Raw genomic sequence first — 144179 nt, 5'->3', positions numbered from 1 at the left:
GCCTATTTCTGATGGGATTTTCAATTAAGATTTCTCCCTCTGCTCTCTCTTACAGGAAGAAACAGGCGGTTATGGAAGGAAATTAGTAAAAGAACGGATTTAGATTCATAGACGATCAAAATAATCGATATTGGCAGCCTTAGTGATTTTGCATTGCACTGCTAACCATGACAGTCTCCAATATGTTCTGTATTGTTTGTTGCAGTAGGCTATGCTATTTAGGAAGTATTCCCTAAATCTCTGACAACTTTGATACAAATGATGGTATTGATGGGATTGAAGAAACCACAAATGAGTGGTTAATTGTGTTTAAATTTCAGCTGGAGTCAGAGGACTGTGACGGCCTTTGTGGTTCAGGTGAAGAGAATTCAATGGAGTGGTTAATGAACATGGAGTGAGGCGATCGTTGTTTAATGATTACCCCTCAACCTTATTGAAAAGACTCATACTGCGTTTTCAGGGGATCTGAGCTTTTCTATGATTACACATGCCATTCTAATCTATTTACAACAATATAACTGCTGCTGCCAAGTGGCTTTACTTCACTCCAGTTCAGTGAATCCTATTTGGCACAAGTCGATACCAAAACAGGAAGTCGATAACGTCACTCTCTCCCTCTATTCCCCACTTTCCTTCACTCCACTGCTTCCTGGGAGTAGACAACACACACACACAGTAAAGCACATGATAGACACACACACTCTAACTCATATACTCCCCCTTCCCCCGAGTCTGGTGGAAATGCTTTTAACAGCTGCCTTTAGAATGAAGTTCGACCATACTGTTGTGCTCCCCACACACACACACACACACACACACACACACACACACACACACACACACACACACACACACACACACACACACACACACACACACACACACACACACACACACACACACACACACACACACACACACACACACACACACACACACACACACACACGGCTGTGGATGTAATAAGGGCATCCGGTACCCTAGCGGGACCCTGGCTCACACAGGAAATGGAGTAGCCAGATAAGGCTTTCTGCTGGCCAGATGATGAGGAGACAGATGGAAGAGGAGGTGCTGGCATAAGCAGCAACACAGAGGAAAATTTGAAGAACAGACATCAACTCTAGACAATGCAAAGTGATTAATATTTCAGCACAACAACCACTTTGTACCTTGAACGCCACTTCCAGTCCATTTGCAGGTTTAATTTGAGCTTTCTTAGAGCTAAAGCTGCTGTTAATGCAACTGTAGACTTCAGTGGCCATATTTTAAGAATCAATATGATGCTCACTTATGTAGTTTTGGTGTCTCACTTACTCAATAAATGTTCTCATTGACAAACACACCCTGACCTCTTACCAGCTCAGTCAAGTGATGACTTGCATATTTATTCAGCATTGAAAAGCTTTATAAAGTAGATTCATTTGATGTTTGATTCCGAAAAGGCTCAATTTTAAACCCATTTGATCTCAAGTCTTTATGCTCAACTTTGTTTCATACAGTTGGACGCAATTGAGGGAAACCCTTTGAAAACTAAGCGCAAAATAAATATAGATATTGTACATTTGGATTTAACAAAGCAAGACGTCTTCAAATAAATGTTTCCTAGTGGTTTTGAATGATGTAACGATTCCTTATTGGAAATCCATAAAGCTTATAAAGAGTAAAATATGAAATTCAACATGTTAACCCTTCAGAGGCTCACGGAGGAGAGGGGGTTAGTTTCGCAACAGTTGAGCTCAATCGCCGGACAGGAAAGTCGCGGTGATGCAACGAGAGCAGAGCAAAATAATGCGTCAGAAAATAGGCACAATGTTTCCGCTCCGCATTCTCGACGGAATTTCGCAAGAAAAATTCACCATTGCGCACTTGCCATTGACAAACACGGGCAGGCACGGCTGTAGCTAACACTCTGACAATGTGTGTGTGTGTGTGTGTGTGTGTGTGTGTGTGTGTGTGTGTGAGACGCATTCAGGGCCTACCTGTTCTTCCTCCGCCGATAGACTAGCTGCCATCGTCACCGTACGCTCTCGGCTCACCTTAACCAAGACGTGTCCTCACAAGGTGGAAGACGACGGAATGTCTGTCTGTGTGTGTCCCTCGTGTGCAGCGGGGTTTGCGGGATTGTCCCTCTTCCTCTCGAATTATAAAGGCATTTGAAACACTGCAAAATAAGCCAAATGTTTCTTCTTTTTCTTTTTGAAAAGCGTACTTTGACTGAGAAAAACGAAGGGTAATCAGCCCGAAAAACTAGGGGGGGGCGGGGAGGGGGGTCGCTTCGGTCGGAGTCGAATTTTCACCGAGGAGACGAAAAAGAAGAAGAAAACAGGGCAGCAGTCGGCAGCTAGACGAAGCTCGATGGTAGCTGAGTTCGTAACCGTCCGGCGGACCTCACACAGCTCAGGGGGCTGCTGCACACTGAGGTATCCATGCCATGAATTGTAAGTTTGAGCCCAGACCGTCTCCTTTATGTTGCGAGGCTCCACAGAACTTAACACACAGCGAGATAGATGCTTACGCTCGCTGCACGGCGCCCCGCCCCCTGCTGGTCAACACGGAAACCAACACGAGACATCCGCCTCCATTCATAAAAATAGGAAAACAAACAGGAAATCAAGCCATCTATCTATCTATCTATCTATCTATCTATCTATCTATCTATCTATCTATCTATCTATCTATCTATCTATCTATCTATCTATCTATCTATCTATCTATCTATCTATCTATCTATCTATCTATCTATATGTAACTCACCTATAGAGGATTCATTTTTGATAATAATGTTTTTTTTTTAGTAAATAGATTTTATAGCATCCCTCTAATCTAGATTCTAGTTTTGTTGAGTAGCTTGTACCAAAACGGAACTCTCCAAATTATCATTGCCCATTACTAATGCATGAAAAATATAGTGACAGGAGTGGGAAAAAATCAGGCCCGACTAAGAATAGCAGCAGGCCTTAATTGTTGGTTGTAAGGATAGCAGTTTAATTAGAAATCTTCTTAGGTGCAAGGAATTATACCACATCAACTACATTTTACAGGTTTTGGGATGACAGGAAAATAAAGTTGCCATAATAGGATCCACAAACACACTGTAGGTCTTCTAAAGAATATTATACTAGTATTTTAACAGGGAGGGTAGTTAAGTACAGAGCTGCGGGATTGCATTTCCTGCAAGGCTATTTATGGCCTTTCATACATACCTTGATGTGTTCTAACAAGACTATAAAGTAACCTTAGTAATGCAAAGGCAAATCAAATTGAGTTTTATTTTACAGGCATTGGAAATATGTCCTTGTTCAAATGATGCGATAATATAACCCTTTCCCTGTCAGCTTTTTTACTTACTATTTTTCGAAATATATGCAGGCTTTTGATATTTTGTCTACAAAAAAAAAAAGAAAAAGCATTCACAATAGTCTAAATAATGAAGCATGAGAAAGTCTGTAGTGGAAACTAAAGGAAAAGGGAGTGGGCATCAATAGCTTTCCTGTCAACCAGCTGACATCATCTCATTTGGGAAAATGTGATTGGTAAATCCTTAGACCTGCCCACGCAGGCATCACGCATCAGCACTGACAAAATGATTCCTGAGTGCATCACGAAGACCTGGTTTACCTCACTGATCCATTCAGGAAAAGACAGAGGATAGAATTCAGATTTACCGTAGTAGTTGTTGTCACACCGAAAGATACTGGAAATAGACATTTTGTAAAGGGGTGTACAATAAACCTATTTGTTTCTGTGATATTGCAGGAAACAGTAAGATTAAGACATTTCTGAACATAAAGGCCTTGACTGTCTCCACACTGATGCCGTGGCCAAACTTAATTATCCAGCATCCTTGAAGGAATTCTTCGAAGTCTTGTGACAAGGTTTTCCGAGAGATCACCGTGGCCTGATGTAACGTATGCAAATGTGTGTGTAGGAGTATGAGTGCTCTGAAACGTGTAACTGTGTTCCTGGATAGGAACTGAGCACCTGTCAGCCCACTTGTTCCTGGATAGGAACTGAGCACGACTTGGGCTGACTAATAACTAAATTCTTGCATGAACCACATGCCTGATTTTACTCTCCACGGCATCCTTCTCAGATAAGAGGTGACTAAAAACCCAACTGTGTAGACTAGAATGTCTATTTTTTGTTTTCAAGTACAATTCAGGCTGTTGAATACTTGTGAGTAGATTTAGTAGAATTTGAAAATATTCTCACAAACATTCTGACCTGATTTCCTAATAACTACTTTCTGTGTTGGCAGAACAGGTTCTTGTCTAATTTCAGGCAGAACTGAAAATTCATTCAAAACCAAGTGGTAAAGTACAAAATGATCATATCCTGCTCCATCATTGTATATTATTGTATTATACAAACTGTAGAAAGCTTCTCTGTTGATATTTACATTTCAGAAGTTCATTTTTGATGAGGGGTTGCAATTTTGATATCAAACTACACAGTGCCGGTTTTCCTACTTTCCACTGCTTCTGATCTCTGCAGAAGAGGTGTGAACTTCTAACGTGTATTCACCTGCTAACTTTCCGTGTTTTTTTTACCAAAAGTGAATGCCGAACCATGAAATTTACAAGCTGTGCGGGTTTACTTCAAAGCAAAACAATGCACTGCAACACAATGCTCAAAAAATGTTTCCTTCCTGAGATATTTTAAAATCCATGACACAGCCGAGCTTTGGTAGCCTGACAGAAACAGGAGATGCGTTGGCAAAGGCCACCGGAATTTTCGCAGGCGCTGTCACGTCTTTCCTGTTGACAGCCAATTTCCAGACAGCTCTTCATAGATATGCAAATGGAATAGTGGGCTGGCTGCAGAGGGGAAGACGCTGGTGAATTGTGCTGATGAGGACTGCTATCAGCAGGATGACATATACTGGAACATCCTCCACTTGTACTCGTATTGATGGTGTATGTGCATCAGTTCTGCAGCGCATTAGTCTGAAAAATATCTGTTGTTCATCTTTAAACACTGAGATTTGTTACAAAATCATTTCGTCTGTCTGTCTTTGCTTTGCTCCGTGAGATAGTGATATAAAACGATTGCGCTAAAAAAAGATTTATTTGAAAACATACACTTTAAAACATCTCAATTCTAGGAGAAGCCACGGTAAAATTCATAATCACCATCAAAGTCTGAAGGACTAAATACTGAACAACTCTGTCAACCGTCCAGTCAGCAACACCTCATACTTTTTATACATCACACACAAGTACTGGGAGTTGATCCTGACTGTCCAAAGTTTGACAGAAACGGTCGTTAAAAGTTACAAGGCGTTTCAATGCTTTACCATGTATGACTCATTTGCAGCACAGCTCTACTTATCTGCACTCTGAGGGTGTTCTTAGCAGTGCTGGATTAGCATTAGCTGTGCTTTGCAATTGGGTCAGACCTGCAAAACTATTCAGCGGCGGTTCCGATATGTGGGCTGCCAGCCCTCCAAACCGCTGAGTTGGTTCCGTACTCAGCTCTCGGTTTGTGCTTCCCTTATCAGTTTCTGGGGCAAAAAGGTCGGCGGTCCCCCATTTTCTTGGCTTGGGGTGGACAGGTACTCTAATTCGTAGCCTCCGCTGTTACAGGCCGGGCGGACTTCGCTGGAGGGCTTCTTGTGTTCCAGGATCTGCTGCAACTGGTGACTGGCGTACTCCGGCTTGGTGGTGAGGGGTCCTATGGGAACCTCGATACCCAGGATATCGCTGACCATGTAGGGGCGGAGCCAGCCCACCAGAGGGGTACTGCCCGGGGTGTAGTGGGTTTGCCTGTGGTAGAAGAGAAGACCGTCCACCTGCAGGCACAGACAGAGAAGCTGGGTTCAAATGAAAACCTTAAAAGCTTTCCTGCTTCAGTGAAATAATGAGACATGGCAACTCTACAAGACTACTGTGCTTGCAACAAGACGGCAGACCAAGCCATTAGCAGGAAATGGTTGAACAGACTTCCAGGTCTCCTTACACTGTAGCTGTACTCGGCTGCCAGGGCTTTCTTTATCGATTCCGCTGTGCAGTTTGTGCTGTCAAGGTTCACAAACCGGAACTGTTGAACCAAACAAAATCAGACAGGCAGGTTGTCAGTTCCAAATGCAATTTGCCTTCGTGTCACGTGAGAAATTGCTTTGCAAGTGGGAGTGTGCTCGACAAGATCCAAGCCAGGTTTAAACCCCTTTTGGGCTGTACCAAACAAATCGCTGAAGATTGAGAAGTGAAAATTGAAGACAAAGTTCTAAGCAACCACAAAGCTCCCTAGTTCTTTAAAAGACGTGCGATGGTCAGTTTAGTGTACAGACTCAAATGGGAGTTTCACTTAAAGTTTTACTTGGTCTCATTTCAGCCTGAGGAGCTGTAAGTGCTAGTTTAAGAGTTTAAGACGTTATTCGTGCTAAAAGGGAAACATGGGTGTAACAAAGTATAAATCACAACACAACACACAAGAAACACAGAACATAAAAGCTATACAGGACAATACAGAGCCAGTCCAGGCTCTCGAACAACAACGTTAAGTACTAGAAACTATGAAGAAAACAGCGACCTGGAAAAGAGAAACTGTATTATTCTGAACCTTGCTACTCACGGGATTACGTTTAGCGATCTCTGACAGGCCATCTGTCTCCTGGACTTTGGACTGGAGCCAGTAGAAGCGGAACTCGGTCTGTCGATGGGAAAAGAAAGACCATAAACAAAAAAACAAAACAAACCCTTTTGAATTCTGAGCCAATTACATGAAGCGACGTGGCAAGAAAAAGCACATCTGTGGCCCAGACTTTGCTACTTAAGCAATTAGACAAGCATCTCCCTGGATTGCAGGCAGATTAAGAGCCGGTCTTACTGGACAGTCATAAACGGGGTGGCCTCTCCAGCACATGACATCCAGGACGTAGTAGGTTCTGTCCACTTCACTGTAAATGCAGTCCAGGATGGTGTAATCTACATAAAGGAAAAGTGAAAAGATGTTGTGTAAAATGCTGAATTTTCTTCCACTGATGATGCTGTGGGAGTGTAACGCTGCAACACACACACAGCACCACCCACCTTTTCCCATGGCCGAGTTGTGTCGGTTCCCGCCGGGCAGCAGTGAGGGGAAACGGTTCACGCAGTAGCCACTTTTAGTGTACGCTGCCGTGGAACCCTTCGGTACAGAGACAACACAAGATAAACAGACAACCGTTACTATAAATGCAGTACACAGCACTGACCTAAGACTTGAACTGTGGTCGGAAGTTGTCATGTGTCGGGCTTTCAGACTGATGTTCAGCAGCTCGAGTTACAGCATCCAGAGTGGATACAGGTTGTGTACTCTGCTGTGTACTCTGCTCTGCAATTGGAGGCCCGGATTCATGAAGAAAACGGGCTGCAGTTGCATAATCACATTGCTGTATGTCAGGGTGTGTGGAGTGTGAGCGACACAGGTACACCAAGAGTTCTGTGCTGAGAAAGAGGGAAACCACATGCTGGGGCCCATTATGACAGGTTACTATCCAAACATGCACAAGACTAACGGTGCTCCGCTCACAGAATCTCACTGACTGAAAGGTTGAGCGGAGATATTGAGCGAATCTTTCATGTGCTGCTTCAAAATGATGATGATGATGATGATGATGATGATGATGTAATAATCAATGATGATGATGTTGATGATGAAAATAACAGAAGAGCAGTGATATGTTCCTACCTTGGAGGCAACAATGAGACATCGCTTCCCCACAGGACACACGACCAGCAGCCAATCGGTGTCCAGCTCTCCTGGCACATCCACCAGCCACTCTGACAGCATGAGCTGAGGAGTAGGAGGAGGAGACATAAGCCTTACAGTAGTTAACAAGCACAACATTGGATCTTCATCATGATCACTGTACTTAAGAGGGCAAAGACTAAACCTGTCAGCATTCAACAAGCTTGTACAAACAAACAACTATGTAATTTAGTACTCCGCTTCATGCATGAGAGTAGGGTTGAAATTCTAAAAACTCATGTGCTCTCTGCTGGCCAAGAAGTATACTACATGCAACAAAGACTGACCTGGTTGGCATAATGTTTAGGCAGCTTCCTCCTCTCAACCTCCATGCCCTCTTCCTCTGAGTTGTCATCTTGCTTCTGTTCCCCTGCCTCCTGCTTCTCCATGTCCTCCTCCCCGTCGCTGTCTCCCCCAGTCCAGTCCCCATCAGCCAGACGCCGTGCATGGTTGACATAATTTAACCTTTTTCTAAAATTTGCAGCAGGGAAGCGAAGCAACAGTCGATTCAGACATTTGCATTGCATGAAAACAACCGTGTAACATACCGATGCAAAACAATCATGCCAGTCCATCAAAATTTAACAGTGAACCACCTCAGGGCTGTTTTAAAACTCTGCATTGTGCAAGTGTCCAGGACCGAACGGTGACACGATGAGCACACTTACATTTTCTGCAAGTCAAGGAATCGCCGGCGTCGCTCGCTCTGCTCCAGCACACTGTACTTGCTCTTGTACTGGGCCAGCCGAGGGTGGGCGCTGGCTGTGCTGTTGGGCTCCTTGGAGACGGCAAAGCTGGCCGACAGGGCTTGGGTGAGGTCGTCCATGGGGACTCTGCAAACCAACAGAGGGCTGATCACATAAACATACAAGATCATCCGCTCCTCTCCCAGGATCTGGCCATCCGTGTGAGCACTGATACAGGGTGGTTGAATGATAACTAAAGGATAAATCATGACATCTGATTTTACAGGGTCATGAAGAATCTGGACAGTGTGCTAGTTAAACTTGTGCGTAGTCACACAGCAGCCACAAACACCAATTCGAATATAATTTTTTATATTTAATTAATATAAATTACATTTAAGTTTAACTGTTCCTTCTGCTGTAATTAACTTGAAGTTGATATCTGGATATGCATGTAGTGATATTATCTCTCATATGTCATAATGGGTTGACCCAGCAGCTGCCCTTAATCAGGTACAAGGACCACAGAGAGAGAGTCACATGAACACTTTAATCATTTGACATAAAGTTTAGTCGTGACACATTCTCCCCGCAAGCAATAGAGACACAAAACTGTGTTCTAAACAAACAATACATGGGTCACTTTAATTTGATTAAGACCATCTGGATGCAAACACCCAGCTACTGTTTTTTATCTACCTTTGTTGAACACACTTATTGTAAGTCGCTTTGGATAAAAGCGTCTGCTAAATGACCGTAATGTAATGTAATGTACTGTCTTATAGGCTAGCACTGTGCTGAAGAAGCTAAGCTAGTTTCCCGTGTGCCTTCCGCTGTATGGAAACATTCAATCACAACTGCTTAATGTATACCAACTACACATCACCATTAGACTCAAATGAACCATTAGACGCTAATATTCAATGCTAGTAAACATGATCCATGTACCTTGGACTTAGGGAGGCTGCGGCGGCGGGGACGTCTCGCAGACGCGGTATTCCGATTTCCGAATCTCACCGAACTGCCAACATGTGGATCCCGCTACAGTTCTTGGCAAGACCCGCCTCTCACGCACTGCGATTGGCCCGCGCCCGCCCATTGCCTCGCGCGGGCATGGACGCCTGGCCAATCCTAGCCCATGAAGAGCGGGCCTTGCCAAAAAGTGCTGTGGGGTGCAGCCACGCTGACGTCTTCGCAACCGGCGGGTACTTTTCGTTGGCCGACAAACAGCGTCACACTAGCCCGGAGTTTATACGCGCCATCGTTTTTGGAAGGTATACACATAATGTGTAGGGACCACAGATAATGGTATACAGAGTATATGGTATGAGAAGCATCAGTCACTAATGTAATGTAGACCTTTTCATGCACTGAGTATTTTTTTGGGAATGTTCCTCTTGCGTTGCCGTAGGGCTGGTGGAGTGTCGTATAAGTGCATGTGTATGTTAAAAAAAATAAAAATAAAGAACCGTTTCTTTGTGTGTGTGTGTGTGTGTGTGTGTGTGTGTGTGTGAGAAAAGGTCTGTCACTACAACAAATAATTGATACACGAAAGCAACAAACACAACAAACTTTTTGATTAAGCATGTTTAAGAAGGCACAGTCAGTCACTAGAAAAGTCTGTCACAATATCATCGTCGTGAGTGAGTAATAATAATAGCAATCACCATCATCATTATTATCACTTCTTTGAAATGCAGTTGTGTTTCCTGTGTTATCGTCCCTTCCTGTTGGGGGCGATGTTGAGCCATTTTCTTGTCTTTCAAAGAATAAAGGGGGCTGCTGAAAACAGTCAACTTGCCTTCAATTGTCCAGTCTAACGTCATGGAAAGAGTTACTTTGTTACAGCGCAAATAGGAATAAACTGTTAGAAATGGGGTTCGACGACAATGCAGGTCGATTCTCAATAGCCACGGACTTATTTTGTGACAGACTCTATTCTTTAATTTAAGGGATCGACTGAAGATGCGCAAGAACCTGTATACAAGACAAACACTGCAAGTTTGATAGTGAGGGCATGCGGAGCAGAACGCACTGGGATACCATTACTCATTCCTCCGCTTTTCTTCACGTCAGACCACTTTGTTTTGGATAATACTTTCAGCAATGATCTTTTCAAGGCTACACGATGAAAAACAAGTGTCCCGTGGCTGAACAACGCAGGATTGTTGTACAATTCCCGAGGACAACGACCGGCGGAGCTTTTTGATTATTAGTTCTTCGGTGAAACCAGTTTTGCTTCTGAACCTGCTCTGTTTGTGATGGACAAGGAGGAAATATTCCATTCTCGGTGGAGTAACCATTGTGTCGTGTATTCTAACGCCTCTATGAAGTTAGTTTTAAACGTAAGATATCCTAAGAGATCTCATGATCAGACAATAGACCCATAGCCTCAATGGGCTGAGGCTTTAGCTGCACTTCACATATTTGTTTTGGCGTTTATAGGTTCTCGGTTCTGTGTGGCATGTTTATACCAGATCATTAAATTTTCATAGGTGACCCTGTGCTGCTGCACACATGAGCTAATTGCTGTCATGTCATTTGAGATTATTTTAAATATTAAAGTGAGTTAGTCAGATGTTTCCAATACAGAATGCATCAATACAGTGACATCAACATAATCTAACCAGTATGTGCATGTAAAATTATCTGGTTTAGGATCCACTGGAGTATCAAGATGTCTGTGAAAGCCAAAGCAATATACACTTTTCAAAGTGAAAACAAAGAAGAGATCAGCATTCAGGAGAATGAGGAACTGGTTATCTTTGATGAGAACTCGGTGGATGGCTGGTTTCAGGGGGAGAACAGTCGAGGGGAGAAGGGTCTGTTCCCTGCATCCTATGTGGAAATTATTCGCCCTCGCTCAAACTCTAACCTGACCGATTGCTCTATTAGCCCTGCAGGTTCTCTAGGAAATGACTCTTCCTATTTCCCCTCAACCCCAAACACCTCTCTTCACTTGCAACAGAGTTATTACGATGAAGACGACGATGACTGGGATGATTGGGATGACAGATCCACAGTGGTGGAGGACACTGACCACACTAGGACTAGTGGGGCCAATGGGCATGCCCACCAGAGCCCACAGTCCAACAACCCTAATGTGCACTACAGGGCCAAACCATACATGGAGAGGCAGGACAGTATATCCAGCTCCCGTAAAGGCAGTATGGTGGGCCGAAACTTGAACCGATTTTCCAGCTTTGTCCGTTCAGGGGTAGAAGCATTTGTGCTGGGTGATGTACCCATGATGGCAAAGATAGCTGAATCCTACACTATAGACATGGGTGCCTTGGGACCCGAGTGGAAGGAGAGTCCACAGCCTTTCTCTTGCTCCGTTGAAGACCCCACAAAACAGACAAAGTTCAAGGGCATCAAGACTTACATTTCGTATCGGGTCACGCCGAGCCACACAGGTCACCCCGTCTACAGGCGCTACAAACACTTTGACTGGCTGTACAACCGCTTACTGCACAAGTTCACTGTGATCTCTGTACCCCATCTGCCTGAGAAGCAGGCTACCGGGCGATTTGAGGAAGACTTCATCGAGAAGCGTAAAAGACGACTGATACTGTGGATGAACCACATGACCAGTCACCCCGTCCTCTCCCAGTATGAAGGCTTTGAGCACTTTCTGATGTGTGCAGACGACAAACAATGGAAACTGGGTAAGAGGCGGGCAGAGAAGGATGAAATGGTGGGTGCCCATTTCATGTTGACCCTCCAGATTCCTAATGAACACCAGGACCTTCAGGATGTTGAGGAGCGAGTTGACACCTTCAAGGCCTTTGCTAAGAAAATGGATGATAGCGTCTTGCAGCTCACACACGTTGCCTCAGAGCTGGTGCGAAAACACATTGGTGGATTTAGGAAGGAATTCCAGCGGCTTGGAAATGCATTCCAGTCCATCAGCCAGGCCTTCATGCTGGACCCTCCCCACAGCTCAGAACCTCTCAACAATGCCATCTCCCATACGGGCCGCACGTATGAGAACATAGGAGAAATGTTTGCAGAGCAACCTAAGTATGACCTCTTCCATATGCTGGACACACTATCGCTCTACCAAGGCCTGCTCGCCAACTTCCCAGACATTATCCATCTACAGAAAGGTAATATGCACCACACACTCCTCACTAGCAATGACTGTTCTAATCACTAATAATGGGTGTGACTATTAAAATGACAATAATGTTTAAGTTATGGATGACGGATTGGGTCAAAAGCTTCGCCTGCAGCATCTCCAGTGCACCCCCCCTCCACACACTGATACACATTATTTGAAGAAGCAGAGTGGGTGTGTTTTATGTGTCAATCAGGGTTGAATATTAGGTCAGTGGGTTTGCCTCTTGCGCCTCAGGGCCCCAACACACACACACACACACACACACACACACACACACACACACACATTCATGTAACTATTGTAATATATCAACACATCTACCAACCCCCCTACTAACCCTCTATGTTGTACCTGTAAATCACTCTACGTGCATTTCCATAGATTTGATACTAGTGCCAGAGCCAATGTAGCAACCTGGAGAAAAACGTGTCAAATGCCACCTCGGTTTGTTGCCGGGAACCATTTTCAAATCTAAAACGGACTAAACTTGATGTCAGTGGTCTGCGGAGGAAAAAAATGTTTGCAAACAGACGGCATGAACCTCCATTCGTGTTGTTGTTGTTGATCCTGGTATTTTCTACCCTCTGATTCCTGTAAGGGAACTTCCACATCCTGTTACGTTGACTCTCAAACCTGTGCAAATGCGGGCTGGGGTTTGTGAAGGTTCCAGGGCAATCATTGTCTCTGGCACCAGCACTGTGTCTATGGAAATAAGCTAAATGAACTCTCTAAGGAACTGGTTGGCACACACAGTACAGTAGAGCAGGTGTTTCTTCTTGGCTATCATATTTCAAGACACGGCTCAACCTGTTTGTAATTATCAATATTCACAGCTGTGGAAAAACAGCCCCAGTGTCAGTGGTGACAGCCGATCCTGAGCAAGTTCATGAATGACAGCAACTGAATTTAACGTGAAACATATCAGTGCATTTCACCACTGCTGGAATCAGTGACTTCTAACATAATACAACATAAAGCACTATTAGAGCTACAAAGTGCTTTACCTCCTCCAGTCCATGGTCTGATGTATCAGCTGACTGACTCAACACCTATGTCAGGTGAGAGGAGGTAGCTGAGGAGAAAGGAAAGGGCTGTTACCACTTAGGAACAATTGGGTTAGTAAACGTCATATCTCCTTTAAACAGATGGTGCTCATTATCAGAGAAGTTGTTGGTGATTAAATTCTTCATTCTACAGCCACCCCACCCTGTAATAAAGAGAAAAACAAAGGCGTCTGAAGGAGGATGTAAGATTTTCCGAGCAGGAATAAAGTGTCCATAGGTGTTTGACAAGGGTGCAAGTTTGTGATGCTGTTGACAAGTTAATGAAGAGTGAATGATTCTGCCCGTTAAATGATCGTAATGATAATAACCGGCTTGTGCAAAGGATTGATCGTGTGCTTGCGAGCCATAATTGTGTCAAGAGAAGAAGAAGACATTGGCCAGAAATGGGGTGTAGCTGCCCAAAGCTACACCCGATTTCTGTCCTTTCTGTGTACTTTCCGAGAGACAAGACGTACCATACAGGAGGAGCTTTGTCTGCTCCTGTTTTTGTGCAGGCAGAGATCATTAGCCTGTGCTCTGCTCTGCCTTCCCCGATAACGCCCTGTGATGTGACTTCTTCTGGACCAGATACAGCTGTGGTAACATTCAGAAACACACAGAACTGAGGTTAGCCTATTTCCTGTGAACTCCTGATCTTCCTCATTGTTTCTGCCTGACTTTCCCTTTCAATCAGGTCTATAGGAGGAGGATTTTGAGATGTGTTGTCGGCACTGAGTACTTTAGTTTCTCCAGTGTGTGTGCACCATACATCTCTGTGAACCTTTTGCTTCGCCGAGTTTGGTGAGCTGTAGTTCTATTTACTTTTGGTAGGCAGTCTGTCAAAAATGCTTTCTGTCTCATCATCTTCTTCTCTCTGCTTCTTTTCATCTTGATTTTCTGTTTCCATGCATCTCATGAAAGACCATCCATATAAAAAACTTGTGTCTGGATAGCTGCCCAGGTTTCTATAAGAGCAGACTAAATCAAGTTCAGTCCAAAGGCTTGGACTCCTACAAGGAGGCTGTCATTGACTGAACCTTGGTCAAAAGTAATCCTATAGGTAGACCTTGATCTGCTTTGGATACAATTGAAAATCTTGTAATATAATAATGGAACTCTAAAGGCTTTTATGTGAGAGGCAGATGTGGCCATTGTGGCTAAAACAGCTTTGCCCGTTGGAATGACTTGTTGGTAATCCTGTTTTCTGTTCCTGATTGAGTTATATCCTCTTTAGTAGGCACTGATTACTAATTACATAATCGTAAACTGAGTTATGATGAGCCAACTGTGCATTCTTTGTACGCAAGGTAACACTCACATTTAGTATTTGTGAGTGTAATGCAGTATTGCACATGTGTGTACATAGGAGTGCCTGATTACTGAAGCAGTGATCTGAGGCAACACTGCTCCTTGGAACCTTGAATAAATAGACAAGGAAACACAATAGAGTGAAACTGACCCACCCCACCTCAACAGTATCAGTCCGATCTTGTCACATATTATCAAGAAGGAATCTAGTCGGTCTGTGCTAGTTCTAGACCTGCAGCACCCGCGGGTCCCCAGATTACAGTGTGACACAGAAATTCTTACTGATGAACTGAGACACTGAATTGATTTGAATAGAAGATGTTTTCATATGTAATCATATTCTGATTCATATGTGCTCATAACCTGACTCCTTTTTGGGCACTTAGATGTTAATAAGGTATAGAAATTGTGGTGTTTGGGTTTTCTTCCTCCTTCAGCTGTTGCTGATAGTCGGACAAAAACCTGCTGTGATCCACACCAGATGAGTTTCACAGTTAAAGAATGAGATGCCTTTGACATACCAGCAGCAGATCTGGACAAGAGGTTGGTTGTCTCCCATATGGCGACACATTACAGACCACATGTAGCCTGGAAGTTTGCCGGATAAGATATTGTGCCTGCCAAATACACATTTTGATCTGCCGTTGTAAATAACAGAGGGTTATTTAACTTGTTAATGTGTTTGCATTTTGGGGCCATTACTTGGTAAAGCTTTCCTGTGGGAGTTGACCAGGAGCACATGGCATTTTATATGGCCTGACAAACATGTTGCGGATTCAGATTCCATATGTAGAGCACAACACTAGGTAATGTCGAGAAACCATAATCTGCGTGACCAGGCTTGTGTTTCAAAGCCGTGGAGAGTGGTCTCGTTATTGCACCTTTTGAACATGGCCTCTGTGTTGTTTTCTTTGTGAGACGCCACTCCTGGCTGACTGCGGTGGCCATGGAGAGCAAATGTTTTCTCTCTGTTGTTTGCTTACACATAAATCTTGACAGAGGCTCAGCTATATTTTTCACACACACTCTGCCTGTCCGCATGCATTCCTCTGTGTGTTGGCCCGGTGTGCTGTTGTTTCACACTGAAGGAGATTACAGATGTCTCCTAAGAACTTGGACTTAACCACTTTTACCACAGAGACACAGACTTTGTTGCTAAATTCTATTAGACCTAAAACAAAGAGAAGGAGAGGAAAATAACTCAAAGTGATGTGCTCCTGAAGGATCACACTTTATAAGGTGGAGTAGTGATGCAGAAGATCACCATCATTATCATCATTGTAAATTGGAGCATTTTGGAGATATTTGGGGTTAATTTATGCTGACTGTTGGTCCAGCGATCCCTCACGTAAACAGAGAACATGATCCATGGAACAAGTGGAAAGGCTCCAAGTGAAGTTAGATACAAACAAAACATTTTCCTCTGACATTCAACCCTGAAACATCTGTATTTCTATGGTGTAGCACCTTCTTTCTCATGAATGTGCATTTTTCCCCAAAACTGGATGAAGTGTCTGGACACAGAGCACATTTTGGTGCAAGGTGGAAATGGTGTGTGTGTGTGTGTGTGTGTGTGTGTGTGTGTGTGTGTGTGTTTGTGTGTGTGTGTGTATGTGTGTGTGTGTGTGTGTGTGTGTGTGATCCCTCTGGCACCAGGCTGAGTCAAGCTGAGCCAGTGCTTGTAGTTGGCATGGGGACGCGGTCGCTCAGAGGACAGCATTGTTAATTGTCCATTCTCCATCTATTGTTTTCTCCTGGTGTCATGATATCATTGTGTATGAATTACCAACAAGGCAGGAAAAACAAAAAGAATACATCCAAATCACAAAATATGTAATTTGCTTAAGTTGTGGGTGAAGTTTGCAAACATATGACAGATCTGTTATTCCAGGACAACTGGAATTCCGATCAGCCACAGATCTGCAGACTTTATGTCTTGTGACCTCGATCCATTGTTATGTTTCACAGTGGATATTTGTTACTTAACGCAGATCAGAACACACAGATACATTTGTTCCATCCCAAAAGAGCTATGACACTGAAACAAACAATGACAATTTGATGGTGGCATGAGAAATAACATATATTTCACAAAGCTTCAAGAATAAATAAAGAGAAATAATGATCTGTCAGTGAATGTTGACATTGGTCATCTGTTATGAAATGATTTACAATGTAACTGTTTTATCTCTGGAAACATTGTGGTTTGCTGAGATTTCCTACTTTGAAATGCATCATAGTGCCTGCAGTGTATGAATGTGTTCCAAATTGTGTTTTTATTGGACTAATATTTGAACGTGTTATCAGAAACACGAGCTGAAACGTGTTGCAAGAGGAAAGGTTTTGAGATAAACATGCGGCTGTTGCTAATTATAATGAATGAAACGTCCCTCCACCAGAGATCACAAGCAAATCCTCCCTAATAGAAAATATTAGAAGCATGTTTGACACATGCATGAATTTACAACATCATCCATAATAGTTTGATCTCATAATCCCTGTAGCCATTAAAGTAAGACATCTGCCGGACATTGTTGGAGCTCAGGAAGCTTCACATCTTATGTCTAAGCAAAAGAGTTGATTTGGCAGAATTACAGTTTTTTTTAATTTATGTTTTAGCACACAAAGTGAGGAGTGAGTGTGCAGAGGAGTGCAACCCGCCTGGTCACCTCAGCTTTTCGAGGAGAAGCAATTCCCAATGCAGGGTAGAAAGGGTGGATCTGTTTTGCACATTCTTCATCGTTGAAGTCATGAACTTTTAAAGAATTGGAAATATTCTGTTTCCCTCAACGCAGAAAATAGGGATTATTAAGGGTATCTGAGACTGGCTGTGAGCTCAGGACACATTCTGAGTCTTTATCTTTGTAACTGACTTGCAGATATAAACACTATTAGCCAGTGTGCTTACTCAGCAGAGGGGTTTTTTCCTGTTTGTGCAAGTCCAACTTTAAACACTGCTGAGTCACTCTCACCCTGACATGCATTCATGGAACTATGTCTCATTCCTCCTCTGCTCTCCTTCCCGTCAGTTGTTTATATCAGGACCGTACTGTAACTTGTTCTGCTCTTAACTTGTTTGTATAGTATACAGTATGTCAGTAAATGTGTTTTCATATGATTAATATCTACGTCAAGATGAACAACAAAGCCAACATGCTTTTGTTTTGTAGCATTCAAACTCATTTTAGAAACCAACAGATTAGATCATCAGATCTTCACTGTGGTGCTAGATACGGAAATCAGCCTGCACACACACACACACACACACACACACACAAACACACACACACACACACACACACACACACAGTCTCCTATTTGTCAATGTTTTGTGGTACCACAAGCCTTGTCCTCAGATGTAATATTAAGCCGTTTGTGTCCAATCCAAACAACATGAATTGACCATTTGTTTGGGTGATTTCTGCTGTGATCGAGTTTCTTCTATCTGTTTTTGAAGCATTTTGAACCAAAGTCTTAGTTGAGTTTTTGATGTTGGTTAGTCATTTGAGCTTAGTTTGGAATGTGACGGAATGGTTGAAGGTTGTTGGTCTTAAATGAGCTGTGTTGTACTTCACATAAGTAATAACTGTTTAATGACTTTTCGCAGGTTTTTATCTTGGATCTGGAAGTGTCGTGCAGTTGTTTGGCATTTTACTTTACCTTCATTCAGAGACAAATGAGTTCAGTTCAAGTGTGTCACCCTTCTTTTGTCTATTCAGTTTTGTGTGATTGTGTTTTATGTTGTTTTGGTTGCAAGCGTGAAATAAGAGCCACATACCACATACGCCCCCACAAAACACAAAGAGACACACCTAAAGAGGACTGTGGAGAATAAAGCCTTACTAATTATCAGTGTTTGGATGGAAACAAATTCACCCCTAAATGGAAGATTTGAGTATTTTAGAAGCATGTCTTTATTTTTTGTTTTTGGTGTTGCAACAGCAAACATTTCACAGTGTTTTTATTTTGGCGACGCACCTGTCCAGTTATAACTACCCAAACAAATTGAGTAACATTACCCATGTCAGTGAATTTTAACAGGACTAAAATTGAAAAGGCTCCACTCAAACTTGGATTAGTTTCCACTATTGGATTAAATTCTGAATTAAATCAAGGAGAACCAATGTTCCTTGTATAAAGAAGCTAAAATGACATGCATCTGTCCTAAAATTGCAGTTTGGAGCCGAGTACAAGCTAGCTGCTCTTTATGGGGATACTCTGCATGCGCTTAAAAGACACATTGCCAGAGGAAATTGATAAATAATCACTGCTTGATAATTACAAGCGCATACGGATCTAACGCCGTAAGCAAACGTGTCATGAAGACTGATGGATGGAAGATAGAAAACATCGTAGAGCGTCTGTTAGCTTCCTGGCTGCGTCCTGAGCTCCGGGCAGGATTGTGTAAACAGGGAAATTTGGCAGATTCTTGACCTCAGTCTGCCCGGAGGGTTGTGGTCCTAGTTAAACCCAACTGTCATATTTCATTTTCATTCTGTTTCATTCACAATGTGACTCCTCAAATATTGTAAACTCGCCGGCTTTTTCATCTCTTCTTTCATCTCACATGCACGTTGTTGCTCTTTTCCTTTTCCCTTTCCCTTTCCCTTCCTTTCCTCTACTCTCCTCTCCTTTCCTACCCTACCCAATTCAGGCCCATGGAGCTGTGAGGTGAAATAGTTCAAACACTTAAGCCGCAGTCATAAAACATGCAGTAGCCAGAGACTGGAGTCTGGTTGGGCCAGATAAACAAATCTGGTGACTTTCTTGGCTACTGGCAGTACATCAATGTGTGTTTATTAACCATGGACAAAGAGAAACATACACATGTTATGAAGCACACACACAGCTTTGTTTGACATTCCCTAATAGCTTCTATTTTTCAGCATGCTACAATTTCATAATAATTTTTTTTCGATTAAAGCGTTATCTGTGATGAATGAGTCGAGGTAAAGGATGTAGAAATGTAGGCTGAATACCTCAAATCTGTCCCACATACACACGCACACACACAACCGCAGACACACACACACACACACACACACACACACACACACACACACACTCACTCACACACAAAACCACCAGCCTCTTTTCTTTATGTGCCACAGACATGCTATCTGATGCACATTCTCGTCTCATGGGGAAAATAGGATACATGCATGTAGGTCAGCATCCACACGCCTCTTTCTTCCCTAGAACAGACTGGAAGCACTTTCATGCTCTCCCAGACTTCTGCCAGGAATTCCATACAAAACTTAGGACAGCTTGAATGATAATAACGGATCAGACGTAAGTACTGTATGTGCCGCCGCGGCTTCAATAAAGACATGAAGAGACAGAGAGAAATCAATGTGCTTTTTCGTTTCAAGTGGAGGCTCTAGCGTGTGGAGACTCTCACTGGTCTGACTGGAAATGCAGTTTGGCCAGATGCCTTTGAGCTGTCATGTTCTGCCACTTGGAAAGTGACGTCATAGCAGTCTGGGTGAAGGTGGCTCCAACTTTTTCTCATCGCTGTGGAGCTACAGTATCAGTCTGGTATGCAGGGAAACAAGAAGTGATTGTGTGGCAAGTTCACCACCACACCTATAAAGGACAGCTTCTACTCAATCAACTTCTGTGGGCGACGTTACAATTTTGATATTTTTTGCATCTTCTCCACAGAGAAGACATCACCGTAATGACTTTTTAAATGATCATAAGCACATTTGACCCTTTACTCCTCTTTTTTATATGCTTTATTGTGTTATTTCAGTTAGATTTTGATGTAGATTTTGACGTAGAAATATTCTTAGCTGCATTTTGTTGATATTACCCTTCACCAAATCAAACAGAAATAAAGTTGACTTGACTTAAAATTACAATAAATTACATCAGCGCAACTGAAGACAGAAAATAAATACAATATCCATCCATCATCTATCACCGCTTACCCACTAGTGACTAGTGGGTGGCTGGGTTGCTGGAGCCAATACCAGCTGTCAATTGGCGAGGGCGGGGTACACCCTGGACAAGTCGCCAGTCCATCGCAGGGCACACATAGACACATAGACACAGAAACAACACTCACTCTCACATCACACTTGCGGACAATTTGGAGTCATCGAATTAACCTGCAGACACCGGGAGAACATGCAAACTTCACACAGAAAGTGTGTTGCTGTGAGGCACAAGTGCTAACCACTGCACCACCGTACCGCCCATAAATATATAATATGATATTCAAAAATATACATACAAAAATGTTCAGTAACTACTGTAAGTTTTGTGTACTGGTTATATTCCATTGTATAATGGTTCTAGTTTTTCAATTCATAATAATTATAAAAATTAATATCTGACCTTATTTCTATACATCTCAGCTCTGGCCTGCTTCCCCTCGTAGTCTCATTTCTGTCCATGTACACGTCTTACTCTGCACATTTGCCTTTATAGCGTATAATTTGTCAAGTCAGTTTATTTGTATAGCCCAATATCATATACAATGTCTCCAAAGGGCTTTACAGACCCACAACATCAGGAAAATTCCCTACCCAGCCCAAAGCTCTCTAGGAAGAAAAGGAAAAAGTCCAGAGAAAACCTAAATGGATATGGAAAAAAGGAAGAAACCTTGGGAGAGGCAATTCATGAGAGATTCCCTCTCCACGAATGGCTGAGTGTGCTATAGGAACTTCCAGTGGGATTATGCAGAGGTACAAAAGGAATGCAGGGCAAAACCCATAAAGGCTTAGTGGAGCAGATGGTGGGAGGTTAGATGGAGAGGAAGATGGGATGCCATGGAAGATAGGATGGTGAGGGGGGCAAAGTGGGAGAGGGAGCTGCAGAGTCCTGGTGGTGGAGCACCCCTGCGTCCCCCTGGGAAGGCAGCCGTCTGTCAACGAAACAGCCATGGAGCTGAAAAACAGCTGACCCGTGGACCCCACACTCCAGGGTGTGTGGCCCAGGGCCAGAGAGGTGATCAGTAGACATCAGGAGAAGTAGGAAGTAAGGTGAGAGGGTTAGAGAAGGATGGTGGGAGAAAATCTGTTAATGTGCCCCATCCTCTTACTGCACTGACACTATCACTAACCGCAGTGCACAAAGTCTGTCTGGGCCCTAAGTTTAACCTGGGTTGGCTTATCACTTTTCTGCAAGTAGGAAACTGTGCCTCCTGCCCATTTAGCGGACATCGAAGTTTACTGAAAAGAGGTACGTTTTAAGTGGGATTTGAAAACTTCTAGAGAACCTGCCTCTTTTATGGGCCTGCCTGCTGAGATCTTAAAGATCGCGCGGGAACGTAATTGGAAATAAGGTCAGAAAGATACACAGGAGCTAGGCCATGTAGTATCTTATAGGTAAGAAGTAAGACAGCCCTGGCACTGACAGGAAGCCAGTGTAGTGATGCAGAGGAGTTCAGAGGATTTCAGAGGAGTTCAAACCAGAGACGAGAACATTACAGTAATCCAGTCTGGAGGTGAAGAATGCGTGAATTAGCGTTTCAACATCTGCTTTGCTAAGAAGCGGTCTGATTCTGGCTATATTGCGGATATGGAAATAAGTAACTCTTGTAACGTTATTAATATGGCTGAAGGTTAGATTTTTTGCCATTGCGGAGCAGCGGATGGGACCATTGTCAAAATCAACTTATAGATTTTAGTATATAATTTAATAATAATGGTATATATGTATACAAATGTACTGACTGACATGTTGTTTTTTCACTAACTTAGGCGCCTTTGCAAAGGTGAAGGAGAGCCAACGGATGAGCGATGAGGGCAAGATGGATCAGGACGAGGCCGACGGCATCAGGAAACGCTGCCGGACGGTGGGGTTTGCCCTGCAGGCAGAGATGAGCCACTTCCATCAGCAGCGAGAGTTGGACTTCAAGGACATGATGCAGGCCTACCTCAAGGAGCAGATAGCCTTCTACCAACGTGTGGTCCAACAGCTGGAGCGCACCCTCCGCATGTATGACTGTTTGTAAAGACACCAACCAACTCACTGCCTGGGGCCAACGTGCCAAAAACATGGCCACGAGTGAGAGGACAGTCTGTGTCTTGAGTCCTTTTAAGACATTTTGTCTTACTGATGAAGCAAGTCGTGGAATCGTTCACTTTGATGGATTCAAAGTCACATTTATTATTTTTACCTACTCTACGTTTTGTTTTTCAAATACATAATGCTTAAGCAGTTACAACACCTTATTTTACAAAATTAATTTAAGGTTTTTGTAACAATTTTAAGTAAGAATGTAGGTTTCAAATGAATAGTGGCTCTGTAGTTTATTGCTCTGTAGTTTAACACGTTCAATACAGAAAACGGGTTTTATTTTGAAATAGTCCCCTTCTCTCCAGCATCATGCACTTTGGATTCAACTTACTTCCAATACAGCAAGTGAAGTCACACAGAGAAATCTTTCTGAGGATTAACATGAATTCAGCTTCTTAGTGGATATTGTCTCAACTGAACATGAGTAAATAGTAGTTTTGTCCAGATAAGAGCACTGTGTTGGTTAAGGGAATCACATCTTCACCTATACTGGATCTTGTTGAGGCCTTAACGTGCTCAGGTGTTCACTGCATTGTCTTACTTCATCTCAGTTTCCTCTGGTTTCCTGTCTAGACTTTGCACCACACAGAGGCCTTACTGATAGAGTTGGAAAGTGCCTTTAAGGGGGACTGAGCAGATCTTGATGGTCTGTCACGTGGTTGCACAGGATGATTGGAGCTTTGCAGGGACGGGTTGTCTGTGTATCTTTGTCTGTGTGTATGTGGGTGAGTGAATCTTGTCACCGACTGTGCTGATTATTTCCCTTTTCCATGGTGGAAAACTAATGTAAGACTTTTATACGTAGCCAATATCTAACACCTGATATGACAGGCAGTCAAGTTGTGGATGTGGATGCTTTGGTGATGTGAGCCAGAGGTGTGATTGTCATGTGTGCTATTTCATTATTTAGTTGACATGAGACCAAATTCTCCTTCTTCCCGATTTTTATTTTATTTTGTGGATCAAAACCATTATGATTTCATCGTATTTGTCTTTCAAAAACATATCTGAATAACCAACAAACCTGCATAACTGAACTCTCGCTGTCTCGATGCTAAAAGGAGTCTCTACGTTTATATGCACACAATACTTAGATTACTCAGATTGTACTGCCATGAAATGCATCTGGAGGTGTCTTACTTATAAATCAATATACAACCGCATAATCTAAGTCTGTCAGTCAGAGTGAACTGATATCAGCAGCATTAAGATGCAGACATGGTGTTTGAAAAATTGCCTCATTTATTGCCTTAATCACAACGTAATCAAAGTTTTCATGTGCATGTAAACTCAAATGAGTGTTACTACTGAATGACTTTTGTTCCAGTAACATTACTCATTCTGTATAACAATTCATGGCCACTTGTGGTTTGAGAAGACTATCTTTAGCCTCGTTTATATGGAGAGTGTGTCGCAGTTATAAACATTTCTCAAGTAACGTATGGGGTTCAGTACTCTCACAGCTCAACTTGCTTTTCCCTAAAATTTGAGATCATCTTACACATTTTGACAGCAGAGGGTTTGATGTGTATACGTTGCACCTGAGTATGGATGAAACATGAGAATAACATAGATTTTGTGAACGACTGGTCAGAACCTTATTGTGGTTCACAAAGGACAAAGAACTGCTGAGTCAGGGACCAGGTTTCTGGGTAAATCTGCAGATGGGCCGTGTGCGTATGACTCACACTCAGTAACTCCTGCAGGCCACATTTGCAGTCTCTTGCTCATTTAACTCTTCGCTGACTACATAGTATACTGATTGTGTCTTTTTTTTATTGTCACCGTTTTCTTTTCTTTCTGTTGGCATTCGAGCACAGTTGCAGTTGTTCCTTAAAGACCAAATATGTCTGACACTTTTTTACTGGAATTCCACTTTTACTCTGGTTGTGGTGAACATAGTTTTATATCCAAACTGCTCTGTCCTGAATTGTGAAAATATCACCTACAATAGAAAACAACATTCTATAATGAGATGGTTGGACACCAAAGTCAAAGGCAGATTTTGGGCTAAAGAGATGTAGGTGGGTAAGAATTTATTAAGTGAACCATGCATGACGTTTTGAAAGGCCAGGGGAATGTTTCTTAACACAGATGTGTGGCCACAGCTGTAACTCTGTGCTTTAGCTTCATTCTCTGGTGATTTTCGAGTCATTTGTCACTTGATTAGTTGAAAAGGGACCTACGAATCTTAATAAACATAATAATGGTGACTGATTTCTGTCTTTGTGGATTTGTAAAAGCATTTAATATTTAAACCATTCAGGTATTCTATTTTATATTACAAACATCATCCAAGTAATGAACAATAAACATAGTAAGTTCTGGCCGTTCTCTCAATGTCCTGATCTAAACTGTTCTTTTGATTATACAATACATGAGGATGTTAACACATGTGGAAACAAGAAGATAAATCAAACACAGTGTGCTGAGAGCCTTTCCAGATAAGTGTGTACATGTAAACACACGGATTCACCACCATAATAAATTATCTTAAAGATATATGAGCACTTCTGATCTGCAGAGGCTGGACTGGACTTCGTATCTTATTTGACATTCATCATTATGCCACGCATGTGTTCAGAATGTTTTTGATGTATAAATATATTTTAATTTTATATACATTTATTTTTAGGTATACATTTATGATGATGTTTTTGCGATTTAAAAGACAATCCACAATTCGATTAGAAAATTATTTACATTTGGAATGGAATGGAGCAGTTAACTGCTTACTAGGAGCAGCCCAAAATCAAATCAGCAACATTCCGAATCATGCCATGCATGTATAAATGAAGATATTTTATTTATATTTACATTTTTTCAATGAAATTAAAGTACTTAAATTTACAATTAAAATCAAATAAGTCATATGTTTTCTCTGTTTTGTAATTGTATTTTATGGTTTAATTTGTTTGTATTCTGATATATCTTTATAGCTGTGGTCATTGCAAAAAGAAATGGAATGTTTTGATAATTGTTCTAACTGTTCTCCATATGCAGTTATATAGGTTCTTTACTGTTCTATTTGGTGGTTTTGCTATAGAATACACAGCAAGCAGCAGAGTGATGTAGTTACTGTTTCCATACACAGACGCTTCCCTATGTAAGATACACCTGTACGCCATTCTTTCTTTTCTTTGACACTTAATGTTACGTTTCTTGGCATGAATGAGACTCAAGGTTGCTTTGTGAGGACAGCTAAACTGCAAAAGCACAGCAGGTAATGTGTTCCATATGTTTCAGAAGCAAACATTTGAGCATTCAGACATTTGAAATGAACAGCTCTATCATCCAAGGTAATGAGATGTTGTTGTAGCTCCCGAATTGTCACTCTGATGAGGTGTCTGAACTAATTACCAGGTGTCTTCAACGTTTTTCAGGCCAAGGACCCCCAAACTGATGGGGGGGGGGGGGGGGGTCCCATGTTATTGTGTAGTTAAAGCAGTGGTCTCCAACCTTTTTGCCTCAGAGCTACTTTGACAAAATAGAAGTGTCAGAGAGCTACTCATGTTTTACATTATTAGTAACATTTGTCCACATGGCTGATTCTCCACCCAACCCAGCTGAATAAGGCTATTTTCCACGATCATCGTCTTTTGTTTGACTGACAGCTGATTGGCTTATAATCGTTTTGTGACAAAAGGGGGCGGGATGTCTGTGAATTTGGTTGGATAGAAATTTAAACAGCTTTACCAGGTGACATGTTGTCAAATGTACTTCTTTGAACCTTTGCAAGCTCTCAGAAATGGCAGGCAAACTACTGTTGGAGACTACTGATTTAAAGACATTTAAATTTGTGGGTAAAAAAATTGGTCTGAAACAAAAAATGTAAAATAAATAAATAAAAAATTGTATACTCAACCACAAATTTCGCGACTCCCCTGCAGTACTGTTGAAGACCCCTGGACGACTGGTTATGTTTCATATCCCATATCAGCATTCTTTGCACACACATAGGTACATATTTAGCCAAAGAAGAACAAAAATTTATAGCGGCTCAGAGAGAGCGCATTTGCTCTGCTGCACCCTCTGTGTGCTCTTGATTTGCCATCACAATTCCACAATCTATACTCATTCAATACAAATGAAAGTCTATACAGTCCACGACAAAAAGACAAATTTAGTTTTATTCTTTACAATAACTTAATTTTTTTGTTGTGTTGTTTTATATATATTTTTTTATTTATTATTGAAAAGGGGCTGGTCTTTCATTTTTGTTGTGGACTGTACAGCAGTGAGTGTATGCATGTCTTACCTTTACATGAAAATGCCATTTGTCTGTAACACCTGAAGAAGAACAATAGCAGTACAAGCCCGTGTGCTCACACAGACACACACGCCCCCCTCATTGAGGCAGAGGTACTGGCTGCCTCTCCTCCTGACTTTTCACTGCAGCGTTATGTCGGATCAGAAAGACTAGTAACAAGTTGGTTTCCCCTCCTGAGGAAAAACAAGCGACATCATCCCAAATTTCTAGTTAATGTCTTTTATGCATTTTTTCGCTTTCAAAATTCAGCCTGCGGGCCGGATTGAACTCCCTAGCGGCCCGGTTTTGGCCAGTTTGTGAGGGATTGCGCAATCCAAGAGGAGGGTCAGCCAGTCACTGCCTCCTTTCGCGTCTTTCCCCCGTATTTGAATAGGAAATTACACAAATTCGGTGATATTGACGATAAAAATCATTGGAAAGATTGGAATCATACACTAATTACATTTCTATCACAGATCAGTGGACAAATATTTTTATTTTTTATTTTCAATAATTCTGCCACCTGCTCCCCTGACCACATGTCACTGATTCAAGCCTTCGGCGGTAACATGCGGCCTTGTGATTGGCACAGCAGTGATAGGGGCGGGTCCTTCTCTTTGTGTACTAGTGATGGGCATTTCGGCTCTTGCTGCACCCCGCCGAGTGTGCTGCGGCCGAGTGTGCCGCCGGGCGCGCTGTGGTGCCGACCATCTTATTGTATGGTCAATGGAAGACCATACAATCAGAACAATTGGCACCCCTAGGATGGTGCGCTTCACACCGCCCCTCCCACACATCTTGACCAATCACGTGCGGCTTTAACAAAAAAAATTGATTAAAAATTTTTTAAAAAATAAAGAAAAAAAATGATGTATCAACCACAAATTTCGCGACCCCCCTGCAGTACCTCTGCGGACCCCCTGTTGAAGACCTCATTTCTCACCTTAACACCAATCATTTTCTTGTGATTCCATGTGGTGATGAACTTCTGAAGAATCATTGTTGTTCCACCTGATGAGCACAGAAATGTCAGTCATAGTTAACAGGCGGATTTGATGACTTTTCATCTTTTCATCCTCGCAAATTGCTCTACAAACAGACAGCTGCTTCTATGTAAACGCAGTGCCTGGGTCTGACGCTAATGTTTCAGCCTCTCTTGGGTGTTGGAATGCAGCTCGAGAAGTGCTATGATGTCACTCTTGCGATTCCTGCCAGCAGGAAATGTCACAAGTTCACTTTAAAGCTGCTGGGTGATTTTGATCTACTAAGATATTTTACTGAAGAAGGCGAAAAGTAGATTTAGAAGGTGCTATTCAAATGAATTTGTTTGCCATATTCTTTTATCATGCACACCACAGACTACAGCAGGGAAAAGGCCTCAATGGCAGTAAAATGACACCTTGAAAAAAGTTCCTAAACCTTGAGGTCTCGCCAAAGTAATGCTATCAGTGTCCTTCTCCACAACCCTATTTGTGTGAGCGAGGAAGTGGGGGAGATGAAAACCAGTCAACTTTGCCTTCTTTTCATTTTTTCCATCGGACACAGCTGAAGTTTAAATGAGCTAACAACCTCTTTTCCATGAGAAGGGAACATTTCTTGAAAACGCTCCAGCGTGGTGCCAAGAATGGAAGCTGTGCAAAGCTCAAACCTTCTGGAAAGAAAGCATCTTTACCTGTTGCTAAGGGCTTTGTCATGCTTGATTGCTTTAATGTGAGATTCAAATTCAGTTGTATTAACGGTACTTAGAACAAGTCACACTTTTTGGAACGCTTAAAATCCTTTGGCCGGAGAGGAAAGCGTGGATTTCTTTCAGGTCCTCCTCCCGTTGCTGCTCATGGGGCACATGGTAAAGGCGTTATCGGCCAAAGTGCCAGCAGATGTCCATAAAAAATCCCAACACGCTGAGAGAAGAAGAGGAGAAGCCTCACGTGTGCACAGTACAGGGAAGGAAACTGAACCCCCTGCCCCAGAACAGGAGACCTCAGGACAGTGTGTACCCCGGGTCCTCATCTGTCTCACTGAATGAGAAATCAGCCTGAGCTCCAAACTTGATTTGTACTGTGAAGTTCCACCAACCAGAGGCCAGCTGTCTGCATCATCTTTGAGCTTACAGACATGACTCACAGATGGATTCTCAAATTAACCATTTATGATCCTTTTCTGAGATGTACAACGTGGTCTGTATGTATGGGAGTCATAGAGGCACTGGGATCAGGAATACTCTCATTTGACCTTTATAATATCTTTACTTTAATTTAGAATTTTTTAAATATTGTATGTCAGTTGGATGAATCACCAGAAGGAGGATCAAACCAATATCACCACGGTTTCCATCCTATAATTAAAGCATTAGGTTATTATTTAGTCCTAACAAACGGATTATCTTGAAACATGTCAGTGCAGTGAAATTATTCAAATTGATTAATAAGTCAAATCATCAATCAATCAAGACTTCATCAGAGATTGTTGTATGTATTATTTTGCTGATTCTAGATCAGTGAAAATTCTTGAAGCAAGTTTATTTCTATTGGAAGCTATACTATCACTGCACAGGCAGATAATTAGTTATATTAACAAAGTTATATGTCTCAATAATGTACACAATCATTTTTTGGACATGATGCTGCTGCTGATGTTCTTGACCACTTTTGTCATTCATGTCATGTTGTGTAAGGGCAGATTTATTGCCTAACTTCTGAACTGTGACATGTGAGTGAGTGACAAAGACTTGACCCCTGTGGTGGATAATGGTGTGGTCCTCCACCAGCTCTTGAAGAACACAAAGGCAGCAGATGGTAGAATCCACACATATGGTGACTCTTCTGATTGCTCCTCCTCCTCCTCCTCCTCCTCATCACTGCTGGGGCGGACATCACCGTGGGGCCAAAAGCCAACATTCAAACCAGATTTGTTGTAACTCCTGTCAGCTAGTGTGGCTCCACTCCAGTTTGGAGGGGGATTCTTAGTACTGGGAGCAACCACTTTGGGTTTTGGTTCGTTCCTCCCCTCATGTACCAAAAAGAACAACCAGTGATCATAGCTGGAGTTATTACAGAGAGAATTTGTATTTCAAACGAATTGTAAAAATTAAAGTACAGCAATGTATATGGGTACTCATTAGATTTCATCCCTCAGCTCAAGTTTTCTCGTTATGATACAGGTTGAAAATGTAATATTTGTATGGCTCTATCGCCATAATAATTAGATTCAAGATTCAAGATTCAAGAAAAATTGACTTACCAGAATATCAGAGCTCCAAATGTGTCCGTTCTCTCTGGGTGTTGATGAAAGGCGTCAGTGTTCCAGACTATTCCCAAATACTTGGAAACACTCAGCAAAAGCATTCCATCAGTAATCTGCAGACTGAAGCAAACGGGTGAGAATCAGACGTCTTTGGCAGAGGTATGGGTCCAGTAACACACACCTTGGTTCAGCTCTCTCTCTCTTTGCAACAGAGATCTTCTCACCTCATAGCTGTTTATGAATCTTGATAGAAATATGCTGATCGAGCTTAGTCCCTGATTGTTTTTTATGGAAAGTGGGTATTTAAACATTTGTGGGAATAATGTTGCTTACCAAAATAATGAGTCATATTTTTTTCCCTGGAACGCCATTGATTCTTCGGGTGAATCAAAGCTCCTCAGAAATAAGCAGCCCACAGTTTTAAGTCTTGGTCAGCATAACTGACATAACTTTATGGCTGAGGAGCATACTAGACAAATAAGCCAATTAGATTTACAGCACATGGAAACCAAACTTCTGTAAGCATACAGAGCACAAAGCATTCGCACTTATTTTCCCTTTTTACCGGTGAGCCGTGCTGGTGAACTGGTTTACTTCTCAGTGTCTGGGTGGAGGAATGAAGCTCACAAGATATAAGACAACAGGACATTTTTCACTTCCTGTGTCTTAATTGTGTTATCGACAATGTCAGAGTGCCTCATCAGTCACTGCCTGTCTGTTCACATTCTTCCTATCGCTTTCTCTGTCTTTATCTCCTATTCTGGGCCTGTCTCTGTCTTCATGTCTCTGGCCCTTTCTTACTGCACTCTATTGAAGAGGGGGAGGGGTGACCTGGGCCTTAGACTTACTAGTTCCAGATGGATCTGATGCTGGCTTGAGCCTTCAGAAAAGGGCATTTCAGGTGGGTGAAGGGGCTTTTACACACTGGACTGACTCCCAGTGCAACTTATCACCCAGCTTAGTTTACTGCATTAAGTTGAGTAAATAAAGTTTACAAACCCTGGTAGCAATGTCTGACCTCTGACGTTTCACTTTGCAATCACTTTTTGTTGCAAATCATTGTATGATCTGTGTTATCTTACTACTATATGATGCTTATAAGAATCAAAACTCATTTAAGTTTTTCTGCAGAGCCCCAGCAATTCATACTCTACTGGTGGTTTTCCTGACATCTTAATCGAACCCAGTTGCTGCAAGGCTGTGATGCAGAGAGGACAATATGCTGTGTATATCAAATTTCTGCCAATAGAAACTAGAACACGTGAATAATTAAGCAGGTATCATCTAGTTGTTAGGATGGCCCTCTTTGGGTTTATCAACGTGAATGGATCTGTGTCAAACATGAAAATGACAGAACCAAGACACATTAATGGAGCCCGAAGCAGCTCCCGAAATGGTGGATGGGATACAGTCTTCATGAGCTGATAAACCATGTGTGTCTCTCAATGTGAAGCAGAATGTTTATCTGCTATCTGATCACAGGATGCGACCACTGGTTTCTGCTCTATGGAAGACAGTAGTAAACTCAGTCATGCAGGTCTGATCTCGTAAACTGAAGTTCTCAGCTCCTGTCACATTTGCATTTTGATTGCTGAGAACATTAGGCAGTTATTTTTGTAATCATTATATTTGTAATTACCTTCTGTCAGATCTTAAAACAAGTTGGACCTTGTCGGCAAACGTTTCACATATTCATTACAGAGCTTTGCTTCTGTGTGAGTCTCTGTATGTGTTTGTGTGCAACTTCAAAACAGGTCTGAGCAGGCAATGTATGAATAACATGCCCGAGTTTCTCTGCTGAGGACTTTCTTGACGTCACATGGCAAATGTTTTTCCAGAAATGATTGTGAAATCCAAAGATCCTCAGATAGGAAGAGAGCCAAACATGCGGTGGCTCTGGAGATTTAGTTTTGTTGGGGGTAAGAAGATAGACATGCGGCCTGTAAACAGAACTAGGAGACAAAGTAAGAGACACACAGTTCAGCTGTGGTGAACTTAAGGACATTTGAAATCACATCCTGCACTGTGCTGCCTTCTGAACAGCTGCCAGAGATTTCTCATCTACTGGAGCTTTGCAGTATAAAATTTAACTTCTAACCTGCAATGTACAGAGTTTGTCAAAGTTTCAGCCTTGTGTGTCTTTCTATATCTGTTTTAAACTCTTCAGGATATAACATTAAATGATTTATAAACCTTGTGTGCAGCCATTAGTTATTCCTAAAATGTTTCTTTATTATTTATTTATTACGAGATGGGGCTAATATGTTTTAATACTGTGAGGAAAGCTTAGGCAACAAAACACTATGTTTTAGTGGCGGATGAGATTAGAATAGCACCATAAAAATACCCAAACAGATCTGGAGGAAGTTTGGGCTGAATTAAAGCATTCAGTTCAAAAACAGGCCCATTAAAATGTGCAAACCATAAAGTGACAGCTGTGTTCAGGTCTTTGGAGTCCCAGGAAGCATTCACACTGTTCTGTACCTGCTGAGTCAAACATCCTCGGGATTATTACCAATTGGCCTCTAGGGTTATTTCCTGTCATTAGTGATATCAAAGCATCAAAAGGTCAGTCACACGTTTGTTCCTCATCAATCACTTAGACCATTAAGTTAAGAATCTTGCTTCATTTATATCAACAATGACTAGTATTTATAGTCCTTAACATTCCTCATTATTCTTTGGTCTATAACATGTGAAGAGTTGCTATTTGTTTCATGTAAAAAGAGGAAGTAATATAACATGACAGATGATACTGTATTAATACATGGTACTGCAAATGAGATCCATCCCTGTAAGAGGTTCCCTCTGGAGACAACAGCCATTTCCTCGGAACATACTGCATTCCAGAGACACTGTCGAAACCCTGTAAACAACATTCCTGCTTGGGAAACAAAAGCCACATTAAACCATTTTCAAAAACTCATTTGAATTGTGACATCTGCTGTATGTTTGTCTCCTTCTCTGTTACACTAAACTGATGATTTGTTCTTTCAGAAATAGGTGTGGTACTAAGTGTTGTGACAGTGTAGATCACCTATAAGGACACAGAGCGTGATGTGTTTCTGCAGCTCTCTTTACAGCCTCTATTCCCACTGAGGGATGGTGGCTAGTAATTTGCACGAACACTAACGTCACATTCTCACATTCAGTAAACTACACGATACGAGACCATGTGTAATGTTTGCTTGGTTGTTGTTGGGTTGGTGGAATAAATCGCATTAAGAGATGTTAACACATGATTGGAAAGGTTGGATTGTGGCTTTACATGACAAAATACATGACATCATTTTGATTTAAGCAGCTTGAGACACATGTTTGATGTAGTTTGTCATCAGTTTGACTGTAGATGATGAAATGAAAAACTCAAATGCATCATTGCAGTGGTAAAAATGAGAAAGTTCAAAGCCTGCCACTGCTTTTGCTCCATGTGCAGTGTTTCTGCAAAAATAAGATCCTCAGTCAGATATTCGTAACTGCAGTGTGGCAATACTGTACCTTTGCTTCGGTCCCTGCAATTTTGGACCCTATTTATTCAGGCATCTCAAGGGGAAATATGTTTAAACCCAAAAAGAAGGGTGAGTATAGTTCAGTACTATGTGTCTCAAATGTGAGGCACATAACAGAGACAGAAAGCTGCAGAAACAAAACAAAAACAATGTTGCATGAGGACGATCCCTGTGGAGTTTAAACAACGTTGAAATCCAACAATCGCACCAACCGGCCAGAAATAATCACTGTCTTATTGCTGTTGATTGATAACTGATATACTGTTATGCAAGGCAGTAACATTCCTGCAGCCCTCAGTATGAGAAGAGAGGAAAAAATCTGTTTGTCCTATTAAGCAAATGTTGGACTGTGGTCATCATCACAGTTTCAGCCTAAAAAACTCATGGACTGTCTGTAGATCTCTCTCTCTCTCTCTCTCTCTCTCTCTCTCTCTCTCTCTCTCTCTCTCTCTCTCTCCCCCCCCTGTGGACATACAGTGGACAGCACAGACAGTCTGGTGAATACATCCACGGTCAAAATGGACAAAATAACAATACTGCTGCTACAATACAGAGTCAAGTGTGATTAAATGCTTTGATTTCAATAGCACACACAATCAAACTGCCTTTTATAAGTCACCCAAAGGTGAAATGTAATGCACGAAATGTGTATCTTCAGATAGCGTTATCAAACAGAACACATAGACATGGTACAAAGTTTTGGCAGGCTGGATCAGCATATCTGATCTGTGTCGTCTGTGCAAAAGTCAGAGCTGAAATGCACAACAAGGGGAAAATGATAAGGAGAAAACCTTCTGCCATGGTTCTTTGGCTGTGGAGACATTCCAACGTTTTCCTCTCTCATACAGCTCAGCCAGCCGCAGAGGTTTTAAAGATTCCAGGGTGGAGAAGATTCAACTGTAAACAGATATGATAGGGACAATTCTATCACGTCAGAGCTGAATGCAGGAATAAGTGATTCTAACATTTGACCTCTGATGTCATGTCTGCTGTATGAATTGAGTATTCTGGATTCTTCTTCTGTTCTGTTCCAATAACACTTTCCTTTTGTGTACAACAGTGAAGAGGCAACATTTCTACATTAAGTGGTCCGAATATGCACTCTCGATTGTTAGAAGCTGTGATTTTAAATAGATGGTAAGTATTTTGGGTGTGGAGAACATATGATAACACTTAGCTATACAGTGGCCTGTTCCTCAGTATCAACCTATGGAAAAGTTTTGTCAACACAATCATTTCTGCCAAGTGCTTATAAAAAAGCCCTAAGGAGAATTATGTCTATACAAGATGTTCTCAGATTTTACACAGGATATACTCGATCGTAAACAGTGTCTGTATATTCAATTACATCACGTATCTAGGAGATTGTACTATATTGTAATGAATGTAGAGTAAATGATCACTTGTTAAAACTGGGAATTAAGGCTTTTGTAAAGTAATGTCGCAAATGTTATGAACACTTTGTTTTTGTGTGTCTTCACTTGTCTGGTGGCCTACATAGCAGCATCTGAGCAGCAGTGAGACAGACAGGCAGACAGCGCTGAGTGAATTTCCAGAAGGGCTCTGCCTTAAAATAACTTCCTAGTTAGGTCCTGCATACCACATCTGTGTGCGTGCGTGTGTATGTGTCTATGTGTGTCTGTGTGTGTATGTCTGTGTGTGTCATACTCCGCCACGCCCCGGTCTGACCACCACATTACCCTGCTCCCTGTCTTCAGGACCACCTCTGCCACTTCCTTTATTCATATTACAGTTTGATGCCTTTATCTTCCAAAATCAACATGGACCGCCTACATAACTTTCCACCTTGATGTCACCCCCTCCTTTAAAAAACATCAGGCCTGCCTTCCATAAAAAACCTAATGAGTCTGATTTGTCAACGTGGACAAACTCAGACTCGGACTCTTCATAAAAACAACATATCACATGCTTTTGTCCCGCTTTCTGGCAGTTTTAGAGGCAAAAGGATCAAAACCACCGTCACTCCCAAAGTTGGAGAAAAGGCTAATGGATGGAAAGAGAGATGGTGTGTGAAGGAGGAGAGACAGACGAGTTGAAGGAGGGATGAAAGGGTACAGAGGTGATGTGACATTAGGACAGGGATTATCTTGGTACTCCCTGTAGTACAGTACACATTTCCATGACAATAGTGTTCCCAGTCAGTGGAGGACCAAAAATGTTTTTCTCTCTGCTCCAACTCAGTTTATGTTGGCATGGTGATTGTTAGGATGCTGACACTTGATACAGCTTGCCAGAGTTGTTGGCTGGCAGGGCACAGCTAATGTGTAACATTGTGGATTTACTGTAGTGTAGTTATATATTCAACATATCACGTAAAAGGTAAACAATTGTGTTCCACTGTTAGAATATTGTGATGTATACATCTGCTTCGAGGCCTACAGATCCTCATCCTGCATGACTTCTAACTGATTTTGTAAACAATCTTTAACCTTTGTGCAGTAAAATACTGAAATAGTGGATCTTACAAGATATGATCAATCATACAAGGAAATGGTTCATCTCAGCTTGTCTTGGGCAAATGGGAAATGTCTTTTAACATTACATTGATTGCTGTTTGCTGTTATTACTTCTCTTAATTTCTCTCCATATAGCAAGCACATTATTATTATTCATTATTATTATTTCCCTCCTGTATTTTGGGCAGTGAAAGCAGATGTATCTGTCCACGCATAATTAAACTCTATGTTCCTCCAAGACTTGTTTCGGAGTGGGAGGAGCTGTGGAAGAAGGACGGGCAGGGAGACAGAGGAGGAAGACCATCACATGTTCTGCATGATTCCTTTCGGGAATCTTACAAACTGCAGCTTTAACATAAAGTATTATCCCATGATTTATTGTTCCGTTCAAAAATTTAAATCTGTTGATCATTGCAGGGTTAAAGTTGCTGTGGAAACCTCATGTGCTGTCTACCTGTCATCCTACAGCCAGTATACGCACGTCTGTTGGCGCGCAAGCTTAGACTTCCTGCTTAGCGTTGCATTAAAATTAATTACATGGTACAAGTATCCTGGAGTGACTGGAATGCTGCTGGGTGATGTTGTGGTTAATGGTTCAGGGGGAAGCATTCACATCAAGTATGGTTGCCATAGTGTTCAGAAACACAGCAGCACGATTTTCTGGTTTCATACAGGCTGAGGCGACTTCATGGACACATTATGCCATCATCCTCTCTCTCACTTTTCCTTGTTCTCTCTTTAATGTGTGTCAATCATATGCGTAAAATGTCTAAGAAGCACATACACATCACAGCACAGGATGTACTGTACTTCAAGGATCCAGCAATCATCAGGACATTATTCTGTATAAAAAGCTCCTACTTCCTGAAATATTCCAATATAGATGCCATGGTCATGAATCGAGATCATTCGTAATATCTCACCTTTTCCTCATAAACCTTGAATGAAGTTCATCATGTTTGTCTGTACTAGATGTCTGTGGGATTATGGTGTTCAGGTATTTTGAAGGAAGAATCATTGTCTCGGTCGGCATTGAATGGAAGTTCTATATATGGAATCTATCTATCTATCTATCTATCTATCTATCTATCTATCTATCTATCTATCTATCTATCTATCTATCTATCTATCTATCTATCTATCTATCTATCTATCTATCTATCTATCTATCTATCTATCAATCTATCTATCTATCTAAACATGGTAGTGATGTCACGTATGCACACACACACACACACACACACACACACACACACACACACACACACACACACACACACACACACACACACACACACAATGGATGTACAGTGGGCAGAGGGCCCGTTATCACTGGCCACCTGCTGAACAGCATAGCTGTGATTGGCTCTGACCTTGACCACCAGCATAACACATTACGCTGCTCCCCTGACCCTAACATATGGCCCCGGGGCCTGGATTCACCTCCGACTTTCAGTGACAGCTGCATGTGAGCACAATCTGGTTTGATTATTATTTTTTTTTTTCCGTTTAACTGCTACAAAACCTTTTAAAAAATGTGTTAAGCATTCATGTTTCTAATGTATTATTGCTTCTTTTTTGCTCTGTTGGTAGTGAGCTGTTTCAAAGGAGCCACATTAGGTTTGTAATTCACACAGGAGCAGCTCTTACAGGAGTGTGTAAGTGGTCCAGGCCTGGTAGAGTGGCCTACTGGCAGATCTTCAGACTACGGCACTTTTGTCAATCTCAAATGCATTGACACAGATGTGTTTTCTGGCCATTGCAACTGTCCCTCAACAACCACTGCTGCAGGGGAAATGAAGGGCTAATGACCAGGTCCATTGCGAGTATCTAGGCAAAATAGGAGCAAAAAGGATCTGTGTGGATAATCATTTAAATGAGAGTTAAGTTGACTCAGTGACAGCAGTGATGCAGGGAGTTTTCATTCCCCACACACAACTCTTATGCCCTGAAATCTATCTGGGTCTGCAGGTCATTCTGTTACATCTCACTCAGAGAGAACAACTTCAATAGCTGGAGTAAGCAGAGTAAAACCCAAAGCAAACAGGCATCTTTTTTACTGAGAGCCTTTCTGCCTGAGTTAAGCCCAATGTCAACACCAGCAAGTACAGCCTCATATCAAAGGTTAACAACCAATCTGAAGCACTTAACCACACAGAGGCTGCAAATAATGCTGACTTGATTGTTAGATGCGTTTAAAATCAAATGGCTCATCTGGTGCTGTTGTTTCTTTACAAAGACAAGGTTGCACAACATGTTTGTACCTGCTGCCCGGACAAATGTTGTACAAACTAAAAGAATCAAAGGTGATACTTTCTCATGTCCTCCTACTCCACAAAACAAGTATTTGCCTTCAAAGCAGATGACGAATGGTTCCTCCTCCCCTGCTTGTATTTTCATTCCTGCTGATCTTTTGGGAAAAGGGAGTTGTCGCTCTGTTCTAAACTAACAGCTGCCAAACAGCAACTTGGCCTCTCTGACCAAAGTCATGACAAATGAGGAATCCAGCATTAAAACACACTGATTATCATCCAGAACTGTTCCAAAGCAACATCCAGCCTCAGCACGTGGGTGTGTATTGTGGGATGTGTCTTCATATGAGAGAGATGAGATGATTTCTCAAACACTGAAATAATCTGCAATAAATTTAGATTTGACCAAATTTTTTCTTTCCTTTTTTCTTTGATTCTCTCAAAAATGTAGGGCCATATTTTGACACTTTTATGTTTGAAGTTGAGAGTAAATATTCTTTTTAGCATTGTAAATATGTATTCTATTTCAGCTTTGCACATGCAGAGGTAGATAGTGACTCTTAGGCTTCTGCATACACACTGCAAAGCTCCAATTTAGACTGAAACATTCATCCGTATTGTTGTAGTTTTGCATTATTTTGAAATTTGATTTGTGCAATTGACTGAATGTGAAAAATAAACCAGATTATTTTGGTTTCCATTGAGTCTTGGTTTGTTCTCTCTCTGTTTGGTTGTTAAGTCCATTACCATCATACATTCACTTCAATTCAATTCACAGTTAAGCTGTGATGTGACAAACAAGTGAAGTAAGCAAACATGTCACAAGCTGACGCATGAGGACAGACAGCTGTGCCAAGAAGATTATGAAAGCACACAGAGAAGGACAGAGACGGAGGCAGACAGACAGGCAGGCAGGCAAACAGGCAGGCAAGGAGGCTGCCAGCCAAACACTGTCAGCATGAAAACACAGCAGAGCAGTAAAAAGTAATTCGCAGAGAGAAAGAGTGAAGTAAAGGCCATTCGCTGGAAAGAATGACGGACGGAGAGAGAAAGAGAGAGAGAGAGAGAGACTTCTTAAATGCTGACAAATGGCTGCACGCAAACTCCTGCTTCTTCATGGGCCTGGTTGCATCCTGACGCCATCTGGTGGCCAAATGGACTCATGGCGGTACAAAGGACAAAAGCAAAACAATAGATTGACCCAAAAGTGTTTCCTTGGGAAACACACAACACCCTCTGTGTGTTTGTGATCAGAACCAGCCTGCAAAGTGACGTCTCTTTCTGCAGGAAACAATGTTTGATCTTTGACTAAAGGGACTCGTGTTTTGACTCATTACACTTTGTGCCATGTCACTGTAAACACATCAAATTCTTCAGTTAAAACATGAAATAAAAATAATGTTATAATAAAGTTATGCTCCCTGCTGAACAAAGACACGTGCTCAACATATTCATGATATGAATTGTTAGATGACGCACCACATTGCATACATATCTCCATGACACCCCATGCTGTTGTAATGTAGTGCTAAAATCTAACACACATGGCAAAATACTAAAATGAAAAAGGTTTTGCAATTGATCCAATAAAGACTTCAATGAGAAGTAAGCAACAGCACAACAACGTCACCAGTAAAATATTTAACAAAGGTTTTGTTGCATGAACATTTTATTTCTATTAGTGCCTAGAACAAGCTCAGACAACATCACTTAGTTGGGACATTTCTCTTGTTCCCGAAATTCTGTTAGAACTTTGCAAGGCACCTGATGGATTACAGTTTAATCACCGACAAAGAGCAAATCACTGAGTATGAAGTGATGTGACTGGAGTGAGAAATCATAAATAATGAAGAATCAGGGAGGTTCATTAAACTGAGCAATGAACTCCAATGTCCAACCTTCAAGGGTCAGAAAACAGGAGTGACAAGTCTCTGTCTCTCTCTCTCTCTCTCTCTCTCTCTCTCTCTCTCTCTCACTCACGCACGCACGCACGCACGCACGCACGCACGCACGCACGCACGCACGCACGCACGCACGCACGCACGCACGCACGCACGCACGCACACACACACACAAACACACACACACACTATTATTGGGCTATATGGGGCCAATTACATGTATAGAAAGGGAAGTTACACCTTTGAAGCAAAAACCAAAACAAAACCAACAAACAAAATCCAATATATATTTCAAGATGTTAATTAAACCTAGAAATTGTATTAAAAAATAGAATATTTACACTCATAAGATGCGTGAATGCTTTATGCGGAATTAACGGGCATCATATTCTTTTTTGCTATGGATGAGAGATATGATGTCAGTGGAAATACACAAGCTCCTGAAATCACAATCTGCTGAACTGTGTCGATCAAAATCGGCAACAAGTCTCTCAAATATTACAAAAATAGAAAATCCGTCGGAGATTAATACTGCAAACAAATCACGATACATAAAATTTGACTAAGGCTATGTACCACTGCATGGGTAAACAGTAAAGACATGTACAGCAGACAGTCTGATGAAATCTGTGCTGTACTTTGTCTTTAGTGGATAGAAAAACAAGTTTATCAGAATTTTAACACTTGACTCATTTTCTACTTTATTCCACATTCAGCAATCAGATAATTTAGTCTTCACATGTCAAACATATAAAAGGAAGAGGAGGATGGCAGTTTACAGTGATGTACACACGTCTAAGGAGTTAGGAATGGAATGTTTAATGTCCAAGGAAGCTGTGAAGACATGAGAAAGAGTAAACCAAATATAACATCATCAAATACTGTCAATAGCTTCATTTTTACGTCAATATAAGTGTCTCACTTCAGCAACGACCAGCTTTTCATGCAATCTTAATCATGGATGTGGAAAGTGGAACCGTTCCAGTTCCACATGAGCTCATACCTGTCCGTCAGCCAATTAGGATGTTTCAAAGATGAAGGCCACTGAATAACATCCTGCCTGTGGTCTAATTATATGTATATATATATATGTGTGTGTGTGTGTGTGTGTGTGTGTGTGTGTGTGTGTGTGTGTGTGTGTGTGTGCGTGTGTGTGTTTGTGTGTGTACGTGTGCAGCTGTGAAGCCAGTGCTGTGCCAGTCCAGTGAATGTTTACAAACACATGCCGGACTGTGACGCGTGACAGTTGATGACATTATTCTGAGCTCAATTTAATCGAAGCTATGCAAGTTTTCCAATGTTGAAGTAAAAGTTTTAAATTTCTGATTCCAAGTTACTTGAATGAAAATTCTGTGACAACGTTAAACTGAGTAAATTTAGCCCTGAGAGACACCTTAAAAACCTCCAAAATAAACTAAACACAAAGAGGCAGTTCGTCATCTTCTCAATTATCCAGCATATATTCACCTCATTAATTATTTACATGCTTGTCACCCCCCAAAAAACTAAAATCAAGCTATTACCGAAATTGTATTTACGTATGCACTAAAATAATATTGAATTATAATATCATATGGAATACAATGACAGAGCACAATCAAAATCTTTTTTTTGCAAACACAAAGCATGTTTATGTCCTCACCTGTGCCCTTAAACAAAAAGGAATGATATAACTAAAATAAATAGACCAGCCTCCCAAGATAAGAAACTGCCTCTTTTTTGCCAATAGGTATTCAGTGTTTCATTGCCTGAGAATTTATCCAGAGTAATGTTGTGATAAGTAACTAACCAATGGCATCATAAAATGGTTTCATTTGAACTGCTGTGAGCAAGAGGTCTTTGTGTTAGAGGACTGACTTGGACTGACTTGTGGGGCGCTGTTTCAGGATGGAGGATCCACCTCTATCTGTGTCCAATCTCTAAGTGTCTCAGACCCAGTACTGGTTCTTTTTCAAGGCTGGGTTGGTTGTCCGACAGTGCTGCAGCAACTCCGGATCTGTGTCTTTGGAGTCCATGTTGGACATGGGAATGTTATTTGCTGCGTCAGTTTTCCGAAAGGTTTCCGTGCTAGCCACTTCTCCATTTTTTGGCTTTGACGATGCCGTTTGGACGTCATGCTTGCCCGTCTTGTTTTTTCGGATCAAGTAGTAAGCCAAGACGGCTGCTAGGAGCAAGAGGAGGAGGATCACCAGAATGGGGATCAAAATCGACCACAAGTTGCTTCGCCGGGATGCCACAGGTTTCCTGTGGGATCCTGTGCCAGGAGAAGCTGTAGTCAAGGCATCTCCATGTGGCCTGTCCGTGTTGCCCCTCCGGTGGGGGCCAGCTGGAGAGGCCCATGGAGACCCTGACCTATCTGGGAGATTGATTCTGTCTGTTGGAACCCTTAACAGATTGGCAGGGTAGACGACAGAGGCATTATAGGGACCAGTCTGGAAGGACAGGACACATTCTGCAGGAGGGACGCCGTGGGCTTTAAGCAGGAAACGGGCCTCATCTTGAATGACATCACCTCGGGATCCAAAAGAGGGATTTAGGACTTCAAGAGCTACATTGCCCATATCTAGGTCCTGCTGACTGAATGTGTCCACCGGCTGACCTGTACCTGGACCTCGATGCCTCAGAAACAGAGCTCCTCGTGGCTGCTGGATGACGGAAAATGTGGGGTTGGACCTGGTCTTGTTTCCCAGAGGTGTTGCATCCAGAAGCATCCTGTCCAGTTGCACAAGAGCACCTTGTGGTAGGAGAGGATCCTGAGCGATGTTGGCCAAAGGCTGGACCGTGATGTTGAGGACGGAAGATACGTTAGCCGCCCGACTGCGAGCTACAAAAGCGACACTGTCTCGCGGGGACGTGGACTTAACAAAGCGAACACTGACTCTACCTTCTTTGATCTGCGTCTGCGTGAAGGCGGACGTGGGCTGTCTGTCAACCATGACAGCTGCATATTTAGGGACGCTTGTTATCTTGTAAAGGACATCTTCCTCCACGGGTCCACCGGTCGTGGCTCTCAACATCTCCTCAGTCACCAGCGTCTCATCATCTCCTTGCTTCACCTTGATCTCAGCGGCTTTGTCAAGATTTAGTGTGCGAGCGAGGACGCCGATGTGAAGTGTGTGTGGCTCGGTTTGGTGTTTCCCATCAGACACGATGAATTCCATGAAACCATCAGTTAGACTGCCATCACTGACAAAGCCTACCTGCCCAAGATTGATCATCTCTTGTGTGAATGTAGAAAGGCGGTCCATGGTGAGTGAATCAATCAGTCGACCATTTCTAGCGGGCTTTGTCATCTGGAATTGCACCTCATCTGGTGGACTGTCCTCATCTCGAGTGTTAAGATGCTTCTTGGTTAAGACAGTCATGGAACCTTGAAGAACCTCCAGCAGCATGTCAATACTGACCAACTCAGGGGGATTAGAGTCTCGCCGTTTGATGGAGATGTTAAAGATCTCCTCAAGCACCACAGACTGTGCAGGGGAGGCCACGCCGCCACCCTGAGGGTTCAAACGGGCCCTCAAAGCGAAGCTATCAAAGGAGGCTCCAGAATCGTCATGGAGATACTCCAGGCGTCCTTGAGCTACATCTTCCTGATTAAAGAACGGGGTATCACGGGGCAAGTCCAGACCCCCCAAGGTGATGCGTCCATGGTCTGGTAAACGCCTTATCTCAAAAACCACATCCACTTTGTCTCGCTCAGAATCAGGCAGGCTGGCCAGAAGATTGGCAGCATCAAGATTGGAAGTATCGATGACCTTCCTCTGACCCTGCACAACATCCAGACCTGAAGGGAAACATTCAAAACAAAGAAAGTGATTTTATACATCTTGAAATCAAAATATGTGTTTTCTGTTTAACTATGTAACAATGCAGCAGTGTAGATTCAGGTCACAGAGGCAGATGAACCAGGGCTTTGTTGTGTTTACAGCGGTGGTAAAGGATCCCATTATTATTTTATATTATTATAAATCAATGAAAGTACAATAAAATGATAAACAAAATGACATTTTCAAGCAAAGCCACATAATTACTACAAATACACAGCATATTCTGTGAGAGCAGACACTTTTACTTCCTTCTGCAGTAATTTTGTGACTGCTTCATGAATTAAATTATCTTCTCATAGCTGATCTAGAGATTTGTAGACACTAAAATTACCTATTAAATAACGGAGCATAAAAAGATTCTTTGGGCAAACAGCAAACAACAGCTGACATATTACATTCTATTACTATCATTATTATTATTTTTATAATCATTATTTAACAAATCCTAAATCTCATGGGCTAATTGTATTGTAAAGGCCTTTCCAACCAATCAAGTGTCTATAATTTTCACTAAATGCAGAAGATGCAGATTTCCTCCCAAAAATGCTCCCCATGTCCAATAAACTGAGATGTAAAATTGGAGCTCTAAATCAAATATTGACCTTTGTTCTTCCACAGCTGTGATGAGATGTTGCTGTGAGCAGCGTAGTAAGAGATGGTGATAGGGAGTATGTGACGGACATCAGGGGCTGGCTGGGACGACAGAATGAGCTCGATGGAGTCTCTCACCACCCAGAAAGGCTCCTCGGGTTTCTGGTGCTCATAATAAACTGCTCCTGACTCCAGCTGTGTGAGGGGAACAGAGTCAGAAGGGTGGTGACAAAGATCTCTTCAAATTTGGAAAAAAGGCTCAGCATTTTAAACCTACTGAAGTTGCAGTTGCATTTTGGGTAAATACAGCAAAATTCCAGTTAAATCTGTCCCAGAGAAGTGAGTTTGGGTCAGATTTCAGATCTTAGTTGACAAATGTTGACAAATGACCTATATTGTATCTAGATCATATTGGTATGTCATATCAAGTGGCCTTTAAAAAGTGAGCAGCATGTTTATTCAACATTTGCAATAGTTTGTTAGAGTAACTTATTTATCTTGATTAATTTAGTTGATAAATACTTCACAGGTTTCTACTTCTGACATTTCCCAACATTTCCACAGTTGAAATGAAAGCCTGAATGTCTGCAGAAGTAGTTTGGCTCGACTGTGCGGGACAACTGGCTGGAGACCTGGAATGTTACTGTTTGCTCTCTGAGGTCACTGCGTCCTAAACTCAACTCTTAACTTTCTTACACGCACGCACGCACGCACGCACGCACGCACGCACGCACGCACGCACGCACGCACGCACGCACGCACGCACGCACGCACGCACGCACGCACGCACGCACGCACGCACGCACGCACACTGCTGAATAACTCATCATATCCGAATTGCTGTTCAATATGGCTTCAGGTTTTCTGTTGCTCTCTAAATGGATCAGTTAGCACGGGAAACATTTCTAATTGGACAGACATTTGCTCATTTGTTCCATTCTATCTATGACTATTGACCTTTTATCCATGGAAGGTATTTGTTTCTTTCTGATGTGATGATTGTAGCCCATGATGTGGTTCTCACCCTGCTGTAATCTGCAATGGATATTACCCCTGATCTTCTTGGCTGGTTTGTGTGTGTGTGTGCTCCTTTTCACACTCCCTGTAATGTTCTTTCTGCCGTGTGCCAAAATCCTAGCCAGTATGTTCCATTGCAAGACAGATGGGATCTCACACATGACATCGCGTTCTTCTGTTAATGTCAGTTTTGTATTCATATCAGCCATTTGCTTCTGTTGGTGGGATGATGTGATGTGTTTTCACGGCCGCCTGTGTGCGCTCAATGACACCTCGCCTGACCATAGGTGCTGTTGTTTCAGAAAGCAATAGCCACAATGGATGGAGGAGGCAATAGAAGAGCAGACAATGATATTCCATTATGTTAGCTGAATTAGTTACACTGAGTTTACTTTAGCTACATGCTGTGCCAAGAAGTCCTAGTCTTTTCCTTCATGTAAATTTGAATCTTCTCCAACTGTTTCCTTGACACAGACTGTAAAGCATGAAGAGCCTAATTTGACAGCAGCACAATGTTAATGAGGACCTCTGCTGGCAGAGGAAAGGAAGACAATGTTGGATTGCTACAGATATATTTAACTATTGCTATACAGACTGCAGAGTGTGGTTTGCTTTTCTGATTATAGTAGGAGTCCACAGGGTGAAATGATCACACGCTCTACTCACTGGTTCATTACAGAGACTGCAGTCTTAGAGGATATACACAGATACAGTATATCCAGTACATATATTCAGTTTCTGGATTTGGTTTATTCTTCGGTTGTCGGTCTATTTTGAAGTTATGGACAGAAGTAAATATGATTATGCCTTTGGTCAATAGATTGTTAATAATATGATATCACATAGATATAAAGATGATTAGATCTAGATTGAGTGCACTTTACTATTGATAGAGATCAATTAGATCAATCAATTAGATTTCACTGACTTCTGTCATACTGGGGTGATGTAATGAAGTGGCAGCCTAACTTTTAAACTGAGATTTTAACAAGATTTCACAATGCTTCCCACAGTATGCAAGAACAGAAACCCAAGTCGATTAAATTACTTATTTTCCACTTCTGGAATGCCGGTGGGTATTAGAGTGCAAGATTGTCTTGAAAGGAGGATTAACTTTTTCTCACTGAGGCCGGCATTATGTCCTCGTCTGTCTGTCTGTCTGACGGTTAATACAGCAGATGACTGGAGCGCTTTCATCAGCCGTAGCAGGTTACTTATTCATCCTGGCTAGGAAGAGGAATGTTCAGTGTGAAAGAATTGAGGATAATCTGAAGAAAATGAAAGGCAATAATCTTGAACTTCCTGTGTGCCCCTTAATGCAATCACTCAGTGTTAAGAACACAACAGAAAACCCACTTCTAAAAGGGAAATTAGCAGATTTGAAAGGATATTGACCAAGTTTGTCACAGAAGAACTGTCTGATTACCTGTGTTTGTGAGAAACGGGTAATTTCCTCATACTGGTTCTTGTCATTAGCTAAGATAAGTCTTCCCAGACGTGGTGGCCGGATAAGTGAGTAGCTTATCTCGTTTCCATCCTCATTGGTCACAGCCCCCAGATTGGCACCGGTGATGCGTTGTCTTGTTCCTGTGAACAAACACACACACACACACACACACACACACACACACACACACACACAGACACACACACACACACAGTCCTCTGAGTGCTGAGACGATTCGGTGGAAAAATGGCTTCTTGCCTGAGCTGAATTTCGCCTTTGTGGTTTTTGCAGGAACTCATGCAAATTACAGAGGAGAGGAATTCTACTGATGTGACGAGTTTTGCTACCAAAAGCGAATCTGTGCTTTCAATATTGTGACACCTCATCTCACACATCAGTGACACGACAGTAATGAAATCAAAAACAGTTCAAATTAAGGCTCTTTTAATTGCTCAGTTGCTTTATACTGTATATGTGTGTGTGTGTGCATTGTTGAAATCTCTCCAAAAACACAAAAACTAGTCCTACATTCGGAATTGTGATACATAATAATGAAAGATAAATGTCTCTTTCTATCTTATCTTAAACTTTGAAGCTTGTTTGGGTCCATAGATGGTAGAGAGGTATTTTAATTTGGTTAAACAAATGATGAAGAAAGACCTGAAGTTATTTTTAAATCCAATGGCTCAACCCTGAGGAACTTGGGCACTTTACCTGGAAACACCATGAGCTCTTCCTGTGTTTCCATGGTGATGGTGAGGGGCCTGGCTGTGACAGCAAAGTGATAAAGTGGAGTAGTGTGTTCACCGTCAGTCACTGTGAAGCTGAACCCACCGGACTCCTCGCCTGGAGGGAGAGAAAGTTATTTAATGGTAATTACTGTGCTTTCTTTCTTCATTTTGTCGATGGAAATTACTATTTTATTTAGGACAATAAAGCAGCAATAAGTGAATTTTTACAAGCCCATGCACTGAAATGACCACAGTATATCTGATGTTTTTTAAAGGGTTGTTGATCAACACCAATGACCCATTCTGTACATTGCCTGAAACTGAGTTTTCTGCACACTCAACTTTGAGACGTGCTTTGTTATTGTTGCATTGAGCCACTGATGGAGGTCACCTTAGGGCGTCGACTACTGCATAGTCACTTTACTGTGAACATCAACAATATCAGCATATTTTGCAGGAATCTTGCTCATTGACTTGGACCTCTTACCCTTGTGTATGAAGATGACCTCGCCACTGTTTATTTGAGCCTGTGTGAAGTTCAGGACGCCCTCATCAGGAGACTCTTTCAGCGCCACCATGCCGTGGGTCGGGTTTTCGACAGCGTAAACCAGTTCCTGCACAGGAGTGTCCGTGTCCTCTGTGGTCAACATGGCGGAGGTGATATCAGCCTCCTCACCTGCAAGAACCTGTGAAATTTGAAACACAGAGAGCAGGAATGAGGAGATGAATAGACACTGTGGATCACAGACAGACAGACAGACAGACAGACAGACAGACCGACAGACAGACAGACAGACAGACAGACAGACAGACAGACAGACAGACAGACCGACAGACAGACAGACAGACAGACAGACAGACAGACAGACAGATTGATGTTGGTGAGAAAGCAAGAAGAATTTAAAAGGTTAATTATTCCTCCATGGCAGTCTAGACACTGCTGTTATGAGAAGATTGAGCACAGCAGTAGAGGCTGAATGACTCTCCCTGGGTGGAGGGGCTTTAATGGACTTCTAATGGTCGGCTGGCTGAAAGGAGCATTAATTGAAAGAAATGGACCAGATCCCCTGAAAGACATTCTTAAATGGCTAAAATCAGCTGGGAGAGTGAGCTGAGGGTACCCTGCAGTAAGAGGTGCCTATCGATCTCCGAAGCCATTCGGCTCCTTATACCTCTTTCCTTTCTCTCTCTCTTGTTTGGCGATAAAGAGCAGGAGGCCACAGGCAGAGCGGCGAGGAAAGAAGAATCTCAGGCTTGGATACACACAGGGATGCTTGTGTTTTGTGTTTTGCACGCTCAGAATCAATGATGTCTGGTTTCGTTATTCATACTTAATGCAAGCATATACGGCACTGTAGATTGATAAGGCATATTTCAGTGTTTGTTTTGTCCTGAGCAGCTGATTCTCAACAGCTCAACAGTCTAATTTCCTACACCTCCTATAATGACTTTCAACAAGCCGCAGAGTGCAAGTGAACTCATTTGTAGCTTGTACATGAAAGTAGAGAGCACAATAACGGAAAGAGTGTGACAGTAAATTGTGTGACAGGGAAATTGAACAAAACACTCACTGGACTGCTATATGTGATGCATTCAGGTTCACTGAGGCTTTTTTTTTTAATTATGTGGCAGTGATATACAAAGCCAATGTTTACCACTGATGTTTTCAAATGGATGGAAAAGCTTCCTGCTATTAGAATTGCTTGTAGCTGAGTCGTAATTGTGAGCTGTCACAATATCTACATTTGGCCATTAGTCCACAGGAAAACAAACCAGTGATGAGAGGAACAAAGAAGACATTTACAACAGCTGTATTTATGTTTACCAGAACAGTGTTTAACTGATTCAACAATAATATAATTTAGGGGCAAACAATATGACAAGAATTCACAGTTAACAGTATACAATACACTAATATACTATACTATACTATACTATACCTTCACTAGTTGTCAAAGTCTCTTGTTAGTCACCGTCAACAGTATAATGGATCATTCGTGTCCGTCATTAGTACTTATTGTGACATTAGTCCTGGTGACACTTGTGCTAGAGAAATGGCCTGCAGCTAAGAGGAATGTTTTCAAAGTGTGTGGTGATCACTTCATAATAGTTTTGCCATTTTAGCGATTTAACAGGCTTGGATTTATATGTTGAGGACAGTGAAAGCAGCATTGGCCTTTTTTATCTACTTGCATTCTTGCGCATTTCTTTATTGCAGTAGTTTGGGTGATTTCTGATTTCTGGTTGTCGTTTTCATGCTGTACTCTAACTGTTGCACAGAAATTTCCCTCGGGATAATAAACTTTCATCTTAGCTTATCTTATCTTAAAAAACAAACTGCAGTGGTCGTTCCATTCTCTCATTACATACTATATGAGGGAAGACAGACGTGAAAGCCTTCTGCTTTGCTATTAAACACTAAATAATACAGCTGTCGTTGTTGTCTGTCATTGCCATTGATGTCTGTACAGCCACTATAGAAAACAAGTTTAGCTTATGAAGCTGTTCATTTTCTATCGATCCTCTATATGACCTGGTCATGAAGCCACAAAGCAAATTTCAACAAACAGGATGAATATTAAAATGTTTCTCCACTTTCCCCCTCGCCAGCATCACTAACGTCACTAAAGTGGCTGAGGTTTGTCGGGTCCTTCTGCTCTGTCTGTTGTTTCTGCTATTTCAGATCCATCTCGCGTGGTTCAATATATCAAATGTGTTGTGAGACGTAATATTCACCTTAAGTCCATCGCTGATAAGATTCCATAGTGTCTGACACTCAAAGCTCTATTACGATGACACACAGCATCCACAGTCCAAAACTGTAATCCATCATTACACACTCTGTGCGGCTGTGACCTTTTGTTTCAACATTATCGCATAACGACAGCAGAAGTTATTAAAAATGTGTGTTAATGTGCACAAATCTATGTATTTGCAGTTATTTATGGTTCATTGTATGGACAAATACATATTCAGGGGGACACAAGGTGCAATTTGTGATATTTGTAATTGCGAGATCATTGACTAATATTATCAATTAGTGTCAACAAATGTGAGAGGACTGGCAGAGTAGATTGCATTTGACACTCATCATGCATCAGGTGGAATTTGGCAGAAAGCCTGCTGAATTGCTTTATAGGACAAAATCAAAAGAGCGCTGTTCTATTGCTTGAGACTTCATCTTCTCTTGTGGCTCCGTAGGCTTATAGACCCTCAACTCTGTGGATGCACGCACTCACATCAAAAAGGGACAACCCTCTTCCTGCCCTGTTTGAGGGGCAGAGGCCCACCCTTATCAGCTGACAGGCAGCTTGGATGGTTTGTCCGAAGACTCTGTGGGATTCTCTGGCAGCCATGCTTATGTGCCTTAGTGCTGAGTGCGCTTCTGGGCCTTAAAATGAAGCTTTGCTGTGATAAAAGACAGACATGGGATGAGTGCGGTGTGGCTCCGTCCTCAACACAGCTCCTCTGCTCCCGGCCAGGTTTTGACTTTACCTCTAAATCTGGGCTCCGGTGGGGATCTCTCAGTTCAAGCACCTCCACCTGACGGATTTAGCTGCGTCTTGCCAGCTCTCCCTGTGGTCAAACTCTGACTTGTGTTTTCAGCCATTCGGACATTGTGCTAACAGAACCCCTAGCTGAAGGAACAGGACCACCTCTTATTTGTCAGATTACTCCTCAATGAAATCTGTAACATCTGCAGAGGAAAACAGATGCATAAAGCTAAGGTTGCTTGTTGGAACTGGCAGTCACACTGCAGCAGCCTGCATCAACAGGTAAAGCAGCACTCTACCTGCACCACCACAGAAACCTGCGGAGTACCTGTGGCATTAAACCTCAGTTAAATCTCGCTAAAAGCTTTTCCCAGCCAGAACACAGAGGCATGACCCAGACAGAGTGGAGACGGCACCATAACACTGTGAACAAAATCTGCTTGGGAGAGTGGGAGTGGATTTGTTTGCCTCTAGTCAGAACTCTAGCTGCCCACTGTGAACAGTATGGCATCTGTTCCCTCATCTTTTAGAGGCAGAGTGGAGAGGCTGGCGGCCCCTCTGATGGAGCCGCTCTGTACAATGGTATGCAGCAGAAGCGTTCTCACAACAGGAAGTAACACTGTTTATCAGAATTATGATCAATAACACCACAGTCAGGAGACAGAGACTCCCAGTTGTCTCAACCATGATTTAATTTGTCTACCAGAACTTTACTAAAGCATTGCAGCTGAATACCAACAGTAACATAGTCACAAATCTATCAGATTCCCAAAAAGGCCCAAAGCAACCACACATTAATCAGGGTGCAGTGCTCCAGCCAAAGTATAGGGAGCACAAAGTCAAAAGCAACATTTCCAATATCAGCGCTAAGTCACTGAACCCAGAGCAGCAGAAAAGCAAAGTGTGAAACACATCACTATAAGTCTATAGTGTGTCAGTGAGAAATCTGAAAAACATATTTGAATATGCATACCATTTTTGGATGAGTTTGAGTTTTAAGTTTCTGACAAGCTGAAAGCAATCAAAGCAGAAAGAGAATTGAACAGTTTGCAGGCCTGACACCCAGTGGAGGTTTGATCAGCTGACAAATGCTGGAAAATTAATTTATTCTCGATTTCCTTAAATTGACCTTAAAACAGAGAGACGACTGAACTGCCTTTTTTGACAGAATTGATTAAACTAGCCTAAATTGTGCTGATGAAGAAGATAATGATGCATGTATCAAAACAATTCCAGGTACACAACTCATTCACTAGCAAAATAATGTTGAGCAAGAACAAAATGACTCTGTTTTCCATGTATGGAATGTGGGATCCTTAAGTTGCTACTGAAAACCTAGCAAAGAAGTCAAATTCTCAAGGTTGAGAAATTCTCAAGGCACCCAGAACAAGGATGGAAATACCATGTAAAAGCCTTTATTGATTGGGCATGTTAGGCTGAAAACTGCTCCCCATCTGACCCCACAAGGTCTTCACCAGTCATATGCAACATTGCACAATGAAATGAACATAAAAACAAATATGTAGGTGTATGTAGTGAATTTAGTTCATTAATTCTGTTTTGCTGGGGCTGAAATTGATTTTCACCCTTGTTTGACCTAAGAAGGCATTGAGTTCTTTTTTTGCTAAAAATGAGTTCACGCTGGATATACTAGTCATTTATTTAGTAAAACAAATCTGGCCAATCTCTACACTGGGTCTTTTGCATTCAGTGCATTACACAACCTGAACACTGGATGGCCACATCAGCACACTCTACACCTCAGGAAGCACCAGGGAATCTAGGGCAGGTGATCTGAAAACAGACTCACAAATCGACAGTTTATAATACAATCAATACATCAAGCACCTGTGAGAATAGGCTGCAAATTCAATTTGATCGGACTGGTATTTCATGTCGTGACAGTAATGAAGGAGCTTCCGTCGGCAAATGACTGAGTTTGCAGATGACTCACGGGATACTAGTGTATGTAAGTGTTTGAGACGCTAAGGGACACCAGGACATCCAGAACCCTGGCTGGTTTTACTCTAAATATAGCAGTGGGAAAGTAACACTGGTCAAACTAGAAGTCATTTAATTGGAGATGAAGAAAACGTATTTACTTAGTGAAAGCTGGTAGAGGGTGGTTTAAACGGGCGGGCGGGCAGACAGACAGACAAATTGAAAAATGAACAAAAGCAGATATTCAGAAAGTCAGATGGGGAAAAAAAAAAGAAACGGAGCAAAGCCAAGCAGCACAAAGACAGACAGAGTGCATATCCTAATGGAGACCAGCTGTATCCTATACACTGGGCCAACTAGGATCAATGTGAGCATGAACAGAGGCTGATCATGGCCGTGTTAGTCATCATGTCTGATCGTCTGCAGCAGAGGTCACTACACACACACACTCCCTGCTTTAAATCAGTCCAAGAGCTCCTCAGCCTTGGCGCTGTGCACAGAGAAATCCACATATCATTATGTTACATTCTGCAGCCACAGCAGAAGAGGCGCAGGGATCTGCTGTAGTCTTCACTCCGCCAGAAAGCCGCGGTCTTGTCAACCATCTTGGTTTTCCAAAAATATGGGTTGCCAGGGAGACGCAGAGCCGCGGGCAGAGCAGGGAGGGTTGAATGACACAGTTGGTTTCCAGTTCTGTGAGCAGATTACTGCTGGCTTTTTCCAACTGCCGGCCCACTCATACAGTCAAATCTACTACATTGATGCTGAAAAACTCTTCTTTTTGACTAAAGCACATCTTATAGCGTTATTTGGTCTAATCGGCTATAGAAGAGTTATGTATGATTATTCAGTGTTTGAATTTGAAGGGCACATTGGCTTGGCCATCTCGCAGTAGGTTATAATTTGTCAAATTCTAAATAACTCTGACGTAAATGTCAGAACTTCCATTTATGTACTACATAAACTATAGTTAATTCGACGATAATACAGAATATACAGCAGATCTGAATTACTGCTGTGCATCTATGCAGTGTATAAACTGCAGATGTGAGAATAATCTTATCTTAATTTCACAAATCATCTGTGCTGACATCCTGATGTTGCAACTTTCAGCCGTTGCTATTTGACTGTGTTATGTTGTCAATAAAAGGCTGAAAATGTTCTGCATTGCTTAATGAAGTGTTTGGAATCAGGGTCAAAATGATCCTGAACTTGAATGAAATGAGAAATGGTTTATTAAACCACATGCTTAATGCAGGTAAACATGCTGAACAATAATATTCAACAAAATCAAGAATGACGTCATCATCATCATCATCAAAGGATGTGTGAGGATGTGTGACGAGAACATACTGTATTTTGCTTGCTCGTAATATGTGACTGAGTAGCAAATATTTGATAGATATAAAAGACTCATTTCCACGTGAGCATGTTGGCAGAAAGCTCAAAGATAAAACAGTACCTCCAGTCCTGTGTTGCGCATCACTTTTGGTGGTTCATCGTTGACTGGAGTGACCATCACTGAGATGGTGACAGGGACGCTCCGCCGGTGGATCTCATAGGCCGAGGCAGAGAGCGTAAAACTGTCCTCTGTGCTCTCAGTGCTGTCATGCATGTAGTAGATGTGTCCGAGCTTCACCTGGAAAAGACAAAAAGGAGCCACGCTGTCACTCACTGTTGATTCATAACTGACTGCTGGGAAAAATTATAGAGAAGATTGCGTTTGTCCAGTCAGAAAGTAGAAAGTTGTCCACAGTGTATATGATTATTCTTTGTACTTAAGCTGTTCTTGAATATCTATGTATTTTGAACCTTTACCCTGTCATACAGCAGCTGGAAAACATTAATCTAGAGGGGTCAGAAATGTGTTCATGTGTGTATGTGGATATCAATGTAGTCTGCAATGTAGTCTGGGACAGAAGACAACTTTCTACAGCATTTCTTATATACTCTGTAACTTTGGTTTAAAACACTTGGCTGATATAGATTACTGCTAATTAATTAAGAGGGCTGTAGTTTCCCAGGAGATAAGAAGAACAATTGCATCGATTTGCTTCTCTCTTGTTGATGGGTCAGTGTACAGTGTGTACCACACTTTTTATTGGTAAAAACAGATAGTAAAGATTAAAACAGGACTACGTAGACGATAGACGGTAGATCACAGAGAAATGCACAGACGAGTTGAACGAAAGGCTATAATCAGGTTGCAAAGTCTGGCAGCACCACAGGGACAAGGAGAGTCTCCCTGGTGGGATGAAACCTTGAGGGGAACCAGATGCACAAGTGAATCAGTCATCCAGTGTTAAGTGAGTTGGATCAGTGTTTTTTAACCGGTGTGCCGCGGCACACTAGTTTGCCGTGAGAGATTGTCAGGTGTTCACTTCACTTAATAAGTCGGCGAGCCAGATCCGGGCGATCCGGGCCGGGCGGGCCAGACCGGCAGATCGAGCGAGGCAGACCGGCAGATCGCAAATTTCGAAGCGCGCACTCCCCTCACATAGAGGATTAGAGGATCTTCCCACCTGATCCTCTAATTTTATCATCGATACTCAGCGTCCCTCCACCTAAGAGGAAAGTTGAAACTTTGTTTATGTCCAAGCCAGAAGGCTGCAGTGACGAGAGGACCTGCACTATAGAGCAGGAAGCACCAAATGGATCCCATATGATGGACATCGTACTGGAATAACAACCCCCATCATTACTGATGGTGGAAAGCGAGCGAGACAATCAGTCTCCTCAGCAGGACAATAAACAACGAGCGGTTTCTGGACATGCAGTCATTACATTTACTCAGACAATGTGGTTTTCTGATGTATGCGCAAATGCAAGTTTATTTAAGTTTGATTGATGCAAACTCTTTGTATAAGTGTATCTGCTACATTATACATCAAGAAATGACTTCACTTGGCTCCGAAAACAACTTGCACTTGTGAATAATGAAGACAGTTTGGACTTAAATAGGTTTCCAAAGATGGAAGACCTAATGAAATCCTGATGGAGAGATGAAGCTGATTAACACGAAGGAGTATTAGAAAGATTCTATATATTTTCTCTGCTTGGATTCTTATCAACATAGCATACAGGAACAAGGAGTGAAGCAGAGCCAGAGTTGTGGTTTACAAAATTCCAAACATTTTCTTACTGAAATCTTACACTTATGTGACACATCTGGGACACATAGACCTTAGAAGCGCTTTACATTCTTGTGGTTACAGTTTGTGTAGGTGTTCTGGTCTCTTTAAGGAAAGTTGCATGACTCACTCTTAGTTTTCCACACTGTACCTCCATGTTACTACACTGTTACATAACTGCATTCAACCACCCCACCTGGTGATTTTATCGCAAAATTACTACAAACACCAGTTAGCCCAGTGTCCATTCCCCAGGGCAAAGGGGACTGTGCCCACTGGAGCTTGAAACTACTTTACAAAAAACACAGGCATATAGAGAATTTAAGTAATGTAGGATAATGAGTACACACACACATCCAGCTTTAATCTAGGTACAATTACACTCTGGTTTAAAATGCTGCGCCGAGTGAGACTTGTACATTTATTCTTCAATGTGGTAATCATTTGAGAGAACGGACTGAGTTTCTTTGTCAGAGAAAAAACAGTAAAAGGAAACAGAAAGAGTACACACAGTGCACTCATAAAAAAACTCCACACCAACCAGTACAAAGGATTGAAAGTGGTGACTTTCTCTCTGTGACATTTCCATGGCAGACGATGATATCTGTGTTCATTTTTGCCTCTCCACTACCAACATAATCACTGCTGTGCACCAGACCCATTCCAGTTTGAACGCACATCGGTATCTTTGAGAGGCCGTAAGAGTGAGTCTGGCGGTGGCAAAATGCAGAGGGTTTGTGTGCGCACACACACATTATTATAGGGCTACACTGTGTCAGTTTATTTTGGCTTCAGGCAGTGAACAGCATCGTAATTCCTTCAATAATGGTTCAGCAAAGAATGAGGAGTAGAGGCAGATTAAGGGAGCTATTAGATATGTGTCTAACTAGGTCTCTTAAACTTTGAAGTCCATTCAGATTGCATGAATTTTTCCAACCGTAACTATTCATGCATTTTTTATATTTTCCCCAAATCAGAGGCCTTTGAACCACATGGCAGGAGACCAGATAATTGTACAGCAACTCCGAAATTCCCTCTTTCTGGCTGGTATAGCACAACAAATCCAAAACAGCACAGAATAGAATAGTAACTGGGGAAAGTTCCATGGTGACGCATTGCTGTGGTAATCCTCTTGTGCAACTGCCATGATCCAGTCATGAGCAGAAGATGTTACACTATGGCATTATTTGGAAGAGGATCAATTATGGATTATTATGTTTAATAGGTCTCATGGGAAGCTTTTGGTGATAGAAACACATCATTCTTTGTTCCCTTCCTTTTGCATTTGTGGATAGCCTATTGAAACTGCACCAGACAATACAAAAATACACAATACTCATTAGTGAAAATTAGAGTCTGGGTCAGCAACAGCATAGAGTGTGACCAAATTTAAATGGGGTTTTGGGTGTGGACACATTGCTTCAAGGAGGTGATTATCCAAATTGACAGTGTTAATGCGGAAAATGTTATCCTTGAAGACCACTTGTTTTGAGTGGATATGCCACTCTCAAGAGAAGTGTTTGAATTATTGGGAAATAATGAGTGGCCATATATAAGAAGATGAGCCAACAGCAACAGTGTGAGTTCCAGTAAGAAGATTTGTCTATGTGTATATTATCAGTGAAAATATACAATGATGAAAAAAAGTAAAATCAGTGTTATTTGATGGAAGAGAAAGGCGGGATTGTTTAAAGTCCTCTGGAATTTTTGGTTTCAATATTTATTTACGTACCTCTTCCCAGGTGAAGTAAGTAAGTTCCTGCTCATCTCCATCAAGGTAACGAAGGTCCCCATGCTGTGGCGGCTCTTCCACAACGAAGTCTATGTTTGCTGAGCTGTAGAAGGGATGTGAGATGTTCAGAATCTTTGTGGTGATTAAGCTTCCGAGGCCCTCCTTCACAGTGAAGTTGAGGGTGTGGACGGGGATGAGCCGAGGTACAATGTTTACAGAGATGTGCATGTCTTCCACTGTGGTAAAACCATTGCTGACATCCGCCGTGAAAGCATCAGTGCCCTGTAAGAAATGGATGTAGAAATAATTGCAAATTTCTGCAAATACACCCTGGAACATACAGTCATGCACTGACATGATCGCTACAGTAGATTAATAGAAACCTGGATGGAAGCGGACACGTAGAGAATGCGCCCCTGGTCAATGTCCTCCTGAGAGAAAGAGTGAATGTAGTCCAACATAGGAGCTATTGTGCTGTCTGAGCTGTTTGTCAACTTCACCAGATGACCAAGACCGGGAGCCTTTTTAATGGTGAACACCATCTCCGAAGGCAGAATATCAGCTTGCTCTACCTAGGTACCAAGGAAAAAGCACAGTATACAGTATATAAATTATATAATGTCTATGCTGGTAATTTACATACAGGTATACGGGATAATGCAAACAGGATTACCTCACATCTGTTAGTGATCAATATATATATATATATATATATATATATATATATATATATATATATATATATATATATATATATATATATATATATCTCAAGGTATATATATATATATATATATATATATATATATATATACATATGGTTATATAAGTGCATTCATTTGGTAAGTTGTTTATTTAGTTTATTTAAGTTTTGACGGATTTTGCACACATTTAAATACCTCATTGTAATATATCAATGTCAGTGTTCTGCGTCTCAACATCCTACAAACTTTGCCTCATACGTCCAATGTACGTCATTACCATTGTGACTTAAGCTTACTCAAGCACTTTTCCTTTGAGCATATTTTAGGGCCTTTGTGTCCAGACTTTTTTCAATCCTAGTGTCCTTCCTTTGTTAATACAATATTGTTATATTAATGTTTCAAAGGGAGAAACATTTTCATAAATGTTCTTCATTATATTGAAAGTCAGTATAGACAGAGGGAAGGTATAATGAATGGGTCCGCTATTTGAACACTATTTATTGCTTTCAAGATGAAGTGCAGGCAGTCTCATTTAATAAATTACAGTGGGCTCCAGGAACCTCCTCAAGGAAAAACCTTGGGTTCTGTTTCCCACACTTAATAGTGTAATTTTGTACATAAAGTAGATAAAAAGCAGTACAGTCTTTATATACATACTTAGCCCTGCTTTCATGTGGTTACAATGTATATCAGAGTCAGGGCTACAAAACAAATACTATTGCAGTATTTAGAGACCGTATGCTTGATTAAGCCAAGTGCTTCTATTACACAGAGAGAAAACTAACCTTTAACTCACAAAGATTATGTTCCATCATATAGAAATGACTGCCAACTCGAATGTATTTAACATGCTTTCTTATAAACTAAACCAAATGTGTGCTGCACAGATGAAATGTCAGCAAAGAAAATCAATCAACTCTTTTGTACTTTGTAGGTGTGTCAACTGCAGGACTAAAGCATACACAGATACCTAAAAATTAAACCTAAAACTTCAGATTTGCTCCATATAATTACAGTGTGTGTTGAAAGTACCTTGAGATGATTCTGGTTGATGATGGTGTGTTCTCCCTCATAGGAAATGATGACCTCATTGGTGACCACTTCAGGCTCAGAAAGGTAACCTTGCTTGAATATTTTAATCCTGAACATACCCTCTTCAGAATGTCCTTTGGTTTGGACAGTGAAGCTGAAGGAGTCCTTGGACCTCAGGCTCTCATAATTGTGCTCGTATGACACAACACCCTTTTTCAGGTCCTCCTGGGTGAACAATGACGCCTCAATGCCACTCACAATAATCCTGCCATCACTAGGTGGTGCTGTCACTTGGAACAAGGTCTCACTGTCATCCCTGATGTCCATGTTGGATTCTGCGCTCAACAGGTTGGTGTCGATGGTCTTGGTGCTTCCGTGGTCCATGACAACAATAGAGTTATTCACCACCCGCAGATAACTTTCACCTGCCTGGATCTGGAGTAGTGCTGTGGTCTTGTGGAAGCCATCTGACACCTGCAGTGAGAAGCGTTCACGGTCTGCTCCATGGTGAATGAAGAGAATTTTCTTATCACGTAGGTCAGCTTGTGTGAAACGGTAGAGGGGCTGTGAGGGATTGGATGTTGACACGATATTTCCAGAGAGGATTCCCTCACGAGCATAGACAATGTGCGAATCATTGAAACCTGAGTCATCGTCCTTAAACTGAATGACATCAGTTGTTAACAAACGCTGACCATGACGGACCACGTTGAGAATGTTATCCACAACCCGCACGGGCACATGCTCATTCTTTGTTTGAATAGATATTCTGAAAACACCACTCACTGAATCTGGATCGTTATCTGTGTTTGTACTTTGTTCGCTCTGATCCAAAGCTGAGAAGTGAAACTCATCGCTGCTTGTCTTGGAGCCGTCATGCTTGTAAATAAGCCTATCAAGCTCAAGGTCTTCATTGCTGAATACTCTAATTGCTCCCTCAAATCTTGGCTGCCCAGGTGGCGAGTCCCTTATAAGTCGGCCATACTTTGGCCCTTGAATAATCCGGTACACAAAATCTGTAGAACTTGGTGATTGCACCCAAAGTAAGTCTTTGCTCACAGCATGCTCACCACCGTGCAGGACAACCATTATCTCATTGGTCAGAACAGGGACATCTGAGTTGCCAAGGATGTTAATTGGGTAAGTGTACAGAGGAGAGTACTGATCGTCAGCAAGTACTCGAAACTGAAAATGGTCCACACTGTCCACAGCTCTTTTCACTCGAAGGCTGTAGCTAACAGTACCATCCACAATGTCCTTCTGGGTGAATATATCACCCTCAGCTAGCTCTTTGTCTCTCAACTGGAGACTACCAAGAGTTGGAGGCTTCACAAGGATGTATTTTACAGCTGAAGGATCAGGGGCTGTCCCTTTCACTTCAGCTTGAAGCTCTGTGTTTCCAATTGTCTTTTCTTCATCTCCATCCATCTCCAGTGAGACCAAGGTAGAAAGTTTCACTCGTGCAGGAATGATCTTGACTAAAAATATGTTGTTGGAAAGGGAGAACCGCCCCAGGTGGTTGTCGAACTGAATCCGCTCAACCACAATATCTTCCTGGTCACTTGAGTCTGTGCTAAAATATCTAAGGCGGTCTTGATCCAAATCAGTTTGACGGAAAGTGGTGACTTGCTTGGATAAGCCGTTGCTGCTAATGATATGTAGTTCTCCAAATGTCAGAGGTTGTGTGATGTTAAATACAATATCTCCATTACGAGGGTGAGCAATGGCAGCCAGATTTTGAATGCCTATTGAAGAATTGCTTCCCTGAGACAGGAGGAGGCCAGTATTGGTCACAATGGTCATATGTGGCTCTGTAACAGACAACGTAAAAGTAGTGGAATGACTGACTGAGTGTCCATCAGATACTTCGAGGGTAATTCCAGTGGCGCTGCCCCCGCTGTGTACAAAAAAGATATCTCCGTCTTTTAACTGCCTGCAGGTGAACTCTGTGATGCTTCTGCCTGGATGCTGATCGTTTTCCAAGTAGCCAACTTCCATGGAAAGCGGGGAGGCAACAGTGACTATTAATTCATCACAGCGTGTGTCAGAATCAGTGATTTTGATAAGACTGGGATTCAAACGAGTCCTTCCATTTTCGGTGATAGAAATTTCTCCACCAGTAAGTTGTGGTATATCATTCACAGGTATAATTACAACAGGGAGGATATACTCCCTGGGTGTTTTTAAACATTCAGGAAGGTAGTCATTACTGTCAACAACCACTTCTAACTGGATCTTGTCTGCATACCTTTCGTTTCCATCGTGCAGGTACTTAATTTTCTTATTGACAACATCGAGAAGAGTGAACTTCTGCGTATGTTTGGTGTTCATATCAATGACTCCATACCAGGGATCATTCTGTAGAGTGAAGATTATCTGAGACTGACGCATTCCTGCGGCATTGAGGTCAAATGTAGGCTTTAGGTTGTTCATATCGAGAAAAATTTCCCCACCCTCAGGCACAAGCAATGGAGAGATATTGAGAAGTTTTGTGACATTTTTGAATATCTCTGGCATGTCATCTGTTGGGTAGCAATGCTGGTCATTGAAGTCCATGTCGACATACCGGATGCGAACAGGGGGAGGAGTTGTGGTTGCCTCTAAGTCATAATAAGTTGAGTAGTCGTAGTCCTCTCCTTCACATTTAACATGTACGTCTTTGGTAACCAGAGCATCCTGCAGGCTTCTATGTTTCTGGTTTACTTTGATTTCCCCTAAGCACCCAATGAAGGATTCAGTTGTCATTTCATCCTCTACACGATTTAAGAACCCACTCTCCCGAAAGACTTCCTTCATTTTCCCTTGAATTCCTCCTAAATACAGATTTCCAACCAAGTCTAATTTCTGTGAGGCATCGAGCGGGAGCGAGGCAGACTGGCTATCAACATTAATGTCAAAAGAATTCTGAGTGACCTGGACCTGAACTCGATGCCACTGATCATCATCCAGCTGGACCTGGGTATTATCCAGCACCTCCATTCCATTGCCGAGGTCCAACACACCTTTCAAATAGCCTTTTACAACACCAATACCAATGAAGTCGGACTCTCGGCCAGGATGGAAAATGAGCAAGGCATCTTCAATGGTTGTTTTCATTAGGAACTCTAACGTCCTGGGAGCGCTGCTAGCCCCACTCCAAGTAGGGAACGACACAAAAGAATCAGGGGTGCTAAAACTGGTGGCCTCTCCATCACCTGCCTCAAACTCACTGCTGCAGGATTCCTTTGTGTCATGGCAGTCTTTGAATTCAGAATTGAGAATATCAAACTGGTGGGACTCAAATTTGACTTGTGACATGCAGCCTCGGAATGGTGGAATGGCGGTGCTCAGGTAAGGAGCGTCTAGATCTCCAGTCCCTCCAAGCCAAATGCCCAGGTCAATGTTGAGCTCCTCCCCGGCATCATTCACTGATGTGTAGGTTGAAAAGAGCTCATCGATTGTCATGACGAGTTTGTCTTCCTGCAGCATGAGTGACACTTTGTGTTCCAGGAGGTTGTTCACATGGACTTCAACGGCTGAGGACAGTATCATCTCACTTGCTCCCATATTCATTCGTGCCTGCAGAAAAACAAAAACAAATTTCTTATTCAAATTCTACATTACTTTTCATTTTGACTTTTGTAATTATTTATTGTGGCAATAGTTATTTTGTATTGTTACATATAAATCCTCTCATTCTCTCATCTCATGTTCTTCACCTTCATTTCTCACTTCAGAAAGAGAGAAACATGAGGCTGATTTCTGACTCGCAAGTATTTCAATTTAAACTTCATCTTCTTGTAAAATGTATTTTTTGAACCAGACATAACACCAGATACTCACATATTCTGGCAGCACACCAAGCAATATTCCCACATCAAATATTCTCAAGGTTCATTTGAGAACATCAGAGATCTCTGGTTTTAACAAAAGTTTAACAAGATGATTCTTGCAAATGTTTGACAGATTTAGAATAATCTTTATGAATCCTTGAGTGTATGTGTTTAGTGCACCGCAGTTCACTTGGTAAAACTGCTGAAAGGATGGAGGAAGGTAATATTGCATTTCATTGTGTATGACATGAAAATAGACTTAGAATCTGGACTTTGCATTCTAGAATTTTTTAGAGATGCAAATTCTGCTCCTCTCTAATGCTGTCAGTCAAGTTTTCATTCGAGACAATTAGTGAACAAATCCAGTTATCCTATGTTAAGAATGGCGCTTAACTTGCTGCACAAATGCGTATTTATATATATATAAATACGCATACTTATTTATTTCCCTTTTATCTGTTATCCAGCTTTGTAATGCATTAAGTAGTAGAAGCCAACTGATATCTTTGACAGTGCAGTAGAAAAAGAACCAATCTATAGTGTAGATGAATAACACGATGAAATTGTGTGCTAAGATAGATTCATGTATGAGCTAATTATCAGTATCATCATTAACAGTGCAGCCTTCTGGCGAGACGGGGGACAGGAAGTTGTATTGTGATCAGTTCAGCCACACTCGCTATATTTCCTTTCACTTTTTCATGCTCTGCTCTTTATTTAATTAAAGTGATACTCTTGCTTTCTTTGTTCAGACAGAGCCAAGGAAATCAGTTGTAACTTGTATCCATGTGGTTTTTAATATGGTTTGATTATACAGACTAAATCGTCAATATTGTTCTCTGGCTATACACAAACTGACCAACATTTTTTTAGAAAAGCCACTGCATCTTGTCGCCTCTCCGACCACAATGATCACAAAATATGTGTGGTGGACAATAAGTAGCAAGGTCGAGTCGACTTAGCTGCGTCAAAATTTCTTTTTGACAATTGTTATGCAAGGTTAGTAACTTTAACCTGCTTAATAATTTAAGTTGTAAACTAGTTATAAACTTTATTTTGAATATTTGCAGATATTCATGAATTCTTTAACAATCCATCCATCGGCCCGTCCTGTGATTGGTCCTGGAGATTTTAAGCCTGTACCACATCATGCACTTGGCAAGGTAAACCTTTGACTGGTTGGATCTTACACAGTTAAATGCTCACCTGTACTTTTCCATTTTGGAGCTCGAGGAACAGGTAGTCCTCCATTCCTGCAGCCAGAAGAAGCAACCCACTTCGTCGGATGGTCTTGAACTGAAGCGACAGTTGGAATGTGGAGACATCTTGGATGGCATGTATCTTGCAGAAGCTGTCACCAAAGTAGGATTCTGTGCAGAGGTTTGAAAAGAGAATGACATGTAGAGAAATGGATATCCAGTCATGGCAGTAGAAATACATATATGACATAATTAAATTGATTAAATGTTACACCTACAGCACCTACAACACAGACGTCACGTGTTACATAAAAGACACCTGCATCTATAGCTATCATCTTCCTAACCCACCAAATGAATTGTAATGTGGAATTTGGGAGAAACCAATTTGCTGAGCATTTCTCTGAGTCACATGTTACTGTGCAGCTTGCTCAGGACTGACTCTTGTATTATCAGGTCTCCTACACCTGCTCCCAGCTGAAGAGGAGCTCTTCTGGCCTCAAAGAGATTTTCTCACTGAGACATCACTCATTAACCCCGTGGAGGCTTTCTGTGCATAAAGACTTAGGGTGTAGGATTTCCCAGTGTCGAGCAGTCTTGTTTCCGATGATATGCAAATCCAGCAACCTGCCTCAGAACGGGGAGCTTGACAAAATGTGAGCCAATTCTCAAGTCAATTATTTCCCCATGCACATGCCCTGAAATTTAACTGGACAATCTCCAGGACCCCGTTTGTGAGACATGGCTCCTCCACAGCTTGAGCCAAGAGACACAGAAAGGGGGCTTTCCATAAGCCGCCCACTTGCCTTCGTAGGGGTGACAGTTCAAGGCACAGAAACTCATTGAAATACAGTGAAGAAGAAGACCCTCTGCTGATTACAATAGAACGCTGGTGCTCTGGAATAAGGATGCAAAAAGAGAGAGACTGCTGTGTCAAAGTCGGAACATTCCACAGAGCCAGCCAAAATATTCTCTCAAAATCAAAAGTAGCACCCAGAGGCGTATTGGGATTAAATCTCACACAATGACCTTTCAGACTTGACATGACATCAGACTGTAGCGATTCAGATGTGCACAAAATAGTAGCACAAAAAAACGTTCAGATGCAGAGCTATGAATGGCTAAAGTATTTTCTCTATTTTCTCAAGGCTGTGAAAGTAGGTGTGTGGGAGCAAATGTAAGTGTGTGTTTGTGCCTTTAAATGGCAGCCTGTCTCTGTGTTACGTCTGCATTAATGCTTTGCTGACAACTTCAAACACTGAGGGGTGCATTTGTCCTTTTTTTTCCCCTCCTGTAAATGAACCCTTCCATCTCAGACCTACAGCAAACTGGATATGTGAGCAAAGACGATAATTTTGATGTCAGCACAGACGAAAGCAGAGTTCTCATTGCACCCGTGCTATTGTGATTTCACTAAGAGGCATTTCTGCTCGGTTCCAAGGCTGTGCTGTCATGAACAAAGTCAGTTATGAACTCCTGAAATTCAAAGCCAGATCCACAGTCATACTCTGCTTTAGCACTGGTTTCCTGCAATGTTTGTGGTTCTCATAAATAACTATCAAGGGAAATAGCTTTTGCCATTATTACATGATGTACATTATAATCTATTACCACATGCATATGAACAGGCAACATGACTATAAATCACAGAAAACATGCATAATGCAAGACCAAAGCAATTATAACATTTAATTTAAGAAGTGTTTTGGGATGAAGAAGTGGACATTATTATTGATATGAAAGAACCTATCACAGTAACAGTGACATCAATAATTTCCAGAATGTCAGAGGTGATGGTTGTTTGCTGTTACACACGCGGCTCCAGAAACTCAATAAAAAGTGGGGGGTAGCAGAATCTTTTCTTACAGGCAAATGCATTAACAAAGAAAACTGCAATAAGCTTCATGGTCCTTAAACCTGAGCTTTTGTTGGATTGTTCACTACGCAGGGGGATGAAACGCTGAGGGAGAGAGCAATGCCAAGACAATTCTGCCTCGGGATTTTTCTGGTTCAAATTCAGCTTACTGCTGTTGCCTTCAGGAAAAGGAGCACATTTATCATGACACACAATAGCTGCACTCCCTGCAATACACCTAGACCTGGAATTCATTAGTTCCTCTCCAAAGTTTTGTAAAGACGTGTATTGAATATGTTACTCCTATTAATAATGTATTGAAGTGTATTCAAATATATCTGTATGAATGATATGTATGATGTGTATGTATTATTTGTCTGTGCAGCATATAATTAGAGCTGTTCATTGCGTCAAGATAAAGATTTCCCTCATTCAAACTGTTACACAGGTTTGAGAGAAGAGAATCGTTCCTACAACATGAAACAACAACAACAACAACAACAACGACAACAACAGCAACTGTATGAGGGTGTATGAGAAAGTGGATGTGCATCACAAGCCTTCAGTTTTCCACTGGAAAATAACACTCAGCAATTCTCCATCTTGCAGAGACTTAGAGCCTGGGGTAGATGGGATCTGGCTGAGGTGATTTCTCCGACAAGGCATCATTATCTATGAAGGATCATCGCAGCTCCCTGAGCTTAAGCTGCTGCCAGGCTTGGTGTTTGTGTGTGTGCCTGTGCGTGTGTGGCGAGGTTTATCCCACCTAAGAGAGAGTGCCGGACCATCTCCCGTCTCTTTTAGCTATCACACCCCTCCTCACACTACTTTATTGTGCGTCAGGCAGAATCCTGGTCTGAGGCCAATGCAGATGGCTATAATTTGATGACTGACTGCGCTTGTAGTTATAAAGCTTGAAGGAAACTGAGTCTTTCGCTTCACAAAAGACTGAATGAATTACTCCGTTGTCTTTCTTTCCTGTTCCGCCTCCTCCTCTCCTCCGTCCTCTTTTAGTCTTGTTCTAGAGACTTAAGTCCGGAAAGGCCATGGTGAAGAGAGACAGATTGACCTCAAGTGCAGGGAGATTGGAGACATTCAGTCTGCTTTATGTCCACTCAGTGACTTTATGCATCCATGAGAAAGACTCACTCACCAGTCAGTCACAACTAAAGTCAATTTGAAGACAAATATGTCTTGATGCTGTTTTGCTGTTCTTGTGGCACTTGACGTATTAGAAAATCTTTAAAATGACATGCTGGAGTCACATCAGTAGACAAGCTGTCAGCTGCTGATCAATCAGCCTTATTTTAGTGTTAACTGATGCAGAATAACACAGTGCTGCTACTCTAACTGAACAGGTCAAAAAAATATATGATGCCTTTGTTCGCAAAAACATTTTTCAAAAGTCATATTTTATAATGTATTCCAGCTCATGTCAGTCAAACTTTAAACATGAAATGTGATTTTTCCATTTTCGAAAAATGGTCAATCTGTGTCTGAAAATGACTTCTTCATATTTGGTTGACCATGCTTGGAAACAGAAACAGGAACAAGAAACTTCTCCTACAAGTTAGTGCTATAGCAACAGTGCTTAAAATCCAAACAAACCACCTATTTACGCAGTCCATGGCTCAACCATGGTGAGCGCGAGTATAAATAGTGGTTAGGTTGGTCATTTGTTCCCTTCGTTGGGCTGTGCCGACTACACCAGGGCATAATATCCTCTGGGTGTAATTATATAGAGGATAGGGTGCTGTTAACCATAGATAGAAATGGAGAGCATTTAAGAGTATGACATTTACCATATGACAACACAGTAATTACCATGACAAGTAGTTATATCCCTCTCACGTCAAGGGTCAACTGCACTTCAGCTTGTAATGAACATCAGTTTTCCAGTTATGACTACAGATAGCAAGTATCTGGCCTGTCACATCACTGATTGTAATATGAAGGATCCAATCAGCCATCCATTTCCTGTTCATAGATATTAAAAAAAATAAAAAAACGTAATCCAACACAAATGCCCCGTTTTTGGGAGTGGACAACAAAACTGATTTCGGTAGATACATTTAACAATAACTGCATATAACATACATATGCAGCAGACTCGCAGTAACATTAGCAACCTATTGCCGTCATGATTCTGTCTACATGATGAAGTCCAACTCTTTTTTTGTCCCAACTCCTGAGATGATATCTGGACAATTTACTGTATCTTACTCAATGTTATGCATCCCATCGCCATTTTCCAGAAAGCTTTGTTACTTAGCAATTTGGTGCAGATAGCGAACACTAAGTGGTTTTATATTAGGTGTTGGTTAGAACTTGTGGGCTGAGAATCCAAAACAATGAGCTTAAAGTTGTTAAATGCTCTGTAGATTTAGATGGGTGCGAATACAACACTAAAGGAAACCTTTATGCAGTGTCGCTTGAGCCAGTATAGTTTTATTAACCATGAATTAACACTTGGAAATTTAGCTATTTTGATGAATTTTAGATTAATGGACCAATGAGTCTTCTTAGCAACGAGGATAACACTGGCATTCAGGAAGATGCTGCTGCTGCCGCTGAAACACATCTTAGGGTTGTTGTTGTTACACTGATCACAGCACAGTAGCGCCTCTTTAAAAGGAAATGTGGTGCAACAAGGTTACAAGCCCATTCCAAACAGAGTGTTCTGTAGGAAAACACTGCTAACCTCAGAACTGCAGAACTGTTTAGCAGCAGAAAGCAGAGCCACAACTCCACATACCTTGACAGCGTTGCTTTATGGACACACCCCCACTGACTTTTCAGAAGTCACCAGGGACATACTTTTACAGCCTTTATGGAGCCATTTCTCAGACCAGACTGTGTCAGTCTGAAAGCAAACACAGCATCATTTTAGCCCTCTTTCAAATCCCCATCTACTTCTGTATCCCTCTGAGACGCACCGATGGCAGCCGCAGAGAAGAGGCACAATAGATTAAAAAACAGCCTCTCGCAGAGCCACAGCGTGCGGCCTCCTCCCCGGCTATAATTAAAACTTTTCAGGTCTGTCGCTGTAAAACTCGCACTTACACAACAGACAAGGGGTGGCGGCAGCAACGAAAAATTATGACCTTTTTCTGTGAAAGGAGAATAGCTGCGTAATGTAATTTCAGCTTTGGAAAATGGACTTGTGAGAAAAGGGAGGGAAACCATGGAAAGGAGAATGTGAAAGACTCACTGTTCACTGTTGTCTGGGTTTGTGTTGTTAATGTGAGAAAAGGACTGAAAGGCTCGACTGCTTTACACATTTGAATGGGAGTGAGTACGTATAGTAAAAATCGGGAGAGGCTTTTTGCGGCATGACTTGTTTTGTAAAGAGTTGAGACATCCTTTCAACGTCTAGCTCACTAGGTGGACATCTTTGTGGCAGAGCAGGAAATCAGAAGAAGAAGAAACTTTTTTTGTGTCAAATCACACATGTGAACACGTCAATCTGAAATTTGTCTTGCGTGCCCCTCTTACACACATGCGTGGGTCAAGAGAGGTCAGAGGTGCAGTGTAAGACCACACAGCATCCAACGGAGTGAAGTCGAAATCAAAAGCATTATCTTAAGTTGTATATGGACATTTGGCACAAACCTCAATATTGGTATTCATGTTGGCTGTATTACACCATTTCCTCCACTGTATTTAAAACAAACTTAGTGTGCAATTCCATCAAGTTCTAAAATTGGTCTTTGGAGACAATTGGACATTCTTTGTTTTCAGGCTGTGCTTGAGCAACCGTGTCAACATTTCCAGCCTCACTCTCTATTTTCCAGTCCAGTGAGGTGTGTGACGAAGTAACTGTTTGTTAGCTCATCATACCCACCAAAGTTAGTCATAATGATTTTGGACTGATGATCTCACTAACCTAACAACACTGTACGACAAACAGAGCCATGAACAGAAGCATTGTCGTGACTCGGGGCTCTGCTGTAGTTTATAAGCGCCTAATACAAAGCGTGGCTCTGTCCACCCAGCCAAGCTACTGCCAGGGTCCCAGTAGGTGAGTTCTGTAAAAATAATCCCCCCATGATATCAGGGCTCTACCCCCCACCCTCAACAGCCTGTATTCCTCCTCCTACCCCCACACGCATAGACACGCTCTTTGGCCAAATGCAAGAAAAGTACTAATAAGCAATGTGTTTTTACATAATGGCGACTCTCTCTGTTTTCCCTCAGCTGGAGCTCGGAGGTTTCGTAGTATGGAGCTGAAGGACATTTTAACACACCAGTAATGAATTCCAGCATGAAATCTCGCCAAGTGGAAAGTGGATAAAACAAGGAGCCGCGGGAATAACAAGGAAGGAAGAAAGTAGCTTCTTACCTAGTGATGAAACTAATGAATGGACTACTTAACTTGATAAATTTGTCACAACTACCATTGTAACTTTACACTTTAACTTGGCAGCATAAGTCTAACTCAACAGCAATAACATAGTATCAGTATCATGTCAGCCTTGAAAGGTCACATCTTAGCTTTGAATCAGTTTCCAGACCTTCTGCATACGGCATGTAGGCTGCTGCTGCTGTGGCCTGAACTGGAGGGTCGTCCAACTTTGAGGCACACTCTCGCCTGCTTTTCATCAAGCCTGTGTCCTCTGGCTTTGTGTTTTATGTCAAACATCATGACACCGATTCCAGTCCTTTCAAATAATGTCAACATGATCTTCCAATTCTTTTCTTACCTATTTGTTGGGCTTTACTCTTTCTTTCAAAAAATAAATTACTGTTATGATGTCGCCTTCTTTTGACTTTTAAAATAGCCTGGAGGCCTTGATTGGAACTGGCATAATTTCACGCCTGAATGAGCAGAGAGCACACGACTCCTGAGTTTTGTCACTTTGTCTGGCTATTTTTCAAAAGCTTTATCTCTCATCCTGATTCTTTCAAAGACCAACTTATTCACCCTGTTCAACAGTGACTGACATATCAATAGCTTCATTCAGAGCGGCCTTATGACTGCACTTATCAGTTTGAGTGTAGACATCAGTCACTTCACTAATTATCATGGTGACATTGGCTTTTCATTGGGCTGGAAAACACTTTGCTGAGTAGCACTCCACTACCATAAATCATTCCACTTAAATGTCAGTACAGGGGTGGAGATTTAAGACCTGGATCCTGAGAATGTGCTCTCAGCTGGGGTCTTGTGCAGGGGAACACTGGACAGAGATGGGCTGAGGTTTGGCTTGGCTCATGCAGGGGCTACAGTACATTCTTGTTCCTAGACAGATCCCATAAAATACTTAGTTTCTCCTTTTTTCTCTTTCAACATGGTTCTTTTTATTCTTCATCAGGGTCTCATCATTAAAAGACCAACAGCAAAACCTTTTGGATTGCATGACAAAATGATGATTGAAATACAATGATAACAACCGAAAACAACTATAATGGCATTACATTACATTACATTACAGTCATTTAGCAGACGCTTTTATCCAAAGTGACTTCCAATAAGTGCGTTCAACATAGGTAGGCAAAAGAACTTCAGGTCAAGAAACCGTAAGTGCATTTCCTTCTGAAACCAACAGCTAAGAGCATAGGTTGAATAGGCATAGGCATAAAATCTGCATGTTTCCTGTCTCACACCTCATGTGGACTTGAGTCAGACTTGCACTCGGACTTGTCTGTTCTCAGAAGTGAAAAGTCTTTGAAAGCTTAAGAGTTTTCTGTTCTTTTGGTTCACTGTGTTTTCAGATTTGTTCATGCTTGCAACTAGCTATAGACTGAAGAGCAGTGATGCCTTTTCATCAGTGTGTTGTATGAAAAACGTTGTTAAATTGTGGATTATTCACAGACTCCAGCTACACAATCAGTCGTGCTTGTGCAACAAAGTTACAGGTTCTAACTGGTAATTTCTTCATTCAGCAATACAAAACACGAGTTTGAGTGTCATGGCTACAATCATGCCTTTAGTCTGTCTCTGTGTGTGTCTGTGTTTGTGTTTGTGTGGTGTGGCGCTCCTCCCCTGACTTGCCTGGTTCCTGGCTGATTACACACATGTGCCTTCCATCACGCTCATCATCCTACAGCACATCTATTCGGGCTCTTCAGCCATGTTTCCTCAGATCATTTTGTCAGTTGTCATTTCAATCAGTTGTTTCATTTAGTGAGGCAGATGTCATAGTACAGCCAGGTTTACTCTATAAATGACTCTCTTGAGTTCTACTGCAAGGATTAGTTATTAGAAAACACAAAAAATTCAAATGAACATTGTGACTTGGACTCGACTCGACTCGGACTAGAAACCAGCTCTTGCATGCAGGCTGGACTCTTTGTTACATCAGTTTCAGGGTTAATGAATACCTTCTTTGACACACATTTATATCGCCACACATTTCCAAAGCCAAATATGACATTGAGGCCTTTCTATAAATGAGGCCCCCAGTCTAGCCGAACTCCACAAGGAGGGAAACTGTGATACAGAAGCAGCAGTGAAGGGGCCCCTCCAAAACCCATATCCGGCTCTAACCAGGGTCTGTAAAGTCAGTGTGTGTTTGAGATCAGAGCGTCACATTAGCCGCTGTAATGAGAACCAGCTGAAGGCACACACCAGCAGACTGACCCTCTCTGACTCAGGTCGACCCTCCCCTGCTTCCCAACCCCAGAGACACGTCCTCTCCTCTGCATCCACGACCTGCTGAATGCAGATAGATGCTTTATCCAGATGCTCTGATCCACTGCTACTACTGCTACTACTGCTTTATAACAAACCCACAGAAGTACACGGTGCAAACATAAACAGCCACACTCACAGATGTACATATCAGTGGCTGTGCTCTCTCTCTCTCTCTCTCTCTCTCTCTGTGGCTCTCCAGACGTCTCTCAGGCCTGGTGGCTGAGTCAGCCCACCCTCATGCTCAGTCTCTCCCGCCATGCACGTAACTATTTTTCACCACCCTACTGTAGAGGGGACACACCCGGGTTCCATCCGGATCTGTTTAGCTACTTTTCCAACGAAGGCTCACCTCTCATTTGGGAGAAATTAGGTGCATTTGTCAACCCCAACCCCCACAACTTCTCTCTCTCTCTCTCTCTCTCTCTCTCTCTCTCTCTCTCTCTCTCTCTCTCTCTCTCTCTCTCCCCCCACTCTCTCCTCCGGCTTTCACCCACCACTGCCAGCTCAAAATAAACAGCGTATCACAAGGAAAGCCTAGGGAGACTGCAAAACAACTTAAACAGCCCTCTAATGTTCCAGCTCCAACTTCGATACAACTATTTCATTTTTCCACAGCTTGGCCAGGTTGGTTTCATTGTTGAGGTACATTGGTTTAATGGAAAATGTCAGCAGTCGGTGGCAGACAGTGGATGATTTAATTGTGATTCGGTGTCCTTCCTCTTCGTTTTATTTCTTAACCCATTTCTACACATTCTTCAGTCAGCACAGTACTAGTGTATTTAACAGGAATCCATTTACCCTCTTTTTGTTCTTATTTTGCAAACATAGTCATCCAAAGCAATCAGTACCATCTGCCCTGCTGACCTGTCCCCTCCTAACACACAGAATGCAATATGAAGTTACAGCTTAAGATAATGGATTCCTTGTTTTTTTTCTAAATAAACCGCAATGGCACATGTGGAGAAATGGTTTTAACATGTGGTGCAGCGACAACACTCCCCTGAGGGGGGTGGGGAGTGAATTGTCTAAATTGTCTACCCGCCAAACCCCTTCACTGACAGCAGCCGCTCTGTGAACCGCAGTGGGCCTGGAGGTAGGTTGTGGCGAGATGCATCCTATGACACAAGCCACTGTTTACTTCAATGGCTCCCGTCGGCAGCTGTGTTGTGTTATGTTGTGTTGTGACAGTAGACATCGAGCAGCACTGCATTGATACATCATTTCTGTTAACAGATTTTACACTACCCCCCGCAAAAAAATGTTTTGCAGATGATGGTAGCAAATCTGCTCAGATGGACGATTTACATTTACATCAGCTGTTCAGTGCCACTTTTGCCCAAGAGCAGGGGACCTCCAATATGACTACAAGCTGTAATACTTCACCTGGAAGCACTTTATTCACTTTGCACCATTTGAGAAGGAATTGGTTTCCTTGGCAACTGGAGAACTAATGCAGGTTAGAGGCAGAGTGGGAAGAAGTTCCACAATGGTGGTAGCTTCATCCACCCTAAGATCTAATGGTGTTATTCAGATGAGAGATGTGGTTCATTCTCACGACTCTTTCAAAGGCAGATAATGTCTCTAATGTCCCAACAGAGACCAGCTTTTCAGATCAGACAAATATTAATACAATGACATAATAAATAAATAAATATCATGAAGTTATATCAAATCATTTGCAAAACTCAATTCATCATGTTGAAGCGGAATCATTTGCAGACATGATACTGTGCAATAACCCTGAGAAACCATTTACTGTATAAAGTAATAACTTAGACATACTTGTAGCATTAATTCCAAGTTTTATCTTCTTTGTACATACTGTAGCTTATCCATCATCAACATTCTACGTCAAGACAATGGGCACCACACTTAGTGCTTTTCCATATACATCAGCTTTATTCTAGTGCGCTGACTTGCTGACTCCACACTTGTGTAGTCTGAGTGTTCATTTGGAGGCAGACGTTGGTGATTGAGGGCACAACTATGGAAGTGTGGACAGTTTCACCCAGACTGAAACGCCCTTGATGGCAGTAAAGTAGGTGTGACTTGGACCAGACGTAGAGCAGGAACTTTTGTTGCTAAGTGAGAAACAGCTGCCAAAAATAGGGAGCAAAGCTCATGTGTTTTCAGTTCCATGAACATTTTAAGCCGGCAGGAAAATGCTGCAGGCCTAATAAATATAAATAAACTCCTCCTTTACTTAGTGTGTGTGTGTCATTATTTTACCACAATACGTTACATATGTTGATAGTTTGCTAGTTTTGGTGGCTGATGGCAGCACATTAATTCATATTGTAAAACCGAAACACAAACTTGGATACAAATAAATAATATACAGTACATACACACACATCGCACACAAAATGAGCATCCAGGAACATTTCACTGCCACACTTGGACTCACAATGAACATGGGGACACCTGATTTGCATTATTGCGCATTATGTTCTCCATAATCTTGTATTCCTGATGTTCTCCACGTTGTACATTGACAGACTTTAGCTTGAAAATGCTGCTCCCACCTGCGAGAAGGCAGTTCAAGGCAGCTATTGTTGCTGGTTGACTGCTCCTCAACCACTATATTGATGTATGAAGCTGTGCGTCCTGCAAGCTGCAGTCAAAGATCCCTTGAAATTGGATCTCATGAGTAATGATCTGTGACAGCCGAATTCAACCTTCAGGTACAGTATGTTTAAAACCCATGATGCATAGAACCATTACACCAAGAATGACAACAGTCATCATTCTTTTGGTGACAATAGTGTCGAAACATTTACGGAAATTGTGTACACTCTGACAGCAGGGAGGCATTTAAAATGGATCAATATGGGTGTTGTTTTACTACCTCTACCAAGGATGTTTGCACCCGCTTGTGCTGGTTGATTTGCTGGTTGGCATCTTTTGACTAAATTCAGTAGAATGTTGAGACGTGTCCTGGGAATAACCCCAGGAAATTTGGATCAAAATTGTTTTAAATTCCCGAATATAAAATAATTAAGTCCTGTTATTATGATACTATTTAAGTACATTTTAGAGTACATTATTGGAACAGATGAATGAATAAAGTGTCTTTTCTGTCTGCTCCTCCCTTGCCTGGGTGTGTTTCCAGTTTGTTCCTGTTTTCCACACCTGCTTTCCTGGTTTCCTGATGGATTTTGGATTTTGCCTTTTTGCTATTCGCCACTCAGATTTACATGCATTTCCAAGGACTGATCCTCTGTGTATTGAACCTTGTTTGATTCCTGACGCAGCTTTCTTGTTACCTTGTTTCCATACATGCCTCTTGTTCGTGTCCTGTGATGTTACCTGTTCTATTGCCTGCGTGCCTTCCCAGTTACCTATTCATGATTGTTGATTTCTGGCATGATTTTTTGTTCCTTCTCTGGATTATGTGAGCTGCTGTCCTTGTGTTTTCCTTGTAGATTACGTTAAGCCTTCCTGCATCCCTTAGGTATTATTTTGCTCTAGTTTTGAATGTTATGCTTTTCACACCCAGTGCCTGTTATTGTGTGCTATTAGAGACTTCTGCTCATCCTGAATCCTTGTGTTTGCATTTGAGTCCACACCCTTGTACTCCATTAGTTCCCCCTGACAAGTAAATAAAAACTTGTTTCAAATTCTCTCCATAAAAGTCCTTAGTTTGATGCTGTGCTGATGAGATTAAATATTTATTCATGTGATACTCTGTGGCTTAGAACTATGTTGGTACTGAATCATATCGAATTTCAATGCCCTGGCCAAAATTTTCAAATTCGACCCTCAGTGAACTAAATATTAGAAACAGTAAGGAGTGGGAGCCCCTTTTACACAACCTATAACACACTTGTCTTTAAGCATTTGTGATTTAAGTTGCTTCCCGCCTTCCTCCATAGCCGCCATCCCAAACCCATCATCCATCATCACGTTGGCAAATCTTTAATCCTGTCACAACACGATTACACACACTGATGAAAGTGCTACACATGGGTGAATAATTTGACAGCATAAAACACGCCATGCCCACAGATGGTGCGTGAAGATTTGGTGCATGATATGTTATATGTGCGCAGACACACAGAGTTTTACATACAATGTTGACAGCTCCATGGCTTTATTTAGATTTATGAGCACATTTTGTCATCTCATCATGGTGCTAGGTGGCTTTTTGCCAACCATGTTCGGTGAATATTGACAAGGCTGCCAGGCTTTGATGAATATGGGTTGGTGGAGTGCAATGTTGAAACACCACATCAATGAGCACAGCAACGAGCAGAGAGAGATAGAGAGAGACAGAGAGAGAGAGAGAGAGAGAGAGAGAGAGAGAGAGAGAGAGAGAGAGAGAGAGAGAGAGAGAGAGAGAGAGAGAGATTATCAACAAGGGGGAGTAAGTGAGCACTGGAGAGAAGCAAATGTGAGGAATGTCTTTTTTATATACTGCTGGAGGCAGAAGTACCATTGAGACAGTCACTATCTTGACTGAAGACCAAAACAAAGCTGTTGACTAAAATCGATGCATGCCTTCATGAAACCCTAGAGCCCAGCACAAAACGCAGCCATTTCACTCTTCACTGTGGTAGAGTCTTCTCCCCTGGGTTCAAATATTTTATGCTGACTGCCAATAATATCTAAATATTTATGGTGTGAAAGTTTTTGTTAACTGTGAGTCACACTTTGGCACACAAGCACACAGTACACGGTAGAGCAACGATTTAAAGACATACTCCAACTCTTTCTGATATGCTTGTTAGTTGTTGTTTCTTACAGGATTGTGGACTGGACATGTGTCACGGCAACCAGTTGTTGCCCATAAACCTCTAACATGAGATTGTGTAAATAAACCTCATTTTCGTGTTTACCATTAAACTGCATCACACGTTTTTTTGAACTACGACCACGCAAATAACTACTCTTGTACTGTATCTATATTGCATTAGTAGTGGGTGAGATGGGTGTCAGCTGAGTGCCTATGACTGGACAATTTACATTTTTTTTACATCAAAATCTGTCGGCAAATCACAGAAAGCTAAATAGGTCCTGATAACAATAATCTGAATTTGCTCATATGGGTTGCAAAGACAATGTAAAAGTTGTAAATTTATCAAAAGTCATCTAGTATTTTGAATAACTGAATATAGTTATTTAGTTCAAATATGACATTCATGGGTCTCATCCTCTATGCTGACTGTATGTGGATCATTGACATGTGTGTCACCTGTGTGTCTACCATGATATCAGGAAGGTGCTATAACAGCTATAACATCTCTTGATCGACATACAAGAGTCAACACAAACAGATCATCGACACACATTCAGATGAGACATTTCCTGACAGGCAGCTCCAAATGGTAAGAGGACACACTTTAACCACACTCAAAACTGTCCCTTCAGAAACCTGTGGGTGACATCACAAGCACACAGAGTCCATTATGCTCTTATGTCAGTCAGTGTCAATGGGAAATGTTTCTCTCTGTGCTGTAGATTTGGTTTAAACCATGAAAAACTCACTTTATCTATCGTTAAACAATTCACAGACTTCACAGAGTCTCACCTTAATCTCACTTTACGTCTCTTGTTATTTACTTCTGCTAGTTCAGCCGTGATTACAGTTTTTAATAGCTTTGGTGTATAGTGATGATAAATGATAAACAAATAGACAGAGGGGTTGTGAATATAACCCAGAGTGTCTGTAAAGTCCTTACTGGGCAAAGAGGAGCGCCTCCATCAGTGCAGGAAACCAAGATCTCAGTCATGGAGCCAAACATCCAAATGCAATGAGTTTGGTGATAATCCCTGTTTAAAGTTAGATTTGGGGGTTTAAAAGGCTTCAGGCAAGCTTACGCTGTTATACTCACTCTCCTTTTGACCTCCTTTGTAAATCCCATTGCGCACCTGTACATAGGACACTCATTGGGATTCATTAGTTGTCACTTGAGTACTGACCATATAAAATCTTTTTATCCTTTTCTACAAAGGAAATAAGCAGGCTTTTCTCTGCCTTATTCAGCTGGAGGAAGTTTGTGCAGATAAAACATTTCCCTTGTCTCATTACCTCTTTAAAGCTAAAGGAAAAGGGGGCTGCAGGCCTCCTACAAAACCTAAACCATCTGCAGATGTGTTTACAGGTGCTTACATACTAAGTAAGCAAAGCTCACAGAATGCAGAAATGTCAATGTGGGTGAGATGTGATGTACCGCATGGTGTGAATATGCATGTCCCGTCTCATACCTCACATGGAGATCGACACCAGGGGAAATGATAATCATAAATCTGAGGATTAGCTCCTTGAGGATTTCACAGATCTGGATCATCTGTCAAGCTGGCAACAAGCTTTATGTAAAAACTCTCAGATTGCCACTCAATGCTTTTGTCTGAAACGTCTGACAGACAAATGATAAAAAACAGTCAGCATCACATCTAATAACAAACAACATTTCACAGAGTGAGGATCTTTTCTTCTAAGATGTACATTTTTTATTCATTTCACTGTTACACAGATTCAGTATTTGCTTTTTTTGATCCAAGTCAAGAAAGAAATCACCGTTAAGACTGATTCAGGATGACAGCATTCATCTCATAAGAGGCATCACTGAATTCAGATAATTAATTTGAAATTATAATACAGTTTGAGAACTGTCAATCATTTGAAGAAAAACAGTGGTACAATACATTTCCGAGGCAAAATTGAGTCTGTCTCAGAAATCTGAATTTCAAAGCTTCTGGCTCAAAATGCAAAGGTGTTTGTATCATAAAAACAAGACCTTAGTATTACCTGTGATGTTGTTGTAGACCTGAAAATCTATTCCTGCCTCATTCCTCAGATGAGATGAAAACTGTTTACAAAACCTTTAATCTACCATTCCAACCGCACACGCTGACTAATTTGAAAGCAATTAAACATCGTCTAGATTTAAATACGTTCTTGAGCGTGTTTGTTAATGGCCCTTTTGGGAGTTGCTTGGACTATTAGACTGTGAAGTGTGTTCCTCTTGCTAATGGGTGACACAGGATTTCACAGCTGATTAGGGTCAGACATTCATAAAGATTCATTAGCAGTATTCCTATCGTGCATATGGGTAAAATAATTTACATCTCCTCGTGTGTGCCGTCCTTAAAGCTTTCACTCCAGCCAACCTTCTGGAACTCTCTTGAAAATCACTGAATGTTTCCAAATCTAACCTAAACTTAATATGAAGCAAATTACATAGAAGAAACCAATGACAAAAAAGAGGCTGTCCAGGCTAGTTTGTAAACTTTGACTATAGGAAAATGAGATGTGTAATATTCTGACAAAATGATGCAACCTTATTAGCACAAACAGCCTGCACACTGTAGAGGTAGATAATTGTCCTGTACTGAACATCTGAAGAATAAGAGCGAAGAAAATTACAAGTTACCAATGTCACTCTGACAAAGCTTGGCTCCACTTTAAATATTAAAGTTTTTTGTGACAACAGCAGAACGTCCTTCCATCCGCAGAGCGTTGTTACAACTCAATGTACTGTTCCCAGTTAATCGCTTCACACCGCCCCTCCCACACATCTTGACCAATCACGTATGACTTTAACAGAAAAAAAAAAGTGAATGAAAAAAAAGAAGTGAACGGCTCCTGATTGGGAGCCGGCTCCCGTCGTTCCGTTCAAAGAGCGCTTAGAGCCGGCTAGTTTGTGAACGACCCATCACTACTATGAGTGAACAGGTGCCCAGCCTGAGAGAGCTCCTGTGTGTCCTCAATGTGTGCATTGCTGACTGAAAGATTCTTTCTTTCTTTCTGCCTCCATTTATCCATTCACAACAATATGTTGGATTGATGTTAATGTGTATTTAAAGACATTCTGTGGGGGAAAAAAATTGTTTTAAAATAAATAAATAAATAAATAATAAAACAAAAAAAAACGCCCCCCCTGCTGTACCTCCGTGTTGAAGACCTCTGGAATAACGCTCAAGTAGTGATTTCAGTGTAATTAACATTTAACAAGCTTTTGCTGCACCATCAGACTGTAACTGGGTCTGTTTCTGGAAACTGACACATTTTAGGCGCATAAATTGTTTTCAGAAATATATGTGTAAATTATCCTCAAGGTCAGTCCAACATATTCTGCAGATTCGGGGAAGAAGATGATGATGTCATGTCGGTGAGTGCCTAAATATAAGGATCTTCACACCAATAAACTTTTTCAGCCATTGAGGAGCATTTATTTCTGTTTGCCCCAAGGAACCAGGAACCATTTTGGTAATTAACCATTTTTATTTCCTATTCCAGTGTCGGTACAAGCTTCCCCCAGAGAAACAACCATCATTTATTAAAGACGCACATTAAAATGCGCTGTCCATCGCTGGTGTGGGAGAGACAAGGACGAGGATGAGTCATCAGTTAGTGTCGTAGCAATGATGCAGCTGTCGCACTATAGACGCCACTTGCCCTAATGTCCATAATCTTCTGTGTTCTTAAAGCAAAGGAAACTGCTGCATGAACCATGTGGGTCCTGGTCCTGATAGGTAGATACTGTAGTACAAGGTAAAGTAGTTCATAATTTGGTTCCAAAATGTTGTTCAGAAAGGCGCAGTGATTTGATTCAGTATATTTTTATAGTTATGCCTATGTATTTAGTTCGGAATTCAATCAATTTTACCAGTCAGTCAAAATGTAAATCCTTAAAATAATCACAGGCACTTTGAATGCAAATCATAAACAATGCAACGTTAAACATCATTAACTTATATCGACTATGGGGTTTCATGGCTTTTGCTTGGGTATAAACAGTTGAGCTGAGCTGTAATGGAATGCTTTAATAGTGAGAACATAATTGCTACCATACCATTTCTCACAAGATGGTTGTATTGTTGTGATATCAAAATGTATTTCTGAAGCAAAAAGTTTTTCATGGAATAACAAAAGGGCTTAAATACAGATAAGAGGGTACAACAAACACATCCCAATTGTACTGGCAGTAACAAGAGATAAGGTTATAACTGCATGACTCATCCATCTGTATTCATGCTGGGGACGACCACACACTGGAAAACATACACATACGCATGCACACACACATAAACACACATTTCCTGTTCTCACAGAATCAGCTCAATGAGGCACAGACACACTCCTTTCTAAGCACTGAGGCAAAAACACAGACAGAGACAAGATTTCCTGACGATGCTGCAGCATATGTGTGTGCTCGCGGCGTTAAGGTTATAAAATAGGGGCTTAGGTATAAAAAAGAAGGCAAGGTTGTCACTGTGAGTCTCTGCGCGAGCTCCTTGCCCAATGAGGTGCCTGAGAGGAAGATACCTCAGCCCTAGTTCAGACTGGTGGCACCACAGTTTCACCAGCTCCCTGTGCTGCTCTGCATACTGGGTGTGCTTCAAACATGTGCCAATAAGTCTCAACCTTCCATCCACAACCAAAGCTGCTTTGTGAGGTTGATGACATGGAATGTGTTTGCTGCGTTTTACTGCATGCTGCTCCTGACTGCCATGAAAAGCTTTGAGGTGGTTTTGGATGGAGGAGAAGTAGGGTCTTTTTTAAACATTTATGAGCTGCAGGGCGACTCCTTTGCAGAAGGGAGGGGCCCATCTAAACCCGCAGCCGGAGAGGAAACCAGTCCCCCCCCAGAAAGGAAAACCAAACAAATGACAGTAAAGGTTATTTCTCAGGTGACTACTGTAAAAGGAGTCTTTGTGTCCTCAAAAATCTGCTCCAACCGACACTTGACTAAGCGTGGAAAAGGAAAGGACGGATGGAAAGAAAGACTCAAAGGGAGCGTACACAGTGTACCCAGGGGGAGGAGGGGGTGAACAGCAGAAGATGTGCTTTTGGGGGGAAAAAGAGCTCCGTCTGCAGGCTTCTGATCTACCGCTTCACCAGAAGGTCTTGGCGGAGCATCAGGGCGTTGGTCTTGTTTCCAAAGGCGTCACTTTCACTGTGACAGCGCAGCCTCGTAAGACCTTAATAATGTGTTTTATTTTTAACTGCTTCGGTTATCTGATGTGGCAGGACTAACTGCGACAGTCGTGTTCAATGAGAAGCTGCAGTAAAGCAACGGAAACACAAACAACAAACGTGGATTCGGTCTGACAGAAAACTCAATGAAGACACGAGTTCTGTCGTTCGTCAATGAGGAAGAGGCCAATATACAATGAGTGGCTCTTTTAGCTGCTCTGCTGAACAACTGCTAATGGACAGACATGTTTCCAGCCTTTGCTGCTGCTATATGTTTAGTGAAAACCATTTGTCATTATTTGATCCACATTTTCTACAAAAATACGTTATTTTATCAGCCATTACAAGAAGTTGCACCCTCAAGCTGTCAGGAACTTACAATAAAGCCTTTTTCCCCACTGAAAATACTAAAATAAGTCTGAGTTGTGAGGACTCCACAACACATGCAGAATCATACTATTTATAAGGCATAACTTCTCAAAATCCTCTTTTATTATGCTGGTTTCATTCATTTTTTTTCAATCGTTGTGTTGGTATGTTTCTAATTCTGTTTAAGATGTCTTAAACAGACGACAGCATCCTGAAATAAAATAAAACACCTTGATGTCACCACTAGTTGATACGAATCCATACATTGAGTGTTCTGTAAAAGAAATGTCTCTGTATCACCTCCATCTGAAAAACCTTTCCGCTCAAACCACCCTGCCATGTACCATAAGGGGAATCACTGGCTGGATTGTCAATCATGACTCATGTTCTCAGTGGGAGGAGTTGTGTGTGTGTGGGTGGGTGTTTGCTGTCATTGAAATGGTCTCTGCAATTCTATGCATTCCACCGTCTTGCAATCTGCAGCTTTAAGCTGACTGTGAGGACACCTTCAGTGCCTGGATATAGATCTGTCTCATTGGGTTGCCTCATTTCCCAAAAGCATTTCAGGTCTAATATGATCTCAGTCCCCCTGTAAGTCTGTGGGCTAAGATCATTTTAACCTTGTGACTCGGAGGTCTTTTGTGCATGTGTGAGCTAAATTAGCCCCCGTAACCTGCAGCTCTACTCAGTGAACCCTTTGTTTTCCCCTGCAGTAGCTCTACAGACTGTAGTTCACAGAATAGAACACAGATCTATTCATGGGCACTGTAATTGTTACCACAGCACATATAGCTACTTAAAGTCCCTGTTATAATGAAACAGGAACCTGTACAGTATGTTTGTCAAAGTTCTTAGATTTCACAACACTGTATACAAGAATAATTTAAATGTGTTCTAGTCTGTACTTGTGAATATATTTAGTAAATCTACTAATGAATGCTTTCTGAAACTGATTATTAGTAATGGTGCCACAGGCATCCCACCCAGCTGGCACTTACATGTTCTGCAGATGCACTTGATTCACCAAGAACAAGGCCCTTGGAAAAGAAACGTGTTTGGAAAATCGCATTGCAAAGTACAGTACATCCGAAGTATAGAATGCATGAATGATTCATTTTCTCAAGGATGCCTCGCTGGGCGGCTTCCAGCCAACAGATATCTGAGTAAACTCACAGTGTGCAGTTTATTCTTGAAGGTGTTAATGCCTTGGGCGGCTGTGATAAATACAGTCCACACAAACACGGTTTCGAGTGTGTTTTGAAACATGTGATTTATGCAGTTTTTGTCGTTATATACTGTATACTGGGGCTGCTGGTTGTGTAGACACTATCACTACTGGCCCTACGATACATGCTGTGATGTTTACTGAAAGCAGTAAACATAATTGTACTCCCAAATGCATTTATTAGTGACAAACATTTGCATAAAGATGTTTGATGTCCTAATCAATGCGTTTGTCTTGGTGAGGCAAACTTCAGGAATAACTCCATCGCCTGGGTGGAATCGCAATAGATGGAGCCAAGGAAACATACAATCTTTTAACTAAGTAATGATTGCTAACATGATTGCAATATCATGTTAGCTTTGCAATGAATTGTACTGTTACCACAAGAGAAAGATAAGTCATTGCATTCATGTTTAAGCTCAAATTTCAACCAGTGCCTTTTTAATGGTCCTGCCACTTGAGGTCAAACTGAACCTATGCAATTATTTCTCTTCATGGAACAAATGAAATGTCATAATATATATTTAGAAAAACTAAACACTGTGTGAGGAGACTGGGAAGAGCTGACGCAGAAGGGCGAGGCAGGGTGGACCAGGGCGGCACAGAAACGGTTGTGTTGGATTTGGCAATACATTTCAAGATCTGGTCCAGACGAGACAACCACAACATCCTCCTCATACGATTTATGCTTCGTGTCTACAGAGTTATTGATTAAAATGATACCCTATGCACATATGAGACACTGGCACTCTATAAGATATCTGGTTTCTGGAGTGTGGCAAGTCTATTGTGGATATTTAAGCTAAAAAACGCCATGGGGCCCTTTTCCTTTGCAGCTGAACACTAGATTTTTTTAGACTCAAGGACACCTGCACTTGGTTAAAGTTCTATTCATAAATCTACAGCATTTGTTTTTTCGAACACGGCAGCCAGTTACACAGATACCTTATGTGTCTGCACAGACAGACTTGACCACTAAAATGGTTGCCAAAATGACCTCACTCTGGAGGGATGTGATTCAGAAGTCAAGCATGGGTTTAGATAAAGACCACCGACTGTTTACGGCTTGCAGGTCTGTTCTGGTCAAGGTAAAACCATTATACTCTCCTGTGATTGGACAGTAAGACCTCCTTTAAGCTGCCCCACAGTACTGAAACCATATGTTTGGAAAATATACAATACGTAAAACAATCTGTAGGGTCTCAGATCTTGTTACTATTATTTTTATTGAAGCAAACATGACAGTGCGCGTACAGTTATAGAACATTTTGGCGATTGTTTTTTATACAGAAAGAGGGGGAAAGGGAGAGAGAGATAGAGAGAAAGAAAGGTTGTATTATTATTACATTGTGTTGTTTTTTTTTGAAGATCCTGATGTAAAATAGGCAATATGAGGTACAAGTAGATTGAAATTGAAACAGCAGGAAGCCATGGCCGCTGGAGGTTGTGAGAACATAGCACAGTAGTGTGGACGCAGAGTCCGGGATTGCATCAGAGATGTTGATGCAATGATCTCAGAGGGTAAATACAGTTTTTACGGGATGATGCCAAACAGCAATGTAGGCTACTACAGATCGTAGGGTCACAGATCTGAATGTAAGGGGTTAATGTGGGATTTTTGCCTGCATGAAGATATTGTACTACCACCCTAAGGTGCTAGTGATGTTAGAAGTAAGACTTAAACAGCCTTTCTGTGAACTCTGAAATGATACAAATAGGATGGTAAAAACTCGAACAGGAGTAAAAGGTTTTGTTTTTGTCTATTTCCAGAATAGGAAGAGCAGTAAATGGGAAGTGTACAGTACATCTGGCCAAATCCCTTAATTCACACACACTTCCAAGCAGCTGTTTTGCATTGCGGTTCTCATTGAAGGCACAGCAAATCTAGTTCCCTGCATCAGTGTTCAAACTACAGTACATCCAGTCATGCTCAGTGACAGGGCCAGGAAGGCTGATCAGCATCCACAGAGACAAATGTCAGGTAACGGCCAAACATTTCCTGGCAAGTCAGGTACTACTTCATATTTCAGAAAACCGTCGGGAACACAACACATGTTTTTATTACATTTGAATGCAGACCGGATTTCACGTGTGACTTTCTGTACTATACAGTAGATGTTTTGTTTAAACTGTTTTATTCTAACAGGACTGTTAGGAGTTGAAAATTGCACTGAAATGTGTTTTATGTGATTGAGTTTGTGGCCCAAAAAGATACGCAGTGGGGAATGTTAAGAGTCAGGTTCTGTCAGACTTAAGTTTACTCTTTAGGCGACAAGTACATAATTCTGGCTATGCTTCAATCAGATTAGTGCAGGTTTTCGTTATGACAAGTGGAAGGCATTCTGGTTTAGTTTGTGCTCTCTGTTGCTAATAAGAGGCTCATGAATAGGCCTAATCAGTCATCTATTATACCAACCTTCAGTATTCTTGATTATGTGCCACATCAGTTTCATTTTGTGGCACGACTTGTTGAGTTCATTATAATCACGTCCATTCAGAAGCTGTTGCTCATTCTGATGCTCGATTATGTATTGGGGAAACAGAAATATTACACAGGAACCTCTGAGACAACAAGCCAGTCTTCTTTACCTTTGATAGCCATGTTCAATTATGTCGGTAAATTATAGCCACAATTTGGCATGGCAGCAAACCAAGGTTTTTCTGCTTTCAGTTGCCAAGAACATATTTGTGCGCTGAAGCTGCATGCTGGATGACAGTTATGTTTTCTCGGCAACAGCTGTTGACTGGGTTAGTGTGGAAACCTCCACTGAAATACACAGCAGGAGAGGCAAATCTTTATCTCTGCAGAGACTGGGAAGCATCTTGCAGTTATTTTCTCTGACCTCACCAGGTTTCATATATCTGTCTAACTACTGATTGATCATATCAAACTCTGTCTATCAGTGGTCCTGAAACCACAACCGCTAAACCAACTGATGCAAACTCAAGTAAGAAAATGTCCAGCTGCACAGCAGAAAAGAGTTTTGAGAAAGTTTAACATCGCATTACCCCACATTTCCCTTGACCAGTTTTCCTTTCTTTACATTTGCAAAAAACATTAAATTAAAAGAAGCCCAGGCTGGCCCTGGGATAATTGCCATCCAATGGTTATGTGTATCCTTTCAGGCAGCAAAAACTCCCTCAGACACAGCAAATTAGGTGTATAGTTCCTAAAGGTTGCTTTCCTCAACATTAGGCCATAGTTATGCATTAATCATATATTTGGAGTTTGAATAGCCAATGTGTTAGTATGTTCTCTTACAGTACGGCCAACCAATTCTCCTCTGCATACATAGTCTTTAGTTCCATGGTTGATGGTGTGCTTACAATAGTGTTGTGATGAAGAAGAATGTCATCCACAAACCTCTCAAAACACCCACAGTGTCTTCTCTCTGGTCACTTACATACATAGATTAGATCAGATTAGATTAGTTTTTCACAACGAAATGCAGATAGCCTGTAACCAGAAGTGCAAAAGCGATAATAAAATACTAAACATACATTGATTAAATATATGATACAGAGGGGTATTTACAGTAGAGAGCATATACAGTAGTGCAAATAATGGGATATAATAGACACTTATCCAAAATAAACTTGCTAGTTAACACTTTTTGGCAGTGGAGACACTGAATGCACAAGGGTCATACGTGGTCAGGAATCGTATTCCATAGTTCTTCCATCCCCAGGGACTTGTTTCTACTGCCTGGTCTGGAATACCATGGTGACTCAGTGCATAAAGGGCCACAAAAATACAGGTTGTTCTCATCTCTCCTCCCATTTTCATCTTTTCTGGTTTGGCAGTTTACATGTTGACGTTAGGGAGTTCAGCTGCTGTTGTCAGTTGCTTAAAGCTTTGCACTGCCTCTCCTCTCTTGTGACCTGTGTTCTCTATTAGCTGGAGGAGAAGGCTGTTATGAAAAAAGATTTGCTAACATGGTAGATTTACTCAAGAGTTAACATTCATCCCACTAGGATCCAACATCGAAAAGACTGATTGGATAGACATGGAGGTTTGTGGGAGGGAAACCTGCTTCGGTCTCCACTGTGCAGCTGTTCTCAGCTTCACGCTACTGGAGGAGGCCGGAGTCTGAGGCAAAGCAAAATTCACGAGACACATCATTTCCTTTGGTTATTTTAAGCCTTCATAACCAGAGAGATGACGACATTGCTTTGGCCCAGTTACACTGGGATCTGTGTGAACCACAGCAACTGTACACACACAGAAAGAGGCTCACACATACATCCAAAGACCCCCCCCCCTTCCTTTGTCTTTGACCCCATGTGTAGTAAGATTTTTTTTTGTTGGTTCTTGTGTCTAGCCATATTTATCTTCTGCAATTAATTTCAGACTATCTTTTGCCAGATCCCAGGCCTGGTGCTATCCCAGCCCCCTTCATTCAGACTGAACCCAGCCTGTAATGAGGCCATTTGACTTCAAATTATTCAGAACACTTCATGGTCCCTCGGCGGCGCTGATGAAGATTTTCAACAGGATGGCTTCACATCAGCATGCTGTGACTCTCCTTACTGCACTTTCTCAGTGCCATGTTGTTTACAGACAGTTCTACCTAAATGAACAGAGGGATGTTCATATTTTACGTCAGCCAAAAAATACATATACTACCAGCGAATGTTTGGACACACCTTCTCATTCTCTTCTCATTCTCTTCTCTTCGCTTCTCTTCTCTTCTCTTCTCAGTCCAAACTTTTGACTCAAAAAAATACATAAAATGTTCGCTAGTTTTTGCATATTCATACATGCAGAGTGACAGTAGTTTATAGAAGATTGCTCATAACTGATCACTCCAGGTATTCATTCAGTATATCACTGCACCTTGTGGCTAAAACTGAAGAGGAAGACTGTAATGTCTTACAGTCAAGTGCTACTTAGAAGTACAAAACTATTACTCAGGAGTCAGATGTCTTATGATTAACCAGTGTGGCCTCGTGCTCATGACTCAAACACCCTCTGGCCTGGAGGGAGTCCCCACTCTACACAGGATGCCTTTATTTTTAAAAATGTGTCTCATATTCTTGTGCAAGCTGGCACACCATCCCTGTTGGAGCGATAAACATAGTAGAGCTAAATCTGTTAGGGAGGAAGTAACCTGAGACACACAACACAACACAGAAAACATAAATATCAAATGTTCTGAAATGGAATTTTAATTCTGTTTTTCTATCTATCTATAGTATTGAGGTTTATTTATTGTGTATGTCAGCAGTCTGTTTGCTGTATACTGACTTTTCATATAAAGCAATAAGCACATAGCACATAAGCACAGATGACTATGATCAGTAATGTATGATGGTCCTGTTGTAGCTCCATGATGCTTTGCAATCCCATCACTGTCCACTTACTGCACTTAGACATTTCTGAGTGTTCTCACACAGCTACTGTTGATTTACTTGTTGATTGCTAATTTCGGTGAAATTGTTTTAGTGAAACCGAATAAAGCCAAAAGTTTAATTTGATACCGAAAAGTAACTCTATTGTTCACTGAAGATTCAATGAGTTTACAGTGAGATTACAGATTTAAATATGTTTAACTGAGAAACTATTCTCTCTCCATCCTCATCTACAAACACATTCTTACACTGCTGCTGTTCTGTCTATATTAGGTAAAGGAGGAGGAGGGACAATTTGATGAAAGCCCTCAGTTCTGGCCACACAGCTAACCGCCTCCTTGCCGTCTCCAGATGTCGGAATGGAAAACTCCTTTCCAAACACGTCTCAGATGAATCAGCCCAACATTGGAAACATTTAGCATGATTCACGCAGGTTTTCCAGTCCCTTAGACGTAGTAACTTTAGGTTACCCACTGACCGCATTACTTTGCTTCCACTCATGACAGCATGTGAGTAACACGCAGTACAGTGTTTAATAAAGCATGCATTGTTCCTAAATTATTTTAGATGTTAATTTGGATCATATGATAACAAGCAGCAAGATAACAACAACTGATAAGAAGAGCTCATCTTGGGGGCAGTGACTTTAATACCATGGCTGCTCCTGTTTTCGGGCATCCAATTTATTTCCCATGGATAAGAGGAGCGACAACAGCCAGAGGATGAGTGAATCCGCTTTATTCAACCAAAAAGATAATGCAGACTATTCTCGGAAAGAGGGAAAAAATCCATGGCCACTCATATCGAGACATCTGCTCATGCATAATTCCTCTTATTGGAAAATTGGCAGCTCTGTGATAATGAGAATTTTCTCTGGAGTTTTCATTTTGGGCACTAAACTCCCTGACAGCTCTTATCAAAAATCAAACGTCCAGTTTCTGCACTGGGGTAGAATATAGTATTATTTGGCAGGCTAGTCTTTGCCTGTGGTTGTTGTCCTTCTGTTCTAATGAGCATGACATTGACAGTGTAGTACATCTAAATAATATTAGCTTTTTTGCTAATCTGCAGTGCTGATGGTAGCTGTTATAGTTTGCTGATATATTTTTAAATGATTTTCACAAGTTCATTGCAAACAAGGTTGTAATGTGTGGTTTGCGGCAGCTGTCAGATTGTGAGATTTTTGTCCAAAATGTCTGACACAATGAAATTATTCAATAAAAGGCTGCAAGGACACATTCTGCAATCTAGGGCCGATTATTGAAAATTGCAGGGACTTAATAACTATCCATCACTAAATCTCTGCAAAACCCCCTCCCTTGGATTTATCTGATTGACATGGAATGGGTTAAAACAACACAGGGGGCACACAGCAGCATGACCTTTGACCCTTCCACCTAGGGACAGATTCTGGCGCTGCGTTTATGCACATGAACTCTTTTGTGTACACACCCAAGTGCTAAATGAGGTCTGTGTGTGGGCCGTCTGCCTGGCCTGATTGTAGACCTTAAATATAATCTAAGCCTGCAGTTGACGGCCAGCAACCTCAAACAGAGCAATGTGGGAAAGATCATCTGCAAGGCAACGAAGAGGGGGGGGGGGGATGTTTTATTGTTCTTACATCGAAATCGGAATGAAATGTTTCACTGTTTGTGCTTTTAAAGTCCCAGTGTCCTTTTCAGCAGGCGTGAACAAAATCAGTGCATGTGTTTCAGCCCTTAAACTGTGGTTCTGAAATTCAATTCAGTGCAATAAATACATGTATGTAAGTATATATACTGTATATATAATGGTCCTCCACACGCGGCAGGAAGGATTGTCAAGGGAACTAATTTCATTCTACATGTTTTGCATGTAGCTGGCATGCTTATCTGGATTTAGCAGTTTACAGAGAGCAGCGCGGGTCCAAGTGTCTCAGTCGAGAAAACCTGACAGGAGATATCAGTATTACAGCCATCAGACTTGTAATCTATCCTTTCCCTTGCTGTGCTACCTGCCCTGTTGCAAACAAGTAGCTTTCCCTCCCAGCTATTTACTATTTTAAAGAAAGAGAAGATGTTGTAGAAGCTCATGGGAACAAACTAGAGATGTCACAATGTGTTTTTGTTCCACCGTGTGTACATGGATGCTACTCTCAGATTTTTGTTCCTACTGTGATCAAAGTAATAATGGAAATGATAGAAATTAAATGATTCAGCACATGAACTATTGCTTAATCAGCCTATGTAGGAAAGTACACCAGGTGAACATAGACTTTATAAAACATTGGGTCTCCATCTCTCATTTAGGGTAATCCATTTGTATGTATCTATTTTAATCTAATTAAGGTGTTTACGTAATGTTTGAAAAAAACAACAACAAGCACAGCCTCCACCTCACCAGCCCAATTGTTTAGGAATGAAAATGACAGCGGCATCCGTGTGACTGTGTCTGATATCCAGATTGAGGAGCCTTGCAAAAACACACGCAGGAGGTGTTAAAATAAATGGCATCAACAACAATGAAAATGTCATGATGTACCAAAGTATTTGAGTCACTCCCTGTTGTAAATAAGAGGCCACTATAGTGAGGAAAGGATACGAGAAGTGTTGCCTTTACTGGAAGCTTCAGATTGTTGCAGTGTGAGTTTAGCCTCAGGCCACAAGCTCAAACAAATCATTAATAAAGCATAACTCACTGAAACGTGGCAAGATATCACCGTGGCATAGGGGAGGGAGGGAGGTGGTATCACTGTGAAGAAGTGCTATCAATATTTATCATCTCCCATTCTCACTGATGTGTTACGAGAAACTCTTTCATTCAACCACAAGGACAAGCATGTCAATAGAGCTGACTCATGTCCAAGTGTGCATGTGGCTAAAAGTATTAAAAAAAGGAAAGAAAAGAAAACTCCACGCTTCTCTTCTCTTGTACTTCTTTGTCTTCTTTTTAAAAAGGTAACATACTGTTAAGATAACAGTGGAGAAGCAGACACATTCTTATATATTGAGTAGTTGCACGTATTTGCTCATTGTTCAAACATTTCCAGCTTAGCATACACTCCATGTATTTTCTGGACACCTGGTCACTCAATAACCAGACGTAGAGGCATTTCCATAAAGAGACGGTGAGCAAAGGCCCTCAGCATTCTGCGCTGAATTTATAAACACTCTGGTTTTCTTGCTTGGCTTAATACCAAATGCCACATTTCTATTCAGTCCTAACATTGCGCTGTTTAAAGTAAGAGGTCAGGGGAGGGTCATCCAACGCATCTGTGGGAGCAGCAACGCCACCAGAACACTAATCTCATCAATTTCCCAATGCAAATATTGGACTTATTCATCTTCTGAGCAGACAGTTGTAGACACACCATGTGCCTTGCCAAATCTTAGGGAACACATGGAATGCTTGTATACTGACAATCCAAAAGGCTCAGGCAAATTCCACGTTTATTTTTTTTCTTGTTACCATAGTGATATTATAGTGTAGGGGGAGATGAGAGGCTCACATGTCGTCTCTGGATGCAAATCCCCTATAAGCCTTGCAATTCAAAACACAAACACATTCAGGAGCATCGCGTCTAAATCCCTCATGAATATACATAAATTATCAGATGATGTTTGCATTAGATGTTGTTTCATAATGATACTGGCACAATTTACGACAAACGCTTAAAGAAAAAGCGTAGTTATTCAGTTTTCACATGATAAAGTACTTAATCATTGGGCATTTTGTCATCTTTGTATCTACTCCTGTGCATATGACAATGTTAGCAGAATATGTTGAAGGGCGTTGAAGGAAACATTCTAAACTTCTTATTTCACCGTTTTTGTGATCTGAAGTGAGTTTGAGTATCTTCAGGAGGCTAAACAAGAAGATTTTCAGCGTTACAGTGTTTGTAGCAAAATGTGCTGAGGTTGAACTTCTTCCACTCTTTGTTTGTGTGACATTTTGTGCAAAGGAAATTATGGATTTTTCATTTTTCAGTTTTGTTTGTGTTGCATAAAATGTTGCTAAGTCTCACTCTGTTATAGTTCCAGTTGCTGCTGCCATATGTGGGTGGATAAAAAAAATCTGGCATATGGACTGTGGGGAAGTGGTACAATGCAGCGCTGAAAAAAAAAGCACGGAAAATATGGGGTATGACTCACTGTCCTGTGTTCAAGATTTGTTGATGCCGACTCAGATCACTTACTGTTCTGTTACTGTGTGTGGAGTTACTATACACGGCAGTAAAAGTAGGTGCAAGTAGGGTGTGTGACACATACTGCAAAGTGCGTATTTAAAGAAAGGTGTGAATGAGTTGGCGAGCACCCAAACATGTGGTAGCGTGTGTCATGTTGTGCATGTTCTGTGACACTTGGAGATGTAAACTCAGAGATGAAATAAGAAACCTTCTGTGAGCATAGGTAGCTTATGGAAGAGTCTGTGCACTGCAGAGCAACGGAGGAGGGGGGGGGGGGGGGGGGGGGGGCAACATCTAATCCGTGGCTTGGTACATCTGGTCAACATTAGCATGTTGCTCTTCAGGGTCAGCGTGTGAGTACTGTTAACACTGAGGTGGGCGGGATTGTGCCAACATAATTAGATGAGGAGAAATTCTTCCCACAATGTCCTGTCTGGCTGTTTGATTCCACCATAATCACTACACACACACACACACACACACACACACACACACACACACACACACACACACAAAGACACACACACAGACACACACACACACACACACACACACACACACACACACACACACACACACACACAATCTCCAAGGAAGTGGGGTTTTGGGTCGTCTATTAGCAGAATATCTGAAAAAGTCACTGCTGGATTTTAATTGAAGAAGGACCCTTAAATTGTGGTACTGCTCAGCCTAATGGTGGCACTGGAATAAGAACATTTTGGCCGACATAAAATTCACTTTTTTCCCTGGATTCTTTGGCTTCTATCCGCAACCCTACATATAGGCCTATCCACACCCATTTGTGCCGAACTACATTTACCGTATCATGCAGATGTAAATGCTCCCAGAACACATTGAGAACATTATTCACAAGGATACATAGATGCAGGTATTGGCATTTGAATGTAAGGTGTAAAAGCTCCCTAGTGGAGATGGCAGCTATAAAGAAATGTTCATACTGTACATGATGGAGACAGAATATAATTATGTAGCCCGACATAACAGCACCATGTATGCAGATTCTGTGCAGGACATTGCAGTAACTGGTTTAATGCCAGGAAAAATATTTTTCCTGTAAAATGTCAGCAAATGCGCAGTGAGCAAACCTCCCCGGCTGAGCTCACAGTACAGCTTATTCATCAGCGGAGGTGTAGCAGTCATGCCCCTCATTGGAGCTTATCTATAAATGAGCAAACAGAAAGCCACATGAATCTTTTCATGCTTCAAGTGAACCGACCAGACTGAAGAACTAAATCCAGCTCTCCAGCTGAGCTTTGATTTTGTGCCACTAAAACAAAGCGACACTCCTTCATTCTGATGAACAGCCATTTTCTTCCCTGAACTGCAAAGGAGACACTCATCTCGGTTTGCCCAGACTTAATTAGAGTGGAATTTCCAGGGAGAGTTTGAAAATCTGAGCCGGCGGAACACAATTGGCACAGCAGCTGCTGAGTCCACTGCTCATCCTGCCAACTCGCCATATGTACAAGTTTGTACCGAGGTGAGTTGGTTAAGCTGTTCGCAGGCACTTTCATCCGCGGCGCTCTCACACCAGCAAAGCAGGAATTTGTCTCACCCGGACCCTGTACATTCTAGACACACCGTATGCTAACTGCAAGAGAAATGAAAGGAAGAATATGGCACATTGCAGCAAAAGTGGTGAAGGCGGTATAGGTAGAGCTCTATAGCTGACCCTGTCCCAACACACACACACACACACACACACTTTTGGATATACACTTGCATTCTCTCTCTCTCTCTACCCCCGCCTCTCACTCTCTCTCTTTCATCTCTCCTCTTGGCCTGCAACTGTGGGCTTCCCTCTCAAAGAGCTATTCAGTTCTGCCGGCAAAGGGACCTTAGCTCACCTCTTAACCGCTGAGGCCTTCAGCCTCACTAACTCCTGACTTTTGGCAATATGCTTTCAACACAAACATTCTGTAAGGTAAATGCCCCCCCCCCCCCCCCCCCCCCCCCCACACACACACACACACTCTGAAGGGCACAGTGAGAAAAACGACGTTAGAACAGAAGCTGACAGCTGTTTTCTCAGACTCTTGACACGTTGTTCCCATGATGCGCTGCATTCCGTCCAATAAAGGCAGTTTCATTGCTGCACAATGAATGGTATCATAATTGTGTGAGTAGCAATAAAGTTTACTAAGTTATAAGTGGAAGAAGCTTGTTAAGTTTAGATTTGATTAACTTGCCTCACAAGCACTTCAATTGCTTAATACACAGGGCAGAGGGGAATCCTCACCCCCCTGTTACCAATCTGTACCTCTGTGACAGAGGGGAGCACAAAGGATGATCCGTGGCCTGACTTGCAGTGGTACTTACCTCCGTGGCTGGGGCTGGGGAGACTGAGCAGGGTCAAGAACGCACTGACCAGGACCAGATGCAGGGCTCTCATATTTGTGCTGTAAGTTTAGTCCTCCACTCACACGTTAGAGACACTCCATTCAGAAAGGACTGAATGATTTTCCAGTTTTGGGACGTGGGTTGTGCTACAGAATACAAGGCTACGTGAAGGGGCAGGGCTGGGGAGGGACCGTGAGAGGGACGCCCTCTTTCAACCCCCTGTCCAACATGCACACTCCCTCACTCATTCACTACTCTCTCCTCGTCTCTCTCTCTCTCTCTCTCTCTCTCTCTCTCTCTCTCTCACACACACACACCTTCTAAAAAAGATTGGAAAATCACATCCTGCCTCTCCCTTCTGCCCCTGCACTTACACATTCACAAGTGCAAACTTGTGAATGCTCAAGTGCAGAACTAAATTAACACATAGAAGACATTCACTGATATAGGTCACCCCCAAATAACCTCTGTCTCTCTCAGACTTGCAACTCCTGGAATCCTGGCTTGGAGTGGTCTTTGGAGACCAGAGGCTAGCTTCTGCAAGGAGAAACCTTTTACTTTTAATTAAAGACAAATCAAGTTATACAACTCTCTTGGTGGTTTATCTTTGAAGCCTTTCCCTTGATCAATGTCTCATTCTTTCAGTAGTGGGCCGTGCATTTCACACCTAGGCCTTCAGTGTTGTTCATTTTTCGAAAGACATTCATGTGCTGACGTTACCCTACGCCTGCTAGAAGGCCCGTAGCAAGCCAACTCAAAATCTGATTGGTTAACACCACAGTTTCGTTTGCGTTCACTTTAAGCTACAGGTGCCCGCAGAGTTGATTCTGAAGGCCTGAGGGCAGAATTCATGGACCCTTGCAACACATTAGGCTGAAATATGATTGGATAAAAGCTCTAACATAAAGCCCAGCCCCCTCCGACTCTCGTTGTGAGGCTGGAAGCAGCGCAACCAAGTCGGAAGCTATGAAATAAAGAGAATAGACTAAGGGGAACAATTTAATACATATTTGGGGGAAAAATAAATCAAAATTAAATTTATATTCTGATGATGTTTAGGCCAGCAGAGAAGGCCTTGCTGGCTCTGACGGCCCACCACTGCATTCTTTATATTTTTGTTCAACAAACCTGCTCCGGAGGCTAATTAAGCTCACACTTTGCACAGGAATAGAGGTTTCTATTGATATGACTAGAGACAATGGGAAAGTTATACTGCTTAAGTTAGCTTAGGCAGAGTGTAATAGTAACAAGTGCCGTCACTGATTGTTCTCCAGTTGACATGAACATGCACACACTCCTCCAAATCCAATTGTCTTTTCTGCTTGGATACAACTTCTAAGTTCCCTGTCAAAGCTCAAATGTTTAGTCTCCCCTGTCGCGGCTGTTTGGTAAAAAAAAATTCTTTGTTCCGTCTGACATCGGAAACAGAAACACAATTAGGATCCTCTGAGAAGTTTCTCTGTTGTGTGCAATCATTTTCACTGTTGAATGCAGTGCAGGAGGAGGATCAGCTTGAGTTTTACTTTGCCCAAACTGAACCAGCTGCAGATCAGATTTACAGGCCTATTTTTGAGATAAACTATATTAATCGGTGACAAAAATGCAAAGGACACTCCGGTATTCATGAGCAAATTATGGAGACCTTATTTTCTTTTTTTGGGGAAATTCTAAATTACTCCTGTATAACTTGATGATGGATATTGATAGCAACAGCAGATTTATGAAGTGATCAAGAGAGACACAATGAAGACAAATTGGACTAATCGTCTAGTCACTCCACATGGTGTAAGTGATCGTGAATAGAAAACACACTAAAATAACACATTCTACCTGTAACGCGACACTGTTTATTGCACTCAACCTTTCCTGACACCACAGCCTCACTGATTATTTCAGCATGACACCAGCTGCAATTAAGATTCCGCTTGTGAGCTTCAGCCAAGCGTTTTACACTGATGACACGCTCGCCTCTTCAGGGGGAAGCATAAATTGTCGTGGAGGTTTGTCACCAACTGATATGAGTGGGCTCCTGCTGTGTGTGCGAGCAGCTTTATGTTAGCCACGTCATCACTTCCCTCCGGTGCTTCTATTTTGTGCTCATTCCTTCTCCTCCTCCTCCTGTACCTTTACACTTCACGGGTTAATATATTTAACTTGAAATAAGAGCATGAAACATCCTTGTGCCTCCCTGCCTTGTGCTAGGTCCCTAGTTCTCAAATGTGATTTGTGTAGTGTACAGCCAGTTGCACTTGTAGCGCCCCCTGGTGACTAACAAGATAACTGGGGATTTCTACAGAGAATCAAACAACTGCAGAGGACATTCTGTTATTCGGGATGTTTTGTTTTGCTCAGAGGTAGAAATAAAAGGATGGATGGATGGACACAAATGCAAATCACACACATCTGGACAACAGAGTGGGCACCACAACTTTGTTTTGAACGGCAATACTTTTAGTTGAATTTTGAATGCAGGACCTTTACTTGTTGCATCATGGACCAGATGATGCATACTTGACCAGATGAAGCTGGTAGATGCTTGGTGCTATATCATTTTCAGAGCAGTGACTCGGATGGTTTGCCAAAATATCACCTCACAGGTCACCTTGTGTGGGGGCGAAGGAGCTCATCTTTCACCACAGTGGCTCAGATATCACCTTCCTGTTTTGCTGCAGCCTTCTGGCCCGACCACCAGTCTTCTGTCAGACCTCTAGACTTGATTAAACGGCAGCCAGTATGTCAGTGTTATTCTAAACCTTTTTCCACTGTCGGGATAATAACGGGAACTAACTGCCAGATAATCACAACGGTCTGCTCCAATCACCACAACTCTACTGCTTTTAAAACGTACTGTAATCATCCAGTGCCCACTGAACAAAGAGCCTCAGTTTGGTGAGCAGTTGTAACTGCTCCATTAGTATGTGAAAAAAAGAGCCTGTAGGTTCCATACAATTTCTTAATTAGAGTTTCATAATTGTATTGAGGAGAAATGACTTCCTTGCTTTTCTGCTACCATGGGCCCAATACGTTACCCTCCTGTTCTTGCGGTCCACTTTTAATTGGTTCTGTTGTCTAATTATTGTTCTCTTTCCTCTCATTTAGCCCTCATTGTGGCTTGAAGGCTGTTTAAAAAGTGGCACTGTTTAATTTTTTTCTTGTTTCACTAATATGTCTTAAAAACCAGCCTTTGGAAGCAGGGGATAATTGAGTGAGTCATAGGAGAAGAACAGCTGAGGAGGTGAAAGTGATGATGTTAGATGGGACAATTGTTATCGAGACATAGTCTGGAGGTCTGCAAAGAGTGTGTGAGCTGTGTGTGAGAGAAAGGAAGGATTTAGAGGTCCGAGACTTCAGAAAAAAAGAATACAGTCTGAGTCCAGATATTTGGGACGAAAACATATGAGATGGATGAAATGGGGATTGAGTGCATCTGTTACACCTGTCATCTTTTGTGCCTGGATAAGATTTGGAGAGATTTGCTTTGCTGTGGTGAAGTCTGTGTAGTGCCTTACACTGAAGTAAACTAAGCCTGGTACAAGAGGAGGATGACGGACAGCCGCTCAGGGCCTCACCCCATAACTCATCCATGAAGGGAATCTGTTCTTCACTCTCCTAAGTTACCTGAATCTCATCTATACCTGGAACTTATGTAGGGAATAAGAGGTTATAAAGGTTTGAGACTTCACCCTAAATAAAGAACCGGTCTTATATATGAGATCTGTGCCTGTGCAGTGGTGGAATCGGAGGAGACAGGAGTGGATTTGAGCAAAATCACCGAACTGGTATCTAAAGAAGTATTAAAGAGAAGTGTACGCTTCTACGCAACTGGGTAAAACTAGCAAATTGACCATTTATACACCAGATTCTTCAATGAGTTTTAGTGTACAAAGTGATTTCCACTATAAAGGAATAGCTCTATAACGTTTAGACAAAGTGTCACACCATCAGGTTGTGTCAGTGGAATTTGACAGAAATGAAGAATGAATTAAGAAGACTGAAACATTGGCTCGAGAAATTACTCAAGGAATATTGAAATTACTTTGATTTGTTAAGATTGCCAAACTAATTTTTGATTGTTGTATAGATCGTTTTATGTTTGCAATTTGTTTTTATTGAAGCAGATATTGTACATGACATTGTGCATACAGGTGTAGGGTATTTTGGAGATCATTTTTTTATATAGAAAGAGGGGAAAGGAGAGAGAGAGATACAGAGAAGGGAGGAAGGTCGTGATATCCCTACTATTGTTGTTGAACTTTATACATAGACCCTGAGGTAGAGTACAAGTGGGCTGGAGTTGCAATGATGTCATAGGGTACATACAGAACTTACAGGATGATGTCAAACAGCAATGTCTAGGCTAGTACAAATCGCATCATAGGTTGTGATAGAGAGAGAGGGAGATAGGGGAGAAACAAACAGGAAAGGAAAGAACCAGAGAGATGGCATCCCACCCCGAAACCCCACCTAACCCCACAGTCATACAACCCCGCATTCACACACCCCCGTCCTGGGCTGCCTGAAATGCAAAATAAAATGATAAAATAAAATAAAAAGGAACTGATCTGTGTTCTGGTATTCAGTCACTGGTCTGGCATAGATCGTTTTAATGACTAGTTATGGTTACATGTTACATTTAAGGTGTTGTTATTATTTGAAGGATGCTTTTGTACTGATTTCAGGTGTAAGATTATGCTTTTTGTGCAGTGGTTGTGTCGGTCGCTCAAAGTACACAATCTCAGGCTGCGGGGATTCCTATGCGCTAAATAACTAAATCCATTGACCTCCATTGTGGTGGGTTGTCTATGTGCTTCTTCTGTCTTAGGGTCTAACATATTTACAACGTATAAAAACATATCGACTGCTAACGGGGGCTTTTTGTGAGTGCAGAAAACAAAAGTTCCATAAATTCTCTTTGATAGTCAAGATATATTGTCAATGGAAATTACAACCACTGCAGTGGGACTACATCATAAGATCCCCCCCCCCCCAGACAACCTCAATGGAGAAAAGCGAAAATAAATTCAAACCATCTGTGTAAGTGTGCACGCCTGCAGCATGGTTTCTGGGCAGGATCTTATGGGGGAGAAGTTATTTGGAGGGTGCAGGTCACATCCCCAGTCATCTCAATAGACCAAGCAAACACTTTGATGCGTCTGTGTGAGAGAAAGCAGCATACTGAGAGAAAGTTCACCCTCACCTTAATTCAGTGGGCAAGGAGGGCTACTCCCACAAATCTGGTACAGATCAAAGAAAATGGTCTCAAACACACAGCATAAAGACTTACATTTAAATATAAGATCTATGTTAACTTTATTGTCACTTGCAGTATGCTGACTGTGAAATCAAACACACTAGACATTGTAATTATGTAATAATGTTTCTCAATCATCAAATCATATTTTATTTCAAACGTACCTCAAGAGGATATTGTTTTCTTGCATTGTTACTTTGCACTAAGCACTTTGTCTAAGTGGGAGCTTTGCTGCTCTGTACTGAGATAAGATTAGCAACTCTCCTCTAAATAGAACACTGCACACTGCAAATAGCTACAGTATGTGCTAAACGAGAGATGACTTCAGGCTTTTTACAGAAGTTTCGGTTCTATACTTTCAGTCAGATGTTACAGGCTGGTTAGTTCATTCTGAGGCTGTGATTTGAAGTTGTCTTGTGCTATATTTAGTCATACAGTTTACAGTATTGTCAGTTTAGAGGACCAATGATCAACACTCAGAGGAAAATCTCAAGCATTGCATGATTTTTCAGGCCAATATTTTTTGTCACTTTTAATTAATTTCGTATATGTAATTACAGAAAAGACACTGAAGGCGATGACAGGAATAAGCCTGCCAATCAAATCAGTTCCCTCCCTGCATGATACAGTGATGTATTGTATCCTCAAATAGCATTTTAGCATTTGCTGAAAATAGTTCTTACTCTGTAAAAGGTGTACACCTCTAATGAATGAGGTTGGATGACTAGATCCACCCTGTTCATCTTTTACCTGGCAGCCTTGTGACTTTTAATATCTGTCTTTGATGCAATGCTTTGGGCTATGGTTTCTTCAGGGAGAGATGATCATGCACGAGATGATGCGAGTGGCAAGAACAACATACATTTTTGTATATCTTTTTTTCATGAACATAATAGCCGATAGCATAGCCAACCCTAGCATATCTATCTATCTATCTATCTATCTATCTATCTATCTATCTATCTATCTATCTAGCTATCTATCTCTTAACTGCCTCTTGAGTTTGTCACTGATTTCAGCACTTCAGGAGGAGATACTGTTTTAAATGGATTTACTACTACTACTGAGCTTGTTCAGACACAAAGGCACACGCAGATACAAAGCTGAGCACAATGAGGCAACACGATTATTGAAAACAAGAGCTCTAGTTCAGGAGTCTCACTAATTCTTTGCAACCTCTGTTCTTGTCTCCTTTTGAAGGAGACAAACAGGAATGAATGTTTATGCTGCGTGGAGTCAGAGCCAAAAGTTGCATCCCATACCGTCTTAAAGTTCCAGATGCATACTGCCTGCTAAAGAGCCCAGTACGTTGTAGGAATATACAAAAACGACTTCATCAAACCAGAAGACAACATCAACATCTGCTGCTCTACAAACAGTGTTCAGTAATAAGTCAGTTTCTATGTTGTTTTTGGTGTTATAATGAAAAGTCCTGCTTCAGCAGACAAAAACACCTACAAAGCCTCAACTCAAAGCACAGAGGTCAACATAGTACTTCGCTCTGCCCTCTGGTGGAGGATCAAATGAGCTTTGACGACCAACCGTCAGACCTTTTTCTTTTATCTCTACACTCATTCAAATCATATAATGGATATGAGGCTGACGTGAGTGCAGAATAAATAAGTGGCGGATGGATGGATGAGTCATCAGATTGTTTCATGGGAGAAAAAAAATACACTGAATTAAATGTTCCCTGTTAATGATCCTCAATGTCATTCAAACGGATAACTTAACCATGTAAACATGCTTTGTGGTGGATAAATAATCTACAGGATGGTCAAAAATTCTTGGAAAAAGACAACCTGGCATTTTTGTCAGATGAATTCATGATAATTTGTTTTCCGATACCTTCAAGAAATGGCTCCATGCTCCAGGCTGGAGGGTTGAAGCTGTCTGTAAAATTGTATTCTGTTACATAAAAAATTTGAATGACAGTAATTTCACTGACACTCAAAAGAGAATTACAATCAATCTGCAAAAAGGCTTCATATTTTTCAAAGCTTTTTTATGATATGACTCGTGGTAGTCCATTCACATCTCAACAATGTAATTTCCCAGAGTGATATAAGAGGCTCTACTAAGCAAAGAGCATGATTATACACAGTGTAGCATGAATGGTCTCTAAATCTCGGTTAGAAATTTCTGTGGATTTCTGTCAGCCCCCTGAATGATACTGAAGCAACGGTTTGAAAGACAATTCCGTTCACAGAATGGTCCAATGTGCAAGGACGTCATTCCAAACACATTCATTCGCCTGATACTCATACACTATGTGCAGACACATATATGTGTTTCAAACATTGTGGGAAATAAAAGCCCACTCCTGCGTCCCGCCAGTCTTGTAACTCAGCTGTACGAATACGAAATGTTAAGCCAATTTCCCTGTTTATGACTTATGACATCTCGTTCCGGTGCTCCTTCTCGCTCTCTATCGCTACATCTCTGTCTCGTCTCCTCTCTTGGTCGGTTTCCTCCTCCCTTCACTCTCACTACACAGTTGTAAAACACTGGCCTGGGTTCCAAACCCTCAGGAGGCTCAGGGGCTCAGGGTTGACTGATCGCTGAATTTCACCGCAGGCTCCCTGAATGAGGATTGTTCAAGAAGCTTTTCTTTTCCACTGAGACCCCTCTGGATTAAGGTTTCCAGGCTTCTGTTGCAATAATAAGGCAGCACACACACCACCAAAGGAAAATGCAGCATTAAAACTCCCGGACTCTGTTTTATAAATTTTCTATACAGTATATAGAATTTGCATTTATTTCAAGTGAAAGTGATTAGAACTTAGTATTTTGAGTGGTTCCACCCTAATCACTTGAGTAGCCCCCCTTGGAATTCTACCTCCTCCTACGCTGCTGTGATCCTGATGAAAAGCTTTTTATAATTGTTAGCCACTTGAAAGGAGATACTGTTCAGAAATAAATAACTGCAGCACTTCTTAATTAGATGTATTGTTTTATGCCCAAATCAGTAGTTATCAATCAAATTGTGTGTTTTGTTTTCCCCATCATTTTTCTAGTGTTCTGGTATCTTTTGAGAGTGAATTTAAGAGCAGAGCATATATGTATATGTGAAGTAAAACAGACAATAGTATCAAATTCCAACATATTAGCTCTAATGTCAGGTTTGATATCTGACATCTGTGTAAGCTGTGTTAAGTAATTACAGGACACTTGCAGATTCTCATCAGTGTGTTACTTGCAGTTTTCTTTAAATTTTACATGTTGGAAATAAAAACAGATGTAAAAAATGTTTTCCTCTTGTATTTTCCCACCGCATACACATATACAGTACATTCATGCCAACACATAAAGACACACAAAGCAACTTCCAGCAGCTGTAAAACTGCTGAAAAGAAGCACATGTGATGTCCCTTATGTCCTTCTCTAGACACACTTTATAACTCACTTAGCACTCTAAGCTGAGTGCCAATAGTTTCTCTGAAAGCAAAGCTGAGCCAGACACCAGCAAAAAGGAATAAAACAAACTCCACGTAGACAGAGAAATGAATAGAAAGAGGCTGGATCAAAAAGAGGAAGGGTACATTAGAAAGAGGGATGAAAACATTTTTTTATTGTCAAAGTGATGTGTAGGCCTCAGGAAAACCTCGACGTAAAGCAGCAGATGTCAGTTTCAGCCATGATGTTAAGTGAATTTGAAGCGTCCTGAGCCTGACCTCTGACCTCAGAAGGGGGTAACAAAATGGAGTATTTCAACATTTAGATTTAGTAAGTTGAGCTGCCGCATTGTAACCCAAAAGCTATTTGTAGAATTCATGATGAAGATATCCAAGGATATAGAATTAAGTTGACATGCTTGCTGTACAGAATGCTAAAAATGGTCAAAGAAAAGTAAAAAAAAGCTTATATATATGAGAGCACACACACATCTACTCGGTCATGCACCAAGATCGATTGCAAACCCCACAAAAGGGCATTTTCATTTCATTCAAATCTTTATTTTACCGGGGAAGTATTGCAATTAAAGGTTATTTTCAGCTTCCGTTGTTTTGGTCTCCCACCCCCGCTGAGGTGAACACCGTGATTTGCCACCGACCAGCTGGAGTAGAATGGAGACTTTCATTGTTATTAGTTTATTTCATGCTCCAGCCATCCACTATGTTGGTCAATGTTGGGAAAAGAGGAGCGTTTCGGACATTTTGCTTGTCAAAAATCCAGTCATGGCATGACAAGTCCATTAAAAACACCTCAGGCAGTTGTCCAGATCGCCCTGACATGCTGCGCTCTGTGACCTGCCATGATCTATCTTTCCTTTCTGTCACTGTGTTCCAGCTCCAAGGAAAGAAGGCAAAGTGAAAAATGAAAATTGAACTTTCCAAGTTTTGATCTGCATTTTAAAAACTCGAGACTACAAAACACAAACTAAAAAGAGGAGAGCTTATACAGAGAGACAGGCAGTACACACACACACACACACACACACACACACACACACACACACACGCAATTAGATAGTACACGGTCGTCACACAGACACAATGTTGCCCATAAAGTTGGAATAAAAGATCATTCCAACTTTATGAGCAACCCTGTTCTCACAGATCAGATCAGATCATTAGTAACTGTGAAGTCATTATGTAATTGTTAGGATCTTGCGATCCTTAGTTAGAAGAGGCGGAGCCACAGATGTGGACACAACACCAAAAGTTGTGAAAAAACAGGAAACAAAAGTGTATTATCAATCCGGTCATCGCGGAAATCAAGTAACAAAATAAACACAGGAGGACGGAGTCCGGAGTGTCAGTGGGAGGCACGGAATCCGGAGCGGCAGGTGAGGACAAGGTAGCCGGTGTGGTCGATGGAGAGACGGAGATCGATTCCAGAGAGAAGCGACGTGATTAGATCTATGAAGCACAGGAAGAGACACAGGCACAAATGACAAACCGACGATCCAAGAAGATGCAATACACATGTACAAAGCCTCCACGAGTACCGTACAGAGCAGCATTGAACTCGGAACTAACTGGCGAAGAAGGGTAGGATGATCTGGGGTTTACATACTGCAGCTGATGACTCCTGGATGGTAGATGAGCCTCAGGTGTGTGGAGTGATATGGCGGGAACAGGAGTTAGGTAGCCACGTCCAGACAGGAATGACAACAACACAGGTAGGGAGAAAACAGAAAGGAAAACATGGGAGAGGAGAAACACATAGTAAAACAGAGATCTCCAACCTTTTTGCCTCGGAGAGCTACTTTGACAAAATAAAATGTGTCCGAGAGCTACTCATGTTTTATATTATTCGTAACATTTATCCACATGGCTGATTCTCCACCCAAACGAGCTGAATAAGCGTCTTCTGTGTGAACATTTACAAAATGTTGATATCCAACACTCAACACTCACATTTTGTATGAAAATGCGCTTCAATTCAGCAACATGAGCTTGTTTTTACTGTATACATTTTCAGTGTCAAGCTCACACCAATAAATTCACATCATGTTAATCTCATAAAAAAACAAAACAATGTTCTTACTGATTTTACTATTTAACTAATACTTTACCTTTCATATTTCTCATTTTCTGTCTTTCCACATATCACTGTGGCAATATCTCTTCACATTCCCTGTAATTCAGGGAATTCCCTGTAGTTCCCACATCATCTGTGCTTCACATGCATTCAGTCTGTTCCGATGTTAGTGAGATGACAGAGAATGTGCTACTGTCTTCACAAGAAATTAAAATAGTGTTGGAATGTTCTTGCAGTGAAGCAGGTTCTCTGTCCTACAGTTTTGGAATGTTATCTTCGGAGTGTTTTCCTGTTTGGAAGAACATACACTGGATTGAGAGCCTGGGTGAACTTTCTTTTTTCATCCAATTGAACTGTTGGATGCACAGTTCTCATGTCTGTGAAGGTTTTTTGTGGACCCTGCTCGACATGGCTTAATTCTGCAAATTCTGCCTATATGTTGTCACAATTGTTAAAATGCATTCAAATGCTGCTTCCTCCCCCAGCTGTCACTCATCTTTTCGCGCACTGCAGACCGAGACCATCCTATTCTGTCTTGTATTAAGTTGCAGAAAAAATGAAAACCGCTCTCGGACAAGGGCCGGCTCCCATCGTTCACCTTAAAGAGCTAAAAGAGATGATATGGGAACTACGGGGAACTCTTTGAGGCGCGAGCGCACCGCAAATGAGACACGCACACACTTGCCATTCACATTTGCAATTTGTTGCCTTTTATCGGGGCTGTTTTTGCGACAAATCCGGCTTGTGCTTACTGGCCGGATGTTTTGTGACAAAGGAGGCGGGATTTGAATGTGATTGGATAGAAATTTAAAAAGCTATACCAAATAAAGACACCATAGCACTTGTTCAATACAAATGTAGCAGGATAAACTGTTCAGCCCTATCACCACACGGGGCAGCCTCTATAAAGAGGGGTCAGTGTCACTCTTGCCCCCTCTTGCTCTTTGGCACGAAGGCCACTTCCGGGTTCCGCCACGTGCTTCCTCTGCTGGCACCGGTGAGTTGGCAGTGGCTGCCGTTTGTTGTATGCTCAGCATGACAAGTACCGTAACTAAGCCTGATCGGCTCTGCACTGGAAGCCTGATCCAGGAAGACTGCTGTTTTGCCTCAACGACTGTATTGCCTCTTGGTGTCACTGTGCATTACCTTACCTAGCCATACTTCAAATATTGTTATTGTGGACTGTTGGATTAATTGCTGTGTCTTTTGCTTAGTGTTATCTTAATGTGTTTTCTTTTTTAAAAAATATTTTGATACTGGAAATAAAATGTTTGATTAATTGGAACCACGTCTCCAGACAAGGGGGTAGATTGTAGCCGGATAAACTGTTCAGCCCTATCACCATACGGGGCAGCCTCTAAAAAGAGGGGTCAGTGTCGCTCTTGCCCCCTCTTGCTCATTGGCACGAAGGCCACTTCCGGGTTCCGCTACGTGCTTTCTCCGCTGGCACCGGTGAGTTTGCAGTGGCTGCCGTGAGTTTGCAGTGGCTAGACCTTTGGAGGGATCCTACAGCTCATGTCTGCTGCTGCTAGAACGTAGCTCTCCTGCGGTGCGGTTGCCGTAACTTAGCCTGATCGGTAGGTACGCCTTTTGCTTGTCTCATCCTTCCTGATTAATTGAGTATTATCGTAACATCCCCTCTTGCTCTTTGGCACGGAGGCCACTTCCGGGTTCTGCAACGTACTTTCCCCGCTGGCACCGCCCCTTGCAGGGATCCTACAGCTCATGTCTGCTGTTGCTATGGAACGTAGCTCTCCTGCAGTGCGGTTGCCGTAACTTAGCCTGATCGGCTCTGCGCTGGAAGCCTGATCCAGGCAGACTGCTGTTTTGCCTCTACGACTGTATTGCCTCTTGGTGTCACCGTGCATTACCTCATCTAGCCATATTTCAAATATTGTTATTGTGGACTGTTGGATTAATTTCTGTGTCTTTTGCCTAGTTTTTGACCCTGGAGATCTAAACTTGTTTGGTTATTTTAATTAATATTAGTTATATTTCTTATTATGGATTTCCTATTGCCTTTATACTTATGTGTTTTGTGCATTAATTAGTTTTGACCGTTTCCCCCAGTAATGTTGTTTTGTTTGCCCCTTTTTTAGTTGCTGAGAGCCAAAGGTGTGGTGCTGGTGTCTCCGGTGGTGGCTTTCCCCTGTTTCTTTGTGTGTCGTGTTGTGCTTTTCTTGATTTTGGTGTGTGTGTAGTGATCACGGTGCCTTGATTTACTTTGTTGGGATCCCTCTCACCTTTCGTCACCTCCATCCACTGGTAAGCATCAGCAAGCCCTAATTAAGATGTTCTCCCTTTATTTACATCAGTGTATGTTGATCTTAATGTGTTTTCTTTTTGTTAAAAAATATTTCGATTCTGGAAATAAAATGTTCGATTAATTGGAACCACGTCTCCTGCCTTCAGTATTACGAACCTGAGTGCTTTACTGGTCCTTGGAATAATTATCTCCTTGGGTGCAATTCCCAAGGTGACGTTGTCTGGCGTTTGGTTGAAGGAAGATTATAAATAGGATTTCAAACAACCACTCCCACGTGCCGCTACATATTGGCATTGTCGGCAGGATTTACTGTTTGAGGGCAGAGACGTGCGTTCCAATCTTCTTTGTTTACTCCTTTATTATGGCCCTTGCTAAACTATTGTGAGGCATGCAGTAATTGTTTTATATCGTGTTCAGAGGCAAAACAGCAGTTGGTTTCTTGGGAATCTGTAGTCAGTTACGGTGAGGATTAGTAGTTGTTTCCTGTCCACATTCATCGCCTTTTATCCACTTTTATTGGTAAAGGTGTAGCTATGTAGGGAAAAATACAGGAATTGAAGGATTTAGTTGCCAAATTAAGAGCAGACAATGAGAGGATGCAGCATGAACAGGCTGCGGCTGTGCCTGGCCCTAGTTCTGCACCTCTCCCTGCTACTCTGCCACCTTCTGATCCTTCCATTGCTAATGCCCCTTTAGCGAAGAGTGCCTCGAGACAGAAAATGTCCCATGTTCAGGGGAAGGTCAGGCATAGGTTTGAATGATTGGATTGAGGAAATTCAGGCTTGCATGAGAGCGCGCCGTTTGTCTACCACCGATCAGGCCTTTTTCTTATTTGACCATCTTGAGGGAGAGACGCGGGACGAGATAAAATATCGTTCTAGGAGTTCTCCCTAGCGTTGATGAGTCTCATGACATCAGTAAAGCAACGTGCACCTAGCGACATGCAGAACCCTGAGGTTTTGCTGTGCGACCAAAATTGTCGAGCATGTTATTGATGGTGCACTTCGTCGTTAGCTTAAGCAAGAAGTATGACAGCAGCGTACTGCTTCTATACTTGAGGTCAGGGCAGAAGCAATCCGGTGGGAATGGGAGCGTCTGAAAGGTGGCGGGGGGGCGCGTAGTCACTCTGTCCCTTTGATTCTTGGTCTTTAGTATGGAGTCAAAAGTGGGATCTCCGGTGGTGGCTAGTTCACCTCCAGTATCTGAGTGGAGTGAGATGAGAGAGATGTTAAAGCTCCAGCAAGAGCAACTTAACCAACTGACCCAAATCATTTCCCATCTACAACCCGGTCATTTTGCCAGAGAGTGCAATGTGGTACATGCTGCCCCTCGTGATCGGCCCTCCCAGCTGGATTGCTTGCCTCTCCTGCTTTAGTTAGGGTGGAAGGAGGCACCGCCTACATCCCTATTGTGAATGTAGGCTCCACTGACGTGTTGCTCTACTCCCGCACCGTGGTAGGCACCTTGGATGAGGTTAAGGTGGTCAACTTACCTGCTGGTGTCACAGAAGTTCCTTCAGTGGTGGCTACAGTGGCATCCCAGGCTCTTTCTACATCTGCACAGGACCAGATAGAGGCCATTGACCTATCTGCCTTGCCTGCTGAGGAGCAGTTAGAGGTGCAGTCCCTCCTTACCAAGTACACCTCCATCTTTGCTGCCCACAATGGGGACTTGGGTTGCACCAACCTGATGGCTCATGACATTCTTCTCCTTGACGACGTCCCAGTGAGGCAGCGCTATAGGTGCATTCCTCAGTCGGAGTATGAGGTGTTCAAAGATCACATTACATTACATTACATTACATTACGTCTGCGCATGTGTGTAGACTACAGACAGCTGAACGACAAGACCAGGAAGGATGCTTTTCCTCTTCCTCGCATTGAGTAGTCTCTTGATGCACTGACCGGTGCCTGCTGGTTTTCCACTATGGACCTAGCCAGTGGGTATAACCAGGTTCCAGTTTCAGAGGCAGACCGGCCCATAACTGCATTTTGCACTCCATTTGGCCTCTTTGAATGGAATCAAATGCCTTTTTGGCTCTGCAATGCCCCCAGCACCTTCCAGAGGCTGATGCGGATCTTTGGCAACCAACAATGCCAATCCCTGCTATTGTATCTTGATGACATTGTGGTCCTCTCCTCTTCTGTCAAACAACATCTAGAGAGGTTGGAGGTGGTGTTGGGGAGGCTGAAGCAGGAAGGTCTTAAGGCAAAGCTTTCAAAGTGTGCTTTCTTCCAACGAGAAGTGCTTTATTTGGGTCATGTGATTTCTGACCAGGGTGTCTCCGTTGATCCCAGTAAGATAGAGGTGGTAGCCAATTGGCAGCCCCCCCACTACAGCCACCCACTACTGCCGGTAGTAACTGGCGAAGCCAAGAAACGACCGCAGCTTGTGGAGGGTTTTGCCAAATTGGCGGCCCCTCTACACAAGCTGGTGGCTGAATTGGGAGGCACCAAGACTAGAAAGAGATCAGAGCGCCTCATTGCTGAGAACTGGACTGAAGAGTGTCATGGAAGCTTTGAGGCACTCAAAAACAAGCTCACTACAGCACCTGTGCTTGCATACACCGACTTCTCCCTTCCTTTCATCTTGGAGGTGGACTCGAGCCACTGCTGTTTCGGGGCAGTCTTGTCGCAGGAGCAGGGTGGTAAAGTGAGGCCCATCGCTTATGCCAGCCGAGGTCTGAGGCCCACGGAGCGCAACATGACTAACTACAGCTCAATGAAGTTGGAATTTGACTCTGAAATAAAGTATCGCTCCGGGAAAAGCAATGTTAATGCTGATGCCCTGTCCCGTCAGCTCCCGCCTGGGGTGCAAGATCTGGAAGCTATGCTCCCTAGTACCTCCCCTCAGACCTCTACAGCAAGCGCTGCTAGGGCCACTGGGCAGAGCAACACAAATGACGGTCACAGCCTTGCCTCATCATACGCCGTCCGACATCAGAGCACTCCAGCAAGTGGACCCTGTCCTCGAGGAGCTCTTGGTGTTTTGGAGGCGTAGGCAGCGGATGTCTCGGCCAGCCTTGGCACTTCTTCGTCAATGGGACCGACTAGCTGACACTATGGGGTCCTATTTCGCCTCGGTCTTTCGCCCTGATGGTGCTGAGACAGTGTTTCAGTTGCTTGTACCTGCTTCTCTTAGGGAGCAGGTGCTCACTGAAGTACATCAGAGGCATGGCCACCAAGGTGTGGAAAGAACCTTGGAGCTACTCAGGCAGTGGTGTTACTGGCCCAGCATGTCCTCAGAGGTTGTGCAATGGTTCCAGTCCTGTGAGAGGTGCCAGGTTGCCAAGGACAACCAATCAGGGTCTCGCGCTTTCATGGGACACTTGCTTGCTTCTCCACCGAATGAGATTGTAGCCATTGATTACACGGTGTTGGAACCCACTAGTCATGGATTAGAAAATGTTCTGGTGATGACGGATGTGTTAAGTAAATACACGTTAGCTTTCGCTACCCGTGATCAACGAGCTACCACTGTGGCTCAAGTTTTGGTCACAGAATGGTTTTCCAAGTTCGGTGTCCCAGCCCGGATACATTCCGACCGACGGGACGAAATTTTGAGAGCACACTGATTCAGCAGTTGTGTGGCCTCTATGGCATTGAAAAGTCCCGCACCACTCCATACCATCCGGCGGGCAACGGTCAATGTGAACGGTTTAACCGAACCCTTCATAACTTGCTGTGTACTCTGCCTGTATCCCGGAAGCGGGACTGGAACCCCTGCTTGCCACATGTACTGTACTCTTACAACATCACCCCCCGTCAGCAGACTGGGGAATCTCCATTCTTTTTGATGTTCGGGCAGGAACCGAGGCTCCCTGTTGACTTCCTGTTGGGCAGAGTCCAGGATCCAGTTGGCGGTACCGTCCATGAATGGATTCAGGAGCACCAGACCCACTTGCAGATTGCCTTTGAAGGGGCCAGAGAGAGTCTAAGAGTTGCAGCAGAGCGCAGAAAAAGGAGCCATGACCAACATGTCATAGACACCCCATTGGAGAAGGGCCAACTGGTGGTGTTGCGAGACTACAGTGCGAGAGGTCGCCATAAGATAAGAGATATTTGGAGCTCTGTCGTGTACAGAGTCCTAAAACCACTGAAAGAGGGAGGCTGTGTGTACACAGTTGCACCTGCAGATAACTTGACCAAAGTCAAACAGGCCCACCGAATGCTGTTAAAGGCATTGGTTGGAGCAGCCCCCCCAAGTAGTTATTGTGTCCCTGTCCCAACTCATGACCAACCGCTGTCAGAGGACGAGTTGTCATGCAATGGTGACCTGTTGGTATTGAGGCCCGAAGCCCCTCATCCTTCACCCACCAGTGCAGCAGTGGTCACCCGAAACACCCCTCGGTTGCATGTCCCACCATCTTATCTGGAAGTTGCTGAGGCCAGCCCTTCGGGGGTTTCTGATGCAGTTCCAGAGTTATCATCTACCCGCTTGTCTTTTCCAGCAGCCTCTTACCCTGATGCTACCGAAGTGATTAATACGAAGGACAACACGGTCAACCGCTGGTCAACATCCCAATGTACATCATCTTCCAATGCCTCTAGGAGGTTTGGCACCTGCGGCTCGAAGCCCTCCTGGTCCAACATCTAACGCGGTTTCTGTTATTTTTAGACCTTGGAACTAGGTTTGGTACCTTAAGCACTGATTGGTCCATCGTCAGGGCATCGATGCAGACAAGGGGGTAGATTGTAGCCGGATAAACTGTTCTGCCCTATCACCATATGGGGCAGCCTCTAAAAAGAGGGGTCAGTGTCGCTCTTGCCCCCTCTTGCTCATTGGCACGAAGGCCACTTCCGGGTTCCGCTACGTGCTTTCTCCGCTGGCACCGGTGAGTTTGCAGTGGCTGCCGTTTGTTGTATGCTCAGCATGACAAGTAGCATAAACACTAAATATATCGCTGGTTGTAGACCCTTGCAGGGATCCTACAGCTCATGCCTGCTGCCGCTGTAGAACTTAGTTCTCCTGCGGTGTGGTTGCCATAACTTAGCCTGATCGGTAGGTACGCCTTTTGCTTGTCTCATCCTTCCTGATTAATTGAGTATTATCGTAACATCCCCTCTTGCTCTTTGGCACGAAGGTCACGTCCGGGTTTTACTACGTGCTTTCTCCTCTGGCACCGACCCTTGCAGGGATCCTACAGCTCATGTCTGCTGCCGCTATGGAACGTAGCTCTCCTGCAGTGCGGTTGCCGTAACTAAGCCTGATCGGCTCTGCACTGGAAGCCTGATCCAGGAAGACTGCTGTTTTGCCTCAACGACTGTATTGCCTCTTGGTGTCACTGTGCATTACCTTACCTAGCCATACTTCAAATATTGTTATTGTGGACTGTTGGATTAATTTCTGTGTCTTTTGCTTAGTGTTATCTTAATGTGTTTTCTTTTTGTTAAAAAATATTTCGATACTGGAAATAAAATGTTTGATTAATTGGAACCACGTCTCCTGCCCCTCAGTATTACGAACCTGAGTGCTTTACTGGTCCTTTGAATAATTATCTCCTTGGGTGCAATTCCCAAGGTGGCGTTGTCTGGCTTTTGGTTGAAGGAAGATTTTAAATAGGATTTCAAACAACCACTCCCAAGTGCCGCTACACAAAGAAAGAATAAAAAAAACTCAAAACTGAGGGTCAAAGGAATCTGCAATTAACATACACACACACACACACAACCTGTGAAGCATCTATTCTGTACACAAATTTGAGTTATTTGAGCTGCTGTTTAGATCAAACTATAATCCTGCTTCACTCGGAAAACAGTTTATCCAGAACCAGAACTTAACGCCACAAACTTTAAGAACACAAAAGCCTTTGAACGCAGCACTGCAGCTCCACATGGCTTATTGCTTGACAGTTGACGCCCATGCACTGGCTACACTGACACATTACAATGACTGCCTATATTAATAAACCAAATTACAGAAACTCTGGTCTGCTTGTGAGCAAAACAGACCTAGACTAGTCTGGGAAAGCTCCATAATGAGCACTAAAAGTAGGTCAAGTGAATGTCAAATGTAATTGCTTGCATGAATTCAGTAAGAGCTCAATAAAAATCTTCAGTACTAGTTTAATGTTGGATAAGTGTTTTATCCATTTGAGAAAATGTTTTTTCATACTTGTATTCAATACAAGAAAATTCCAATAGATTTCATTGGAACTGTTTGAAACTTCCAACAGAAAGCCTGTGAAAATGATCAGATCCATGGAACAAAATTGAGACACAAAGACTGAACATACAGACAGAAGACAACGCCACATCCCCAGCCCAACATGCCGGCCTGCCGCCTCCCCTCACTCACTTACATGCTGTTTACTGGCATAGGCATGGCAGTATACATGTCTAATGGTCTATCCAGGCTGCTGCAATTGAGCTGCAGTGGCTTTCAGTGGTGGTTTTGTGGTCTCAGCCTCCTAAGTTCAAATTTGTGAAATAGGCTGACCAACATTATCTCTTTAAGGGAGTCAAATTCTATTAATGCCACTGATTACATTAGAGTGCCACAAACAGCCATTGACCCCCTGTCAGCCTGCTGTCCGACTCATACTGCAATAAAGTGCAAGAAATTATCTGTGGGCTCAAATAAAGCTTCCTGATTCCAGAAGTAACTAGTTAAGTTTAATATAAGATGAGTCATCAGACAGGTAATACTAATTACATGACCAGATGGTAAATGTCATGAAGTCAGGATAGGCTTGAAGCAAGAAAAATGGAACACAGCTGGAGAGAATCGCCAAGCTGAGGCTTTTCACAATCTTAAAGGCCTCCATACATATAAGCTGTGAATTTAAATGTAACCACGCAATATAATGAAAAAACACCTGACTGCGCAACAACAAGGATTACAGGAGAATACGCTCTTCATCCCCCTCCTGTCAGGGGAAAAGGAATTGCTGGACTTCTGTTCTTGTCTGTTCTTTATTAACCCTCTCTCTTTGCTTTGAGATCACTAAGGAACGACTTGAAAGACATTTAAAGGTAAAAGGAGGACAGAGATGGATCGTTATCTTTCACCCTAGCACAAAAAACAATTCACATCACAACTCTTCTTATTCTCTCATTTTCATAGTGATTTATTAGAAATTGGGCTTTCACAAATATAACATACCTGTGTGTAGTGGAATTCTGGAGTGTTTTTTTCATTAAATATAACAATATTGACTTAGCTTATATCACATAAAAGAGCTGTGCAGCCAATATGTGTCCGAAACACTCGAGCAGCTATCCAAAGAATTTCACGTCAACTTGTGGTGCAATGGACCCTGACATATTCAAGCCAAAGCACATTGGCTGTGCAGAATCAAAGCATCCTATTTAGACTTGTAACCGATCACAGGTCTATGTTCCCATAATGAAATATTACTGTTCATCAAACGTCTCAGTTTAAAAGGTTTGTTCTTCTTTCAATCAACGTTACTCTCAATACATTTAAAATCTCTTGTTAGAGGATGACTTTGGTAATTTTTTTGTATGTAATATATTCAGCCGAACACCATCTGATGTCAGCAGAATTGTAATTATTTGACAAATATTATTTATTATTTCACAGTTACCTTTTTCAACATATGTTCTGGAATAATTTGGTACTGTGTTTGATAAATTATAATTGTAAATAAAAAGCAATGTTTTCTCTGAAAAGTATATCATTGAGAATGTGCACTGAGAATCTCACTTGCAAAACACTCCCACTATCACCCATCTCCTCAAAGCCTCTCTCTCTCTCGCACGCACGCACGCACGCACGCACGCACGCACGCACGCACGCACGCACGCACGCACGCACGCACGCACGCACGCACGCACGCACGCACGCACGCACGCATCAAATATCTGTGAGTGAAACCAGGTTTGGGAAGCTCACAGGAGGCTATAGTGAAGGCCCCAGTTCAGCTTGCCTAAGCTTTCCTGAACAAGGACTGACAGTTTCATAATTCACTTTATCCCTAAGCTTTCACCGTCTTTCCAGTGTGTAGCATACTGATTATGCCGCACCAATATCTGACACACATGCACACACGAGTACACTTCACCTCCATCTTTACCTCTTGTGCCAGAGATACGTTGCCTTTTGAGCCCGTTGCCTGGTGGTACAACTCATCTGCGCTACATTGGCTCCACCAGTTGCAGCAGCAAGTGAGCTGACCTAGAATCAGCTGCTTATTATTCATACAAGAGGTAAAAGTAAGGTTATATCTCTCACAGGCACCATGCTTATGGAATAGATACAGTCGCTATATGAGATAAAAAGCATTTGTGTTCTGGTATCACTCGGCTGTAGGCTCAGAGTGGATAAACATCCATTTCACATGAGGACAGCAGGATTGCTGAAAGGAGATTATGAAATCATGGATGAAGGAGACGATGTTTCAATCATGTGTTGAAGGCAGAAGAATGAACCCCATAAAGATATTTGGAAGAATTATGTTCGAGGGCTCTTGTGAGCAATGTGAAGCAGAGAGAGGGAGGGAGAGAGAGAGAGAGGAGAGAGGAGAGAGAGGCATGAACTGGCAGACAACAGAAAATAATATCTCAGTAACAGACCCTCATATCTCTATACTGCTCTTAAACTTGAAGGTCCTTAGATATTTACAGCTACTGGCCTTTCAGTACATGAACAAGAGTGTAAGTGAATACTGGATGTTGAACATGTTGTTCTATAGTTTAATGTGTCTCATATAGTTTATACTGCACTGCTACACTTTCAATTCCTTTGTGTTAAGGTATGGATTTATACTTGAATGGCAAACTGCATTCATTTATGTGTTTTACAACTTTTTCAGGCCCTTCAAAAGCACTTGACAGGGCATACAGTTAACTCAAGAAATATAAAATACATTATAATACTTGTGTGTGACAGGAATATGAGTCGTGGGAAACCTTTTGCTAATAATATGAAGATATTGTAATTTTGCACTTCAGCAATTTAAATAAACCTTTAGGGTTAAAAGAGACAGTTAATCCACGTAGAAAGCAAGAAGATGATTAAAAAAATTGTAATACATCAACAAGGTCAGTGGTTCTGTAACTTTTTGAGCCAAGTATCACCTCTGAGCAAACCAAAACTGACATCATGGTGATATTCATTATCAGTTTGTGACTGAACTAGGTGAAAAAGAACTATTTGGTCACACATGGAATACTGATGATCTGTATGCATCCAAAAATATAATTCAAGAATCACATTAATTTAAATACAACTGCTTTGTTAAAAAAGCAGCAGTGAGCAGCAGACTGCACACTGTGAACACAGACCCCTACATCCACCTCCCATCTGTCCGACCAAATATAAAGATGGACCACCCCTGCTGTCGACTCTTCTACAGAAAGAAAAAAGAAGGTGGGCACATTCCAAATTCCCCTTCAGGGTACATCTGGACTCTGGACTTCAATAGAAATAACACTAATTGGTCTTCCTCCTACACTCTTTATTACACAGAATTCTGATCTGGTTATGCCCTAAGGGGGGAGCTGTTGCTTAAAGCTCTACATATGGAGTCCTTGTGATCAGTCGATCTGCGGGAGCAGCATAGACCAGCCTGTAGTCACACAAAAGCTCTCATAATAACAGTCATTGTTTTAAATCTCTTGCACTCACCATTTCCACATGTTACCATCATTTCAATGACAATAAGACTGACAGGCATTCAGCCAAACAACATTTAATCTTTCTGAAAAGATTTTTGGCAATAAAAACGTTAATTGCAGTGTCTAACATCCATGCCCTTTTTAAAAACACATTCATAAATCTTTTCTTTATATTAAACCTATTTGTGTAACCTCTTCAGATACTAAACTAATAAGGATCCTTTGACTACTATGTCATTTCAGAACCTTTTAGAAACATGGAACATTTGCTCATTCCATCAAAAGTAAAGGAACAAATAGTTGTAAATAAGTCAGTAGTTGGATTATATTTTTGCTTGCTTTCATTTTAAGCGTGTCACTAATCTGCAATATGTGATCTTTCCTTTCTGCAGCATGCCTGCTTGTTTAACCACTAGTTTAGACGGAACATATTCAGAAAGAATTAGTTAAAATTACCTCAAAGATAATGTAATCTCTTGGTGTTCACGGAATGTACTCTCAAAGAATAAATTCAAATTATCTCACAGACAGTCGTTATTTACTCAACAATAAATTACTCTGCTGTTAAACGTTACATAGGAATTTAATCTTTTGATCTTTGCAGAAAGTACTCTCAAAGAATAAATTGAAATGATCTCCTAGATAATTTTCATGTCCTACGTAATTTACTCAATAATAAATTACTATTATGAAATAGGTCATTTTAACCTTTTGATCAGAGTTTCCACTATTTTCAAAAAGAATCTCTGCCTCACCGTGTCACGCAGTGGATAAAATTCCCGGGATTCCAGCGTCGCGCATCAATGGAAAGTTTGTAGTGGATTCTTTGCAGCGATGACTCTGTGTTTAGGCAGAGACCAGTCAGTTTGTTGAAGTAAAGAAGTTTATGACACTTGCAAGTGGAGAGAGGTCAGACGTACACAAGATGTGTTCAAGAAGCCCTCTCCCTGCCCAGAGCAGGCAGGGTGTATTTAACCTTTATTGATGATTACGCAATATGACGATGTTGCTAGGCAGATATAACATATTCTGGACACAGAAGAAAGGCCTGTTGTTGATCAGATACGCATACTGGATGAGAGTGCAAGCAAATTTCAAGGTTTTATACCAATACTGGGTAAGAGTGCAGAATTGCCATCACAGTTGAATATCCGATCTCAAGGCATGACTTTCCCGATGGGGCTTGTTGGTGCTGCTTTTGTCGCTCAACAAATGTTAGTATGAGAGCAACTAGGGTCCAGACAATAAGTAGATCAACCCTAGTAATTCAGGTATATTTACATTAAGTCATTTGGCAAGACGCTTTCATCCAAGTGAGGTATTTATGAGATTTGAATACACCACAAGCACAGATCTGCTCCAGAGAGAACAACAAGAGTACCCAGAACACAAGTTAAGTATATGTCATACAAAAAATAAGTTTCAGGGCAAAAAGACACAGTAGTTCGGGCTCTTTGGGTGTTATTTGTTCATAGCTATCCAGGACATATAATGCTCCTGATACCTCTTCTTGGAAGTAAATGGTAGCAAATATCACACTGCGTTTTGGAGCAACACTATTGAAGGTACAGCGGCCAAGTTTGTCTACTGACTTCATCATAATGTATGTCTATAAAGCTCCAAGTAATGTGAAATGAGTCAAATTCTTGTCTAGAAATCTCTGGGAAGTTACGGGTCAAGAATCCAACCTCTGCAAAGTCACTTGTATAATATTTATATTCAAGCTGCCTCTGGGAACGGGAAACTCGTGACCATTCTGCACTCCCTACTGGCGTAGAGTGACAAAAACTTTCTGTTCAGACTACATTTCATGTCATGTTTTAACTGTGTTTGTGTTCACTGAGCTGTTCTTTGGTCTCGTCTCACGTCTTTTGAAGTATATTCCCAGCTTAACTCAGAGTGAAGTGTCAGGATGAAGCGTTTGAACAGAAACTGTCAAAACACAGGAAAAAAATTCATATTAGGGTGAATACAAATCAAGTGGGAGCCCCAGGTTTCAGCTTTTATTGATATGAAAGGTTGTTTCACAACATTTGATGGGCCATAACACATTGAGCTATTTCAAAGACTTAATAAGTCATGCCCCCCGTCGGACACAGAGAGAACCAGAGTCTGCGGGGCAGGGAGTACTTTTGTGTAATTGGTCCACATAAAGGGCTCATTTGAATATATAATAGATTTTCCTTGAAAGTATCGACGAATGAATACTTCACCTTTACAATGCCAATCGAACAATGACTGAATGTACAGAATTCAGCTGCTGCAGGACTGGCAGAAGTATGGATGATGCAGCCAGCAGGAGAGTCAAACACACACAGAGATGAGGAGCATGTTGCTTACAGTAATTGACCATTATGTGAATGTGTTCATGGATAATCTCCTTCGATGGGCAGAGTTCCAATATGCAACAGTGTTTGGGATATTACAGTAGATAGTCATAATCATGCGCCGCCGGACCGTTGGAAATGTTACCATGGCACATGTTGCTGCCGCTGAAGTGTCTTTGCAGAGGTAATAATGATCCACACAGCAATATGTGATCTTTTGTAGAACATCTCCATGTGGTTGGTGCCAGCACACACTCAGCTTGCATTTGCTGCTTCCTACTACAGTATTGGTATACATTTGTGCCACTGAAATATATTTTCATTTTACCAACTTTGAGTGTGTTCAATATTGAAAGTAGCAATTCTTAGTCTCAGATCTCGGATATTCTCACCTATAGAGACCGATTCTGCTGAAGTCTCTAATAACTGCAAATGATTAAGCATCAACTAATTAACAAACAAACACATAAAACATCTAAAATAACTGCAGTTGTCATTTTATTGCAATTTGTTTAAAGCTCCCCAATGTACTAACTCCAAACGGTAATAATCAATAATCAATGACATCATTTCAGATTATTATTCAAATCTATTCAAGATCAATCTCTATTTTGAGTACTACAGTCAAACACAATTTTGGGGGAATTTTCCTTCAGACACACTTTATGACACATGATAAAGCGCCTTGATGTCATTTGGAAAGAGCGCAATAATAATATATAGGTTGAAAGGTTAAAATATATCATGTTTGACCCCCTGGTGCCACCAGTTGCACAACTGAACAAAGTGAAACAACAGTTGCGACCCCTGAAACGTTCACTGCAATAAATGTTTTTGTTTTTGTAATATCTACGGAAATAAAACATTACATTGTATTACATTACGATCATTTGGCAGACGCTTTTATCCAAAGCGGCTTACATTACATTACCACCCTTCGCAGAGGGGGGAGCAATTGAGGGTTCGGTGCCTTGCTCAGGGGCGCCTCGGCAGGGACTCGAACCGGCCACCCTCCGGATCGCAAGCGGAAGCTCTACCAACTGAGCTACTGCCTCCCTCCAAAACATCAAAAAAAAAGAAAACATTCCAATGTTCCTCAGGTTATTACGACTGAGAATGTTGAAGTCATTTTTGCAAAATATCCTGCAGCTGCTCCACACACAATGAGCAGAAGATCAACTTTCAGGAGCCATTTTCCCTCCAGGCTTTTCTTTTCACTTGAATGAGCTTCATTTCCTTGTTCAAGTCCAACATTGTTCTCTTGCACGTATCACGAAAACCTGCTGCCATGTTATTGAAATGTACAGCCGATATACATGCAATATTCCTACATATACTGTGATTTCTGCATTTTCATTACACTGTCTAAGCCAGGGGTGTCAAACTCAGGCCCGCGGGCCAAATCTGGCCCGTGTAATTATATTTGGCCCGCAAGATAATATCAAATGTCTATTAGAGCTGGCCCACCAGTATATAGCGCATGCACCGCTAATACTACACATGCCAGAATGTCATGTGAGTGCGTTCTGTGAGACATCACAAGCTATCTCGATTTGCTCAACCTGCAGCTTCAGGGGCGGGGCCGTGTCATCACAGACATGTACGCTGCGGTGGGGGCTTTTCAAACCCAGTTGTGCCTGTGGGAGACTCGGATGCTGCAAGGAAACTTGGGCCATTTTCTGTACTGCCAAACCATGAAAGAGCAGATCTCTACCTCCGTTTTTGCAAATGCACGGTTTGCTGAATAACTCCGTGTACTCAGCGCCAAGTTTACCCAGCGATTTCTCGACTTTGAAGCTGAGAAATGTAAGTTTGGACTGCTTAGTAATCAGTTTGCAGTTGACGTGGAACGCGCACCAACCAACCTCCAAATGGAGCTGATTGAACTCCACTGACGCTGAAAGTCAAAGTATGACTCTGCTTCCTCGTCTCGTCCCTGACACAATTCCCCAACTCAGTGCCGAAACTTCTCAAATGCTCTCTATGTCCGGCAGCACATATCTATGTGCATCAGAGTGCAGCAAAACTGAGCCTTTCTTTATGCACTTTTGTCTTACTACTCCAAGGCATATACTGTGAATAGTTGAATTGTTGGATTTTCATTAAAGGAAATTATTATTGTATTTTGGTTGTTTTGTTGTTCTGTGAAAAAAAGGTTCCCATTGAAAATTAACCTGAATGGTTACAGATAGAGAGAGGCATAAAGTATTTTTATTTATTTAAATAAAAATAAGAAACGAAGGCCACTGATGCGTCTCTTATTTGAAAATCCAGTTCTCATGTGTTTAAGATAAGAGATAAGAGATAAGATAAGATAATCCTTTATTCGTCCCACAACGGGGAAATTCACATGTTTACAGCAGCAAAGTGGATAGTGCAAAGCAATAAAGGGCATTAAGATAAAATAAGAGCCTTTTTATAAGATTAAGCTGTGCTTGTTCCAGGGGTAATGTTTAAGCTAAACTTAAGTATGTTTCCATAGAAAAAGTTGATCATCATAAATCTGAAGATAAGGGAAAACATGCACAATTGTAGTCAATTTTTCAAGAAATATGGAGTCTGGCCCGCGACTTAGTCCCAGTTTTTAATTTTGGCCTATTGTGTATTTGAGTTTGACACCCCTGGTCTTAGCAATATCGCAATATGTTTTATTTATTACCTGCGCCAAGGGTTTGAGTCACCATCACCTTTTTCAATACTACAGTAAACACTGACACTTCAATAAAGTTTAACACTAGACACAAATAGCAGAATTCAAGAAACCACACTTCGACTGCAAACCCACTTAACATAATTCATGCATTGGTGCATATTGATTATATAGAGGGATGTTGATATTCATAAAATGTTGCACTAAATAAAACAAACAGGTCTTCAAGCTCTTCGCCTTTGGTGGCAGAGTTTTGCCCAAGAAGTCCGTATTTCAGTTTTACCAGAAACTGAAATACGGTTTCAGTATGGGACAGGATTCCATTGGGACGTCTACTTAGGTGATTAAATCAGGTGTCAAAATAAAATATGTCGTTGGGCCACTTGGCTAATGCCTTACTGTGGTCCAAAGGGGCAGAGTAAGGACTGATCAATGTAAGAGGTACCTGACTCCACGTTATTCAAAGTCATTGCAGCAGGAGGGCAAGCCGGTGAGATATAATACCAAGTTTGAATATACGGTTAGGAGAGAGGAGCAGGAGTGAAGTATCTGATTAAGAGGAAAGACAGGTAGAGGGATAGTAGGAATGTTAGAGGGAGACTGAGAAAGCAGAGTAGACAGGGAGCCAGAGGAAAGCAATTAGGGAAGTGATGGGCACTTAAATCAGCCTGTTATTCAATACTGACTGTCTGCGTGGGAGTGTTACAGTTCCCTGAAGCTGAATGGAAGATTTCTTGTCTTTAGTTGACAGCGGGTTTAGAGAAGGATAACACTGATTTCTTACTTTTGAGTGTTGCTCCTCTATGTTCCAAGATGACTGCCTATAAGTGACGATTCTTTTGCTACTTCGTCTAGCCATAAAAAAGACAAAGACCCTCTGAGCTGTAAGTAACACCTATTATTATGCACTGCTGACCACTTCACCAAGTAAATCTTTCAGTACAATCCAATACACCAGCCATTCAATAGATCCAACCTTTGTTAAGCTCAGTTTAGGTGAAGTTATTTTTCAATTTTAATATGCACAAAAACGACACCAAAACTAACTGCAGATTAAAGAAAATAACACAATTAATACAGATTATATGGTTGTGGTGAGGACTTTGTTATGAATCAAGAAAAGGGGTCATTGACATCCTCTCTACCTGGCACATCTTACAGTAGGAGCTTAAACATTTTTGAAGTGCTATTTAGTTATTATTATCAAACCAGCATTAGCTAACTCTGTAATCGGTGTAATTGTGACAGGCATTCTCCATTATATACCAGTGTTAAAAAGCATCAGTCGGAATTTGGAGAAGCAGACACAGACAACTTTCAAAATCTAAAAATTAAAACAAACAATTCACCTGCTTCTCTTATTGCCAAGAAAACCTGAACCCATTTTTCAAAATTGCATATTGAGTAAAAGAAGCTGAATGTGGGTATGAAGTTGATTGGTTCTACAATAATCTATAACAAGATGCCAAATGATAATGTATATCTGTGACAGCTGGTGGTGGTTTGAGTATCTGTTTGGAGGGTAGACACGGTGGCACATAGTATGACAATTGGATGCAGCTGCATGTAATTGTCATGGCTACAGCTAATCGGGCAGTAATGTATTTATGTTTTGTGCAGAGAGAGACTGAGGTCCTGCCAGCTGCAACATCAAGCAAGCCTGCTACAGTATGATTTAATAAATATGGGTCTCAATGTGCTATGAATGATAAGACTAAGCAAGACCTTTTCAAAGTGACATGGTTTACTGTGGTTCAGTCAGACAAGGGGTAATTTCTCCTCTTGGTACGTTGCATCAGAGCACAACCGGAAAAGGCTAGAAGGTGTGTGGGGTCAACACTAAATACCAAACATGTCTCCAGATGAACATGTTGAAGGTTAGTGTGTCGTTTTATGTGCTGCTCTAGGCAAACACCTGGGGGTAGCGCTTTTTTTTTTTTTTTACATCATATGAAACAATCTTCGGTATTCCAGATCTTGAATTTAATTATACATTTTGCTGGAAAAACTACACTCATGAAAATGCTCTAAAAGAGTGCAAAGGTCACTACGTGTAGTAGCAAGATTTAAGAGCTTGTGACTCATTGCCTTATTATGTTTCCTTTTTTTAAATTCACATTTAGTATGATTTTGAAAATGGGATGGGAGAACATTTACTTAATTGTTAAAATTTTCTTGTCATATTATGAGCTCATGAGCAAATCACAAACCTAGAGCAAAAAGATACAAATGTGCAAATATGACCTACTAAGGAGCTAACAAATTAACTGTCTGCTTGTTGTTTATTAATTTTAACAATAATCACAATGCAGTAGTTTTAGTTGATAGATTCATTCAATGACATATCACAAAAAGTCATTTCTGTTTGAAGACTTTTGCCGGTGCTCCCAAATACTCATTAGACTCTCCAAGCTATAATAATAAGAACTTACAAGTAGGGCTGTCAATCGATTAAAAAAAAAAAACTAATTAATCGCACAAATTTCTGTAATTAATCGCGATTAATCGCGATTAATCTATCAAGAAATTAATTGCATTTTTCTACTTAAGACTGAAGCTTATAATGAATATCTTTTAATGTAAAATCATCAAATGAATGTAGAATAAACACGAAGAAAGTACATTTAAATTCAAAAAACATTTTAATGAACAGTGTAAATTCAAAAAAGAAAGCTCTCATCTCTCATCCTCATACAACGTGTGTATTCTTGACACGATGGTTCCTCTCGTAGGGTAAATTATAAGAGGTATCTCCCGATGCAACACGAAGTACTTCTCTCAGTCCATCATCCTCTACTGTGCTAACTGGGCGGCAGTTTTTAACAATCCAAGTAACCAAAGAATTGGTTAACCTTTCACTCACGGGTTTCGTTATTCGCCCACGAGTGCCACACTCCTGTAGAGTAGCCTGGCGAGGTCCTGTGGAGGTACTTGCAGCGGGGTGTTTTGCTCTCAGGTGATACGCCAAAGAGGTGGTACTTCTGTGGTAGTTGAATTCGGCTTTGCACACTGTGCAAATTGCTTTTGTTTTATCCAAAGAGCCGTCGGACAACTTTTTATACAGAAACTTTCCCCCTAAAAGTCCGTCGTTCGCCATCTTTCTGCCAATGACTCTCTTTTAATAAGAAAAGATGGTTGCCCGCGCAAGTGACCAAAGGTTATGGGTCAGCCACCACCGGAAGTAAACAAAACCGCGTTTATTGCGTTAAAAAATTTTAACGCATTAAAAGTTTTAAATTAATCGCCAAAATTAACGCGTTAACTTTGTCAGCACTACTTACAAGACAAGATAAACTGTGGCATTAACACCTTTAGGAAGGTGATGAGCAGACTCTTTTTCCTGAGGAAGCTGAGATCTTTTAATGTATGCAGCAAGATGTTTGAAATGTTGTACCCAGTACACTTTATTACTTTTGCATGGAGACAGTGATAACCAATGAATAACAATAAATGGATTACTGGGGATGCAACATTCACTGCTACATAAACAGAATAAACTTTGTGATATGATGCATTTGTAATCGCCATGTACACTCATTTTCCCATTCCACACTATTGCACTGCACCCAAACTGATATGCATCTAATCCAAATTCAAACTGATATCAGCTTAATATTTAGTGGCATTAAAGCTGATTCACCTAATTAAATCTGTGAATCTTTTAGTAATTGTTGGCACTACTCACCCACCCAAATCCCTACACACACACACACACACACACACACACACACAACACCCACACACAAGCACACTGATTTACCCTCCCTCCCATCTCTAAAGATCAAACAGAATTACTGAGTGTAAATAACAAGCTTTAAAGAGGGAAGGGTTTATGTCCAATCACCTAAGATCTGTGAGGGGTGGCGAGTGAAAGCACTCTGGGATGGTCAAAGGTCTGAGAGGAAATTTAGCCAGGGTCTGGATTTTATGCTCAACAGACTTGTGTTTGTAGATCTGCCTTGCACAAAAACAACACCATGAGATTGAGCCGTTTGCGGTGCCAAAAACAGGGAGGAGTTGGGGCCCGTTACGCAATTTCAAAATTATATCTTTAGATATCTTTATCTGTATCCATTTGACACCAACGGCTGCTGTCATGAGTTCTTCGTTTTGTCCTCGTATTTGAGCATTGGGCACTTTACCAGAAAACCGAACACAGAAACTGAAGCATGCACCATCTTGCGCCACAAATAAAGCTGCACATGTAGCAGGAGCCAGACTGGCACAACGATATAAAGCTTAAAATTGAATAAAAAATTATTAATTAATCATATTTCATTTATTACCTGGAGGCTCCACTGCCTTGAATAATTAAAATACAACACAACTGAAGGCCCCCTAGATAAGGTTTAAATCGAACTGCTTTGGTAATGCATAAAATAAATAAACAACTTTATATTGACATGGCCCATCACTGAGGCAACTACAGTAGGTCTTATTTATATGTGTTAGTAGTGATGAGTGTGATCATATTCATTTCCATTTAACCGTGCTTGTCATTAAGAACTGTGTAATATAATCTATGTGTAATATGTAAACTATGATACAGAGAAGCCTGCTGACACAGATAGAGATTCTGACAACAGGAAACTCAGCAACTAAGGTGATCTATAACTGACAAGATCTGATTCTTCGTCTGTCTACAGCGGGGAGTGAAGTTCACATGTTGAGTCAGTTAGTATGAGTGGACAGTGCAAGACAATAAAGGGCACTGTGTTGTTGAGTGGAACATCTATCAAAGGACAGCTATATCAAGTCCAGAGGTTTTCAGGATCACTGAGTGAATCAAGAAACTGAAAGCATCACATGTGGCAAATCGGGATATTGCATGATGTGATCATTGGAAGGGGATCACTGGAAGAAGTGATGATTGAATAATCAATATGGGGAAGATGCCACTATCATATCATCTACAATGCTCAGGATGCATGAAGAGGGATTGTGCCAAGAGGAGGGGACCACCAACCAGAAACCAACAAAGGAGGAAACACACCCACATTTGAACAGTTTATATTGTGTGAAAATCCTGAGTTCTGGGCTCATTGAGTGGAGGTGTAGACAGGACTGGTTGCAGTCTGTGGACCACTGAATTTCATTGAAACCTCGGCTGAGACCATGAGACCTCAGCTGAGTTATGCTCTGTATCACAACTTTAACCTCTTTCGCTTAATAAACACCTTAACTGAGATCTCTCTCAACTTGAAGTCCTTCTTGCCGGCATGATGAAGTATTTTGAACACGACAGTAGCAATAACAGTATTTAGCGCAATGAGAGAAACATGCTACAGTATTTATTTTTAGTGGTGTTTCTATAATAGTCAGGCTGTGTTATTATTATACAGTATGTGTTCACTGTAAAGAGACTGAGGCTGTTAGCTAACATAATTAATTCTGTTTGGAAGGAATTTCATAAAAAACCACGAAGTAGGTTCCCGCCAACAGACACAGTGAAAAATGTCAATTAAGGAAATTCTCAAGAGAAGGTGATTTGAGGACATCCCACCATGAGGATGATGCAACCTAATTAAATTCAGTTTGGTTGCAAAGCAGATAAAGAAAAATGTCACTGTGAAGAGCCAGTGATCCTAACAGGTCTGGATTCTAATAAAAGTTTGTATGTTAGTAGTATTTGCTGTTGTTAAACCTGAATATCATACTTTGTCACTCAGCTTGCAGAAGTGTTATGATCACATTTTAATTGGTTTTATGATTTCAGCCACTGATGACTGCAGCAGAGCTGGATTCCACAAACACATCAGACATGATAATCCCATTGGGCAAAGTCATCATAATTTCCATTTTTATAGCCATTATTGTCATTGTCAAGGTTACAGCTGCAGCTATGCTTGGTGACATTTTGTGTTTGCGAGGTGTAGATGATGTATATTGTCCCTTCACCGAGCATGGTTATTAGATTCCTCATATTTAGGTTTTTAATCCCTATGTGACAGAATCCACCAGAGACAACACGCACATATAACAAGCCATATCTACCGCTAACAACCAGGTCCAGTGAGAATCTGCATTTTTTAGTTTCATAGATATATAGAGATTTATGGCTGGAGGCTTTTAGATAGAGAGATATACTTTATTGATCCCAAACTGGGAAATTGTTCTGTCACAGCAGTATTACAGTAAAACACGCTACAATAAATGAAAACACAACACACACAGTAGTAGTAAATACAAAAAACACAGCTATAATAAATAGAATAGAATAAAGTAGTAAAAATGCAAAATATTTATTAAAGGACAGAACAAGTGGATGTGACCTAAACGAAGACTATGGGGCAGAGTGATCTCTATCAGACAGTGGTGAGGAGTTGTAAAGGGACATAAAAGCGGGCAGGAAGGATCTCATGTATCAGCCCTTGTGACAGCGAAGCTGGATCAGTCTCTTAGAGAAGGAGCTCCGCTGTCTGTCCAGAAGTTGATGGAGAGGATGATCAGGGTAATCCATGATGGATACGTTTGTTGAGTGACCTCTACTCCATCACAGTCCCAAAAATATCTGGTTTGCTGCCCATTACAGAGCCAGCCTTCTTGATAAGTTTATCAAGTCTGCTGGTGTCTCTGGATCCGATGCTGCTCCCCCAGCAGACAACAGCGTAATAAAGTGTACTGGGTACAACAGACTGGTAGAACATTTCCAACATCTTGCTGCACACATTGAAAGATCTCAGCTTCCTCAGGAAAAAGAGTCTGCTCATCCCCTTCCTGTATACAGCCCCGTGTTGGTCTTCCAGTCCAGCCTGTTGTCGATGTGGACTCCAAGGTATTTATAATGCTCTAGCACCTGAACATCCTCAGCCAGAATTGTTTTTATTGAAAATAAACCATTAAACACTGTAGGCCTTGTACAATACAATTATTTTGTAATAGACCTACTCTGGTTTAAGGTCATGAGTTGCTAATGGATTAATCATGATGCAATTTTGCCCTGTCGTGGGGTATTAAAAGGAAGAAGAGAGGTGATATCTTGTGTTGATAAAAATAATGCGTGGCCACAAATGATGACATGTAGGAAAAAGATGATCATCTCGTGGCCATAGATTATCTTGATGCCACAAGATAATGATGTGAGGGAATGAGATAGCGAAGTGGCCACGTAATAGTAATGCACTATTTGCTTAAGATAGAAACAGGAGCTGGGCTTTACTGATGCTCTTCTTGTTAATCAATGAAATAAACAAGTTTTTCTGGCACAGAAAACATACACCAAGCAGGCCTTTGTGCTTTGATCAAGCATTTAAGGTGTCAAACACTCAGATGAGAATGTATAAAGTGACTCCTGAACTGGCACCAGAGCCCAGAGATCAGACTCCCATACTGTCAGATGGCATCAAGTCAACACTGCTGAGCCAATAATATAACCATGCATCCATGTTAATGACTTCATTATAGCCTTGCGCAGGGCAGGATTCGAGCTGTCAATGAAGAGAGCACCTACAATGCGTCAGGGGAGGTACGCGATCAATCATTTCGAAAGCAGTGCCTCATGAGACACTTATCTTCTGGCTACAAGATCATTTTCTCTTACAAGCATCTCCTTCCAGCCCTTTAATAAGTTGTTACCTCACATTATAAGTTGTGGCCACGTTACTTTTCCGTTAACACAGGATGTCTCCTCTTCCGTAGCATGAGGATGTATAGTATATAGAGATGTAGACACATCCTACACAAATACATAAATCCTCAGTTTCATTTATCGTGTTTCTGGTAACTTTATGGTAACTTTAGCAACCTGCTCTTAATGAGGTGCAGTTGGATAGCTGACGTGGCATATATATATTCTGTATATGATATGGTAAGAGTGTTTTCATACTGTTGGATGTTGAGCATGTAATATATTGGTGGCTCAAAGCCACTGGGCAGCTGGCAGCCCCAGGAGTGTGCTTGATGAGATTAATGGTAGTGCAAAACAGATGGTGCAAAAACAAGAGCAAAAATCTAAAGGCCTTTGATAAAGATTGTTAATAAGATGAGCAAACAGCATTTTGTTTTAGTGATGCACAAAGTCTCACACCCGCCTCTGGACAAACCACACTAATTACCAGTTTCTCACATGTGCAACACACCACCAGCGTCAACCAACCACACCTCCTCGAATCAAGCGCTACAAAGACTGGTTGTACCCTGCACCCTCCTTACGGTTCAACTGAATCAGCACCCTCCTTGTTTCACGCCACGCTAATTACCAGTTTCTCAGTCACCGACTCCAGCAATCAACTATGATCAGAGACACCTGTTGTTCACCGCCCTCAACTGCCATCAACCTAATCACTCTCACCTGTCGTCAAGAACCTCTAAAAGTTTGTTTATTTTACTAACCCACAATTTGGACTTGCATCTTGTGCCGTTTCCCTTTTTGATGACACAGAGAAAATGAAGAAATAAAAAAAAAAAAATGTGACTGTGTATATAAAATGCAGGGTAAGCAAAGACCTCTTGGGTGATATAAATGTAAAAACGTCTAACCCCATTTGAAGCTCAAACAGATGTTTTGTTTATGATCCAGTAAGTCAGCAAAGATTTAAGCTGTCTCTAGTGTCTTATAAAATGTGCACTGCTGTGCATTTGCAATTTATAATGGCAATGATCTCCCTGCTTAGACACTAAAACACAGAGATGATCACAGATTCTCCTTAGATGGAGCTATTCCTGTAACTGTGTTGGTGGGAAGCCACAGGAGGCAGAACATTTTAAATGGCGATGTGCAGTGCTTGAATTACCTTGCAGGTGATAAATATTGTAGCGTAGATGGACCAAAGATCTGAGCACAAACGACAGGAAAGTTTCACCTTACCAAATACAAAGACACTAGACACCACAACTACTAATCTACACACAAAACAGTTACAGTAGATGGAGATGGGAATAAGCCGAAAGTCACCAGGAATTTGGGATATGGAAAAAACTGAAAAATTGTTAGGAGGAGAGGAGAGGAGGAGACCTGGACATTGGAAATTGTGCGTCAGACTAAATTTAGCAACTATGTTGCTAAGTTGGCAACTGTGAACTGTATAATTTCCTTATCACCTTAGGAGGAAATTGCTTTTAATAGGTTACTAGCTGTAAGCTTTCTTTGAAGAACATTTGAGGATGAAGGCTGATTCTCAGGCGTTGGCTGCTCAGGGAGACTTCCTATGAAGCACTATGGAGGCTATTCACTGGTGTTATGGCCCTACTTCCCATCATTAATGTTTACCATTTAACAACCTGGGTTTGGTAGCACTCCATATGTAGCCAGATTTGGCAATCGCTGTCTTTCTTAATTGTTCATGATGATTTCTGGTCAATGCTTGGCTGATTTTTGAGTTTTACATACTTTAGTGGATGCAGTTATAAAGAGACCAATCTGGAAATATGAATGCTGCTCCTCAGTGCTGCTAAATGAGAGTAAGGCTCAATTCTTTGATGTTGGTCTTGGAGTCTTTCATCATGCTTAGACTAATGAATGAATTTCAATCAGCATCTTGGCAAGTTTACTTACAGCCAAACCGTATTTGTAGTGGATTGCTCAGCACCCCTGATTTCCAATCAAAATTGCGTGTTTGCCCATCTAAGTTTTTCTGCCGGTCAGATTTGAATGCTAAACCACTACTCATTCAGCAGGTTGTTTGATTCTCCCTTTAGTGTATCAGCTCCTAAGGCAATATTGGCTTGTCAGAATGTCATGCTTGTCCGAGAGAACTGACCACACTTATGTCAGAACACAGTTCACGTCATTGTTGCAAGCCCCCACACATACTTTACTGGGGAGGGCACAAGTAGTTGACAGGATAGAGAACACCGACTTTCAATGTGGCACTACTCTGTCAAACCTGCCAGGAGAAGGAGATGGGCTCATACAGTAACACAAGTGGCATCCGGCACGGTTGACGAGGTGGAGAGGATAGCAGAGTGACAGCTGTCATCAATCTTTTGCCCCACCAGCCAAATGCAGGTCGACATGAAGGGGCACGTTGACCAGGATGGCTATTCGTTTACAGTTTATCGGTCTGTCTTTTTGCCAGATAGTCTCAGGTGGAATACTGTCTGTCACTTATCCACACACCCATCGATCAATCAATTACCTGTCCAGGGTCAAACCTGTATGTGGCATACTTTATTCAGAAGAGCAACAAATGTCTAATTGCAGTATATCAACTTCCTGCCCTTAAATGCACTCCAAAAATGTCCCTATTTTTCTTGTCAAAATAAAATTATGTTCAGGCGCCATTTAACTTATCTAATAATCAATCTCAAGAATTCTATTTCCCCTCAAAGTAGTATATTATTATTATTATTATTATTGTCCATAAATTTGTCACCCATGACAAAAGGCACGTAATGCAGACAGATCTGACTGTGTTATCAAGGTCTTTCAGCTGTGAGTTGTGCTCAGTGAACTCAACATAATAAATTAAGGTTAAACAATTGATTAAGGATACATTGTGATGAGAATTCATTTGCTGTAGACATAGGGAAAAATTATAAATCCCGCTCCAGATTTAATTTGTCATTTCCATCCTTTAACATTTGGCCTGTAAGAGACGTTACGACAGTATTTCCTCATTTGCATGTCAGAGAAGCAATTAATAAAAGACACAGGCCTGTTTCAGAGTTACAGACAATTATAGCGGTATGAAATCTGGGTGATGTATTTAAATGTACTTACCTCCCACACGTTAGTGATCGATAAAAATGGCATCTAAGTGTTTCAGTTGATTGATGACTTTATTTGAACTGAGTTTTGATCTGATCTCTCACACATCCTAGCCGAGCTGCATAAGCGTCTGCCAACAGAAACGTCTCTCTGAAAATGTAGAGCTTTAACGTACATAATTGAAGTTTCCCTTGCTCATTTGACATGTCCATTTAGCTTAGGACATGTCTATCTCAATAACACACTGATTTTAATTGGCTCTCAACAGGCATATTGGTATTAATTGGGATTTTTTTTATGAATTCCCCGAATACATTTTTGAAAGTATAGATTCTAGAGCTGAAGAATTGAGACAGCATGAAGTGAGATGACCAGAAGCTAAATAATGCCAGTCCAATCCAGGGCTGTAGATAGACAGGAGAGACATGCAGCTTTGTCTCTGTAGAGTTTCAATTGGCTGAAGCTCATTGATGCTGAATATTCCAGACAGCTTGAGCTAACTCTCAAATCCCATTTTCACAGTCACCATATAGGTAATTCTGCCATTTCCCAAGACGATATGTGTTCATGTTTACAGTCTGGAGGACAGAACAACAAAATAAATGCATTCAGGGCACAATAATATTGCATGTGATAACCTACAATATGATGTACATAAATGAATGCAAAGTTGCAAAGCAAACATTCATAATTGAACATTTTAATATCATAGAGCATCCAGAAGCATTGAAAACACGTTTTAATAATTCATCATATAGTGTAGACCTACTTAACTCTGTGTACTATATAGCACATCAAACACTAATTCCCCAGTGCCCTGTGTCTGCACACTTGTTTGATATAACACTCACAATAAACAAGCTGTTTTCTCCAAGATTGCCATGGTGAGATAGACCAGGGGGCTTTACAAGATGATTTTAAAGGAGGGAGGGGCTGGAAGGGAATGGTCATATGAATTCATGTTTACAACAATCCGTAAAAGACTGACTCCCACTGTATATGCCTCTCTCAGCAGTATTCTTCAGGCACCAGTATAATTTTTACAAAGTAAAACTTTCAGGGCACAAAGACTGGTAACCTGATGTTCTTTGTGCAGAGCCTCTGAGTTGAAATGTTGTCTTTCTAATGAATGTACTTTAGTGAGTTCATCTTATTATCAAAATAATCAACTCTCTCAACAAGGCACTGCTTATTTACACGCCTGTCTGACCCCATGACGCTACAATGCAGTCATTCCTGCCCCCAGTGTCTGCTAGCCGTGTTTTCACATCAGGGGTCATGACTATTTGTTGATCTTCAGATATGTGTTGGAATATGTGTTCTCTCAAGGCAGACAAGCTCAATATGCCCCTACTTAGGTTTACCATCCTTTGGGATGGAGTTGTATTTCGTCACGATCTGGATGCTAAATCAATAGACCCTGACACACATGCCTTCTGCAACATAAGCACACATGCTTGCATGTAGCTGTCTTATCTGAAGGGACAAGAAAATCTGTCAAACATGATTTACTTTTCTAAATTTAAATATATTTGCTGTTGTTCCCAAAGTTTTGATTTATTGGTTTATTTTCCATCAGAGACAGTGACATACTCCTCATCATAAATGCTGCATCTGAAGAAGACAACAGTGATGATAATGAGGCCAAAATGAACAGCTTGTCTGTAAATGCCCTCCCAGTGAGTTTGAACAAATATAGATTTAATGTATTTTTGCACTATTCACATCTGATTGATTGTTGTGGATGCCCAAAGGCATAACATCACAGCGCTCAGCACAACAGCATGAGATATTTCTTATAACATTGGCCCACAATTTAGAATATTTGTTATCTCATTTGTGTTCTCAGTAAATCGGAAAAAGACAAAAGGACAACCTTTTAAAGGCTATTGCGCATGAATTATTCCAACTTCCCTATAAATATTATTATTATATAATTGGGGGGGATTTATGATGTGTATTATGTGTATCACTCATACTAAAAGGCTGTTTTATATGTATATCCAAACAAATGAAGGGTTGATCAGCCGGTCGTCAGCCGGCAAAGAGCCGCATGCATGTTCAACAATGTCAGTTCAGAACTGTCTGCGAGCTAGTGATGTGTCCTTTCGTGTCGAGGCTTCGAAGCGTGTGTCGAGAAATCCAGGAAGATTTTTGAGAAGTGTGTATCGAGGCGTGTGTTAGTGACGTATGTGGTGACGTTCGCAGTACGAGCCATATGTGGTCATCGAAGGAGCCATATTTGGCTAGGGAGCCATTGGTTCCCGACCCCTGTTCTACATTGTGGGAGGTGCGGATATATGCGTGATGTGTTTTTGCATTTCAGAGTGTATATGTGAAGGAGATGCAATATTCTTTTTTTCCAGCGAAAAGCTATTTGCAGCAGATTAAGTTTGCTCTACAGCCTTTCCCAAGTTTTAAGATGCAGTGTTCACAGTTTTAAACAGCCATATCCTTTGAGAACTTCACTCTCTCACTCTGTTCTAGGTCGAAACCAAAAACTGCAAATGTCTGTACTTTCATCAAAAGCATGACATGGGGATGATTGCATTACAATGTTCATGAATTATGAAACAGTTCTCTCTTCCATTTTGCATTTGATTATGAATTTTTGACCAGTCGCTAAGCTGTTTTACCCTACATCTGTTATATAGGGAGATTTGTGGGGGAATTCATCATTGTGCCCAGTTGTGGAGCACAGTCATAAAACTACAGGCCCAGTGTGGGAGAACTGTGAATAACGAGTTGTCATTTCAGCCTTTCTTCCCGGCAATATCTCCTCCCCTTCATGCCGCTGTTTTATAGAATGAGCAGCTCCACCGTGTTTTTAACGCACCATTTGCTTCCTTATTGTGGGTGGGCAGGGGAGAGCTGAGTGAGGGGTGAGTGGGTGTAAGGGGTGGGGGTGTTGTTTGAATGTCCTTGCGTCCTTCCAGCATGGCTGATCAGAATCGTGTCCTGGGTACTACAAACAAGCACATGGCCTTTTCAAGCTACCACACAACTGGCAGGAGTCGTCCACAAACAGTGTTCAATGGCTCTCAAGTAGACCAGTGGGCCTATTTTGTTAACAACATTTTCAGTATTTCATCACGGAGAAAGCAATGACACAGAGATAAGCAGTCAGAGTTCTGTGAGGAAAAATAAAAGTGTTAAGACTTAAAAATATGACTGATTTGTCAGACAATCTAAGAAAATCACAATTTTAGCAAATTATCTTCACTTGCCCTGATCAAAACTCTTAAATGAAACTTGGACATGCCCTGTTCCAGTGTCTGTATTGAGCCACTCTTATCTTCAAGGCACTTATGAATTCTCCATGATCTATGAAGTTCCAAGTGGGTTCCTTGAATTTAATGAGGCATGACTAATTGGTTTTACATTTCAGTTTAATTACAGATTGCTAATACGCAACTGAGTCAAACTGTTCATAGCTGGGAAATTTTTATTTTGCGTTTCTAAATTGATTTATCTAAGCTTAATGAAAGTGTTATCTTTTCCGTGCACCATCATCCATATGGCATCTCATTATGGCCACAAAGTAAACCAAGGGTCTTTCCTGGGGGTTAACTCTAGAAGTTAGAAGTCATTAATAACAGTAAATGTGTCTGGATATTTTCTCTGCAAGTTCACACTTAGTGAATCAGTCAATGCTTTTTGGAAAGGAGGTTTTAAGCAAATATAACTTAAAATGACCTGCTTTAGTCAATGTGTAGCAGTGATGCCACCTCTCTCCCAGATGAGCTCAACACCTTCTACGCACGATTTGAGGCAAGCAACAACACCCCTGCAGTGAGGCTAGCTGAGGACCAGGACGACTGCACCCTGTCCCTAACCGCGACTGACGTTAGGAGAGCTTTCAAAAGAGTAAACCCACGGAAGTCTTGAAGGCCAGACGGCATTCCAGGCCTTGTCCTCAGAGCGTGCGCCAACCAGCTGGGGGGGTATTCACCTCTATCTTCAACCTCTCCCTCTCGCTGTATCTGTCTGTAGTTCCCACCAGCTTCAAACAGACCACCATTGTCCCTGTACCCAAAAAACCCTCCATTACCCGCCCAAATGACTACCGCCCGGTAGCACTGACATCCACCATCATGAAGTGCTTCGAACTGCTAGTCAGAACCCACATCTGCTTCTCCCTCCCTGACACCCTGGACCCCCTTCAAAGCAGATCCACCGACGACGCTATTGCCCTGACTGTGCACATCACCCTCTCCCACCTGGATAAAGTGGACACATACGTGAGGATGCTGTTTGTAGACTACAGCTCAGCATTCAACACAATTGTGCCCACCAAGCTAGTCCCCAAGCTCAGGATCCTGGGCCTCAACAACTCCCTTTGTAACTGGATCCTGGACTTCCTGACAGCAGGCCCCAAGTGGTGAGAATGGACATCACCTCCTCCTAACTGACCCTGAGCACTGGAGCCCCCCAAGGCTGCGTACTCAGCCCTCTGCTATAAGCCCTGTTCACAAATGACTGTGTGGCCACAAGAAACTCCAATGTCATCATTAAATTTGCTGATGACACCACCATCCTGGGTCTCATCTCCAACAACGATGAGACCGCCTACAGAGAGGAGGTCAGTGCCTTGCCAGGAAAACAACCTCTCTCTCAACGTCGGCAAGACGAAGGAGATGATTGTGGACTACAGGAAACGGCAGGAGGAGCACGCCGCCATTCACATCAATGGGGCTGAGGTGGAGAGAGTTTCCCATTTTAAATTCCTCGGTGTGCACATCAGTGACGATCTCACCTGGTCTAGACATTCTGACTCGGCAGTGAAAACTGCCCAGAAGCGCATGTACTTCCTGAGGAGACTCAAGAAGTTTGGCATGTCTACAAAAACTCTCACCAACTTCTACCGGTGTACTGTCGAGAGCATCCTCTCCGTCCTAATGCTCTGCTGAGGACCGAACAAGGCATCTACCACTCAAGATGCCTTAGAAAAGCACAGAAAATCACCAAAACCATAGCCCCCCTCACATAGACTGTTAACCCTTCTGCCACCTGGTAGACCTGCCTCAACCAGTGACTTGGCACTCCGGTATCATTGGCACTCATGCCACTTTAGATTTATTTATAGGTAATAGTCTGTACACATATATTTTAGTCTGTATATATATTTTTAGTCTGTATATATATATTTTATTCTGTTGTTATTTAATCTGGTCTGCTTTCTGCTTCCATTTTCTTAAAAACCTAGTACTTTTGCACAATTGCGCTATTTGCACTAAATACAATTTCATTCTCTTTATGCTGCTGCTGGTGTCTCGTCATAAAGAATTTCAATGGACAGTATTACTCTGTGTTTTTCTGTGCAAATGATAATAAAACTTGAAACTGAAAACTTGAAATGTGCATAGTAGTGTTGGAAAGAGAGAGGGGGAGCAGAAGAGGATTAGCTTGTGCATTCTGCACATTACATTATTGCAGAGGTTTGAAAATACAACCATGATGATTTATATGATATTACTGATTTATATATTGATTGATGATTTAAATGATATTGTATTGATTGTCCATCTTTAGATTTTCTGCTCTGTGCTTTCTTGTAAATTGTCCGACCAGTCAAGTTTGTCGTTCAGATGAACACCCAGGTACTTGTAAGATTTTTAATCTGAATGTACGTTCGCTGGATGTTCACCGGTGTGGGAGGAAGTCTACCACCAGCTCCTTGGTCTTGCCCGCATTACATTACATTTACATTACATTACATTACGATCATTTGGCAGACGCTTTTATCCAAAGCAACTTACATTACATGACCACCCTTCGCAGAGGGGGGAGCAATTGAGGGTTCAGTGCCTTGCTCAGGGGCACCTCGGCAGGGGCTCGAACCGGCGACCCTCCGGTTCCCAAGCGGAAGCACTACCCACTGAGCCACTGCCTCCCCTATGCCTCCCTGGAGATGGTATCTCTGGCACCACGCTGCAAAATCCTGCGTCAGTTCCCTGTACTCCCTATTGCCCCATCTGTGATGAGGCCAATGATGGCAGAATCGTCAGAGAACTTCTGGAGGTGGCAGTTTGCTGACATGTGAGTGAAGTCTGCAGTGTAGAGGGTGAACAGGAACGGAGCCAGAACCGTACCCTGGGGAGCACCCAGCTGCAGATAATTGTGTCGAACTTACACTGCCTAGTCCTCACGTATTGAGGATGGTCAGTGAGGTAGTCCAGAACCCATGCAGAGAGATGGTGGTCCACCCCTGACTGCTACAACTTGTCCCTCAGAAGCATGGGCTGAATAATGTTAAAAGCACTAGAGAAACCAAAAAACGTGGTTCTCACCTTGCTGCCAGCCCTTTCCAAATGGGAGAGGGATCTTTGGAGAAGGTAGATGACAGCCTCATTCACCGCGATGTCAGACTGGTAGGCAAACTGCAGTCAGTCCATTGATGGTCTCACCAGGGGCCGAAGGTGGTCAAGAACCAGTCACTCCAGGGTCTTCATCAGCTGCGATGTCAGCCTTAGGGTGACAGGTCTTCGGCACAGGTACTAAGCAGGATGTCTTCCACAGCTCAGGTATCTTCCCTTGCTTCAGACTGAAGTTGAAGATGTGCCCCACAATCCTGCTCAGCTGATCTGCGCAGGACTTGAGTACCCTTGAACTGATGCCATCTGGACCCACAGCCTTCCTCGCCTTGCACCTCCTCAGTTCCCTTCTCACCTGCTCTTCCCACCTGGGAACTCTCAACCCACACCAGGTGGGAACCCACCAACCAGTTCCCACCTGGTGTTGCTGTGGTGGTGGCGGCAGGGCGATTACCATAAACAGGGAACAGTGTAGGGGAGGGAGCAGAGAAAGGACAGGGGGGCAGAGATGGGAGAGACAGGAGACAATGCAGGTGGAGGTTGCAGCAGTGGGGTGGATGACTGGTTAAATCACTACAGCATGACCAATGCTCACACATTTCAACATTTGCCTGAAATAAAGCAGCTTAGTAAGCCAATTACAATTGGAGAATTTGACAGAGTTGGTGGTTTAAGTACAAAATTCCTCTTTTGTTTTTTTATTCTGGGATTTTTTTTTTTTGGTAAACCATTCGAATGGGCTCAGGCTGCTGAAGCATCACGTTAGCTGGAAAGCTGCTTTCCTCATAAAAGGGATTGTGGATTTTATTCCTCTCCTCATCTGGTTAGGTAACTCTGACAAACAGCATCAAGAGGGTGAAAAATTACTCTGAACGTGGAAACCGCCAAAATTACATTAGAGCGTAGAAGACAGACCTTCTCCACATCTGATCTTCCAAAGAAAGAATCCAAATATCAATATCACCATAAGGCACCTAAGGCATTGGTCTATAGAGATACTTAAAATTACCTAATAGAAAAACGTACTCAAGCAACAGTATATGCTGTAAAGTGTGAAGGGATTATCAGCCAATGTTTGCCCTCAAGAGATTATAGAGGCTGACTGGAGGCCAGACGGCTACCTCCCAATCTTAACTAATCAATGTCACTTCATCAAGGCAAGGACAAGAAGTCATCCTGAACGCTTCCATTGACTTTCCATTTCCTCTCTCACTTGAGTATGATGGACAACTGTGACCTTGTGTGTGAGGCAGTTTAATGATTTTCAGCAGAATGGGACTGAACAATGCAGGATATATGTTATGTCACTTTGTTTGTTTAAGGCAGTACATTTTCTGCATGAAACGAAGAAAATATCCATATATTTGACGTTCAACAGTACCATTTGTTGATTTGCTGAAATCCTCATTAAAACGTGTAATGAATGCATCAGCAGGGGTGAATCATCAAAGTTTTCACTGTAATTCCACCCACTCCACAAAATTACAATCTGCTGCTTTAATCAGACTCTCAGGTATTGACGCCTCCTGCAACCTTCTACAAAAAATACATACAAAGCCAATTAGCTGCATGTGTTAAGGTACTGTCTTTTGTCTTTAGTCGACTAAATTGCTCCATCAGAAACCCAATGACTGTAGCCTAAGCCACATTTTTTTTTCTCTGCCCCAGGCTCCACAACTACTGGTCCGGTTACTTCCACATATTGTCCACCATATTGGGAATGCAAGTTCAACCCTCCCCTCCCTTATATTGCCATTTTCGGCACCCCATCTGACTCACGCCATTTTAACACAAAAGGAAATGGTCATGTTCACCTCTCTGCATGCGAGACGCCGCCTGCTTCTGCATTGGAAATCCCCTATCCCTCCCTCTATTTCGCAATGGCTGAAGGATACAATGTATTTTCTTAGACTCGAGAAAATCAAGTACACTATGAGGGGCCACACTGATAAGTTCTATCAGAGATGGCAACCGCTTCTCTCTTACTTCACAGATCTACAGGCTATGCCAGACCAGTGGACTGATTAACAGAACACAGAACAGTTCCTTTTTATTTTTGTTTCATTTTATTTTACATCCCAGGCGGGCCAAGACGGGGTTGTATGGATGCATGGTTGTGTGACTGTGGGGTTGGGATGGGTTTCGAGGTGGGACGTCCTCTCTCTGTTTTTTTTGTTTCTCTCTTCTCTCCTTCTCTGTACTACAGCCTATGATGCGATTTGTACTAGCCTAAATTGCTGTTTGACATCATCCGGTAAACACTGTATTCCTATGAGATCATTGCAATTTCAATCTACTTGTATTCTACCTCAGGGTCTACGTCTAAAGTCTCACAACAACAATACCATTAATAATACAACCTTACTTCTTTCACTCTATCTCCCTCTCTCCTCTTCCCCCTCTTTCTGTATTAAAAAATATCTACAAAATATCCTACAATTGTACGTGCAATGTCATGTAAAATGTTTGCTTTAATAAAAACAAATAGCAAAAAAAAATAAACCCAATGGCTTATATCAAGTCCTCCACTGGCACATTTGATACAGTACTGCACAGCCTTG

The 144179-nt window shown here is 41.8% G+C and overlaps 4 protein-coding genes and 1 long non-coding RNA gene across 6 annotated transcripts in view; 2 read left to right on the top strand and 3 right to left on the bottom strand.

The window, feature by feature from the left end:
* Nucleotides 1–2532, bottom strand: part of ptpn9a (protein tyrosine phosphatase non-receptor type 9a) — a 17992-nt gene extending 15460 nt beyond the window's left edge. For both annotated transcript variants that reach the window (XM_076142257.1, XM_076142259.1), the window contains exon 1: nucleotides 1980–2532. In XM_076142257.1, coding sequence (XP_075998372.1) covers nucleotides 1980–2012 — 33 coding nt within the window. In that variant the 5' untranslated portion in view covers nucleotides 2013–2532. The remainder of the gene's footprint in view (nucleotides 1–1979) is intronic.
* A 1828-nt stretch (nucleotides 2533–4360) lies between these two features.
* On the bottom strand, nucleotides 4361–9455 carry snupn (snurportin 1). Its single transcript, XM_076142630.1, has 9 exons — nucleotides 9366–9455; nucleotides 8400–8564; nucleotides 8019–8202; nucleotides 7672–7776; nucleotides 7032–7128; nucleotides 6829–6926; nucleotides 6574–6651; nucleotides 5959–6039; nucleotides 4361–5791 (listed from the first exon to the last, which is right to left on the bottom strand). The coding sequence occupies exons 2-9, from the start codon at nucleotides 8555–8557 to the stop codon at nucleotides 5471–5473; spliced, it is 1122 nt and encodes a 373-aa protein (XP_075998745.1). The 5' UTR covers nucleotides 8558–8564; nucleotides 9366–9455; the 3' UTR covers nucleotides 4361–5470.
* Nucleotides 9456–10196: 741 nt separating this feature from the next.
* Nucleotides 10197–25136, top strand: snx33 (sorting nexin 33). The gene is made up of 3 exons (XM_076141976.1): nucleotides 10197–10762; nucleotides 11076–12526; nucleotides 22601–25136. The coding sequence occupies exons 2-3, from the start codon at nucleotides 11095–11097 to the stop codon at nucleotides 22852–22854; spliced, it is 1686 nt and encodes a 561-aa protein (XP_075998091.1). The 5' UTR covers nucleotides 10197–10762; nucleotides 11076–11094; the 3' UTR covers nucleotides 22855–25136.
* A 15180-nt stretch (nucleotides 25137–40316) lies between these two features.
* On the bottom strand, nucleotides 40317–97191 carry cspg4 (chondroitin sulfate proteoglycan 4). The gene is made up of 11 exons (XM_076141835.1): nucleotides 97074–97191; nucleotides 65216–65379; nucleotides 60198–63755; nucleotides 58845–59033; nucleotides 58462–58743; nucleotides 55061–55237; nucleotides 48651–48849; nucleotides 48147–48278; nucleotides 47412–47572; nucleotides 44980–45163; nucleotides 40317–44334 (listed from the first exon to the last, which is right to left on the bottom strand). The coding sequence occupies exons 1-11, from the start codon at nucleotides 97144–97146 to the stop codon at nucleotides 42479–42481; spliced, it is 6975 nt and encodes a 2324-aa protein (XP_075997950.1). The 5' UTR covers nucleotides 97147–97191; the 3' UTR covers nucleotides 40317–42478.
* Nucleotides 97192–127538: 30347 nt separating this feature from the next.
* On the top strand, nucleotides 127539–127753 carry LOC142992081 (uncharacterized). Its single transcript, XR_012961015.1, has 2 exons — nucleotides 127539–127639; nucleotides 127698–127753. It is a non-coding gene; the product is annotated as an uncharacterized LOC142992081 (long non-coding RNA).
* Nucleotides 127754–144179: the final 16426 nt, after the last annotated feature.

The sequence above is a fragment of the Genypterus blacodes genome, unplaced genomic scaffold (assembly GCF_046128005.1).
Source record: "Genypterus blacodes isolate CSIRO-AG114 ecotype Tasmania unplaced genomic scaffold, CSIRO-AGI_Gbla_v1 ptg000021l_1, whole genome shotgun sequence".
In the NCBI taxonomy this organism is placed as follows: domain Eukaryota; kingdom Metazoa; phylum Chordata; class Actinopteri; order Ophidiiformes; family Ophidiidae; genus Genypterus; species Genypterus blacodes.
This window is presented reverse-complemented; position numbering and strand designations above follow the sequence as displayed.

Bases quoted from the DNA above. Each gene is read 5' to 3' on its own strand.
- snupn (XM_076142630.1), bottom strand. From the start codon at position 8,557: ATGGACGACCTCACCCAAGCCCTGTCGGCCAGCTTTGCCGTCTCCAAG. The intron at 8,203-8,399 runs GTAAGTGTGCTC...TGCAAATTTTAG, and splicing joins TTCCTTGACTTGCAGAAAAT to AAAAAGGTTAAATTATGTCA. The intron at 6,040-6,573 runs GTGAGTAGCAAG...TTGGTTCAACAG, and splicing joins AGATCGCTAAACGTAATCCC to TTCCGGTTTGTGAACCTTGA.
- snx33 (XM_076141976.1), top strand. From the start codon at position 11,095: ATGTCTGTGAAAGCCAAAGCAATATACACTTTTCAAAGTGAAAACAAA. The intron at 12,527-22,600 runs GTAATATGCACC...TCACTAACTTAG, and splicing joins CATTATCCATCTACAGAAAG to GCGCCTTTGCAAAGGTGAAG.
- cspg4 (XM_076141835.1), bottom strand. From the start codon at position 97,146: ATGAGAGCCCTGCATCTGGTCCTGGTCAGTGCGTTCTTGACCCTGCTC. The intron at 63,756-65,215 runs GTGAGCATTTAA...GTTTTTCTGCAG, and splicing joins TCCAAAATGGAAAAGTACAG to GCACGAATGAATATGGGAGC. The intron at 55,238-58,461 runs GTACGTAAATAA...TGTCTTTTCCAG, and splicing joins CTTACTTCACCTGGGAAGAG to GTGAAGCTCGGACACATCTA.